General features: G+C 37.6%; 1 protein-coding gene across 1 annotated transcript; it reads left to right on the top strand.

The window, feature by feature from the left end:
- Positions 1-36263: 36263 nt before the first annotated feature.
- Positions 36264-127393, top strand: KCTD8 (potassium channel tetramerization domain containing 8; the record flags this gene model as incomplete). Its single annotated transcript, XM_080638983.1, has 2 exons — positions 36264-37107; positions 126933-127393. The coding sequence occupies 2 exons, from the start codon at positions 36264-36266 to the stop codon at positions 127391-127393; spliced, it is 1305 nt and encodes a 434-aa protein (XP_080495109.1).
- Between the last annotated feature and the right edge of the window lie 16786 nt (positions 127394-144179).

Genomic DNA, 144179 nt, shown 5'->3' with positions numbered 1-144179 from the left:
TACTGCGATGGCACTTTTAGAAGTACTGATTTTGTAGCTGTAGGCCATGACTTGTCTGCTTGTCCTCCTTGACATTCCTGATGGGGCATTCTTAGAAGAGGTCAGAGCATACACAAGGGTTGTGGTTTTTAGTTGTGCTTGCCAAGAAAGAATAACATCTGCAACAATGACAATACATTTGCTGTGATTACCAAGCACATTTATTAGACTTGTGGACTCATCATTAGCTTAAAAATGCCCAGTGACCTTGGTGCTGCATCACTGAACTAGGATGGTGAAGAACAATGCAATTCACACTGATCTGCATACAGTTGCATAATAAAGACCTTGGCCAACACATGCCCTCTGCTATGGTAGCATTTTAGTTACAATTGCAAAAAAAAGAATCATTACTCATTTTGCCACAATATTAAGTGCAGTGGTAATGAGTGAAAAGAGGTCACAGAAACACCAAGCACTTTCAATTGTAACATGACAGACTACATAGGAAGCCACTGCTTTGCAGAGAACAAGGGGTAGATTTTCAGAGGCACAAAGGCACAAAGGTCAGTCCTATCAAAAGTAACTGAGATCTAAGCTTGAGAGTGTACTTTGGTGATTCTCCTGACAGTCTCTTGACAAGCACTCCTGAGCAATCAAAGTGCAAGAAGCCACCAGGCAGTTTCCCAGGAGACTGATGACCCCTTATAATTTTGGTTAGAGATAGTCACAGCAATCAAGCATAAGAAGCTATCTCAGTGTGTGGTTGCAAAACGTGATCCCTGGCTACATTATTCCTTTGGTTTTTTCAGTTTATTTAAACCTCATTCCCGGACATTGAGTGGCTGCAGCTTATCTAGCTCAAGCACTTGATGCTTCTTAGTTCTAAGTGTCTGATACGGAGTTTGGCTGGGCTCTGGCTTTGCTTTTCAGATAAGTAGATTGCTCGTTGCTGTTGATTTGACCCTTAGCCCCTCTCCTGAGTATACTTTTTAGCCAAATGTTGTTCTTCTCCCTGAAACCAGAAACCAGGTTTCCGGTTCCAAGTTCATAATTTCAGTCATAATCTTGCCATTTAACAGTCTGCATCCTTGTTTTTATTTCTTTGATACTGCACCTAACTTCTAGAAAATAAGGCACACACGGAGGAAGAAAGAGTGCTAGTGAACAATGTGAAAATATTTCTGAAATAAAATCTTGTCATTACTTGGCTTTAATTAGGTCTTTTGGTCTACAGCTGACTGTGAAATTAACTGTGTAGTTAGGACTATGTCATCTAAACAGTAGTGTTGAAAGAGAAACTTCTAATATGTTTTAAGAGTAAAAATAATATTTTTAATGCAAATACCTTGTTGACACCCCAGATATGATTAGGAGTGATACAACTGCATGTCCCAATGAAAAGGCTCCAGAAAAGAATACTCTAACATTTAAAGAGGCATAAGGTAAGCACTAGATTTTATCTCTCCATTGTAGAACAATATGATACTTATGCATTATTGTTCAATCGTTCTTCAGAATTGCTAGCTGAATGGATGAAGTACACTGTTGATGCACTGCAGAATGTGAAATAGTTTAGGCAGTTATTCCTTGTGAAAAGTAGTAATGGCACTTGGCTCTTCAGAAGAAGTAGGTGTGATAATGTGATCCACTTTAAAGTGCAGTTGTGCATTTTGCCTGGTGAGTCAGATTGCTGGAGGAAGATGATACTAAATGACACTAATAACCACAAAAAGGATGAGTGCAGCATAAATTTGCTTATATTTCAGACATTGTGCACATGGTGCATAGAGATTTGCAGAGTGTTGCAGAGTAGCAGCACTGCGATATATCTCACCTGCATAATGAGTGCTGCTGAATAACTGTTGGCACTGCGTAGGAAATCCTTTGACTGAGATATGAGCATGCCTAATGCTTCCTGCCTTGTAAAATGGACCACTTCTCATAAGAGAAGTTCACCCTGGAGACATGAATTTCTGAGGGCAGACATCGAAGTGATACATTTAACGGTGCACTTTGCAGTTTTCTTCACCACTATCACTGCCTATATACTTATATTCTCTCTTTCCAGCACACCAGTCTGATTCTTGATTGGGTCCTGCTGCAAAGGAGGCTCAGTTGCTATGGTCAGTTGCCCTGAAGTGCAGCAAAGATTCCCACGTAATTGTCCACCAGAGCCACAACCTGTGTTCGGTGAATAATGTGGAGATGTTTTTGCTAAGATAGATCACACCTGTGTTGCTTGTGGCCAAGATGTGTATGCACGTACAGCAGTTCAGCTCCTGTGCTATAGGTATGGCTTACCAAAGAGCTATGGTCCCCATATGACCACAGCCCTTACAGGTCCTTGCTCTGGTTCCACCATTGAAATATTACATGTGTTACGTGATCAAACAGAATGAAAGACATTTTCCTATTTCAAACTAAAACTGAACTTTCTGTTATTGCAGCTGAATAATCATAGAGACATAAAAAGTCAGTTCAGGAAAGAATGCTGAGAGACTATTTAGAACATCCTCTGCCTCCAAGAAGGTTTGACATAATTCAGACACCATGATACGACAGGGTGACTTTCCTTTAAAACTTTAACCTTTCTGTCAGGTCTTTCAAATGATTATGCTAAAGATCTGTACCTTTCTTTAAAGGGTTGGTCACATATACTGGATGGCCTATGGTTGTTTTGTGTGTGTATTTATACGTGTGTACTAACAGGGATGTTAAAGGTACACTAATAATAGACTGTTGGTTATCTGGTTTTGAGTCATTAAGTTACAAAAGAGACTATGATGCAAACCAAACTGCTAAAGGACACATGCAGAGTCTAGTTTCAGATTTCACATACATACTGCTGATTGCTGGAAACTCAAAGGCCATACTCAGGAAAGCTTATTATGTAGTGCCTAATGGCTAATCAAAAATGATACCTATGCAAGGTGCAAGTACAGAATAGGGCTTCTTTCCCAGAACAGCTTATGCCAGTGAAATATGACTGCTGTAGCAGTACACAATTGATGACAACACTGCATTAAAACATTGCAAAGCTTTCCTTCTCTATAGCCTGACTGGTGCACCACAGAAGGCGTTCTGCTCTGTAATCACTGCAGTATGGTACTAATGAGCTTGTTAGGCTTTGTGTGCTTTACTGCACAGTTTGCATACTTCATGTATTTGGGATACGTCAATGTTTTCTAGCTGTGCCAGTGGTATTTACATTCTGATTGCTTAACAAAATAATGCTGCACATTTAAGGAAGGTCGTAATGCAAATACAATGCATGGCAACAGTAATAATATCCTGTGCGTCTACAAATCCCAATACACATGATGTCATGCATTCAGATGTGAATGAACTGGATAATGTGAAGCTATAGGCTTCACATATTGTTTATACATAAATTCTGTATACATGTGTTTACCAACATTTTTTAAGCATCTCAAGGAGTTAAGGGAAGAAGGTTTTGCCTGTGAGAAAAAAGGCACTGTGGTTAACACACTGGATTAAGACTTGGTCCACATAGGTTCGACTTAGGCACTTTGCTGGATTTCCTGTGAGAACCTGGGCAGTGATTTGAGCTTTGAATCCCAAAGGTGCTTAGTGATGAATCTCACCCTCAGCATTTGGCCCTGAAACATCTCAGCAAGGGTAATGATAGTTTCACGTTTCACAAGCATACCATGAGGAGGACTTAGCTCCTTAAAAATTACCAGGCACTCAGGTGATGAAGCCTAAAGTCTCACAAAATATTTAAGTGAAGTATCCTTTCCCAAACTAGCCAGTGGCCACACCTTCCTAGTGGGGGGAGAGGGGGAGGGAACCCCAGACCTCAGAGTCCCTCTTTACCTTTGATGATTCTCATTTAAACCTCCAGGGAGCAACCTGAAGAGTGGAAAATGCAAATGTTATCCCAAAGCCAAGACGGGTAATGAACAAATGTGGTAACTTACATTCCTTGCTTTGGAGTCTCGATTTTAAAATATGGGGGATGTAAACTACAGCAGGACTGGGAAAGTGTCACACAGTTTATTGACATGAGGGAGGCATCCTATATGAGGCAGCTGAGAGCACTAGAGGTGTTTGTGCCAGACGTAAACCCAGCACTCGCACCTGTGTATATTGGACAGTGTACTGGCATGCAGGAAGACTTTGCTCCTCTGTCCCACAACAACTGTTAGGAAATGGGCTCTACCGAAAATCAGTATTGCTGAAATCTAGACTTCAAGTCTGGCTTACTGCGTGACTCTTACCAGACATTCAGCATCCCCTATATTTGATGGGTCCTGGTTTCTTGTGGGAAATTCAGTATGTCCTGCAGATCTTCTGAGTTTTCAGTTCACAATCACTGTCCATAGCCACAGGTTCCAGCTATGCAGCATCAGCCTGGCTGGCAGAACTGGATCCAGAACACTGCTCCCTGTTAGATGGGAGCCTGGTAAATTGCTCAAGTGACCTCAACAAGTTCAGTAGCTGTGAGCTCTTTCAAGGAAAGCCTTTACTTCATTAATAGTTTGTAATGTTTAAAATAATCAGACATCTGTAAGTCTGTCAGTCAGTCTGTTTTGGCAGGTAATAATCAGTTCAATGAATTCCAGAAATATTCTTGCAGTAGAATCCACTAATACTTTTAATCTGCAGTCCAGTGTGACAACACAATGTGCATGGTCAGCAACAACTTTACAGCAGTTAATCCATCATATGCTGTTGATATTCTGTTTATTACTGGCTATTTATAGTAGCTTCTTTGTCCTTGATGGGACATACTCTATTTTAGCAAATAGATGCACAAGTGATTTTTTGATAGATCTGGTGGAAAGTTTTATCTGGGAGAATTTTTTTTCTGACAACTCTGCTTATTTGCTCAAAGCAGACATAACAAATCCCCATTCCATCTGAGCAAACAGCAATACAACCTGACTGATGGAAATCTGAGGGAGAATTAGGGTTTCAGCAGTCATAAAAGCTTCAGAAGAACTGGAAAATCTTTCCCTGTTTTACCTCAGAATGTCCTAGAATGTGCTTATCTGGACAGCATTTATGAAAAATAATAATAAAAAAATAAATCTCTGTTGGACAGAAATTTTGGTGCAGGCATAGGCAAAAGTAGATAAGATAACAAGAAAGAATCAAACAACAAGGCTGGGCTGTTTTCAATTTCAGGAATAAAAGCTGACTTAAGCTGCTATATCTCAGGTTTCAGTTAACTTGGATCACTGAAAAAGCATTGCATAGCTTTGTATTATTTAGAAGTATGAAGAAGAGGAAATTGTGCTATTTTCTGCACTTTTGAATACGAACTCAAAGAACTGGGTCAATGCCTTAATCACAGGAGTGCCTGTATTATTTCGCTTATCCCTTTCCTTGAGGGGAATTTTGTAAAGCTGCATTCCAGTCTGAAGGAATTTGAACTGTAATCAAATAGCAAGGAAAAGGAAAGAGAATATTTTTGGTCAGTCCAAAATGTTTCTTTTAGACCAATTAATTGTATCCTAGACAAATATCTTTATAACATCAGAGCAATTAGACTGAATAAACTATTTTAATTATTTAAATTTAAGTCAGCTTTACATCAATTTCAAATAAACAGCAAGCAGAGAAAATAATTTTCTACCTCATTTCAAGCCTGGTCCATCCCCCATCAAAGTCAATAGTAATCCTTTCACTAGATTCACTGGTGTTAGGGTAGAGCTTTTATTGTTTGCTGTGAAAACTGAGAACATATCCATTCCTGATAGTGATGGTGGATACCATTTCAGCTGTTCATAAACTGTACACCAAACACAGTATAATAATTCCCAACATTATTAAAACTTCTGAACAGGTTGTCAGTGAACTTTGGAAAACTGTACAGAGAAGAAAAGGAGGTTTGCCTCTCTTTTTGGCTCTCACTTGCTAATCAGTCTGGCTGGTGGATAGGCTGGGACCACTCCTTAGGATTTTTATACTGGTGATGACTCGTTATACTCTTGTAACCCTGCCATACCAGGTCATTTCATTCAGACACCATTAGGCATGCAAAAGAGATGCTGTGATCAAGATATATCTCAGTTCAACATATAAAACAATAATTCATTTTTTCGAGGATGTAAGAGATGTCTAGGGAATCCAGTGAGCTGCTAGGCTATGCCAAGAAGACATACAAAGTCTTTTCTCGCCAATCTCTCTCAGTCTGCAGAGAAAAACCAGGGAGACCTTACAGCAGCCTTCCAGTATCTAAAGGGGGCCTACAAGAAATACGGGAGGGATTTTTTACAAGGTCATGTAGTGATAGGGTAAAGGGGAATGGCTTCAAATTGAAAGAGGGGAGATTTAGATTAAACATTAGGAAGAAGTTCTTCCCTGTGAGGGTGCTGAGGCACTGGAACAGGTTGCTCAGAGAAGCTGTGGCTGCCCCATCCCTGGCAGTGTTCCAGGCCATGTTGGACAGGGCTTTGAGCAACCTGGTCCAGTGGAAGGTGTTCCTGCCTGTGGCAGGGGGTTGGAACTGGATGATCTTTAAGGTCTATTCCAACACAAACCATTCTATGATTCCATGACTCTATATGTAAATCAGTGTATTCTGGTAACTTTGGTGAAGCCATATCACCTACACTGTCAGTCCAGCTCATAATTTTAAAGTAATAGGGAGTGCTGATCATGTAGGTTCACCTCCAAGCTGGTACAGAATGTACAATTCCATCCACAGGTTCTTACAGTAAGAGGAATTACTTTTCCCCCCAAGTCCAAGAATGATCTTAAACACATTCTAGTGCTTAGAGAAGGGAGCTAGTGCAAAAAAGATTGGATTTTACTCTGAGTTACAGTGCAGTAAATTTGGAGTAAGGTCATTAGCAAATATCAGTGCCAGGATTGTAGGAATACGAAGACCTGAGGTCTGGCTAACATCACATTGCTGGGCAACAGCAGGGTTTACATTTAAGGATAGAAAAAAGACAGTTTTCAGCTTTCTGTGGAGTGTAAAATAGCTGTGACATGCCTGACAAAGAATAGTTGGTGTTAGCAAAATTGCTTTCACATTTTTAATGAAAAAACTTGAAAGCAGATTCCTTCTGATTCAGACAAACATTAATCAGCAGAAGCAGGTACTTGTAAATAAATTAACTGATGCTATACCTCCTCTACACCTTTTTCTCTTAACAAGCAGAGAAATCACAATATACCTCTGGGAAAATGGTCTTATTTGGTGTTAGAATCTAAAGAGGTCCTTGGGAAGAAATAAATACAACTCAGAAGTAAAATAAATTGTTTGTCTCTAACAAAAAGAGGGAGATTGTTTGATTGGTTTGTGATTCTTAGCATCTACAAAATTGAGGTCACTATTGTGAAGGGGATCAGTCAGTTTCTAATCTATTTCGTTAGCGCAGCACTACCAATTCATCAGAAATTTATAGGGAAAAGTCCAACAAAGCTTGAGGCTTGCGCAGAATTCATTATTCAGTACCCAACTTTCTCTTCATAAGATACATATTTAGTGCATCAGCTACATTTTTATTCACCAAAGAACTCCACTTGAATCTAAAAGCTTTTCCTTGCTAAAGTTCTGAAAGGTCCCTTGGAGGTGTCTACTCTATAACAAGTCCATACATATCCTTAAGAGATAAAGTATGCCCCTATTTACTTTTAACGCTATTTTTGTAAACTGTCAATGCAATGCAAAGACTGACAAGCATAGCAGGTAAACTCTGCTTACTGATCCCATAAATCATGCCTGTAAAATCACTTCCCCAAGCAATGTTTAATGTACAAACCACAAACATTCAGACCAAGAAAAATTAATTCTTTCACCTGATGATTTCTGCTGTCTTGGTGAATGCCAGCCTCAGTTTCTTCCTGTAGGTTTTATTTTCTTATTCACATGAATCTTAAAAATAATGCACTGTATGCACACCTTCTCTGTACATCACACAGGGCAGCAAACACACACTGCTCCCAGCAGTATGGGCTCAGAGACTGGCCATTATGTGCTGGGCTACCCCTGGCTGCATAGTCGCAGGTAGCTTCTTTACGCTAGCCATAAAATATTACATTATACGGTTAGAAAAAGTGGATGAGAGAAAGGAGGGAGACTGAGAACACATTTTCATTGCAGTATTCTGTCTGTCTCCTGCAGTAGTTTGTATTAGGTGTGAAAGTGAATGAAAGGATTTCACTGAATGCTCCTTTACTAGTGTTGTCTCCTTCCACTCTTTAATAGAGAGCATAAAGATGTCATTTATAGTTAAGAAAGGAATTATGATCCTTGGCTAATAGGTCAGTCATGCTTCCTGAATAATGGGAGGGTAGAGGCAGAAGAGGATTTTGGGTAAAGAATAAAACATCCCTCATAAATGTCCAAGACTCTTAAGATTTCAGTCTGTATTCCCTTTAGGACCTAGGGCTCCATGTAGGTAATTCACAGTCTTTGCCTTTTTGTTATCACCATGGTTTTCACATGCAAAATGGAAGAATGCATTGAAGCTTTACTGTACAATCAGAGTCCATGTTGCTTTTCATGTATATGCTTACTTTTTGTACAAAAAATGCAGTTCTGTTACACTACCTTAACAATGAGAACAGTAGTCCAGTTTTAGAAAAAAAATTGGTTTTCCACATGGATTTCCACTGACTTGGGAAGGCAGAATGACAGAATCACATCACAGAGTCAGAAATTGTGTTTGGAAGGGACATCAGAGGAGCGCATTGTCCAGTCTTTCCCTCAAAGCGTTACTACCCTTGATGCTGAGTTATGCCAGCCATGGGTTTGTCTATCCAAGTCTTGAAAACTTCCAAGTGTGTCCAACTTATCCATGGGCAACCTGTTCCAGTGCTGCACCATGTTCCTGGTGACGTTTCTTTTGATGTCCAACCTGAACCTCCCAACCTACAATTCGTGTCTATTACATTTTGTTGTGCCATCTGCCACAGCTAAGGAGAGTTTGGATTTACAGTTTTGTATCTGTTCTTCAGGTAGCTATAGGCTGCTATAAGGCTGCTCCTTAACCTTTTTGTCAGACTATGCTGCCTCCACCTCTCTTCATGCGACCTGTGCTGTAGGCCTGTAAATACATCTTCTGTCTTCTAATGTCAAGATAATTCTTAACATTTCATTGAGAACATTTTGTTATTGGCAAAACTGTCAATAATCAGACTAATGTAAACAACTATGATAACACATCAGGGCATTTCCAGTATACTGAAATATCAGAAGAGGTCTAATTTAATGAGTTTAGCCTTACCACATTTTAGTGAACACTTAAAATTTGATTGCCTGCTTTTCTCATGGGAAGCGGTCATACAGTACAAAAGATGGCTGTTCAAACAAAAACCAAGAAATAAGCTATGGAAGATATAGAAAATGTTCAGATAAAAGCAAGCCTCTGTCCCAGGAGGACATTACAAGAAGACTTCAGTTTTATCACTTGTAGAGAGCAACATGGAAGCCATTGGGAACATTATAGCTGCTCTACAACTGTTTAATTTAGCAGACAACAAATGAAGTGTTATTTGGTTCCCTTTACAAGTAGAAGGGGGAAAACTTAAAACGAAGCTTGCTACAAAGTATGCTGTTTCTGTAATTTCACAGCAGGACAACCAGAGACCACTTAAACCCACAAAGTTGTGGAAAACCTCAGTGCTACTAAAACACGTTTCACTCACTGGGGCCTTATTGTATGGAAGGTAACATAAAATTTTTAATCAGCATATGCTAAGCTTATGCATTGTACCACAAATTCTGTGTTGTGTATTGTCTTCTCTTTCAGAAAACAGCTGTAAGAAGTTCAGCTGTAACCAGCAAGGTATAAAATTCATGCAGATTCCAAAAAATTATGAACCCAACCCAAATTTTACCTGTACTCAAGACAAGGCATCAGCGGTCTTTAACATTACAACTGGAACTTTAAGACAAAAACCAGACAAATGCTTGATTTTCAACAATGAGAAGTTTGTACATGCAAAACTTATATACTCCGAATTTCCATGTAATTCTGGTGAGGTTGTCTAAGCAACTCTAGTCATAAACAGAAGACTGTTAAAACTTCAATTCTGATTCAGTAACTGTATAAGTATTTTTCACAAAATATACTGGGAGATATCAAGAGACTTCCATGTGATATAATTTCTTATACTATGGGAGATGTTGGTCTAATTCAGGTAAGGAAAAGAACTGCTCCTAAGTCTCCCCTCCCATACATCCATTACAAGATTGAGTAAGTATGTGGCATTACCACTTCCATGTTAATACTCTGAGCATGGGTAAGTGACAGGCAGTTTTGGCAGCTGATATCATACTGAGTGCTGAATTTGGCTTACCATAAGAGACTTATGCTTCTCAGCATTTTGCAATGGATTGTTTAGATTGCTACCCTTCATGAGCTAATTTATTGTGAGATTAGATGCCTGACTCTGAATATGGATTCTGCTAAGAACTAAGTACCACAGCTACTAGGATTAGTCCACACCCTTCATGTACTCCCTCTCTAGTTTTACGGAAAACATCTCAAGTACTCCCACTTACCAGAGAAAAATGTCAGACACACATATGATCAGAGCAATAATTTTCCTTCTCCAAGTGGGATCAACAAAAAGCGGCCCAACAATACCCCTAAACAGCTAGTTAAATGGTGCACTTCTGCTTATATTCCCCTTTCCTTCCTCTTTTGCTTCTCAAGTTCTCCCCTTTACCACCTTCATCCACTCCCAAATAAGCAGTCTGTCCTTTACCACCTTCATCTACTCCCAAATAAACAGTCTGTCCCTATTTATTCTTCCCTGTTGTCCCTAATTTTGGTAGTTTATACCTCTTCTGTATTTGTGATATGGTTGCACTGGTAATTTCTACCTCCATCAGCAATTCCTTTAAGTTAGTAACCCCCTTTTGTTATCAATCATATTTCTCATTTTTACTACTTCTTGTTAATGCAGCCATGTCAGAATTAGATGTCTACAAATGTGATCCCCTGTTTGCTCTCCTTAGTATTTTGTAATTTCTTGTGTTTTTGTTGATGTAGCTGTGTGTATGCCCTAACAAGAGCTAGGCTTGTCTGAGTAGTGAATCTAGCAGATTTTAGATACAGTCCTTACTGCAGTGGAATATTAATCCCTATTACATGAGCAGAATTCTCTCTCACTGTTGGTTAGCACACCAGGAATACTTCTTTCATACTGACTTTTAGACATGAGGGGCTGGCACACACACCATCAGGAGGTTTCTGATGGAGACAAGAAGGTTATAACATCCCAAGCTGCCATGATACATTGAAATTAAGTTAAAGTTACTTTAAGCTGACATTCCATATTGAGGCAGAGTACTAATTCATATATAGCAGAAGATCATATTCAAAGGCACGTTGACTTTGCCTCTAAATCTCTTCCAGATTTGCCTAAAAAAAGCTCTTAGGTTAGTTTGGGGAGTTAAAAAAAAAAATTAACTGAAAGCTGTACTTGGCTGTAAGTAATCAGTTTCTTGTTTCTTTTGTTTTAAATTTTAATAATAGTAGAAAAAGTTTAGCATCTGTCTCTGTCTTTATTGAACTTTCTCTGTTTGGAAAACTACTGCTGCTGTCTTTGGCTCATCATAGTTGACTGTATGCTTGCATTCATTCAAATCTTGGGGCTCTGTCACCCTAAAACATGTTCCCTGAATGCTGGAATGCCTTTCAGAAGTCAGTCCTGATGCCTAACTTTGTGATGAGGACTGCAACTAAATTACATGGATCACTGGTAGAATATATATATCTATAATACATATAAATATATTTTTCTGTATCAGATAACTAATGGAAATGTCTTGAATTACTCCATATGAATTCAGCTAATTCAGCACAGATGGTGAATTCTTAAGACTCCTGTCTTCAAGGACAAAGAGCTTCTGAATAGATTGTACATGACAATGGAAATCAGTTCATGTTCAAAGAATTTCTATTATTTGTAAAAAAAAATATATATATATAAAAATCATATCACATCAGCTTTTTACTGTCCTGCTACAAATGGGTTGACTGAAAGATCTACTCAGACATTTCAAGCAAGCTCTACAAGTGGCAAAGCCCTCCCAGAGATAGCTTGTACTACCTTGTGTTTTGAGCTGTCTCTATTCTCCTGTGGAAAAAAAATAGATAATTAGAGAAATTATGCCTTAGAAGTGTTTTTATAGAATATAAATTAAGGGGCTTAACATCTGATTAGCAGACTGAGAAGTGGTGTGTTCAACTGGCTGAACAACAGCAGGAAGGTGAGTATTGTCATTTAGTGGTCCACTCTCTTGTATAATTTTGTCATGGAGAAAGTGCATAAAATATGTGGTTATGGTATTTGAATACATTCCTTTTTGTAACAGAACAAATTCTGTGTTTCCATTCTTTGTATATCGAGAGTGCTAAGATACATGTTGCTATTCTAAGGTTGATGAATCTGCCGTGAAAATGTTTTGTGAAAAATTTATTAGGGTTTATTAGGCTCATAATTGAGATTCCAAACTGTTCACTCTGACCACTAATATATGTGACTTCAAAGCAACATCTCATACGGACAGACTTCTGCTGAAGTGAAATTTTTTGTGTCTACATTTTTCATGATGAGTATAAAAATTGTAAGAATAATACCATGAGTAAGTGAATGAGCAGATGAATGAATGGTACTGCTCCAAGAAATTGAAAACCTACAGTGCCTCTCATTATGTCTACATGCCAATTTCATGTGTTCTTGAATGACAGTTCTTTTATGGATAAAAATTTAAGCGCAGACTTAATCAAAGTGAATAAACCTTGGGGGGTGCGGGAGTGGAGGAAGGGGGAAAGTGAACGTTCTTTTTCTGTATTTGATTGCCTCCAATAGAAGTTGATTTTGTTACATCTGACATGATCCATCTCTTTACTTAAATGTACAATGAGCTTTCCTCTGAAGATGAACTTTTCTCTGAAGACGAATTTATGACCGAAGACCTTTGATTCTGGAATCAGAGCCTGAATACTCTGATTATCTAGGTCTGCTTGTTTTGAGGTGAGTCTAGCAGATTTATGTTTATTCCTCAGGATCTGCATCATCTTGAGATCTGCATCATCTCAGGATCTGCATCATCTTGGAGCCACTAAAACCAGCACACTTGCCTGAGACCTGTTGAGCTATCAATAGACAATAGTAAAAAACCACAGCCTCTTTTGATCTTGAAGGGAAGGATTCCACTGAGTGACTAGAAAGAGAATGGATGTAACATATACTGTTCTAAGAACTTACCTGAAATTATCACGCAGTGCATTTAAAAATTAATAGTATTAAGTACAGTTCGGTAAATGGTGTATGCATAAAAGTTTGACTGATTGTAAATTATGAAGTACCTGCATTTAAGAACAGTCCAATACTATATACTGCATCACTTATAGTAAATAGGAAAAAGAACCATCTGACCCTGAGACATCAAGCTACTTTAATTAGAGGTAAATAGAATCACAATTATATATTATATATGATTTCAGTCACTCAAAAGCTCCATCCAACTGTAGCACTACACCATCACTAAAATTAGATATCGAGAGGCATAATCACTTGCGCCCTCTCACTGTAGTACTCTAAATATCAGATTAATTTCCATAGGAATAGTTTTACTTCTTAACACTTTTTATTAAGGGATATATACTTTTATGGTATAACAAGATCCAGCTCTTGGTTAGCAAAGAGAAGTTAAGTTCAGATGAAGGAAGAATGAAGTGGGTATGACAGGCTATATCTAGCCTACGGGATATGGGAACCCTGACTGGCCCTTGTGCTGTGAGATATGAGGTCCCAGCTTTCTGACTCCATGTCAGGGTGAGATCTGAGCATATATTGGCTGCATGCGCACACCTGATTTTTTGCAGGGACTGAACAGGAGGAGCTGTCAAGTGCTCTGCTGTGTACCTTATCCAAACCATCACAGATCTCAGTGGCACATCAGGGTCATCTGACCTGAAGGCTGAATAGACGTTTCCCTCCCATTGCTGTGTTCCCTTCCAGCAAGGAAATTAAGTATATGAATGCCTCCTCCCTATTCTGAAAAGCCTATAAACGTCAAATATCTGTGAACTGATGAACTGGTTTTATGTATAAACATCCCCTATCCCTTTGTCAGCTGGGACAATGCAGCTTTCCCTCAAAGGGAAGGAAGATATTGACCCATACAGGTGGGAGGAACTAAGGAATGTTACTTAGCTCATTGTGGAAAAATTATAACATGATTTTGATTGGTTTAATTATAAATTGTAAAAAGATTTGATTAAAGTGTTTGGGATTCTTGGATTTTTTATTTAAACAATGTTTGCTTGTTTTTTAGGGGAAATACATGTTAAATAATCACCTATTTCTGTAGGCAAAAAACTTACCATCACTTCATTATTTTAAGGAAAAGCTGAGAAAAAATCAAGCATAGTATTTACTAAAAGTACGACATTTAAGAATAATCTTTTAGAGAAAAACAAAACCAAACAATACTGATCACCTCTGCTGAGATGTGAATCCTGGTAAGAAGATGAAGTTCTTTTTTTTTAAGCATAATATTGATAATATTTGCATAATATTGATAATATTTGAACACGGCTCATTTCATAAAAGCAAACATTGAATTCAATCATTAAAACTCAGCCTCTCTTACCAATACCCATGTCTGGAAAATTATGTTGTACTGTAGGATAATTTTGTAGACAGTATATAATGTAAGGAATGTCATTATTGTTACAGTAACTATACAAATATTTTAAAGACAGTTACTTCTGTTGGCAGTTAGTCTTGTCGCCTTTCACTACCTGGTAAAAAGTCAGGTTCAGAAATATAAAAAATGGCATATACATGTAATTTTTCATCTTGAAGTTGCAATAGAAGTTTATACTCTTTTGTAGTGGAAATTGATGTAAAGTACATTTAATGTGGATAATTAGATTGATTTGTCATTTTAAAGACTTTGTTTTTTTAATCTCTGCAATAATTATATGAAAGACATGACAAGCTGATACAAAAAATAATGCTTAAGGCAGGACCAAGTAAACAATTAAAAGTTAGTTCAAGGAGAGAAAATTTGTTTATAAAACATTATGTTTTTTTAATTCAGAATTATTTTGCTATCTATTCTTTCCTCCAGTATAATCTGGGTATTGAATTCCACTTGGCTTCTGTTGCTTTCACAGTTGTTTTTTAATGCAAATACCTATGAAGGCACACACTTATCTTGCAGGGGATTAACAAAAAATGCAACAAAAGGCAAAAAGCAGCAATTTGCGTAGTCATTTTATTTTGATCAATAGAGCAAAATGGAGTTACTCAAAAATCCCATATAATTTTTGTCATGTATCACAAGAGTAGTGTGTCACCGTAACTACATAATAGGCAATGCTCTGGTTTTGTGATGTTGTGACTATCAGCTTTTACACAATCCCTGGGTTGTTCAGTGTGTTGCTCCAAGTTGTGATGTCTTGGTGCTAAAAAAATTAACAAATTTTTTTTTTTTATATTAGCAAAGCAGAACACAACCCAAAATTGTTTTTCCTTTTCTCTTTTTTTTTTTTTTTTTCTACTGAGGAAATGGCATAGCAGGAACCAATCTAATACTCATGCAGAACAGCATCTATTTTTAGTAAAGCAGTTTTAACGAGATATAATTTGGGCATTCTGAGTAGAATATGTAAACCATGGCAATTTTAACTCCTCTGTTTTAGGACATAAAGCTCATACTCTATATGACTAAGGTGATTTTCTAATTTTAGGATATGACCTTGGTTTTGATCTGGTTTTACACATTCACAAATTATGAGAGATTCCTGTATAAGCAAACAAACATGATATTCAGGTATGTATGCTATATAGCAAGAACGGATATAGATAAACCAAGTAACCCAAGTTAAAGCAAATTAACCTGACTTGGTTTTGTTAGGATAGTCTGGCCCCAAATACCCATGCATGAAGGAGGCTTCCTAGGCAAAAAGATATTTTCATTTTGCATTGTGTGAGTGTTCTATATGTTTCACATTTGTTTCTTCCAACGTCAAGTATAGTGCAAAAGAAGTGATTTGTATTTGTCCATTGTGAGTTCAGCCTATTAACTTATCTATTTATTTGCCTGTATACATAGATTTTTTCATATGAAGCCTGTGAAAGTAGTATCTAAGCAACAGCCTGAACATTTCTGCTTTGTCCTGAGGATTCTATTCAACATTTTAGAATGGAGTATAAATGTAGGCAAGTTGTAATGGCAATGGGGAGTTTAACCACTGTTATCTTACCTTAATTTCTGCTAAGCAGCTGTAAGCAGTGTGTTATTTAACTGGTTACCATCTCCTGCTTGAAACAACACTCTCACTATGTTACGACTAATGAAACTACCTGAGAGGTGCTAACTTAGAGAAATGTTAGGAGAAAAATGATACTAGAAGCAAAATCACACAGGGAAAAAAAGAAAAATAAAAATCAATGCTATACCCTATTATAGTCTCCGCATCCGGTTGCAGGCATAGGTGGGATTTAGCAGGATTTACTTTTCAGATATTCAAAGCAGGCTGATAAGCTTGGAGAGCTTATGATGTTACTTGAATTATTTTATTTATTTTTTTTTTCAAAGACCCTCTGTACTTTTTCACTTCTAGGCCAGTGTGTCTCTTGAAGGGCTTCTGTAAGAATTCCTATTCACTCTTGCTCCTTTCCCACCAAAACCTGAGACAGTGTGGTCCTCAACACCATGGCAAACTTGGTTCTCTCAGCTAGAAGGGTTATGTATGAAGCATGTGCTCTTTTGGCTGGCCATATATTGTGAGAAAGTTACGTGGAAGACCCATCTTGAATTTTTACCAATTGTGATAAAAAAATACAGGGATAAGTTTTTGAAGGATAGCGTGAAGAAGAACTACTAATGCTGACGTGTGAAACTCAGATTTCTGTTCTTGGATTCAGTTGCCACTATTTTTGAAGGGAAGAAAAACTCCACAGCCTCAATTGGGCAAGCAGCAAAATAATTCCCTAGATGTAGATCTCATCTGTACTTGAAAAGCCATACTGACTATTGCAGCTTTGATAGTGCTTCCACAATTTTTGCTGCAAAATGTGGGGACATCAGATGTGAAATATTTTCAGTTTAGAAGACTGGAATATGATATTAAAAACCTGGCCTTAGGCTAAAGCAAAGATGAAGTTTGACAATATTAGAAGTGAGGCCATGAACTTTGGGGCTTAAAGCAAGAATTTCGTCTACAAACAGTGGGCTCTTCTGCTGGAAACAACAGAGCAGTAGAAATACTTGCTTTTCTATTACATAGCTCATTGCACGCCATCAGATAAGATGCCAATGTATTGCTGCAATGAAAAAGGAATGGTGGATTTATCTATGAGAGGAATCTAAAAGACTTGGTTTGATGTGTTTGCCTGTGATAATGAGCAACTACAATTGATGTCCTGGGAATTTTCACCTGATGAGTTCCCCATCACTATATGCCTTTGGGACATCAGAGATTCTTTGGATTTTCCATTTCAGCCCTTACAATACAAATCTACATATACTTTGAAGTATTTTGTAGTTTTGTGGTGACAGAGCAGCACAGATGTACACCTACACTTCAGAACTGAATGTCTGTAACAGTTTTTTGCAAAATTTTCTGAGAGAATGTCATGGTTTAAGCCAGTCGGCAAGTCAGCCATGCAGTTTCTACTCCCCCACCCCCCAGAGGGATGGGGAGGAGAATCGAAAGAATGTAACTCCCACAGGTTGAGATAAAAACAGTCCAGTAACTAAGGTATAACACAAATCACTACTGCTACCACCAATAATAATAATGATAAGAGAAATAACAAGGGAAGAGGATACGACACCACCCGCCGAAAATGAGCCCGACTGAGCAGAGAGCGTGCCTTTCCGGGGAACTCCCAGTTACATCCCTGGGCATGACGTGCTGTGGTATGGAATACCTCTTTGGCTAGTTTGGGTCAGGTGTTCTGTCCCTGTTTCCTCCTGGCTTCTCCTCCTCCCTGGCAGAGCATGAGACTCATAAAGTCCTTGGTCAGAGTAAACATTCTGACCAGCAACTGAAAACATCGGTTTTATCAGTATTATCCCCAGGCTGAAAGTCAAAATCACAGTGCTGCACCAGCTACTAAGAAGGAGAAAAACTGACTGCTGCTGCTAAACCCAGGACAGAGAAAAAGGAAGCTGTTTATGAATGACCAAAGTTTTCATGGCCACAATGTCACCCTTGTGTGTGACTACAAAAAATATATTTCAGCAAAGCAAAGAGAACTTAAAGATGGTTAAGAGAAACGAGGCTTGGAAAACTAATCTTGAATATTTTGGCAAAGGCCTGTATTTTTACTGTTCCTAATAATGTCTTTGTATATAGTGACAAACCTGAATTAGAGCTATACTCTCCTGAAATAATTAATACTTTTACAGAAGATGTTTGATTCAGAATTATTGCCCATCATTGACTGTTCTGTACTTATATTCACAGATTAATAATGAAAACTTTGTTATCATTTCACATACCCAAAGGTAAGCAAGTTTCTGGTAATTCTCATTTCATTTGAAATGCAGATTGTTATCAGTTTTATCCTTGTGCACTCTTCGAGCCCCTGTTATTATTTTTCATCATTTTGGACAGGAAAATTAATCACGTAAAAGAGATGGGCTAAAATTGATAATCATACTAGATAGCCAAAGACTGAAGGCTATTGCGTTATGAATAAATCACTCATGCATAATGAAAGTTGATGCACCATAGCAATTAAGTAGTAGTGAGGAGATGCCTCAATAATTTAGAAAAATACTGCTTTAGATACCTGGCTAAAAACAGAAAAAAAAAAATTACTTAGGAAAATACTAAGGAACGGAAGAGAAGAAAAAAAAAAAAAAAAAGACGAGCTTTTCTTACATTCTTGCCTTTCTGTCAGTTGTGTCCCAATACAGTCATAATGCTATCCAGGATTTAAAAGATAAACATTTCCCCATTTTTTTCACCAATAATTTCCATTTTAAGATTTTTTTATTTTTAGATTTTTGCTAATTTTGCTGCTAATTTTCTGTTCACTTCTTAATGTCTTATTTATTCTCCTGTACTGTTGCCATATTTCTTTCCTGTCTATTTCATTATTTCCCTCTTTGTTTCTCTTCCTAGTCTCTTTCCCTCACTCTAATTTTTTTTTTTTTTTTTTTTTTTTTTTTGGCTGGTCTCCATAGAAAATGCTGCAGGTTTTTGGTTTGTTTTTTTTTTTCCCCCACACTATTCTTGCCAGTAAAACACTATCCTTGACAAAGAAAAAATAAGCTGCTGCTCTGGAGGTGGCTAGAAAACTGGCATAATACCAGTGAACATAATCCAAACCTGGCACAGGATAGACTAGATGACCTAAAAACTTTTCCAATATTGAGCTTCAATGTTTTTGTAGAAGTAGTAAGGAAAAGGAATAGATTCCAAAAGACTTAAATCTGTCGTGATGTTTTAATTGTGAAGGACTTAAGGGAATCTGGAGATACTCTGTCCTAAAACACACATTTCACTCTCAGTGTTCATTTTGCATTTCATCTTGTTTTAAATTCATAGAATCATAGAATAGTTAGGGTTGGAAAGGAATTAAATAATAATTAGATGCCTACTTCAACTACTTCAGCTCAACCCTTTACTTTTGCTTAAACACATGAGAATAGTTCTGGGCCAGGGGCAGAGGCAGCCACTCAAGTACTCTTTCCTCTGGAAAAGAGCAGTGTAAAATCCGGATCGGCACTGTAGTGCTGTGCACATGGGTAAGCCTTCTGGAAGTACATGGAAGGTGAAGGAAGGGCAGAATCAAAGGTTAAGGCAGAGCTCAGAGAAATTAAAACCTTGGAGACTGTAGCACATCCATGTATTTCCTTTCCTTCCTTGCTTGCCTGTTGTCAAGTTTAGCTGCATATGCCAAGCACTGACTTCAAGACTGTAGACCTGTGTAGAGGAGTCTGAGGGGTTTCTTCTTGTCTTTGTTTTGTGGATCCATGATTTGTCTAGCCTTCAAGAAAAAAGTACCTATGTATGTTTGGGTACATGTATCAAATGATTTCAGTTCTTGTTTCCAATATTTTGAAACACACACTTCTGAAAGACTGCAGAGATACGGCATATTTAATAGAAAATTAAATACTTTCTCTCATCCAAGGTCATGCTGTGTCAGTCCCTTGGGAGACATCAAACTTATTTATTTAGTATAGGAGCCAGATAAATACATGATAGAAGCTACCACTGACACTGGCACATTAAACAGCTTTATGAATGTTCAACAAACCTTTACACAGTAATTTGACATCTTTACTTTTTCTTTCTCCTTGATCAGCTATCCATCTCTATGTAACTGAAGTATAAAACAACCATTTGATTAAGAACTCTTATTAATAGAAATTCAAGACTAGAAACTGTGCAAAAATAAAACTAACAGTACTTGGAAAAGTGGAGGATTTATTCCAGATTTGAAGCTAGCTTGCGTTACCATTTCTAACGCATAGGACTAAGCCTTTTATTTTCGTATCTTGCTGTAAGTCTTTGCCAGCCTGCTTATATTCCCCAAATAGCTTTCGCCTTACTACATTTTCATCTGCACAGAAAAAACATGGGCATAAACACTGATAAACAGTGAATGAAATCTTCTCTACCTCCCAGCTAAGGCAGAATACTGACAGGCCATATTTTTCTTTTCAGAAGTATTATGCTAGGGATTGAGTCTTTTATGGTGATTTAAGAGGGATTTTTACCATGAAGCTGGCAGCATCAAGCAATTTTGCTAGATGTTGAGCTGTTCTGTAATATATAGGTGTGTGTCTTTTGGCTGCTGTAACAACCTTCCTCAAAACTAACAAGTACTATTAACTATATCTTCACCATTCAATCTGTGCAGTAAATTAAAGTAGGTTTTCATCTTGCCTTTTTTTTAGTCTGAATTATCCGCTGCTGAAGAGCCAAGATGGAAGATCATCATATATGTGCCCACATAAAGGACGCAGTGTAAGAGCTGTACTCTGCACCAGGAAGATATCATCCAGCTGAGAATACAAAACAGATTTCATGAGGATGCTACTTCCCATGCTAAATAAGCAAGAAACACTTGGAAAGTTAAGGTTTGGTGGAATCCTGGCTTCTTTTTGCCTTTACCACTACTATACTGGTAACGACTAGTAGAAATTTACCTGAGCCCATTGAACAATTAACACAGTTACCCATCCATCTACAGCAGAAATCAGTCTCCTAAATTAGCAGAAATTTAGAACAACACAGGTATAAAGTGTGGTTAGGGAATTACAACTCCACGTAGTAACAATTTGATACAGAGATTTAAAAATCAGTAGAAATAGAAAAGTCACTGGAAAAAAATACTGCATCTGTACATCTGTTTTCTACGGAGGAAATTTTCAATATGAGATCATTCCAATGAGATACAGGTGTATCATATATTCAGAATCAAGCTGTTCAAAGTGATAAGAATAATAAAGAAATGAGGATTCTCCATATTGTGTGTTGAAATAAATAACATATTGCATTTAGCAAGCATTAGTGGAAACCATGCGCACATCTACTGATGAAAAAAGGGTACATGTATGTCCTAGAAAATTACAGTTAGATCACTTAGAACAGAAACATGTTTTTCTATAACTAAATTAATATCATTATAACTAAGCTTGCATAATTCTCATTAATATCAATAGGAAGCTGATGCCTAGAAAGAAGATAATAGAACCCCTTATGAGAAGCAGATTTGAAGCTGATTAACAAAAATGGTTAAACTTGCTTTTATCCTCTGATCCTACACAACACACTTGCAAATGCATATGCAGTCTGTGCCTTGCATTCTCGTAAGTCAGCATCTGCTCTTGAGTCCTGACCCTCTTGTAATGTTGTCTAATGATTGAAAACTAAGAAGAGCAAATAATGTTCTCCATTTAACTGTTTCCCTTTCACTTCCAGGCTGTTCATCAGACCTGCTTGAGTTTGCAGGTGCTCACTTACAGAGTGGTGTCCAGACTATTCCACAAAGAGCCCCCACAACAAGCAGACGAGGGAGCTGCATGAATGCACTCCCAAATGCTCTGGGGTTGTCTGCAACAATGGGAAGATCAGGTAAAACTGCAGTTAATGCCATGTATGAGAAAATTATTTTCTTGGTAACTCTAATGAAGGAACAACACACTGGGAAGTAGACTGCAAGAAGGAATTTTATCCTTTAGTCATAAATGCATGAATCTGAAAAATATCTAGACTTCAACTCTGATTCTGGATGAAAGGGAAATTGTAAGTGATTGGAGAGGCTAAGAGTGGAGGTTTTAAATTGTCTGAAAGACAGATGCCTAACCTGTTGCTATTGTTTTCCATGACCTTACGATAGAACATGAAGAAGACCATAAGCACTTTAGACATATTAAGACATATTATTTTAGTTCTGTCCATTTTTCAAAACCATAGTGACTATAAATCCCCGTACCAAAAATCAATGTGGATCAACCTATCTTTTGAACGTAATTTGTAGTTATTAGGGGTATTGAAATCTCATTTAAACAGAGCTCTAGCATCCAGATCTTGCCTTAGCTTGTCTGAATGTGATGTACTTCTGTAGCTGCACAAGAAAAAAGTGCATGTAAAGCACATTACAACATGTCATGCAGAGGTTTGGTGGTGTGGACAACGGCACTTTGTGAAGTCCTACAAGACTTCTGTCACATACACGCGAATCTTCAGACTGCTGATGCCAAAGAACTCAGGAGTGATCAAAATCCTTCAAGGGATAAAGAAAGTAGAAATCTCCCCACTCCCTCTGTAAAATTTTGCATGCTTCACTGTTTGGTGAAAAGCCAAATTAATCCAAAGTAAGAGCATTAAGAGGTTTCTGTGAAGGTTTTTGACTTCTCAGACTTCCTGCTCAGATATCATAAAGCAGTATTTCATGCTAAGAAAAGAGATTTTTTTTATTTTCTTCTCTGAGGCAACTGTCTGTCCTTTCTTGCTTTCTTCTGTGATGCAGGTCCAAAAGGAAGCAGAAAGGCAGATGAAGGATTTACTCTCCTTAAAGGTGTTTCCTCCAATTCCTGAAGCAAATAAGCAAGGAAAATAGCATTTTCACCTGTTGCTCCTATAGAAGGTCTCCTGACACTTCCATAGAAAAGTGGGTGGTACCTGATACTTGAAGAAGAGAGACGGATAGTAAGGGGAGAGTAACAGGTGCAGAATGATGCAGAATGGGAGAACAGGTAAGGCAGGAATCAGGGACAATGCGGAAAGGATCTTCTTGTGTATTATATCATGCATCTTTCAGTTGGTTACCATCTTTCACCATTCATTCATCACCTGCTAATTGAATATTCACTGATATACTAAGCATGCATGCAGAATCTGCTCATTGGACAAAATGCATTCAGTTATTATTATCTTTAAATGCCACATTTGGACTTCAATTAGTTTGTCTATTCTCTTTTGTACAGTGCAACATATGTACAATAATTAAACCTTTTAATTTTAAGTGTTTATGGCAATCCTACACTATGAAAATGCTAAAAAAAAAAAAAAAAAAAAAAAAGAAAAAAGATAGGAAGAAATGGACAGAAAGGGGAAAGATAAAATGGAGTGATCTAATCAGCAAACCTGGAAGACTAAGAACATCCAAAATACAGATTTAATTGTCAGATATTAAGCCCTATGGCAAAATTCTATGATAAAATGTACCTGATTGATATAATTTTCATGATTCTCTGGAAGAAAGGGGCTTGAGAGAGTCTGACCATTTCTGGTAGATAAATAAACATAGTTATTGATGCACACAAAACAAAGGAAACCTTTTGCATACTTCTGGAATAGGGGTCCTTCTGTTGGAACAACTGATCCATGTTTGTTGGCATCTCACTTGACACTAATTAAATTCACTTTATATTTTTTTATAAATTCTTTTTTTCCTGTACTTTTTTTAAATCTCTGAAAATGCAGGAAATTGCACTACAATTGCAAGAATATCTAAATATAGCTAAGACAATTTTTCTTCCTGGTTTATCATAACATTTGTTTTTATAAAAAGAATAAGGAAGATGGGCACATATATAGAACTTTACTATCTGATTTTCTAAATGTCCATTTAATGAGATCTGCTAGATAAGTTGGACTGAAAAGGGCTATTTTTCTGTTTAAGTGTTAAACTTTCAATTTTGAGGAAAGTCTGTAGATTGGCTTGGTTTTTTTTTTTTGCTTGTTTTGTTTGGGTTTTTTTTTCTTTGTTGTTTTTTGTTGTTGTGGGTTTTTTTGATGGTTTTGTTTGTTTGTTTGTTTGTTTTTGGTTTTTTTTGTTTTTTTTTTTGTTTTTTTTTTTCAAATGTCCCTGTAAAAGGAGATAAGCCAAACTGGGTCAGTTAGAATTTTGAAGCCAAATACCCCTGGAAGTGCATCACTTCAGTTTCATTTAGTAGCTCTTTGGATTTATATTATTGTATAAAATACCACCACTGCTTCGTGATGTTGGTTTAGATGCCTTTTGCCAATAGAATTCTGGTCCATGCCTAAATTAATCCTAACCCTGCATTTGTAGTTTTGAGTCAGTCTAGGTGGTTTTCGTAATTAGACCCTCCCAGGTAGAATGAATCTAGATTTTTGGCTCCTTAGTTAGCAGCTGTGTTCCCAGCTGGGTGTGTTTATTATAAATGAAAAAGACTCTTCAAATTTCCATTCTCGGCATGACCATGTTTGGCTTTGGTCTTCGTTTCTGGACATCACTGAAGATAAACATTAAAGGCTGTCCGAATGCTACCTCATAAAGACTTGGTTTACATAATGTATCATAATGATATATTTCTAATCAGGCTATTTAGCACTATCAAAGAATCTTTCAAAAAATGAATCATGACTTGTCATTTGAATATAAATGTAACCTAACTCAGATAAGTCTTTGTACAACAAGCCTATGCAGTATAACAACTGAATATGAAATATTTGCTTAAAGCATGCAGGTAATAAAAAAACAATGGAGCATTGTTGACCCATAGTGAGAGTATTTCACTGCTCTTTTGAATTAAAAATGACTTGTATTTCAATCTCATTATAAAAACTGGAAAGTGTGCTCTATGGCATTATTCACAGCAGTGCACAGAATTTTATATTCTCACACTCAATTTAGAAGGTTTAAGTGAGATTTAAGGAGTACACAGGCCCAGTACTGGTTCTTAAAATGGGAGGATTTCATCATTAATAGCTATAGATCAGATATAAACCTCTATAAAAACAAGACATGGAAAAATGGCATTTAAAATTAGTTTTCCCTAAAGTCTCTAGAGGATATTTTTGTAGAGCTGGAGGTTCTTGTTTCAGGTGATATTTTTACTTGTTCAAAAAATTATTCCTTACAACTCTCCCTTCTATTTAATTCTCTAACAGACAATCTTTTGCTCTGTACCTCCTAGCACTTTCACTGCTTTTTTGCATGATTCATTGAGCTTTTTGTTTCACATATTTCATCCAAGTGTAACAAATCCCCTCAAGCCAGCGTTGGTCTAGAAAAGGCTGAGGATGGGGAAGCAAGTTATTTCATATCAGGGTTAAAGTCTTTAAATTATTGTTCCACATTATAATAACTACGAATTTGTCTACTTAGTGGTTTGGTTTTCATTTTTTCTTTTTAAATCACAGTTCTAGTTGAGATACACTCTAGATTCCCCAGGCAAAATCATATCAGGTTAAATGAGAGTTTTACAGCTGATTTCAGGGAAGCTAGGTTTTCACTCAATTACTTTGCATTTTAAGTCCCTAAGAGATAAATTTCTCTTCTACTGTCCTATTCTACTGCATTCTCCTTTTCTGTCTCCACACGGTTATTCTTATAAGTCAGTGGAACACAGAGGTGCCTTCTTTGAAGGTGACTTCCATGCTATCAAAAGCATGAAGTAAAACAGATCTGATATTCAGCTAAGGTGGTGGTTTCAACCTTTTTTCATTAGCATCCCCTGCAAGGTTTACATAGTAAACTTCAACCTCACAGTATTAATTCTGCTTTCCTTAGTCACCTTTTGTCGACCAAGAGCTGTCACAACACAAGCTGCCAACCACAGATCTAAGATGTATTTGCAGCATATACAATGAATAAATACATGAAGTATAAAAAAAGTTAGTTTGAAGATTTGAATGTTTTGTAGGTTTTAGGAATATGATCCTTCAATTTCCAGGAGATGGAAAAATGAGAAACACCTGTTATGTTTCATGATTAATAATATGAAGTACACTCCATAAAGCTGAAACCAATGTTAAGACAAGGTCTATTAGTTAAATCCAAAATTCAATTGCCATGTTCTTAATTCTCTGTTAATAGTTTATTAGTACTTTATGTATAGGTGTTTATATAACATTTGTTACCTTCTTGAAGTACTAAATACCTTTAGTATGCTCAATAATTGTATTGAAATCTCTTTGTATTTCACAGTACCTCAACCCATTGGATTTCAATTATCAGTTCCTGAAACACTTTGGTTTGATGTTTAATAGCAGAAGCCTGTTTCACTTCTATTTTTTCCTTTTAATCTCAGGTTTATGCTTGATATCCTCCGTACTTCTCTTATTTGTGGGGTTTGTCACTCTCAGCAGTATTTGTGCTAGAAGTGTTTTGAAACTTACTATGTAGAAAATAGTGACTGTGTTTTATCTTCACATACATACTACCTGCTTCATTTCTTCCACTTGATTCTCTCAAATCTATGTTGAGGTTAAGAAAATCTCCCATTACTCCTACAGCTCTCTTGACCTTTCCATATGCCTTTTCATTTGCTCAGTCATTTCACACTTGAGATAATTTTGGAGAAGGCAAAATATAGCATATTCCTCTAACTAGTTTATTCTCCAAAACCAATTAAAATTCAACCCTGAGTGACATTGCAGCCTTAGGAATGACCAGGTTGCCGCTGTTCTTCACTCAAGGAGCAAGGAAATTGATGCCCATACAACCACCTGCAGTGGGAAAGCATGAAGAAAGAAACCCTTTGATTCCCATCTGCCTTTTCTCATAGCATGGAGTGGACCACCTGGAAGGAAAACCTGAACATCTCCTCTCCACGTTGAATTTGCTTGCTAATTTAAGCTAGTATTACACCTTGTCTCTTCACCAAGTACTTTGCCCCAAAGCAAAAGGGGATGAAGTAGCCTCACTCCTAAGGGCTGTATTTGTTAGGAAAGAGCAGGCTTCCCGTTTCACAGATTTCCTATTTCACGTTTCTGTTGGCTTCATCTAATCTATATCTTTTATTGTTAATAGCCCAGTTAATGTAATTTTTGAGCCAGATTTAAGTTATGCCCATAATATCCTACTTCAAAGGACTAGGTCTCTCATTCTCCTTCCTACTTTGCTAGACTTCTTTACATTTTTACATATGCATTTTAATACCCTTTTATTATGTAACTTACATTACTGTATATTAATATCTATAAATTCCGCATTCATCTTTTATATAGCACATTCCAATCACAAAACCAAAACCAAATATTTTCCTGTTAGCATTTACTCTATTTTTTTGTTTACATCTTCTCCATGTACATATGTTAGAGAGGCCACATTCAGAAAGATTTGGGCATGCTTGCATAGGTTCATCTGACTACAAGATCATAGAATCATAGAATAGTTAGGGTTGGAAAGGACCTTAAGATCATCTAGTTCCAACACCCCTGCCATGGGCAGGGACACCTCACACTAAACCATGCCACTCAAGGCCTCATCCAACCTGGCCTTGAGGATGGAGCATTCTCAACCTCCCTGGGCAACCCATTCCAGTGCCTCACCACCCAAACAGTAAAGAATTTCTTCCTTATATCCAATCTAAACTTCCCCTGTTTAAGTTTGAACCCGTTACCCCTTGTCCTGTCACTATAGTCCCTGATGAAGAGTCCATCCCCAGCATCCTTGTAGGCCCCCTTCAGATACTGGAAGGCTGCTATGAGGTCTCCACGCAGCCTTCTCTTCTCCGGGCTGAACAGCCCCAACTTTCTCAGCCTGTGTTCATACGGGAGGTGCTCCAGTCCCCTGATCATCCTCGTGGCCCTCCTCTGGACTTGGTGCAACAGTTCCATGTCCTTTTTATGTTGAGGCCACCAGAACTGCACACAATACTCCAAGTGAGGTCTCAGGAGAGCAGAGTAGTGGGGCAGGACCACCTCCTTCACCCTGCTGGTCACGTTCTTCTTGATGCAGCCTTAAGATGCTACCTTATTGATCATAATATGTTTTTCTAACAGAAAAATACCAAGAAAATCCTGCGTTACTGATGCACCCAGATAATTTCCAGAAGTCTTTCCTCCCTAATTCAATATAATAATTCAGAGAGGGTCAGCAGGAATCAAGGGAGTAATTCACAGTAGTCAGGACAGTTGGGTGTCTTAATATCTTAAGTGTGTATATATATATAATACAATTGCCTATGTTGATAGAAAAACCTTGTAACAGTGAAGTAGTTATGTACAAGTCATGCATTTTACATTTTACATCACGTACTGTAATGTAAAGAATATATATATAAATATATATGCCTGTTACTATGTTCCTTACAAAAAAGAAGTCTGTCAATCACAACACAGAACAGTTATAAGCTATCAATATGACAGTAAGAGAAAATAGCCTGGTAGATCGTTTCATCCAAAATATGCCTCTTATGGTGTTACGTATTCATTCATCTGTTATATTCTATTTTCCCTCACAGCTGTAAAAATCCTGAATTTTTTTGTTGTTGTTATCTTCTCAGACATGGGAGGCAGCTGTCTCTAAATCCTTTTGGGCAGCCACCACAAAAAATTTTACTTGATTCTTTTTCCTTTATGGCTTTTATTAACACTATTTTGATAGTGACAACAATTTGGTTGGCTGCAAAATCCAATGCACATTGTTATTAGTACTTACTACTGACTTTCATATTCACATGTGTTAATTTACTATGCTGTTCTTTCTAATCTTGTCACTTTCATAATTTTGCTTTTAAAGCTATCATTAATTCATCATTATAATACCTTTTGCAGCTTTCTTTTGTGAATGCAGCCTCCTGCATGACAAAGAAATTCTATCTTTATAGTCTGATTTGGTTCTTCAATGCAACATCAGGAAGAAAATGCCATGTACTCAAAGAAAGAAGAAAAATTATATGGAAGTTACAAACAAATATTCATATTTCCCTATGATATTTTTTCTCTTGCTGAATGAACCGAGTAGACTGAGCTCTAAAGCATTATGAATTATTACTTTATGCTCTATATAAATATTGTTTCATAGTAAGGAAGTATCAGTATAACTGACACAGAAGCAAAGACTTACTATAATCTCTGATCCTGCATTGCAAGTGAATATTTTTACATTGATCAGTACTCTTATCATAGACAATGGGGTTCTTCAAAAGCCACGAAAGTGTTTATACATCCAGTGCCAATATGGTATTGAAGCACTTACCTCCTGTTTAAGCATTTCACTCATATTAATTTCAGCGAATCAGGACAAGCTCTTGTAAATTCTGTTATAGATCTGACCATGTTTTGCAGAATTAGAGCCATGCTCAACATTTCCTTTTTCTTTTTCACATAGTCAACAGAAATGTTGACATACAATATAGCAAGTTAGGGCATTACCAGAAACATCACGTTTCTTGGTTTTGCACATTTAAAAATCAAGCATAATCTTGTACTGAGAAATTATTGTATATTATATTTTCTCTTATATTTTCTCCCTTAATGAAGAAGGAAAAGATCGTTACAATCATCCATTCCAATATTAGATAACCTACATCAAACATGAAAAATCTATACTGAGTTTAGTGGAGCCATAATTTGTACTATTGTAGGGAGTTCTTGAAATAAACACTGCTGTATTAATTTCTGTGTGCTAGACTGTAGATATATACCCATTCAGACATTAAGTGCCTACTTATCAGAACTCCTGAATACCACAAACACAACCTGAAGCCAAAGGGAGCTGTGATTATGTAGACTCTATCAGAATACAGGAAAAGCAAAATCTTTATTGACAGAACACTTACAGTCATACTTTAGCTGCTCTAGCAGAAGTATGCACTAATACACATATGTTCTATCGGTACCTGAGGTTTCTGGATTTTATTCAATTTAGGTTCATAAAGAAGTGGCAGTGAGAGAATGTGAGATTCCCTGCTCTGATGACAGCAAAAAGGTGCATAGTTACATAAAATCTGCTGCCATCACAAGTGTCCATACTATATGCTTTAATATTCAGGAGCCAGGTGTTAGACAAATATAACCTAACCACTATAATGAAACAATATGGTGCCAGATATATATGTTTGTCTTGTCGAGCTGTTCATTTTAGCAGAATCTGGAAAACTGCTGCTTGAGAATATAAAGAAATGAGCAGCTGAGCAGAACATCAATACGCAGTACTTCCATGCAGATCACTTCACATTGATCAACATTTAGCAGATTTTTTTCTTAAAAGGATAAATGAATGAAGAAGATAAAAAATAGTACATTCAAATGCTAAATACAGCCTACACAGAGAAAAAGTGAGAAAAATGTCATTGTCATACTGGAGACACACTTGCATAACTGTTCAGTCTATTAGGCCTAATTAACAGAATACTAACAGATTCTTACATGGGGGTGTTTATAGGCAGAACATGCTAAATGTAGAGTTTGATACACTGAAGTTGGAACTTACTTAGATTTAGGTTAGTGCAAATTCACATAGAAGACACTTCAGCCCTAAGAAGGACCTATGAGCCTAAGTACTTTGGAAATGCTAATTCTAAGCACTAATCTTAACGATGAAAAAGAAATTGTGCATTCTTAATGGAACAAATTCAATAACATAGAATATCAAATTATTCTCCTGTATGTTTGGATAAAACAATATAATTGGAATATTTAATGAAGCTAGACTGGCTTGTAATTCCTGGTGTAGTTCTTTGTTTTGTTTTCGCTCTTGTATTATAGCATAATGTAGGAAATACTCCAAACAGCTATAGTATGAAAGAACAGGCTTTTTTAACTTTCATAAATGACTCTGGACCCAAAGAACTCATCGGATAAAGCCAATGCAGCTGTTGCCATAAATAACTCAAACAAAACTTTCAGCTAGAGTATGATGGAGCTGACTTCACGTGGTAACCTCTGTAAATACTGTCAGAAAATGTATTTATTAGCTATTAGCAGCAGAAACTTCCAGTCTTTGGGAAACAAAACTTGCTAAATTCTTTTTTGATTAACCTGACAAAACTTCTTACCAACCCTTTTTTTCCTGAGAATACATAATCTTTGAAACCTTAATAACTACTTGCTATGTTTCAAATGCAACTTAGAGCTATGTATTTCTATGGACTGTAAAAAGAAAGTTCCTACATTCTCAGAATCAAGTGTGTAGACTAATTTCTTCTGCTCTTAGTCCCAGCAGTGCAACTAAATAATCTATAATATTAATCTAAATGTATGCAATGGTGTTAAGGTCCTGAATGTACAAATTCCCACAGTACTAACTTTACACATACAAGTGCTTCTGTTTAACTCTGAGAATTAACTACATAAATAAATACATTTCTAAATCCTTGTAGGACAGAGTTCCAATCATTTTGGAACAAAGCAATGTTACATAAAAATACCTTTAAAGTTTAAAAAATATGAATGTTGGGACTAGAAGGAGAGTGTGGTATGGAGAACAGCTAATAAGGAGCAAATGTAACATACATATTGAAGTGACAACTGTTAGGTGGATGGAAAATTGACAATCTCAGAGTCTTTAGAAAAGACATTTCTTTGGAAAGATGCTTTGTTGCCATCAGAGAATAAGATGTAAGGGAACAAGTATGATCTAAGAATTCTTAATAGGAAAATGTTAATAACTGGGAAAGTGACAGAAATGACAACCAAAAGGAGTGAATCAGGAAAGTGGCCAAGACTTCTAGGGTTTACTGAGCCAGAGTACAGCAGTGTTAGAAATATGATTCTGCTGGCAGTTTGTCACATTCTTGTCTAGAATTTTAATGTCATTTCTTGGGCTGATGACTTTTTGAAAGACAACATAATCATCTTAAATGCTTATTAGGTGATTTCTGTAATTATTGCAGACCCGCTCATAGTAATCAGTTGGAACTTTTTCTGCATGATGAACTACTCTTCCTGCCTGATCCTGCAATTCAGGACAAAAGAACAATTCCCTTTGACTTCACTGGGATTCTGCCAGAAAAATCTTCACCCTACTAGTTCACCTAATTTATTAACTTGCTGGGATTACAGAATTTTCATAGTTCTCTAAGAACTTCCAATTAAGTGTCTGATTTCAGTGTTTGCTCTTCTCCTACACATTATCCCCTACTTTTTTGCTAACTTTCAGTAGACAAATAAGATGTATTTTACACTTCAGTTTGAAAAGTGGTTTTGTATCCTTCCTTTTGTGCTATCCAATGATATGAAAAAATAAGACTGTAATTGCAGGAATCACCTTGGATTGTATTAGCGAACACTTTTTCTTTTCTTTATATTGCTGAAGTGTTTCTTTAAAACAAGTCTCTTGTGAAGAAAACTTTCACTTCCACCTCTCTCCTTGTCAGAAACTCCAAATGTTTTATTTAACAGTTTTTACCAAATACAATATTTTTTACCAAATACAAGACATTACTGAAACATTTTTAGAATATAAGAAAGTAACCTTTTGCTGGGTGCATCAGTTCAAAACCTGATGGAGCAATAAGCCAAGTAAATGTATTAATTCCTGATATCCTAATTTCCATTCCAGAACTGGACAGTCTCAGTAGCAGTAAATGTGTTTTATATACACAATTTTTTCATAAGGATGCCCTGGCTGATCTACATGACGTAGTCTGGATGATCTTCCTGACCCTCCTTTCTGTTGTTTGCCCCTCTCTCACCACGATCCTCTCCAGTAAGTCTAGAATAATAGAATCATTTAATAGTTTGGGTTTGAAGGGACCTTCAAAGGTCATCTAGTCTAACTCACTCCCCCTGCAGTGAGCAGGGACATTTCCATCTATATTAGGTTGCCCAGAACCATATCCAGCCTGGCCTTGAATGTCTCCAGGGATGGCACGTCTACACCTCCCTGGACAACCTGTTCCAGTATTGTACCACCCTCATCGTAAAGAAATTTTTCCTCACGTCCAGCCAGAATCTCCCCTCGTCCTATCACAACAAGCCCTGCTAAAATGTCTCTCCCATGTAGCCTGGTCAAACCAGCACACTGAATAACTTCAAAGCAGAAAGAACTACAGTGAAAAGATTTTTGCTGAGAAGCACATCCTGCCTTGTGCCCCTCCAGGCTGCTTTCAAGGGGGTGGTGTTGTTGCCTGCTTTTACCACTCTGCCTACCTAAGGGAATCTCCGAAAGAAATTCTCCCTTACATGAAGTCTTCAGCCCTATCTCAAAACACTCCCACAGATAAGGAGACAAATCATGGCAGACTTTCACCTGCATTTTTTACTCTACTTTAAGCATCAGAAACCCTCACATACCTAAACCTTAAGGACATTTACTTATGTACTTGCAGCTTTACTTATTTCCATTGTACTGGCCTTAGACTTCACTCAAATGGCGCTGCAGGATGCTGATGCACTATGCATAATGTAAGCATGTAGGAAGATGTTTCTTACCCCACAGAGCACAAATATGTTCTTTTTGCCCATTCTCATGAAAAATTATTTTTGGAATTTATATGAGCTTTTTTCATCAACTCAAAGACATTGCTGGGCCTGGCATATACTTATTTACAGAGGAAGCCATGAGCTGACCAAATAACAGGCAGCATACAGAAGCTTAATACAGAAGTGACTGCAAGTATTTGGTATAAGGATTTTTCCAGTGCTTCAGGCAATGGCTGTTGAGCCTAGAAAGAATGAAGCACTCATTCTCCGTTCTTTCCCTGATAATACTGAGAGGAAATTTCTTATTCCTCTGAGTAATATATTAACATTTATTTTATGCATGACTTCTATGCAACCTGTCAAACTTGGGCAATCCTGTGTGGTAAATGATCTCACTCTAACGTTTGTCAAGCTACATATCCTTACATTACATATCCTTACAAACACAAGTCTCTAGAGAGAAGGTTTAAGACATAGTTCTGTTGCGGCCACAGGCTTCTGCACATAAGAAAGAAATGGAATTGTCCCCTCTCTAGTGGCACTGCACTGGGTATGGCAATAGCCCACAATGATAATGTGGTGTTACGAGCCATGCAGTGCTCTGGCATGAGTTGTCTTATATATGGTTAAATTACTATTCCATATTGCACAGAAGAGGGTGGACATGAAATTAGCAAAAACATCTCAAATGAGCCCTCAGGAAAAACAATATCCCCTATAGGCAAGACCAAAACAATGAAAACTGTCTCTTTGTGTTTTAAGGATTTGAACCTAAAGAAATGCATGACAAAATGGTCAACAAAAGATGATGCCCTGTTTTCTTGTTGCCTAGCAGTCTGAGTGGTTTTTCTGACCTTAACAGCATTTCAGATGAAATAACCAAGAAAAGAATGTTACTTAGTTACTTACGGTCGTCCACTTTTTCAAAACTATTAATCAGTTTCAGTAATAGGCAAGAAGGGGCACTGCAGAAATCTTTTCTGCACATTTGTTCTCTGCTATAAGCCCTTTCACTCCTACATAATCCTTATGTTTGAACAAAACACATCTAGTTTCTAGGAGTCTTTGCTCAGTCTTCCCAGCACTCCCCGCCTGATGAGTGGGTGGTGGATGTGCTTCCCTTAGCACTAGCCATGTAAAACCTAGGAGTTCTCTCTCAACGTTTATGGCGAATGGAGGGACGAAGGTAGCACCAGAGGCTGATTCATCCCACCTTGAAAAAGGTATGTCAAATAGGTGGGATGAGGTGCTGTCAAGACGTCTGTGTTACTGCTTTAAAAGTGATAAGTTTACACACGTATTTTAAAGAATGTGACTAAGCTTTGGATGACTGGTTTTCTTGATCACGGAGCACCAGTGAGAAGGAAAAAGCTGCAGCTCTATCTGCCTGCAAACTGATGGCTTTTACCCCCAGGCCTGAAGTGACCCTTGTTTAAATGAAACAAAACTAAAGCATTCCCATGCATGAACCACCCAGCAAACAGAGTCACACAGACCTGGCACTGGTAGTCAGAGAAACACACTCAGGTTTAGGCCTCACTTTTTGTTGGCACGAGTAATTGTACACCTCTCATCTGACACATGCACACAAGTCTGTGCTCTGATACATTCCAGCAGCACAGCCTGAAAGTACAAGCATCAGAAATCTGGATGTAGGTTAGTTGTGGCTCTGCTTAAAAACAATACAAATTTAAAAAAAAATTACTGCTTAAACAGAGTATGAATTTAGTTGCTTTACAGCCAAGAATGTATATGCTAATGTATTCCAAATCAAAATCTATGTCTGGCATCTGGATCCTAAAGGCAGCTGACTTTTTCTGCTCTGAATCACCCCAATTCCATCGTCAAACTAGAGTGCACATTAAGCTTCTCTCAAAATCAGGATCCCAGTGTGCTGTGCACCAGTGAAGCAGCAGGACATCAAATACAACATTTGTGTCCCACCAGGGCAACAGGGTACATTTGTACCATCAGCACAGCAAACACGGTTTTCTTTTGTGTCCCAAATTAAGTGTGTCGTCCCCCTCCCGCCCCCCCCTTCCCTCATGGTAAAGGTACACTAATATAGGGAAGATGGTGAAAAATGCTATCATGTGCGTCTAGCAGAACACTACTTTTGGAAGGACGACCATCATTCTAGCACCCTGCAAGTGCCAACTGGAGTGACAGTGTAAGGGAGGCAGACGGATCTGGGGGAAGCTGGGAGGTTTTCAGGGGGAAAACAAATAAAAAACCCAAAGCGAACCAAAAAAGCCACCCAGCCGAGGCGGGGGGAGGAGCCGGGGTAGGGGCTTGGCTCTTCCCTGGGCCGGGCCTGGCAGCGCTTCTCCAAACAGCAGCTGGCTCTGGCGGCCGCTCGGCCGTGAGCCCTGCGCGGTTGCGGGTCCCCGCGGCCCCATCGCCGTGCGGAGCGCGGGTAGGGGCAGGGGCAGAGCTCGGGGCGGGGCAGGTCGCGCCGGGCCGGGCCAGCCCACAGCGCAGCTCAGCCCGTCCCGCCGCCGGGGCAGCGAGGGGGCGCAGGGGGGCAGGTGAGGGCTGGCGCCGCGCCGCGGGGCCATTCCGGAGGGCGGTGGAAGCAGTGCCTCCGTCCAGGCGCTTCCGGGCTCGGCGGTGGAAGGAAGAGAAGGAGGAGGGGAAGGAGGGGAGGGAGGAGAGGGGTGGGGTGGGTAGAGGGGAGGGAGGGAGGCCGGCTTTTTTAGGAGGGAGACCCTCCTTCGCGGCCGCCCGCTCGCAGCCATGGCTTTGAAGGAGGCGGGCGGCAGCATCCTGCCCATCAGCGACATGGTGTCGGGGCCGTCGGGCTCGCCGTTCCCCGAGGTGGTGGAGCTGAACGTGGGGGGCCAGGTGTACGTGACGAGGCACTCCACGCTGCTCAGCGTCCCGGACAGCACGCTTGCCACCATGTTCTCCCCGTGCCGGGGCGGCCCCGCGGCAGCCCGCCAGCTGCCCAGGGACAGCCGGGCGCGCTTCTTCATCGACCGCGACGGCTTCCTCTTCAGGTACGTGCTGGATTACCTGCGGGACAAGCAGCTGGCGCTGCCCGAGCACTTCCCCGAGAAGGAGCGGCTCCTGCGGGAGGCCGAGTACTTCCAGCTGGGCGACCTGGTGAAGCTGCTGTCTCCCAAGGTCACCAAGCAGAGCTCGCTCAACGACGAGGGCTGCCAGAGCGACTTGGAGGACAGCAACTCACAGGGCAGCAGCGACCGGCTGCAGCGGGCGGCGCTGGACAAGCGCTCAGGCTTCCTCACCGTGGGCTACCGCGGCTCCTACACCACGGTGCGGGACAACCAGGCGGACGCCAAGTTCCGCCGCGTCGCCCGCATCATGGTGTGCGGCAGGATCGCCCTAGCCAAGGAGGTCTTCGGGGAGACCCTTAACGAGAGCCGCGACCCTGACCGCCCACCCGAGAAGTACACCTCCCGCTTCTACCTCAAATTCACCTACCTAGAGCAAGCTTTCGACCGGCTCTCCGAGGCGGGCTTCCACATGGTGGCTTGCAACTCCACCGGCACCGCCGCATTCATCAACCAGTACAGGGACGACAAGATCTGGAGCAGCTACACCGAGTACATCTTCTTCAGTAAGTGCTGCCCGCGCTCCGGCCCCGGGGGGGTGCACTATGCTGCGCAGTTAAAAGTGCACCCGCACCCCTACACTCCGACCCTTGCTGTCCTAAAGCAACATGTAGTCCAAGACGAATTGGGGCTGTCCCCTCTCCACCCTCATTCGGTGCTGCCACCGCCACGGTTCACATTTTATTCCATGCGTTGGGGAGCGGGAGAGACAGGGCTGCCTAGTGCCCCGTCCGGAGCGCGGCGGGGGACCAGCTTCTCTCGCTCATTGAAGCAGCGGGAGCTGCTCCCACCTTTTGGTGCCGAGTGTGCCAAGGGAAGAACCGTCCCCCTGCACCACCTGGCCTGTGTCGGGGTCTCCGGGAGAGCGTCGCGCCGGCGCCGGGTCGGGGGGCTGCGGCGGGAGGGGTCCCATGCCTGGGGCCGAGCGCAGTGCTGGCCCCTCGGCGGAGGGTTGCGGCGCTCCCATCCAGCGAGGCGGTGCGGAGATTGGAACGGCGGGGAAGGGTTTTAATATTTTATGGCTGCTTTTCATTCCCGAGTGAGCGCACTGCGCCTGGGCACGGTCTCCGTGAGGAAAGGGGCAGCCAGGGCACAGTCAACTTCCCGAGGAGCAAGAAACAGCGTGGTTCCAACGTGGGGGGAAGGGGGGACAATGGAAAAAAAGAAAATAAACCACGCCGTGGCCGGTACACAGCTCCTAAACAACTTCGCTAGTTGGCTGTGGGTTAGGCTTTAAGGTTTCAGATCACTTGCAAATAGGAAAATCAAGCAATAACGAATGAGTTTAAATCTGGCAAAGTATGTAGTGCTAATGGTTTCGAGTAATGAAACCGCAGCTGGATGGCGAACACCAGGCCCTATCTGAGATTTGTCTTTGAAAGGCACAGGCAGCCTTAAACGTAACAGATGTTTTTGAGAGCTGACTGAGCCTATGAAAGAGTGAGGTGTTCTCCATTCGCTTCTTTCTTCTGCCTCTGTGTGGTCTCACGCTGCCTGAGCATAGGACGGATGCTCTGGTAGAGCCTGCCGCTGTGGTGAGATGGGAGATGCAGCCTCTAACTAATTTCATCAGCAGGGCAGCTAAACAGAAGCAACCTGTTTAGTGTCTAAAACTGAACCTAAGCATGGTATTTAATAAAGGATGGAAATGTGAAAGGGTTTCTAGTTGGGGGAGAAATTAATTAAAGAGTTTACACTGCTGTATATGGTATGGGTGGTGACCATCCTTTGCTGATCAGACTTAAGTACTTAAAAATCAATCTTCACACTATATTAAATGGGTTTTTTAAGATTAATTGCATCACTTATTGTCAGTCATATTTCATTAGGATATGTAGAAATTGAGTTGTAGAGGAGCTTTACAATCTACAGGGTGGACTTTAGCAAGTTTTTTACATGATTATTAAATCTCCTTTCTGCGAAAAATAGTCATAATGATTTTCTAAATAGCAGAAGTTCCTTATTGTTCTTATCAAGACTGTGAACACTTGGTTCTGTTTCCTCAGAAATAGATATGTAGGTGCATAATTATTTGTGTGCTTTTGTGATGCTCATAATGTTTTGGGTTATATTTTGTGTGTGGTTGCTTTATAGAACAGTGCTGTAATTCATATCAGTGCTCCAAATTAATCCCTGGTGTAATACCACTGATTTGTGTGGAATAATGCCAGGGATGAATTTGATGCTCTATGTCATGATTTTTGTTTTGATTTTCAGTCTTCCAAGTTACAATCTTATGATAAGTAAACCAGTTATTACTTAAAGTAATACACTTAACTTTTTTTTTTTTTGTTTAATCTTTTTTGGGTGTGTATTTTTTTTTTTTTTTTACTTCTGAGTACAAAAATGACTCAGATAAAAGTAGGCTGAAAAGATGGGGAACGTATTTTAATTTTGGCTGCTTGTTATGTGTCTAACAGTCTTTGTTTAACAATTTTATATATGTTCATATTTTTCTGAAATATAGCAATATGGAGACAAATCACAAAAATGGGAAGAGAAACAAGCAAAACACAATGCCTGAAGCAATGCTTTAGTTTTGTTTGCTTGTTTGTTTTTAAACTAAGTGTCCAATTGATGATGACTATTGATAAAACAGAACATTATTATTAAATGCCCTGGATGCATTGGGTGCTTGCTGTTGATTTGCCTGACTGCTGCACAAGAATTCCTCAGAGGGAGAGCAAACCTTGGAAGCCTGCACCAGGGGTGAGAAGAGTGGTCAGGGTTACTGGCTGCAGGCTCTCCAACAGCGTTAGCCTGAACCGTATTCTTTCCTCGCTCATAAACAGACCTTAATATACAGAGTAGAGCAGTCACTTTTCAATTTGTTCCTTGCCACATGTCCCCATGAACCCCAGTTTTGTTTGGGAGGTTGTTGATTTCAAGAGCTCTCATGGGGAATGTCCAACTCAGGACTGTGTCTTACAGAGAAAAGTATCAAGACAAAAAACTTAAGGGAGCTTATTCTGGTTTTGGCCAGCACCTGAGACTTAATTTGGTGCTAGCAGAGAAGAAACCTAGTGTTATGTTCTACTGGAAAAGCTCTAGCTGTGTTTGCATTTGTTATTCACAGCATGAGCATCTGCAACCAGCAACTGTATTAGTTGTTGATCTGTACCTCTATAGCAATTACACAAACTTCTCTTTCACCCTTTCTCCCCAGGACTTGTGTTCAACTCTGTAGCAAAGTGTTTGGAAAAATACATTAGGATATGTATGTTCTGCCCATTTCCTTAGGTCCTGAGTACCTGAGTATGTTTCTCAGAGCTACTAAGGCATATTTGGTGGCCAAAGGTTTAATCTATGGTTTGTGGAACAGATTTCAGGTTGAGGTCTGTTTCTAGTATCTCTCAAACTTCAGTAGGTATTTTGAGTTGAAATGATGATATATCACTTTAAAAAAAAAAAAAAAAAAAAAAAAGAAAGGAAATTATGTTATTAAACCTTCAGGCAGATTAAATTCATCTTGGATACTACATATATATTTAATTACTCTATGAGTTCCTTAATATCTAGGGATGGATTAGTTGTTGCAAACTAATTCTGATTGAAGAACCAGAGGTGGTTTGAAACTGCTTACCAGAAAATAATGCTTCAGCCTTTGGCAACATGTCCTGACAAGTACAGAGACACACTTTCCTCTTACTATGCATAATTCCTACAAAAAACATTAGGTTCTTTGCCCCCAGTGGTGTGCAGGCTATCATGTATACAGTGACAGCTTCATTTGTCTACACAATTACTACAGGGCCAGAATTCAACTTGCACCTAGTATTGGTAGATTAGTTCTGAAAAGTGCTCACAGATCTGTTCCATGTGTCCATTATAAATCCTGTCTTTTAATAGTTAATAAAAGCAGTAAATTCTTATGTGGTAGTGAAAAGGTACTGAGTATACCATAAGCTTTTCCTTATCCCTCCCCCCCTCCTTGATAGCTTGGTTCCGTGATATTGAAGCTGTTACCTTAGTATACATGAGGATGATTTGGGTCCATTAATATGACATGTAATGCATATGCAGTTTGGGAAAGAGGATTAAACTCTTCTGCTGCTTAGTTTCAAGCTGCCATAGAGGACCACTGATTAATTACCTGTTGGTGCACTATAGGTGATGGCCTTCACAAAAGTTGCTTCTAGCTGGAGACAGGAGACCAGGAGGCAGGAGACCTTGCTTTGCAAGGCTGCAGGCAGCGTAACATACCTTCTGTTAGCTGGTCCTCTTTGTGAGGAAAAAGCTTGTTTGTTTGTGTTTGTGGGTTTTTTTTTTGAGATTCACTGTATCTCTCAGTACTGTTGTGTAATGTAGCGTTGCCTGTGCATGCTATTACTATTTTTTTCTTCTGTAGAATCTAATTGGTCTTAATGGATTTTACATTTAACATCTGCTACGCAATCTGACTTATGGGTGTTGAGAGCATTGTGCTCAGCTGGAAGCTCTCTGTGCTGAACTGACATGTTTATTGTAAGAAAAATGCGATAATATTTAATGCAAAAAATTTTGACATGCGTTCTATTTTGACATTCCTGTATCATATGTGACAATATCTTTTTCCTTGTCTCTTGCTTCAGTTTTTAACAGGTGACATTTGCATGAATTTATGGTGCTTATTTTCCACTTGAAGTCACAGCAGTCTGAGATTATATGGGTTGCTGTGGAAATTGTCATAAGCAAGTGATAATAATTCTGTAATCAGTGGGGGATAAGCAGTTGGAAGGAATTAACTTTTAGGAAACAATACGAAATTTTGAAAAAAACCCCAAACCCGCAAAACAACAGCACCAAACCCCCTAAAAAACTCACCCACAACAAAACCTGGCTGACAGTTGAAACATGGGGAACAAATACGTTCACAAAATACTTCGAAGTGTTAGTTGCTCTGTGAATGCTAAATTCAGCTCATCATTCCTGAGGAAAGTGAGGGGTTGGTGGGTCAGCAGGTAAACTGCTCTTCTGAAGGCAGAGTGGTATGAAAGCCACCCTGCATGTGGTTTCTGTGACCATGACAGGTTGCTCTCCATCCATCATGTTGTAGTGCAAGCTGACATGAAGGGTTAAATCAGTATCACAAGCATGACATAGGAATGTTTCAGATTTCTGACAGTCTCAAGATCTAGGAATGTTATTTCTGATAGGAGTATTGAGCAAAGCCCTTTAAAGAGAGACTCTGTAGACAGTTTTGGTCCTGTGACTTTGGAAAACGGATGTAAAAGTTAAGGATTTTCTGCTTTGTGATTCCAGATGAACTTTAATAAGGTTTAAAAATAAATAAATAATACACTACTCTTTATCTTGTATTTTTTCCAAAATATATGTCCCTGAATGTAAAGGGATGAATCAAAGTGTACAGTTACAAATTACTAATATGAGAATATCTCTCTTACGCCACCGCTTGACATAATTTATGCTAATCTAGACTACTGAAACTGGTGTTCTCATTTTAGTCATAATTTCAACCAAGAAACTTTATTTGAGAATGATTTTAATACGTGAGATTAAAAAGAAGTTTTAACAAATTCATCCTTTTAATAAATAAATAAGGAAACCAACCTGCATTCCTCTACAGTGAAAAACTGCCAGGAACCGTTGGATTTTTCTTATGCTTCAGTAGAAATACACAAGACTCAATGCAAATATTTGTGATCAGATTTTAATCACTATATCCAATTCCTAGTCTTATTACAATAAATTTTTTTTTTCAGTACTTTAGAGCCTCTTTGATATTTGGAGCTGAGGGTTGGAACTGTTGTGCAGTATTTTAAAAGTAAAATTAGAGATTAACTGAGAAAATCAACTGTCATGGATGTTGCCAGGATCAATACTAGATAAGCAATAAGCATCTTGATACAAGCAGCTGATATTTATGATGTTGGGAAATGGAAACACACTGGTTTTTGATATTATCCTGGACTTGCACTTGTGGATTACGTGGGAACAGTGATGGTGTTGAAGAAGCTGACGTTGCTGGATCTGTAATATTTTGCAGGAAAACTGCTTCTTGGTGTCAGATCACTTCATACATTTTTGAGGATTTATGACAGTAGTTGCAAGGAAATGTTTACTTTTCCACAGTAGTGTGAACAAATCATATTTTATTTTGTTCTTTATTGTCAACATGAACTTCTATTTATCTGCTGTTCAAGTGCAGAATTTATATGTTCAAAAGTTTTCTGTATAATATTGTGCCAGGCACATGATTTAAAATTAAAACATTACTGCTAACAAAATACATTTTTCAATATATTTGATTTTTCAACATGAAATGACTGGTATTTCACTGCTTTTTTTTTTCCTTTGGAGCAAATACCCCATTCGTTACACTGTGATGAGAATTTGTGTGGCGAACAAAAATTCGCTAAGCATTACACCAAGAGGGAGTTCACAGATTCTCACATTATCCTCTTTCTGCCACAGTTCCACATTTAAACATAGGTTTCCAGAAAGGAAAAACTGCTCAGGCAGCTCTTGCAGATGTCAGAAGTAGTATGCTATAGGTATGAGAAGTGGCAGAAAGAAACACTCTCTTCTTGATCCAGATGAGCATCAGTATGGCCTGAACAAAGTGAACAGAAATAATTGGTCATGTTTGGGTGTGTTACCAGTTTAAGGGCAAAATCTTTGGTGAGCCAGATACCTAGATGGGCACAGAAGGTAAGTGTGTAAGGTGGTGTGCAGCCATCTCATGCTTCTGGGATTCTGGGCTACTTGAGACTTGTGTGGTACCCAGTGTAGCTCAGAAACAGCTTAGCATTGCCCTCCGTTGTCTCAGCAGCTAGGCAAATCCTGTGTGTCACTGCAGAAGAAAGCAATAGCACAGCACAGATTTACCCTCTGATTTTCCATCTCCAGTTTTAGATTACTTTATTGCCAGAGTCATGCAGGAAGTCTGTACAGAGTTAAGTTGACCAAGGTTATGGCTGCAGGGCTTTTCCGTGCCACGAACTGGTTGTTTGGTTGGTGCTTATTTCATAGTATTACAGAATGGTTTGGGTTGGAAGGGACCTTAAGCATCACCTAGTTCACACCGCCCTCCCCCTGACAAGGGCAGGGAGATCTTCCATTAGACCATATTGCTCAAAGCCCTGTTGACGTGGTGTGACTGTTGAAAAAAGCAAGACTCACTATACCAGCTAACATCCTAAACTGGGATGTTACTTTTATATCCAAGGATGATTTTATTTCATTTCTGCCTACAACATCCTTATTTCTTAAGGCAGATAGAATACTAACAACACTCACATCATGGCTCTTTTATAAACTGAGCCACTGGTAGTCCAGTGGAAAATCCTTAAAAAAATGACCAGGCAAATTTCATTTTGCTTTAGCAAATTAAATGCTTCATGATGGATTTTCCAGGGAGGCTGCTTACTCCAGCTTGATAAAAACTGTGTGTTCTTTTTGAGAAAAGGTAATTTATACTCAGTTAAAACTGTTAGGAGAAAAAAGTGCTATGTCTAAAATTAAATTAGGATTCTCAACAGAGTTTAAATATTATATGATTTTTATTTTATTCAGGATTATTCAGTTTATTTATTTATTTATTTATTTAGGACCTGAATGGAATTAATTGTATAAACAGTGACTAACAGTGTGTGAAGCTTGCACTCATGTCCCATTCACTGAGACTGAAGCAGCAAATGTCTTGGCATAGTCTTTCATGCAAAAGTGAAATTGAAACTACGTAAGTGATTATTTGCTTTCATGACTGTTTCTAGTACGAATAATCTTGGCAGTGGTAAGCGGTGATGTTTTTAAATTTTCATGGCACTTTTAGAAACTAATGACATTCCATTTTGGTTGCATTTTAGCAAATTGTGTTAACAAAACTTGTCATATTTCTTACATTTTGACAATTTAGCTTCAGAAGACATTTAAATTGAATCTTACTGCAAGGTGTCACTCTATTTATATCATCACATCTAAATATTTTGAGGACTTCACCACACATGTAAAAATCACAGTGGTGTTAATGAGTTTTATGTTTCTAGCAACAAGATGAATACAGTGCTTTAAAAATGTTTATGCAAATATTACTACTTCTCTATGGAATGGCTTCTATTTTGATACTGACTTCCCCAGTTGCTCAGAAAAGGATTTAAAGGTAGGGAACAGTGTGTTTACCCATTCTTAGCCCTGTGGGGTGTGCTTTGTACTGCTTGTGTCATGTACCCTTGCCTAACTTATTTTCTGTTCCAGTGACATGCACTTAGCAAATAAAGAAAACTAGAGCAGCTTATAGAATAATAATTAGAAAAATACTTCTTTTGAAGGGAATACTACAACATTAAAAAAAAAAATAAAATAGAGTGACTCAATCCAGATACAACAACTCAATTACAAGTGCAAGTACACATGGTGACGATGCTAATATATTGAAGTAGATACACTGCACATCTCTATGGGGAGAAGGAGTGGGCTGAGAAACTGGAGAGAGAAATCAACACCATCATTAACTTTTATTAATAAAATCAGATATTCCAGGTATTCACTTAGTATTCATTCAGTTGTATTACACTTAATACATGCATGGATGTTCTCTTTGCATTAGCAGCAAGATATGATTCAGAAATTAAATCTGTCAGTATATTTTATTTTTTATATGAACAAACAACAATAACCTTCAGATGCGTTTTTATATTTTCTGTTTTATCCTTACTGGGATTTACCGTTTAGTACTATTAACAAATATTCCCAAAGAGAGATGAGTTGGTGTTCAGGGACTTTTGTCACATTTTGTTGTAAACAGCCTCCTGCAACTTAAGTTAATAGTAAAATTGGTTTATATTTTATTGAATGTAGATGTTTAGAAGTTCTTGTAAGGATTAAAACAATTTCTGTGTATTCCATGGAAGTTATTGAAAGTGTGCTATGATTCCACATGCATTTTATCAGTGAATATTTTATATATGTCTCAGGTACCTATCTGTGAAGCTGTTTATATTTGTTTAATAATAGGAGGGAGAAAGGCCCAGGATTGCATTTATACATGATTATATATACTTTCATATGTTTCATAACAGTTTAATTACACCAGATTTTTTTTCTGTCTGTTACTCAAATCACCATTAAAACCACCATTCCTGCAAAGCTGTGAGAGTAATGATGAATGTCTATTTTGTGTGTTCAGAAGTATTCTCTAACACTTCTGGTTGTTGATCCAAGGTTCTTTAATTCTTATTGGAACTCACAAATACAAAGTAATATGAAAATCAACTACAAACGTGTTAGAACACAGATAAAATAAGTCAGTAAAAGAGAGTGCCAACAATTTAATCGGTGTAATGTGTAGATAATATAGTGGAGAAAGACTAAACAGTATTTTACTAGTTTTTCTTAATAAACACATTTTCTTTCAGTTTCTTCCCACAGTTACTCATTTATGGCCAGTTGCTTCTCAGTATTGTTCTTTTCAGACAGCTGTTACTGTTTCTGTTGTTAATGCCTATTGTGGCTTCTGAGCTGATCTGAAACAAGCAGAGGCGTGGCTACTCTTGCCACATAGTTTTGTCGCTTTCCAATGTTTGGGAATGTACATATCACTTGTATCATCCTTCTAAGTATACCAATATACAGCCTTATAAAAGTGTGATCAATGTTGCTGAAGCTATGTGAACTTCAGGAAAAGAAACCAAAAGCAAAATAATTCAGCTGTTTATGATACAAGATAGAATGGGACTAATGTTCAAGTCGGGTTGTGCCTGGCCTCTCTTACTTTCAAAATTTTGGCAGCAAAACCCACACCTGCTTTTCTGAGTGGCATACCCATTCAAAGTACCACTTCTTCAGAGCAGAAACTGTCAGCATCTGTATGGGTAGATGAGCTAAACCAGAGTTACATAAAGAATATAACTAAGACCACTGTAATTTTCAATCCTTCATGGAATTTTTACTTTCCCAGCATCCATAGACTTTAATTTTCTTTGTTAGCAGTCCCTCAGAAAGATGTGCATATCTACCTGTTTTTGTGTGTCATAGTTTACAAACATAAATTTCTGATCTTCATGCCATTGGTTTGTCTTTGGGGATACAAATGGATGTAATGTTAGTATAATATACCTGCTAGAAATAAGTATAGTGTTTCTAAATGTTGTAGAAAGAGATAAACAAAGTCTATGTGGTTTTGCTTCCCAAAAAAACATCTGGAGTAACAGATAGGATATCCTTTGGCTTCAAAATAATCCTGTAATTCTTTAGGACAGAAGGGACAAACTTTTCAGAAATATTTCAGTTAGTGTGTGATAATTTTGAGGACTACTTAAGTTTCTGAAGTTCTGCCTCATAACCTGCTAAATTTTTCCTACAACTTTTAGTTGCCTAGTGGTCCAGCCTCTAGTCATAACAAGACCCACATTTTTATTCCTGTCCTTTATTTACTTTTTCCACCTGCAGCTGAAGTAGTTTGGTGTCTAAATTGATGGAATTATGCCCCTAAATAATTGCATCTGTGATGACATTTAATTACAGGAAGAAGAATGTGCTCACAGTAGAGATTATGTTAAATGCTCTCTGTCTAATCAGATCCCCTGTGACTGACTTCTGGCAGTGTTTTCTTCCTAAATCCTGTTGCTGTCAATGCGATGAATAAAAGCTGTGCAGCTTATACAAGTCCATGTCTTCAGAAGATGGTTTTCCTTTTCTGATTTGTGGGTCTGATGTGGACTTAAGAGCAAGGCTGAACATCATTCACCCCTGCCAAAAACACGTGTGGACCTCATGGTGCTCTTTGTTGGCTTGTGGCTGGTCAGGACAGGGCTGTGGGGATCTGAAGACTTGTGGCCTTGGGGACTGCTTGTGGCCTTGGGGCCCTGCAAGGGGAGTAGGGGGCAGGATGGGGTCTAGTGGAAGGGTGTTGGAACTGGGTGAGCTTTGAGGTCCTTTCCAACCCAAACCATTCTGTGATTCTGTGAAATAAGTCAAGTGCTGCTTCATCCAAGGGCCTGTGACCAGGCGCCATCATCACAGGTCTGCTTCAGGGCCTCAGAATACTCGAGCAATGATTCAGGGTGGGGTTTACTACGATTTCACCAACTTTTTATATCATAAAATGCATAAGAAATAGCTCCTTTAATTATGTCTATGCAGGAAAAGAAAGCAGTTCTTGGTCAAAGACACCACTAAAGCAAGAGTAGTACCTTAACTATATTCAGTGGCGTGGCACACTGTGTTTCTGCAACCATACTGCTGAAGCAGCAGAAATTTAATAGTAAACTTCAATTCAATACGCTTAATCTAAATATTCTTTACATTTGTCTGCAAAATGTGGATGAAAAAAAGCACCTGTTGTAAGTAGCTGCTAAACTGAACAAAAACATATTGGAAAAAATTAATTGCTTTTTAGAGTATGCAGAAATATTTTATTTAGATTTAATATTAATGATTTGACTGTATGCAAGCCCTTCTATATTGTCACACTTAAGCATAAGATGTACAAAGGAGTTGGGGGGTTGCTGGACTGCACTTTCTGAAACAGTAAAAATGCTCTGAAGTTTAAGAAGATGCACTGGGTTTTTAAAAAATATTTTAATACATGTTTCTGGAATCAGACTTATCCTCTGCCAGTGAGGATACTGGAGTAGTGAGGCCACTAGAAAAAAAGTTACCCTTTTTAATGAACCATGCAACTAATCACATTTGAAAATAATACGAGCCTAAAATTGACCTCCAAATCAATGCTAGCAATCTTGAATATATTTGCAGGAAATCCAGCCAAGTTCATCAAAAATTTCCATCTGCACTTTTGAGTTCTGCGTGAGCAGCAGGGATAGACAAATTTAAATTTAGGCTGCTCGTTTGGAATATTTAGTTCTTACCACCTCTGTAACTGGCAAAAAACTGTATTTGTTTCTTCTCTTCCCAATCCTGTGGTTATGTTAGAGGTTTAACGATACAGAAATTGACATTGCACCAAAGTTCACCTTCATTTCTAGCAGTGGTTATCTCTCAGGCATTAATTTGCTCTGTTTGTAACAGTGAAAGCAGTAGTGGTAAAAGCTATTTACTGTATTATCAAGCAGTCATATAGCAAGAGTATTGCAAGTTGCTATATAATTACTGCTGCTTTGGAGCGGGTTGAAATACTTTCTGTTCAAGAAAGTATGTGTGTTAGACTGTGGATCATTAAATTAAGGCTATTAAACGTTACATGTGGTAGCTATATAAAACTCTCAGATTTCAAGCTTCTTAATAGATTTATAAGTTCCTTGATAAAAGGAAAAACATTTTCCCCATTAAGGCAGCCAGGCATTGGGACAGGCTGTGCAGTGATGCTGTGCGTGTGCATCCTTGGAGGTTTTCAGGGCTCATCTGAATCAAGCCCCAGTAGCCTGATCTGACCTCATGACTGACGACACTGTTGAGCAGGAGGTTGGACCAGAGACCTAAGTTGTCCCGTTATTCTCTTCTCTGATGTGTTTTAAGTTGACATTGGCTATTTGAAATCACATCTTAGAAAGGAAGAGTAAACTGCTTCCAGTAAATGAAGTAGGTGCTATAGAGCTGTAAATTGTGATTATTCTAAAAATCACAAGCTTTAAAGCCTTAACTTTATGTTACTTTGTTACTTCCTTCTGTGTGTCCTACTTGTAATCAGAATTGGAAGAAATGTTTCAAGAGGATGTTTCTTAGAGGACTTCCTGGCCCAAATTCAAAATCGTAGAATGTTAAATAGGCCACAGTTAAGAAAGTATCTGAAACAAATGTTCAGAATGAATGTTGGATAGCACTATGATTATTGATCATATGTTGCTTGAAGAAAGAAATCTCAAGAATTTAGCAAATCACCGTTGTTTTAATATCTAACCATTTTTATTGTCATTCTTTAGATGGATTCTCGTGTGATCTATCACAAAGGTGAGAGACCACCTTGGATTTTTTTTGGGTTTTCTCCATTTTGATATTGTTGAGTTCCTTTTATGTGACTTTTTTTTTTCTTGAGTTTTCAGCCTTCATGTTTTCCCTTGCCGTGGCTTGAATGAATTTACGTAGCAACTGCAAAAATGCCAAATAGGATTTTTTAGGTAGCCTGGAAATATAAAAAAAGAAATAAATCATAAAGCAAGCATGAACAATGCTGAATTACTTTTCAGTAATACATTGCTGAATGAATGTATAGCGTAATAGCAAAATAGTTAATTATTAGGATAGTTAAACAATTTGGTTGGTTTTTTTCCTTCTTGAAATTTTAATGTAAGAATGGAGCATGGGGCACTAATAGCTAGGATTATACAAAAAATGTTGAATGTTCCTCTTGCCTTTCCCACATGACTGAAAAGATTGCTGAAGTGATGTGTCTGGAAAATTTTTTGCTGTTAAAAATTGCTTATGACAACAAAGTAAACCAGAAGTATTGTTGGCATTGATTGACACCTAATAGATAAGTATACATATATAGTCATAGAGAAGAAGCATAATAAAAAGATCTTCAGACAGGTCTTACGTCAGTTGTAGGTTGTCAAAACACTTGATGTCAATGAAATTATGTCAGTATTCCTGGTAATGTGTTTCCTTCTCTAAAGTTACCCTCCTGGGCAGGGAATGTGTTGTTAAGGTACAGAATATTTTCACTGCATTCATGGTGATAGAGGGGATTGGGCAGATTGGTACTGATACCCTTTTTGTTAGCTCACCGACTTCCACTTAGAGAAGGTTTGGATATCTTCTTGGTGGTGTTACCTAGTTTGTGTCCACATTAAATATGATACAAAACTTATGTGACACTGTATTCAAAACCCTGTGGCTTGGCTGTGTTTTGCTTCTGAGAGAGTGGTGGAGATGGGTTCCTTAGAGAGGGGAGGAAGGGATTCTAAGGAACAGCAGCCACAGGGTTTCAGCACATCCCTTCCCTGCTTCCTAAGTGTGTGTGGTGACCTAGAAGCAGTGGTTCATGGAGCATAGCTCCCCGGGAATTTGCATGGGTGGCCTCAGGACTACTTTCAGGTTCTTCTCTAAACTTTAGCTGGTTTCTTAAACTGCTTATGTCTTATGTCATGAGCTTATGTCTTATGTCATGAGCTACAAGCTTTTCTTCTCAACTTTGAGGACCAGATAATTGTTTTATAAAGTTAAATCACATCTGATCATGTGTATCAGGAGCGTAGTATTTACTGTGCTATGTTTTCATTATCTTTTCAGTGCCCTCTGTACACCCTCATTTGTAGACTACCATTGGAACTACATTAGTAATTTAGCAACCCAGTATTCCCAGATATTTCTGAAATTTAATATATCATAATCTTAAATCTATGCATCATACATATATCTGTATGTATTTACGTTTATCTATATTTAGTAATCTGTTTAAAGAAAAGGCATTAGCTAGATTGTGACATCCTGGCTCAATGTTTTAACTGAGTCATATTATGGTGGCTAGGGAGGAACTTAAAAGCAGTTCTTCATCAAAAGTGTTTTTCCTTATAATGTTATTGTCAGGCTTTAAATACTTGGCAATATGCTTTATTTCCTTTCTTTTTTTATAACATCCATGAAATAAATGGTTGTACCAATACAATCCAGAATATTGACATATCATATATAATTGTCATTATTCTGTACATTTAAAAAAAAAGCTAAAGGAATACTTAGTGATCCATGGCATTATTAGAATGTTTAAAATGTTGAAATTGTTTGCAGTATGACTTGCAATACAAAACAATTCCTAACTTATTTTACACAAACTAAGAACTGTTTGTTTCATCTTGGTTCAAAGCTTCTTGAAATATTTGCATTCAGTTTAGTGATTTACTTTGTGTATGTAAAGACCCAGAGTATATACAGTTACCAAAATATAAATATTGATTTAGTAATCATTTTATGCTGTGCTAAATCCTACCTCAAATACATAAGAATTATGTTATCAAGTATAAAAGATTATACTAAAGTAACTCTGCTTTTTGTGTATTCTTTCTGAGTTCTGCTTTTTAAATAGGATTTTCCCTCCACATATTTCTTTTTGAAGATTGTGATGTTCCAGGCCTTAGTGGATAGGAAAGTAGTCTCACTGCCACATAAAGATATTTTCTGTTCACTGTCTTGCTCTCCAGATTAGCAGTGTTTCTCCTGCATTGTTAGCAAGACAAAAATAACCGTATTTTTATCAGTATGCAGAATCTTGCTATATGCACTTCGAGAGTCATTGATGCAGTTTGTGTATGATGATGAAGATGATATGGAATATCTGCACCAGCCAAATAGTATATAACATTGTCTTCCTATGGTTCTGGAATGATGTAGACTCTGTTGCTCCTTGAGAACTTAAAAGCCTTGGTTAGCACAGTAGTGATACAGAGATTACAAGAAATTGTAGAAATACTAAATAATATAAAGGTATTTATAATAACTGATTGTTGTGACAGCTGTGCAAATTTTGTAAAATTACCATGTCTATGCTCTGTTGGCTCATGTCATGTGTACTTAACTTCATCTGTACAAAGCTGGTCCAAGAAAAACAGGTCAGATCCTTTGCATGTTCATTGAACAGTTGTAAGTAATTGCACAGGACACAACCAGTGGAAACTTGGGGCTATATGGACAGGAATGTTCTTGGAAGACACGAGAAAATCTTCAGCTAGTATAGATGCAGAGGCAAAACTCAGAAGTTCCTATTTTTCTGGTCATGCAGACTGTTATGTTGCAATGCTTTCCAGATCATGTGTACTAGAGAGTAAAATCTTGAAATTGTAAATTTGCAACAAAGTATGTGGTAATTCAGAAAAATCTCTTTTCTACCAAATGATTCATGCCATTATATACTGTAGAATTGTATTTTTAGTTTCACAAAGTTACTCCGAATGAGGCTGCAGGGAATAAGTGCTCTGCTGATCCTGTCTGATGTGACACAGTACAATCAGTGTATTGCAGTCCATCAAGTAAGGGAGTTTCCTATAAAAGAGAGAGCTTATGTGTGCTTTCATAAAGTAGAATGACTAGTGTTATGAATATGATGTGTAGGCACGTAAAATGTTTGATGGAAGTCGATAGAATTTAATCTGCCATGTTGCAAATACTTTTCTCCTCTTTCTTTGTTATATTGATTTTCTACGCTAGATGGCAGTGCCTTAGCACTAGTGCATGATAAGGGAATTGATTTAATTTGTCCGGGGGTGGTGGGGGGAAGAAATCCTTCTGTTTCATGTTTTCTTTCACATACATGGCTCAAAGAATTGCAGATGAGAGACTGAATTATCATTAACCACGTATGGATGGGCAGAGGAAGATGCAAATTATTTCCCCTCTTCCTTTGTACAAATGAACCAGGCTTTAATTTGCCGTAGGTGAGATCAAATGGGGCTATCTCTCTGTGCTGTCCCCAAAGAGCTGTGTTCATAGAAACCTCACATGAAAAGCTGTATTGAGTTAGAGCTGAGAGTGCATCCAGACTCTGAGCAGATTGCCTCACAGTTTTGAGCCATATGTTGTCTATACTGAGAAGTCAGTGAGAGAAAACACAGCTTCCTTCCTTCTCTTTCCAAGAAAACCAGGTGCTGGAGAGGTGGGGATGGAGAGCTGAGAACTGATGGGGTGCATCTGGGTATTGCTGTGTTAAAGCTAGAAGACGGCCAGGGCATGTACGTGCTGGGATGCACTCCTGGATGGTATGTTATATGAAAGACTGGGAGTTTACTACGTTGAAGTATTTTAGCTAAGTGAAAAGTCTGTGGAACTCTGATGGTGACCACTGAGAGATCAGGATTAGAAACAAGTGGGCTCTGGAAGTGTAAATGTGGCAGTTAGAGGTGAAAGCTAAAAAGCTGGAAGCTTGGAGTTGAAATTCAACCTAATTTTGAAATTAAGATACAGTGTTCAAAATTTATGGATGAGTTCCTTAAAACCGCAGGTTATTAAAGCAAACAAAGAGAAAACCCCTTTGTCTTTTGTTTTTTGTGTATCTGGTGTTCATATTTTCAATCCTGTGTTCACAGGCTTGGAAGAAATCCTGCACCTGATCCTGTTACAGAAGGAATTAAAATTGAAAAGTTCCTTTGAAAACAGGAATTTAAACCCCAGAAAATACCAATGGGCTCTGTGGTTACAGTTGCATAACATGATCAGGAGAAATTAAATACCGTAAAAGACAAGTAACAGTAAAAAAAAAAAAAAAAAAAAAAAAAAAGCCAGCCTGACATAGGAATGACTGATTGTATGAGAAACAGCTGAAGGTATAAAAGAGCCTTAAGAAAAAAGATGTTAGGATGTGGAAAACCACAAAAGAAACAACTTTATGTAAAGTTCCTGACCAGTCTCTTCATCATGGATTTTGCTCAAAAAATATTGGAATTGTTTCAAGTTCCAGTCCAATGTATACTTAACAGGAGGTAAATTTGATGCAGTACCTTTATCTTGCTCACTGAAGTTAAACATTTTAAAATCAGGAAAGCTCTTGCCTGAGGCTGTGAAGAATACTTCCATGAATACATTTACTTAAAGAAAATTTAACTAAACTTGGTATCTCCTGGGACATGGCTGCATTCAGCTTCTGCCTTATTTATTCAGTTTTATTTTATTTTTTGCTACATCTCTACTGATTGAGCTGGATAAAAACAAATTGAAATACAGGAAAACAAATTTTCTCTCACTGTTTTTACTGAATCTGCAGCAGTAGCTGAAATTTCATTAATGATGCTGGAAGGCAGGCAGGCCAAAGGAATGTTTGCCTGTCTTCTACCACTACATTCACAGAAAGTGAATTTTTTTGCAAAATATGCCGCTATTATTTGCTGTCATTTTTTGCATGTCACAGAAAGTGATAGTCCTGCCTATAATTTGTTACATAATTCTGCCAGAGCAGAAGACGCAGATGGCTTGCTATAAAAATGCAATGCAAATTATATTTGATAATACCACTTAGACTATTCCTTATTAGTTAGGGGAAGCAACAAATGGTGCTGAATTTGTCAGGAATTTGGTGCTAGAGAGTGAGCCTCATGCTTGGGGCAGTTATGTGGGAAGTAGAAGCTTCCAGTTCTTTAAATCAGAGAGAACAAGTGATTGAATATAGACCTCCCACCTCTGAGATGAATTTTCTAATCTATGTTGTCAAGGGAAATACCTGTTCATTTTACAACAATGTTTTTTTTTCTTTCTGTATTTTAATATAAATATCTTGAATTTGAATATAAATATCTTGCCTTGAAGGCTTTCATAAAACAGAAATTTGTTTTCCAATTAGGCTTCTTCACATCAGTAGGAAGTGTGACACATAGTTGTTTGAGAAAAAAAATGAGCATTTATATGAACAATATTATGCAGAAATTTGAGCTTGGTGAGGTTTGTTGTTGAGTTTGGAGGGCTTGTGTTAATGTTCTGTCTTGGTTGGATTCTCTTTCATCTTGTGGTTAGATGATAAACTGGGATTTTACCTTTGTATAGATCTTTGGGAAGTCTGAGAAAAGGAAGTCACATGGAGAGTAAGTGAATTTCTACCAGAGTTTCAGTAACCTTATCTAGGTGTTCCTGCTCTGGCAGGGGGATTGGACTAGATGATCTTTTGAGGTCCCTTCCAATCTCTAACATACTGTGATACTGTGAGCACACAGTTTCACAGACTGCATGATGTACAGTATTTGGAGATACAGAAGCCCTTTGGGTACCCCAGTGCTAGAGTTTTCTTATCACTAGCAAAATATCACTTTCAGAGACTCCTCTAACCAATCTGTGTAGTATGCAGATCAAATTCCAGTTAAAAAAGAAGAAAGGTAAAATTTTAATGTAAGTACCAAAGAAACGTGACATTATATCTTAACAATAATTTGAATGTCTCATTAAAATCTGATTATCTCATCAGTAGTTCTGTAGCCATTTTCACTTTTTTTGACAGCCATGACCAGCACTTCACAAAGCAACGGTAACCCTCATCTTTTTGTTCATGCAAGCTGGGAGCAGCTTGCTTTAATAGAAGATTTTTATCTTGCTCGCGTGGCAGTTCTGATTAGATCTGAAGAACAAATGAATGACAGGATCCTTCAAACCACCCAATTGACTTGTCTTTACTCATATCCGTGATTTAATTGTAAGCATTAGGTTTGCCTTCAAGAATCGGGCTTTGTGAGCATAAGGACTGCCCTTGCTTGTTAAATGTTAACACCCATAATTAAAACTTTATTTCCTCAAAAAGGCAATGTGCTCTTCCAGACTATTTACTTGAGTTTACTGTGGCTGTGCTTTTGAAAAATAAAAGCAAACAAAATGCCAAGGCTGTCCAGTTTGATAATCTGTCATTCATGAGGAAAACATTCAAGGTGTTGCTCATGGGTTTGTATTACTGCTTCCCCCCCCCAGTATTTTGCTTGCCTCATTCTGATTCTGAAATGTCAACTCCACCATACTAACGCAAGTATTTCTACTCCTGCTAAATTAATGTTAGCATTCCTCATTGCAGCTTTACTACTGTCCAATCACTTATTAGTCAAGTTTTGCACATTGCACTTGAAGATATCCTTCTGACTCATTTGACCTGGGAAATCCATCCTAACATAGATTTCATAAATTCAGTTTTGAACGGCTTTTCTTGTCATAGTTACTCTTGCAAAATATTAATTAAGTGCTCCTGTTGTCCTCCTAATTTTTGCATTCCTTACTTGGACCTATACAACTTTATTTCTCCTTTTGCCATCACAGAATCATAGAATGGTTTGAGTAGGAAGGGACCTTAAAGATCATCCAGTTCCAATCCCCCTGCCACATGCAGGGACACCTTCCACTAGATCAGATTGCTCAAAGCCCCATCCAGCCTGGCCTTGAACACTGCCAGGTATGGGTCATCAGCTTCTCTGGGGAACCTGTTCCAGTGCCTCAGCACCCTCACAGTAAAAAATTTCTTCCTTATATCTAATCTAAATCTACCCTCTTTCAGTTTAAAGCAATTGTCTCTTGTCCTGTCCCCACATACCCTTGTGAAAAGTTCCTCTCTAGCTTTCTTGTAGGCCCCCTTTAGGTGCTGGAATGCTGCTGTAAGGTCTCCCTTGAGCCTTCTCTTCTCCAGGCTGAACAAGCCCAGCTCTCTCAGCCTGTCTTCATAGGATCATAGAATAGAATAGTTAGGGTTGGAAAGGACCTTAAGATCATCTAGTTCCAACCCCCCTGCCATGGGCAGGGACACCTCACACTAAACCATGCCACCCAAGGCCTCATCCAACCTGGCCTTGAACACCGCCAAGGATGGAGCACTCACAACCTCCCTGGGCAACCCATTCCGGTGCCTCACCACCCTAACAGTAAAGAATTTCTTCCTTATATCCAATCTAAACTTCCCCTGTTTAAGTTTTAACCCGTTACCCTTTGTCCTGTCACTACAGTCCCTGATGAATAGTCCATCCCCAGCATCCTTGTAGGCCCCCTTCAGATACTGGAAGGCTGCTATGAGGTCTCCACGCAGCCTTCTCTTCTCCAGACTGAACAGCCCCAACTTTCTCAGCCTGTGTTCATACGGAGGGTGCTCCAGTCCCCTGATCATCCTCGTGGCCCTCCTCTGCACTTGTTCAACAGTTCCATGTCCTTTTTATGTTGAGGACACCAGAACTGTACACAATACTCCAAGTGAGGTCTCACAAGGTGCAGAGTAGAGGGGCAGGATCACCTCCTTCGACCTGCTGGTCACGCTCCTCTTGATGCAGCCCAGGATACGGTTGGTTTTCTGGGCTGCGAGCGCACACTGCCAGCTCATGTTCATTTTCTCATCGACCAACATAGGTGGATAGGTGCTCCAGCCCTGTGATCATCTTTGTGGTCCTCCCCTGGACTTGGTTGAGCAGGTACACCTCCTGCTTATGTTGGGGGCCCCAGAGCTAAACATAGTGCTCCAGGTAGGGTCTGATAAGAGCAGAGTAGAGAGAGAGAATCACCTTGCCTGACCTGCTGGCCCCACTCCTTTTGGTATAGCCCAGCATATGGTTGGCTTCCTGGTCTGCAAACACACATTGACAGGTGATATTGATTGGTTTCTTCTTCAGAGGTTTATAAATGAGTTCATTAGCTTTTCCACTGTAATACGGCTTTCCTTTTGCCTTTCTTTTCTCTATTTTTGTGTGTGTTTTGATTTTTGCTGTTACCGTTAACGTCCACCAGTGTTGTGGTTTTTTTTTTTGTTTGTTTGTTTGTTTGTTTGTTTGTTTTTTTAATTTGAAAATTCCTGCTTCTTTGTACAGTTGCTTGGAAATTGAATACATTGTTCTACCAGCACTTGAAGACTATGTACTTACGGTTTTTATAACATGGAGTCTGTACTATCACACTTAATTTTATTTCTAGCAAAGTTAAAACCTTTCAAAGATAGCAGCTTTGGTTGTTTCTTAATTATCTTTTTGTTCTCATCTCCATCCTGCTAGACATATGGAAAACAGCTGGTTCCCTTGTTTCCATTCCTTAACTATTACTTCCTATGGTCACATGCTATTCCAAATCAATGTAAGTTCTTTGAGTGGCATAATAGAGATAAGTAATTTTTTTTTCCTTTATAAAATGCCATACTTTTTTTTTCTTTCAATTCATGTGTTTTAAAATAGGGGCTGAAATACATATTTTCATGTTAATGCTTTCGTAATTTGCTGCATTCACCAGTAACATTTTGCAACATACTCAAAATCCTTCACTTCCATTTACTGCTTTTGGTTGCTGCCATAGAGTCAAATCTTCAGTCCAGCTGAAAAGCCAAGCTGGCTGCTAGAGAAAAGGTTTAGATGCCAGTGAAGAAGTGAGAAACATCTGCTATAGTCTGCAGAACTGCTGTGAATATGTTCGGCCAGTGGATCTACAACAACAGCCAAATTAGCATTTTTCTTGCTATCATTTTAACTGCCCTGGATTAATCACAGAGCCAGTACGCTTAGTTGGCAACATGTGCAGATCCCTCTCTTTGTATGTGAGGACAATTTCACATGGGATGCAGACTCTTTTCTAAAAAAATTGAAGAAAGGAGCCGATGGGCAGCAGGACCCCCCAGGATGTTTTGAGTTCCCACCAACCCACCTCTCCGGTGAACATTTTCCAAATGTACTGATTGATGCTCACAGCAGGTCCAGCAAGGCCCTCTGATTTCTAATGCTTGCTGTGACTACTCCTGTTATCCATATTTAGGTGTAATTTTTTTATATAGCAAATGGCTATTTCCTTCAGATGGAAAGCAGTTATGTCTCCTTCCGATGTGAGGATCAGGACATACTCTTCAAAGGCTGGTACATGTGGTAAATTGTGGCTGCCCTTAACAGCAGACAAGTAGTAGAGATCTAAGCATTTTCATTTCTTAAGACAGATACAAAAATAAAAAGGCAAAAAGATTAAATAACAGCTAATAAGATTTTAGAGTCTTATGTTTTTGTCTATTTCATTGTTGCAGCTTTTAAACTTTCTGCCTCATTTCAGGTTCACCACAATACTTGTGAATGTCCTATCTAATAATAGGAGCAAAGGTAGTGAGGTAGATTTATGCCACTATTAGAGGCAATACCTTGTAAAACTGAAATGCAGTAATTTCTGTGCTAATATTGCTGCATAATTATGTAATGAATTTTCTTATTTTTAAAGAAGTTTCTAAGAAATTTTTGCCCAACTTGTAAATTATTTTATTAAAAAAAAATTCACAAAAAAGGCTATCATAAAAACTACTGTCTATCGGTTATTTTTGTTCCCCATCCTGTATTCTGTAGACTTGGTTTTCAGTTTTATGTAATTATAGCATTGCCTCACTGTCTTTTTGACTTTGTGAAATTTAACATTAAAGTGAGTGTTTATAGAAAATACTGTTCTCTACAAAGATGGCAAGAGAATCATGAAGCATTAAAAATTCAAGAGGAGTTGTTTGAGGGGGAAGGGAACATCATATTCAGTCATGCTATTTCTTAAGAAGTCAACAACAAAAGGCATGGGATGTTTCTTTGGAATGATTACAGCATTGTATACAGAGAGGAGGCAAAACCAGAACCGGCATTTTAATTTAAATATCCAAAATTGCTGTTTCCGAGGGACCCAGTTGCCACTATTATAGTTTTTCCTACTTTGGAAGCTTGTTACTGACAATCTTCAGTTTAGGATGCTGAGTGTGGTCATCACACACTGTCCATCACATGGATGCTGTCTGTTGCTCATGGCTTGTCACTGCTCATCCATTTCTGATGTTTGGATACAGTGAGTAGATTGCACCAGCACTTTCTCGTGGTTCTGGCATGGGCAAAGCCTTTTTAGACACAGAAAGTCAGAGCAGATATAGGAGGCTGAAACAAGAGCAAGGCAAGGTAAGAGAAAGCTTTTCCATTTTCTAAGTGTCTAAGGATGACTTAATTAATCAGCTGGTGGTACAAACCCTAGAACACAATGTATTCACATGTACATTCCTGCTGGACTTGATGGACATGCCTAATATCTTATAATTTTGGATCTTAATGTACTTAGTTTCCTGTTTGACATTTAAAGTATCAGTTGAATTAAATCTTGCAAAACAGAACATCCACCCTATAACATTCCATTCCATTATTTTCTATCCATAACTTCTAGTACTAATCGCTATCTATTTTATCAGAGAGGCCAATTGGAAATCACTCAAAACAGCTAGAGATTTTTGTTTGACACAATGAAGAGGCAGAATCCCAATTTCTGCATGTTCTTCCCAAATCACATCACGGTTTTCCCTCCATTTGCAAACCATATGCCATGTATTTTTCCTCCTTTCCATTTATATTTTTTGAATCATTTGGGTTGGGCATGGTGTCTTTATTTGAAGTATTTATTTATTTATTTGAAGTATTTGCCAAAAATCTTTAGGCAAAGTTTGCTGAATTTGTACTCTGAATTTTTAATTCTCCTTTACCCGGCTAGAGGGTGGAACTTGTTTCCAGCTGTGATGTTTTTCAGAAAGGGAAATCAGAAATGTTACTTCACTCCTTCCAGCTTACAAAAGATTTTGGATCTTCCTGAAGGACTTGGTTTAATGGTGGACTTGACAGTGTTAGGTTAATGGGTGGACTTGATGATCTTAAAGGTCTCATCTTTTCCAGCCTAAATGAGTCTGTGGTTCTATGACTTTAAAATATGATTTTGTAGCAGATGAAAATGGACTGTATGAAAAGAAAAAGAGAATTGCATCTTAGGTTTCCATAGTAACATGAGTAGAATATTTGCAGAAGTTTGATTTTATTACATGGTTCTGTTCTCTGTTACGAATAGATCAGTTTGGCATTGTGAGTTTTGCTTCACGTTTTACTGGGCTCTGTCTCCTCATGGCAATATAAACAGCAATCTGTGCAACGTGCAGATCAAGGCTATAGTGTTCAGTGATAGTCTGTGTACACAGTTTAACTTCTCAACGTCATTAAAGTTTTATTCACCTAGTATATTTATTGAATGGAGGATCTTAGTGAAGAAAGCTGCAACCTTTAGTGTCATTACAGACTGGTATGAAAAACATATCATAATATATAAGATTTGAAATCCTGTTTCTTTTTCTTAACTATTGGTATTGCATGTATTTATGTTTCAAAATTGCCAATATATGTTGCCTCTTTGTTGACATAAGTATACACCTTATTGATGTTGTGTTCTCTGGGAGTGAAATCTCTGAAAGCTAATACCAGTGGGGCTGGTGTAGTTGCCGGAAATACAGCAGTGTGCCCCAAACTTGCACAGTCATAATTGCTTAAGTAGTTATGCTTAGGACAAGTAAGAAGGAATGGATCTACCTGAAGTCTGACAAGGATTCAGTTGCAGTCTGATGCATTTTTTACATACTTCAAAGTATATGTTAATTAATGGGATACAATAATAATTTTATTTCTGTGAGCTAAAATGCAGTTGATCACACTCATTATGATGTGGTCTGCAAAGATTAGCAATTCTCAGCTCTTTCTAGTGCAGCTGCGTGGGAGTGGAATGACAGTGCATTTATTCTTCTTATCCCAAGATCAGTCTTCCTTCCCACAGGGTAGTAGTGAACCTTAATTTTTGTATATAATCCTGCATCTCCTTTTGCAGGAAAGGTAAGGTAACCCAGATATTATCCAAACGTTTAATTAAAGAACAAATTATAATTAGTAATCAAATATCACAAAGAATTGGATGAGGTGGATTATTTGCTCTCTCAGTTTTCATTTAGGAATACATTCTGTATTTTGAGACAAGGGTAAAGATAAAATAATAGGTTTTGTCTAGTGATGCACTGAGACATTTGTAGCTTTCTGTTCTATTGCTCTCCTTGTGCAACTTCCAGCTATACTGGTTGGCTTGTAGAAAGTAGGACATAAACATGAGAGTGACATTTCAGATACTAATGATCTATGCATTTGCCTTAATAAGTAAATGTATGTCATCCTGTTACTACATCTGTATCAATTTAGAAACTATCACTTTGTTCACTGACACTACTTTTGTTGGTTAGAAACCACTTTAAAATGTCCAGCTTTAGCTATAGTCAGAGTCAGTTTATTCCTTTTGTTATGTACTGGTGCTGATACTGCTTCAGCTTAAGTAGGTCTTCTTGTTCCATTATAAAGAATGGTCATATTTTTTCTGTGTATTGGTTTGCAAGGATGAACAAGATATGATTTTGTCATGTACTATTATTTGACAGTGTTGCCATGCTTCTTATCTTTCTAGTAGCTTTATTTTTTGCGTCTGATCCTGTTTAACTGTACATCATCTGAAGAAAGATAGAATTGTATAGGGTACATTCGTTGAGATTTTATCATTGCTGAGGCATTTACACATTTTAAGATAACATTCATAATTTTTACAAAGCCATATCATGCAGACATTAGTTTACCCAATTAAGATAGTAATATCTTTCTCTTTGTCTTCTCCAACTGAGAAATTTCTTGTCATTAGCCTAGCAGTGATTTCACTTGGTAGCATTACATTTCACCCCATTAGGTTTCACGCTACTTCTTCTATGATATTCTGATCTTAGCTTATTGACTTGCCTGAACCCTCTGTTGTCTGGAAGATTTCTCTGGGAAAGAACTTGATCTCTTCTGTTTCTGTTAGGTTTTTTGTGTTGGGTTTTTTTTTTTTTTCTTCTTTTTTTTTGTATATAAGCTGTTGTGTCTTTTTGCAGCCATGATACAACCATGCTGCATTTCTTACAGCCTAGAGATCCAGGACAGTATGGCCAGAGTGAATGCAAAGCTGCTTTTTAAAGAAAAACAATTTTCTCCCTGTAAAGTAGTTCTTCGAGACATGGTTCCACTAGTTACTTGATTGGGGTAGTCCAGATACTTTTTCATATTGCTTTAGATCCAGACTTGTTTGTCATACTGTGCAGATGCTTCAACAGTCAGTCTCCGTTGGTTTTATGTCATTATTTTTATAAGAATATAAACCATATAAACCTACGTTTTTGGTTTTTTGGTTTTTGGGGTTTTTTTTTAATATAGGAAATTTACCAGGGAATAGAGGCCTTTAACAATAACTTTTGTGCATCTTTTATATATATGTATCTATCTGAACTCAACACCTGCTAAAATTACAAAAGGAATTTTTGGAGGAAGATTTCTATAAAAGGCAACAGAAAATCACTGACAGTAGGGTTTTTTGGTTGTGCAGCAAAACATCAATATGCTACAATACACAGGCTCTTCTACTTTCTGTGGTGTGTTTATTCCAGCAGCAAATAATACTGACAGGCAGGACAGCTGACATTCTGATTAATCTCACTTTATTTTATGTAGAACTAAAAGCAACTGTAGATAAGAGCAGCTGACTGTGGGATTTCTGAAGTTTCTTTTGACTGTTCTGGTGCATAAATTGCTGTGCACTCTGTAGCTATAAAATCTCCTTGCTCTTTGAAATTGCTGAAGCTGCTTTAGAAAAAATGTGAAGGGCACTTTTAAAAAGAATCTAAATACTGTATGCTAAAATTCCTTACAATGTCACTATCATAAACACAAGAGAAAAAAAAATAGCATTTTTCAAATTTTGAGTGCAATTTTGTTTTTCCTCAGGAAATGTCATTTTCCGTTTTTGAGTTTTTCAGTACACTAAATCCCCGATCTTGTATCTCAGGTGTTACAGAAGGGGAAGAGGAGCCATGGCGAATGCCAAAGTGAGTTGTGGGTAAAATTTGTCTGAGAATAAAAGAACAGCAGAACACTTAGCAGCATTTATCACAACTTTTAATTGAAAATTATATTAGGTATGGAAATCTCATGATAAATACAGTTTAGTGTTTTTCCAAGAGAATTCGTTGCTTATACAATTAGGAATAACCTGGAAGTTGAGCAGAGTTGTTGAGCAGGCCTATGATGAGTCTGTGTTACAATTAATTTTCAGTTACCAAATAATGTGCTTTGTCACAAAAAAAACACTCATCTAGTTGTGTACTAAAAGGTGCAGAAGGTTATGTTAGGATCAGTAATGTTCAAAAGTGGAAGAAATAACTGTGTCAGACTTTCACCCTTTCCTGTTCAAACCAGTGTTTCTTGTATTTTAAAAATCTAGAAAGTGCTTAAGGTTGTCACCAATATTTTTTTTAAGAGGACTTTTTTATAAAAAAAAGAGAAAAAGAAGTGGGTTATCTATGAGGCCATAATAGATCATGCAGTTTGACTTAGAATCTCAGCATAAACTGAACTCGTATACAAGTGTTTCCCAAAGCGTTGATGGGTTTTTTCTAATTTTTATATGCTTTCTTGGGAGCTGGTAATTAAGAATCTTGTGCCATACCATTACCTGTGGCTTGAATAACTTGTAACATTTATGCTTTTCATGATTTAATATTTGCTGCTCTGTGGATTGTTTTGTCCTTTAGCTTAATATAAAATTACTTTAATTATATCTTGAACTCCACTTGTTCCTCTTACTTGAAGCTAAAGACACCCATTAGAAAGGAATGCTACATTTCAAATAAAAATTGAACAACAAATTTGATACCTACTGTGAGTGTTCAGAGAACTGCTCCCAACTGTGACATTAATATTGCATTGTTTATCAGGAAGGTAACTTGCTGAGTTATTTCAAGTTAAAGGCCAGGGTTATTTCCCACTGTGATAATAACAGTATATATCTTTGCACAAAAGTATTGGTCTAATTACGTTTTTAACTGGGCTATTAACTATAGTAGCCATACACCTACATACCTTAGGATTAAAATACCTTTACATTTTATATATAGCCCTAAATTTTCCTGTTTTAAAATTACAGTTTTAGATTTTTACACAGTAGCTTGTTGCCTTGTTTTTGAATTTTATTGTTACTGAACTTTAATGTACTGATTTGAGAAAGTCAGCTGCATAGAATTCTTAAACATTTGAATGATTTAAAAGCAAAGAATGTTTCTATTGTGTGTGAAAGAATGCTACCAATTATATGATTTATTAAATATTAGTAACTTTAAGGGAAATATTTAGCATGTGTTAGCGTGAAAAACACATTCTGTGTTGTAGTTTGTCAGAACACTACACTTTGCAGGAGTAAATAAAAGGTAACATTAAAACAATATTTAGTCGACCTGGCAAATATATTCAGCAGCACTTTTCATTCATATTTTATGTTCGATAGCTGTTCCCAAAGTTTGTAGTAAAAATGTTTCTAAATTCTTTAACTGTAGCTAAACAGATAGGTTGACAGCACAGATTGTTCTCCACCAGAGACAGTGGCAGTATAATATGAGAAGGTATAACAGGAATTAATCTTCTTTCTCTTGGTGAGTATTAGTAATAATATTTTAAACTTCTGAGGCCTCTCATACTTGAAGATTTTAGTGCACTTTAAATATATGTTTTAGTGCTCACATCATCTCCAGGATATGTGAGAATTACCATTTCCTTTAAATACAGCATAATGCAGTCAGAGAAGAAAATACAAATCTGCAAGGCATTTATAAGGGCTACACTGAGCATGGGAGTAACTGGAAATCATAGTGCTTTGCAGAATTAAAACTAAGGTGAGGAATTACATTAATAAGTGTTTGAAATAGGAAGGAGATTATATTTCTTGATGAAATATAACAAGGGAAAGTGTAGAGTCCTGCATCTGGGCAGGAACAACCCCAGGTTCCAGTATAGGTTGGGGAACGACCTGTTAGAGAGTAGTGTAGGGGAGAGGGACCTGGGGGTCCTAGTGGACAGCAGGATGACCATGAGCCAACACTGTGCCCTTGTGGCCAGGAAGGCCAATGGCATCCTGGGGTGTATTAGAAGGGGGGTGGTCAGTAGGTCGAGAGAGGTCCTCCTTCCCCTCTACTCGGCCCTGGTGAGACCGCATCTGGAATATTGTGTCCAGTTCTGGGCCCCTCAGTTCAAGAAGGACAGGGACCTGCTGGAGAGAGTCCAGCGCAGGGCGACTAAGATGATTAAGGGAGTGGAGCATCTCCCTTATGAGGAAAGGCTGAGGGAGCTGGGTCTCTATAGTTTGGAGAAGAGGAGACTGCGGGGGGACCTTATTAGTGTATATAAATATATAAAGGGGGAGTGTCATGAGGATGGAGCCAGGCTCTTCTCAATGGCAAACTATGATAAGACAAGGGGTAATGGGTATAAACTGGAACACAAGAGGTTCCACTTAAACTTGAGAAGAAACTTCTTCTCAGTGCGGGTGACAGAACACTGGAACAGGCTGCCCAGGGAGGTTGTGGAGTCTCCTTCTTTGGAGACATTCAAAACCCGCCTGGACACATTCCTGTGTAACCTTATCTAGGTGTTCCTGCTCTGGCAGGGGGATTGGACTAGATGATCTCTTGAGGTCCCTTCCAATCTCTAACATACTGTGATACTGTGATACTGTGATACTGTGAGAGTAGAAAGAAAATACTTTCAGTCAATTCAGTGCAAACTAGGTCTCCATGCTGCGCTTATGTAAAAAATTGATAACTAACAGTAGCAAAATGGCAGGCTGAAGCAACATTCATAATATTGGGTGAAGGTTCATTATAAGAAATGTTATCTTAGTCTTTAAATTGAATAAGCAGCTAATGTACTGAAGATCTGAATATTTAAACCCCACTCAGTAAAGAGCATATGGCAAGGGAAAACTTCCCTTTGCCTATAGCCACAGTTACAGATGACATGTTTAATAAATGGACTCAGCTCATCCAGATACAGTCAGCCCCTGATTATTTGAGGATGAATTGTTCAGTCTCAGGGTTCAGTGTGCACTGATGCAGAGCCACCAGAGCTGGCTCTGCATGAACTGGTTTCGTTTCAGGAGGAGTTCAGGCATGCTGAGGCTGAGCACACAATATGTTCTTGACTGCTTTCCAGGTGCCAGCTGGGGAATCTCCCTGCTCTTCACTCAGCAGCAGCCCTGCCCTTTTTCCACTGAACCCTTGCTGTGTGTTCTTAATGGCCAAATGTTATGTGTATCTTGTATTATATGTGGTTTTGGGTTACCCAGGTTATACAACCCCTTCAGAGTCTGAGAGCATATAATCTAGAGTTGATTGTTGCCTGCTGTTTTCTCTTTACATTTTTTATGTACCAATTTGCTAGGAAACTGTATTAAAAGTAGGAATAAAATTAAAAATGCTAATTTTAAAGTTATAACTTATATGTGGCTTCAAAATTAGGCTTACTGCTGTGTTTTAGTAATAGGGTTCATTATCTGTTCTAGTGGCAGAAAGACATTCCTACTACTAACTTAAACATTTTGCTTGCCCTGGGCTTTTGATGCACAGTGAATTTAAACCATTCCTGCAATGTAATTCTTCTGCAAAAACTGATAAGACCATCCACTTCAGAACTTTGTGTGGAGTAGATGAACTCTGCAATAAATAGGAAGTTGCGTAAGATTTAAATTTCATTAAATTTAATTCAATTTCAGATCCTTTTCACAATAAATATCAGTTAAATCCCATGTTATGATATTTGTACCTCTACATTGAGAATTTTAAAATTCTCATTGATTGTTTTTAATGCTTTGCCATAACATACCATGTGTTTTGGAGTGGCAATTATACACATATTATTTTATATATATAACTATATTTTATTCTAACAGAAGGCATCATTGGCACTGCCAGACCCATTGATTGTCAACCACAAAGTCCTATCTGTGTCTTGTGAGTTGGCTTTCTATTTATAGGCTACCTTAGACACAATCATTTGGGAACAGCATATAATAGAAATCCACTTTTGAGATGTACTCATTGTAAATTGTACTACTAATACGTAGTTTCTTAACTACTTTTTTTTAATGCATCATTTCAAATGCTTAACATAACCATTTGTATTTGAGTTATATTCCAGGATGTAAGACCTAATCAAGCTTTCACATCATGTAAAAAGCTTTATGGTTTTTGGTTACTTCCATGATAAGAAATAACAGTGTATCAAAACGCTCTACCCAGGATGACTTCACCTACCAGGTTAATCTTTTGGATTCTCTCCGTGAAAAGTCTATAATTGAATTCTTGGTCACTCAAAGGCATTACCTCTGTAATCATAAGATGTCATTTGTTACATCAACATCAACTGCCTCACAGAGAAATATGACAGTGTAATGTTACACTCTGTAAAATTACGTGAAGTAAATACCTGAAAGGTTAAAATCCACATTTTCACCATTTCTGCCAGGGACTTTCTGAGTAAGGATAAAAAAAAAAAAAAAAAAAAGGGGCATTTTAAATAGTAATCTTTTCCTCTGGCCTTTAGTTCCACATAATATGCTAAAATGATAGTTGCTTTTAAAATACCCAGCAAATTTTTCTTTGAATGATTTCCAGCTTTTTCATCTAATATATAGTAGGCTCCTGTTGAAATGGAAATAAGCTGGTATCAGTATTTTTGCCCATTAGTCCACCTGTAATTCAGCCCACCTGCATATGTCTCTTTGGACTTGGCTATAATGTGCAAGCTGGTCTTTTTGTTACAAGGCCAGGACATTTTCTTATTAATACAGTAACTGTGCTTGTGATATATTCCCAAAGGCTTTGAAGAGCCTTCCTCTGTGTCTTTGAGTCAAATGGTAAATGTAAGACCTCCACAAAAATTTCAAAGGCTTTGCTGTTGCTAATAAGACCATAGGTAGCATTTGTTTTTGGAACATGTGGCAGTAAAGATAAGAAAGTGTTTCACATTTAAATCTTTAGTTTTCAGGATTGCTCATTACCAGCCCACAATCACCAGTAAAGTCAGAAAAGTTTCTGCCCTTAAAATTAACTATTTGCCTTCAGTTTCCTATAACTTTCATCATAAGCCTTAGTAAATTATGATACATAAAAGAAGAATGGAAGGAGGATATATATATACTTATTTCTGTTATGAGAGCACTTCACAAGTAATTCACACTCTTACATCTGTTAAGATTTTAGATTTCTGACTCTTCCTCACAGCAGAACGTGCTCTGCTTATTTATTCATGCTACTTCGGGCTGTTGCAGTTGTGACCTATTTTCACACTTGTTTCAAGCAGCTTTTGTGCAATTTATAAGTTCATTTGAGCTATGTGTTCACAAAGATTGTCTCTTGCTGAGTGGCTCTCAATCATTTAGTCATTGTCCTTCCCAACCATAACTAGCTACGTTTCATCTATGCCTGTTTGTTTAATCTGCCTTTTCTCTTTCATCCCTACTTGTAGCCTGTCAGCATTAGTGACTACTCTTCCACCTCAGCCTTCCCATTTCCTTGCACTGTTGGTAAAAATAATTATTTTACTACCTTTTGCATCATCCTATGCCCTTCCCTCCCATTAAGGTCAATCTACTGTCACTGTCCTCAGCAGTACTCATCCAGTATGTATCTCCAACTTCTTTTTTACTGTGTATTGTAGGACTTCCTCTATGTTGATTTTAAGTTGCTTCAGTCCGAAGACAGGAAGGTGGGAAATTAGCTGTCCGTGCAAACCAAGTGCCTACATTTGGTCATTATGCAACTGCTTCAGACCAGGCGGCTAATTTACTGTATGCAGTATGTACTTGAGAGAGTTAGGCGTCCATCTCGGGTAGTAGAGATCACATCTTTTAGGCTCACCAAAATGTGTTACAGCTACTAGCCTGTAAAGTGTACACAGAACACACAGGAAAAGAGATGCCGCTTTCTCTTTCAGCACTTATATGGTGAGGGTTGGACTCTGTTCTTACTGATCAGTTTCATCTTGTGGATGTTGCCCCAGTGGATTAGTGAGCTCCACATCATGAAGGTATCACCAGAAGCGTACAAAGGCATGGCCAAGCTGACAAGAATAGGAGTAGCAGAGTGGAGAAAGAGGAGGGAGAAAGCAGGGGTGGAGTAAGAGCCCTGAAGGCCCCTGGCCCATGATCCTTACTTTTCTCAGGCTTTAGAAGCAGCCCAAATAAAATTGTTAGATATGAACTTATCAAAAGTTTTCATCTGTAACAAGTCTTCCAAACAATAATTTCCATTCCTTCTTTCTTTCACTCACTTTCAATACTTGTATTTTTACCTTTAGCTTCAACTTTTCAAGCCTGTACAGGGTTCTGGAAAGGTATCTTGATTTCTGTTAAGTCTTGTTTCTGTATACTTATTCCTGCAATGATCCGCGCCTGCCAGCAGCTAGTAAAGAGGCAGATACTTAACTCCACTCATCCCTCCTGGCTCTGAAACTATGTGGGTCTGAAAGGTATGTGTCGCTTATCAGTGCATGTTTGGCAGAGGCCCCTTACTGAGAGAAAAAGTGGGTGGGGATTGGAAGAAATGGCATTCTCTCTTCACTTGACTCAGGTATTCCCATGCTTAACACCATAAGCACAGAAGAATACAAATCATCTGGACAGTCTTTGTTTCCTCTACACCAGGTCATTTGAAAGAACTACATGTTTTGGAAACCTGTAGTGTGCATGCTGACAGATTTCCTGCAAACCTCCCCAAGACTAGTCTTTCCTATCTTAGCCAGGACCTTGGCTAGTGATAACAGGAGTGGCTCCACAGCAGATCCACAGAGCTGCTTTATCAGAGCAACATGGTAATTAACCCACATGCAATAAAGCTCAAATATCTACACAGGTTAATTCCATGCGTAGCTAACTCTACACCACCATTGAGACAGTCAGCAGTTGTACAATTGCTCACAGCATGCAAAACTAAACATACTTCCTATTTCCTGCCTCTGCTGCTGGGTCTATCTAGGAGGTTCCTGGGACAATCTATAAATGCAGTTCTACCTCTTCCATCTGTATTTTTAATATCTCCCTACATGTTATGTAAAATTTCATCTTATCCACCAAAATTTTAGTCTCCCTTCTACATAAATATTCCTTCTCCTTATATGAAATGCCCATCTCCAACATGAACACGTAGCACATTTCTGCAGTGTCTACCTCCCTTAGATGGGCAAGATTCTTGGGAGACTGCAACTCCCTGTGTACCCCGAGCACAGCAGCAATGTGTCTTTCTTGAGGAACAAGAATAAGGAGAGTCAGGTTGTGAATCAGTGGAATAAACCCCTGTACATTCAACAGAGACAGGTGGAGTCCATGTCTCTCCTCCGACTGCCCTTGCAGCAGACTGCAATGCTGCTCAGACTGTCCTTGCCCAGCTGTGGACATGACCTGTTATGAGTGAGGGATCTGATGAGCTTGGTTGGCCAGTATGCCTTTGCAAGGCACTTTAACTCTGCATCATTTATTCAGCCTGATCATTTGATGGTGATAGCTTAAATCAGCAAGGTTTTTGGCAAAGTCCTCAAATTCATTAGAAATGCAAGTCTGTGTTGCTGGATATGACAGAACCTGGTAGCTCATTAGTCACAGCTGACAAAGAGCACTACTGCTACAGTAGGTGTTTGTGATCTTGACTCATTTCAAGTAAAAGTCTTCCACAGTCTGGGAATTCTTTTTTGAAAAACACAGGGACATCGACACAGATTTAAAACAACAGCGTCGTGAATGGCATCTTGCATATCACACGGAATAATCTGTCTAGTGATACACTCATATATTACTTTTTTCAGGATATGCTTGAAACTCAGAATTTTTTGCAACATGCTGCAATGTGGCTAAGATTGCTCAACAATCTTCTGCAAGAATAGAGATATGATTTTCCCTTCTGAATATTTTTTCAAGCAGTTTTTCCTCTTAATGTTAAGGGAGAGCATGTTCTGGTAGTGGATATATGGCAGTCATTTTAGGAACTTGGTTGGCGAAGGAAGGAAGGGAATATCCAGACTTGCTACAGGTAGATCTGGCAGCCTGTTGCAGTAGTACATCACAAGGATGTTGATGAAGTATTGCACAGATGAATCACAGACCTTACAAAATGTAGTTGAAGGCATGGGCAATGTAGCATCCAGTAATTCATCAGAGCTTGATGGTGGGGCAGCAGTACTGATGGCAGTTTACTGAATTTGGGGAACTGAAATATCCAGTCAATGACAGATAACATAGGCAGAAATGTAACTGATATGATACCATCTTATGCCTTGTTCTTCAGCACAGCTGGCACAATAAATGCCTATAGTGGCAAACACGGGCAGTTGAAGAACAGCATGTTTTGGTTTGGGAATAATCTCTTTTGTTTCAAAGTTATTATTGAATTCTGAGAATTCTGAAACAAAATCCCATGATGCAGAGCACTGATATTGAGTTGCTTAAAACATCCCAGATATGCTGATCTAATTTCCAGGCAAGCACACTGTTTCAGAGACTGTGGCAGCCCTTTACATTGTGAGTGCTTGCTGCTTGTCATCAGAATCACTGCTTCTGGGGAGCAATGCACACTCCTGCTGGTTCTGCTCATTCTTCTTCAGTATTACACCCTTTCTGGCAAAGCCCCAAATTTGTGTATGTAGAATGGGACATATCTTGCAGAAGAAGCCAGCAGCAAACACGTGTGACTTTTTGTGGTTAGCAGTATGAACAAAACCACACCAGCTGCACGTTCACATGCAGGACCTATGTGACGTTATTTCCTCATAGGCCAAACAATATTCTGCGTGCACCACAGTGATATCTCATCTGGATATTCATACCTGAAGTAATTTAAGTGGCCTTTTATGCATATATATAATTTTCTGCCTCCTGCTTTTATTTCCCTGTCTGTGTAGGAGTCTGCTTTTTCAGACAGAAAAACAGCAAGTCCAACATTACCACTATTGCTATTGCCTCTTTCTTTGCATTTATCAATAACAAGATTTCTCTTCACCTCTCTTTCTTTAGTCCTTGCATCTCTTCAGAAACCCATCAACAGCCTGACATAGCAAACACATACTTTAATTGTTAAAATGTTGTCTCTTTATTGTTCACTTACCTGGTTGCCAGCTAGCAGCCTGTCTGGTTTTGTCCCTGTGTCATTTCTTGACAGGCACTGAAAAAGCATAATGTTGGCAATAGATATATTTGCTGCTTACTAATTGCCTTTTGTAATTCTTTAAAATTTGACTTTTTTCTTTTATAAGTTAATGAAAAAAATATAGTAGTTCTGTGAATATTACTGAAACAGGTTTTTTAAAATGCTTAGCCAACACCACCAGTAAATCATTACTATAGCTGGGCACATGCTCTGCATTAAAAGTAACACTATCAAATGAAAGAATATGCAAAATATCACCATAGGTATATCACCAACAGTGATCTGTATTGAAGTATGTAGATGTCAAATCTTGCCACTGGTGTTTGAAAACTACTCGCCGTTCCTAAATAACAATACTTTCAGAAGATATTACACATGCCTTGTTGAATTGTTGCTACAGGAAGCAGATTATTCCACCTGGGTATCATGTAGGCATGGTTGTTTGGAAATGCTCTGAACTAAGCCCAGTGGATTTTTCCTTTTAGAAGACTAAAAATTCAGATACATGGGTGATTTTACTTGTTTATGTACAAAATGACAGTCCTAGTTGGGAATAGCTAATGGTTTCTGTTTCCAAGAGGTATATAGTGAATAAAAGGAAAGGTTCTTGTATGAAAATTATGAGATTCTTGGGGAAATTTGCAAAACATCAAGGCTTAGTAATTTAAGTCCACTCGAGAATAAATTTAATTCTTGAGAATTAAAAAAAGAAATTAGAAAAGCTGGAATGCCAAGGACATTCAGTTTAGTAGCTTCAGAGATGAGATGTAAGCTTTAGTGACACAATGTCGCTAAAGAGCAGTTTACTAGATCATTTCAACAACAGTTTCTGTTTCTTTCATGAACTACGTATATAAAGATTTAGTTTTCATTCTGTTTACTTGAATACTGTATTATTTTTAGCAGTGCTAGAGCTGTCTTTTTTACTTGTGACCTTTTTGTTATATCTTTCAATATATAAGTGTGAATGAGCAGAATAGGGAGAGAAATGGAAAGTACAAAGGAAATAGAAAGTTCAAAGCTTTCACAGAATGCCTTTAGGTTCTTGAAATCTTTCAAGTAGAAAAGTATCATGAAAATTAATTATTTGCTGATGCTAAAACATTATTAAGAAATAATAATGGATAGCACAATATACAAAATTTAAACAACAGTGATAATATATTAGTAATATCTAAAATATTTAGAAGCAATTTTTCAAACACATCCCAATATTTTGTTCTTTATGTACACAGATATAATTTTAATGTTCTGAAATACAGACTTGCAAGTGAGAATTGATGGCTTTGGTGCTATGATATTGAAGTTGGTGCTATGAACATGTGATTTTTGTTGTGTATGAGATTGTCCATTCCTCACTTTTTGCTACATACTAGCAACTGTATATCTAGTAGTGTTCAAAGACATGCTTATGGTTTGAATGTGTTCATGGTGAATCTTCACACTCAAACTTTAGGATACCTTCAAGTATGTAACCTGGGTAAGGTTCCAAGCATCTGTGTTTAATTCTATATAGTCGATGGAGAGAGATACCTCTAGACGAACTTGGAAGAATAGAAGTTGCATACCTATTTTAAGATCATGACATTACCTCCTTTAGTGTTAACTTGATTTCAAGTGGAAGTACCTTCATCTGAGAAATAATTTTGCAAACTGTATATTTTTCCTAGAATTTACTACCTCTTGTCCAGAATAAAATGTCTCACCAAGAAAAGGTAGACGATTTTGTTAGCAAATTATAAACTGTTTATTTTAAAGCCAACATTAAAATTTACCTACCTAAAATACTTTTGAAGTAACTGTTATTCACAAATCCTTTGTAGTATCTTTTTGACTTGTTCATTAAAATGTAAAATATGATAATGTTTTATGTTTAAAGAAGAGAAAACTTTGAGACACCAAAGCACATCAGTGGTGTCCTGAAAAGAGCTGAGAAAATAATTCATAATTTATTTGCTGGATTTTATTTTTTTCCCCTCTTCTTCCTGAATACCTCACATAGAACACTTTCCTAGTATCAAATTTTCAGGTGTTGAGAAGTGGGTTAGTTTTAAGTTCAAAGTTTTTAGGTTTGTGGTGTTGTTTTTTTTTTTCTTCCAATAGTTACTGAATTTACAAACGCTTGACGTGTTTGGATTGATAAGATGTTCTTGTCCCTTGTTGTAACTCTGTACACCACTCTTCTAGTAGAAATGGGAATAAAAAATATTTATTCTTAGACATTAGCATCTCTGGCTTCAGATGTCTCCATGATTTCCTGTCTGGAGTTCTGAGGGCCATGACCAATGGTATTGAAATTCTTTCACTGGAGAATGTTCAATAAAAATAGAATATAATATCTTTTCCCCTAAAAACGAGTAAATGCTGCAATGTTTGCAACAGTGAAAAAGAGTGTGAAGTGTAGGTGTTTTTTAAACCTAGAACAAGTTTGTTATTGGATCAATGACAACATGAAAAGTAGAAGAAAACAAAAAACTATAATCAAAGGCTAGAGACCAGTAATGGGGATCTGCAAATGCTTTTATAGAGTTCAGGAGAGATAGAATTTTTCATCCTCATGTTTTCATCACAGTATGAAAGAGAACCCTTGGTCTGAGATGTTTATTCTCACAGAGCAGTGGTGCTTAATCAGCCTAGTTGGTTGTAGATAAACATCTGACCTTGAGAATGATAAGTAGTCTCCTGGTTGTAAATAGTATTGCAATTTGCTTAAAAGTTTTAAATGGCAGTAAGATGGTGAAAGATATTAGCACAGTGCATAAGAAAAAAATCACACCCCTTTCTCATTTGATTGTAAAAATATGTAAATATGTAAAAATATTTGTACGCTCCCTAGCTCTAAATATATAGTTATTTAAATTGTATGTATCTTTTATCAGACACCTACTTTTATTTAGAAAACTGGGCACATAGTGTTTGTTCCTGTGCAGTGTTTCCGCTAGCAGTGTTTCCACTTTACCACCAATCAGAGATTTATTTCATTTATTTGTTTTGTTCCAAGTGCTCAGGGGCAAAGTGGGAAATAATTGTTCCTTTCTTCAGCTACTCGAAAAGCTCTAACTTCAGGGGCAGCCCATCTGTACTGGAAGGCTTGTCCAGACCAGTAGTTAGCACTTGATACCTTAATGATGATTAGAACACCACCAAGGATAGTTTCTAGCATAAACTAACCCTGGTGTTCTTGAATATGTATAATCTTACAATACAAAATACCCCGGATGACTGGTGATCAGAAAAATCAGTAACATGCACAGTACTTGTTCCTTTGTCAACTGTTGGGAACTTCTCTGTCCTCTTTATTCTGTACTGAGCCCACTTAGTTTCACAGTTGGTTTAAATAAATAAAGAAATAAAACCTCATGTGATTAAAGGTTACAGGTTTGGAAATGTGTCTGTACTTACTATAACAGAGTATTACCCAAGTTTCTGTGGCTGTGTAGTTGCCTAACTATTGAAAACTTGATGTCTTTTGAGTATTTATATTGAGGTCATATGTAAAAGCCCTATTTATGACTCGCATTCTGTTCTGCTTTGCACCACTGCAGCTGTACACTTTGTTTGTTTGTTTGTATATGCTACTTTAATATTGTCAAAACAATGCAGTTTTTTACCCAAACTTTTTCTTTGATGTAGGTGACAGAGATTATTCCATCATTAAAGAAACATTCAGGGTGGAAAAAACCCCAATGCTTTATATACCTTGTTTCTGTTTTCAGCTGCTTGTTTTTGTTGCGGCTTTGCCTGCTATAACTAAAAGCATAGTGTTGTCAGCCTAATTATTCCATACACCTCTTTCCATTTTCTGTAATTTTCAAATTAAAGCACATGAAAACTTTCCTTCTGTTGGATTTCATGACACCTCATTTCTTGCCCCTAAAACCAAATTCACCATTGTGGATAAGCTTATCTGCCAACAGGGAATTATCTGCCAGTCTTTCTAGCTCAGCTATGTTTCCTAGCTTAATTGCTGTGAGTCAGCAGTAGGAAATTAGAAATACACTCTATAATGAACGCAAGCTGTTTGTGAATACTGTCTCTTTGAAGTACAGTTAAGACTTCACAAGTAAAAGCTGGTTTTTATGCTTTATTTTTTAGGGCCATGCTTCCATTCATATGTTTTTTTTCACTGTCAGAACTTAGTGGCTTGTCACATGTAACAGGTCATAGCTAGGCAAATGTTGTAACCTGTAAATAATCAGCCAGATGATCTTACGTTTCAAAATCACTGGGATTTGTAAACATGAGCTGTAATTCTGAAAATTCTGATTATTCTCCTGTCCAGCTTTTGCTATGTGAAGTATTCTCGTGCAGTTTTGGAAATGTTGCCTTGTCAGCTCATGTGGTCAGAGTGAGCTTTGAAGACAAAGTTCCTATTCCAAACATAACGGCAGTGATATATTACATAGTGACACATTGTTTTATATCACAATGATTAAATGTATGACTCAGACATGATCCCAAAGACTTATGTACAGTATAAACATTAAGCATTTGAGTAAATTTACGTTTGCACGTAAATCTTCCCAGGATTAAATAATAAATTTTAGGTGCTGATTGCTGAATATTTACTAAATACCAACAAAGTGTTCTAGTTGATAAACCTAATTTAATGATATGCCACCCCTTGATTTTTCCCTTGCTTAGGGCAAAGACAAAGAAATGTTACTGAAAGGAAGATATTGTTGTTTGTATTGCCAAATTATCAACAACTGTGCTATGGCTGGTTCTTCCAATGAGTTGAAGTTTTACTCTGTCACTATGACAAATAAATAATGAATCTAAGCATTACCTTGAAATTATCTTTTTGCTTTTCCCTTCTCTTTTTATACTTTGCCCTTACTTAATTTCTTTGGTGTCAAAGATGCAGAGTCAAAGCACTTAGAATCTGATGTGTTTTCAATTTAAGGCATGAAAGCATCACATATTCACAAAGACAATATGAACAAGTATTTATATTCAATTAGGTCTGAAGCTTGCAGAAAATGGTTCTTATCAGGTAGTTATGCTAAGCATTGAAACAAGATTTTCAGACAAAATATATGAACAAATTGCAAGGTGCTGCACATAATATTAGTCTGCATTTTGTTTAACTTGGACAGTTTATGGGTAAAATCTGCAAGTGTAGAGATTCCTCTTTTGGGATACTATTGGATAAGGAATACTTCTGTGAGTTTTTTGAGATATAAGGTCAATATGAGGGTGTTGCTGGATGCACCCTTTGTCATATGGTTTCAGTCCTTTGTGTCCCAGTTTTGTCATCTGTAAAGTAGTTGTACTGATTCTGATTACTTTCATGAAGTGTTTCGATACCTGTTCATAAGATGATGACTTTTAAGTGCCACATGCAGTTAGTATTCTATTCTAACATTCATTAATATGTACCTTTTTATTAAAAAAAATAATCATGTAGCATTTTATCCACCCCAAATTCTTTGTGAAGTCCCAGGATATACCAAGAACCTTCAACCTTCCCTCCCCAGCCCATCTTGGTCTTCTTCCTCCAAAAATCAAAATCAAGCTCCTGGATTAATCTGATAACTCAGAATTTAAGCTTTTCTATTAGATTTTAAAATGATTACTATCTTTAGTTAGGAAGAAAAGATTGACAAGTTCACCCTTCTTACTGTCATGACTTTAAAGCCAATGTTATTATTGCAGATTTCTCTTTTGAATTTGGATCCTTGAACTGATATTATTTATTTAAAATTCTTTGTCTACCCACAGTAGTCATTAAGTACCTGACTCCCAAGCACGGTTCACCTTTGTGGACTTATGTTCCCTTATGTTTCATAGACAAGAGAGACCCCTAAAGTTCACCTACTGAGTATGTTTGTCTGTTAAGATATACTAGAATAGCTCCTTCATGAATGGATACTGTATGGAGAATTGAAATATTCCATGTTTTCATAATCCAAAATGGTCAAACCACTATGGAAAAACAGTAGTTATTAGGGAGTAGATACACCTTTAGGGAGGAAGACATTTTCAGATTACAAGAACTACTGAGGTATGTGGATAGCCATGTGTCTCATTCTGTAGAATTGAAAACTCTGGGTCAAATTTCCCTATTGGAAACTTCAAGCAGACTGCCCCAAACTGAAACTGAAAACCCTGCTGTGAAATTCTGAAATTCTTACTGAACTGAAGCTTACCTGAAAAGCAACCATATTCATGCAACTTCTGAAACTCAGGGGTTTCAGGAAAACCTGCATGCAGATGGAAACAGAGCTGGATACATAGAGAGAGAAGAATGATATAAAGAGGAGTTCTTGCAAATGAGATCTAAACCTGAAGAAAATGGCATTCCATAAACCCTACTCAAAATCAAGGCTGTTACACACCATCCTATAAAAAAGCACAGAGGAAATCAAGTCATCACAACCTCCTGTGATGAGTGAAATAGTAAAAACTGCAGGTTCTGAAATCAAAGGAGGGCTTTTCCAAATACAATAAAAATATTTGAATATTCCATTAATGTCATAATACTGTCTCATTTCATTCTGGAGACACATGTGAAAATAAACCGAAATCTTGAACTGGCACAATACTGAGCCTCACATTTTTATTGAAGTGAAAGGAACCCAGTCTCCTTTTCTTGGCAATTGTTTAATGCCAGACTCAGTGCTTTATAATGAGGTTTCATTATATGTGCCCTCTTACTCAGGCTGGGGTTCAGATCAAAGTATTTGTTCTTTCACAGTCTGTTCTTCTGGTGTCAAAGTGTGTCTGTTTGGCTCTACTCATCTTAATTGGCTCTCCTGAGCTTCAGTTGCCTGCAAGTGCCACAAAGATTACTTTTTACGGTCAATATGTGGAAGTTTGAGGTATTAAAAAAAAGGCTGGTTTTATTTGCTGGCAATTAAGATAAGGTTATTCATGCATGTAATAGACTGCTTTTTTTTCTTCTTCTAACTAATTATCAAAGGTCAGTTTTAGCATCAAAGTCCTGAGTATCTCCATAGTCACTGACTTTCCACAAAGTCAATGAAGTTCACATCCTCACAGGCAGTGATCAGCAGTGCTCAGTGAATGGTCCCAGTGCTTTCGTTTAACCTCTTGGAAGGATAAATCTTCCCTGAAAAGGGAATATGCATTCAGGTCCATTTCTGTGTAGGTTTTTTCTAACTTGAGAATTACTCAGAGTACATCAGAAATAAGTGATGAATAAATGAGCAAGACATATATTACTTTGGGAAGTTTTCCAGCCACTATAAAAAATAAAGGCAGCCCTGCTCATGCGTTCATCAATTCCATCTGCTATCCACTGATAGGCCTCTGGGATTTGTTTCAGAATAAAATATTAGTGTAATGGACAATACAGACACAGTGCATGTATCTAATGAATTATAAAGAAGCATCATTTGCTTTATAGAAAAATTATAGCAAAAGGAAATTGCTTTATTATCATAAATCAGTGTTAATAAGAGGAAGTGTAATAAGATTAAATGAGATATTAGAGTTGCTATTCTTAAGTATCAACAAAATGTTTTGCTTGTGTTGAGGAATGCTGCAGTAGGGTTCCTGTCACTGGGACACAATTTGATAGGCATTACTGGCTGGTACTATTACATACATTTTTTTCAAATTTCTTCTTAATGTGTAAGTTTTCTGTGTTGGAAAAATCCTGCTAGTTGTTGCTAAACTTTGTTCTCCATCTTACAAACTCAACAAAAATATGTTTTGGAATGATCCATGTATGGTAAAATGTATGTTTTTTCTTACAGTCTTTTTCTAGTTTATACTTGTAATTTCATAATCTATAGAAATACTGCAAAGAACTTGTAACAACCCTAATTGGAAAAGGTGACGTTTGTGGCCATTTCAGATAGTCAGGGTATTCTAGGTGGCAAACTAAGGGTTCTCCTTAAAAGAGATTCCCCATCTGACAAAAAGCTGACCGAGGTACAGCTAAGAATTTAATCTCAAGTATTATAAAAAAGAATAAGCTATAAAGTAATGTGTACTTTATTTTTTAGAATGCATTGCAAATATTCATATTTATTTACAAGAAGCAAACCCAAGCATGTGTGGGTGTACTTTCATGTAAATGTGTTTCTGCAGGTGTTTCTGCATGCACATGGAGACAACGAGGATGAACCAAGGAAGAGAGCTGATTTTGCAGTTTCTTGTTAATATGGCCCACAATAATTTTATGTTTCTTCACATAGTTAGTTCATTTATCTTTTTCTGGTTCCAGTGAATTGAGAATACTTTTCCTTTACTGTAAGATTTCAGCATTTTAGGGGATCAGAGGTGTTGTAGAAAATCACCATGCTTGAGAAGGGAAGAAGGGGGAAGGCTGGGAAAAGTCCTATGGGCATGCTCAAATGCTGGGAAACAGCAGATGACTGAGACACTGTTAAGTGAAGACAGCACACAGGAGATAATTATCATAATGTCTTCATAGTCTTATGTTAGAATGCAAAATTTGTACATGAATAGGAATAACTGAGTCTGCAGCCTGCAGCTATGGTTGATCACTGTCTCCAGTAGATCATGCGATAGATAAAGAGTTTGTTGCCTGAGGAGTCATGTCTAGAAATGACCACTGTTTTTTTCTTTCATGGATCTCCAAATGTCTTATTAGCATCCTGGAATCCAAAAGATTGAACTGATTGATTTAAAAGTGGATATGTCAGTCAAAATATATGAACGATTATGCTCTGTTTAAATCAATTTTGGAAGGAGACTAGTTCTATTAGAGATTCAAGGGAACAATGATAGTTGCTTTTTATAAAACACAGTGTGAAAGAAGTATTTCATACGTACTCTGGAACCTTGTGTGAAAAACTACTGAGTAATGAATTACAGGGAAGTTAAAAGAGATTGGTACCAGTATAATTGAGGTCAGAAACTGGTCATAAGATGTTTTAAAATATTGCATTTAATAATCTGTTAGTTTATTCATGTGTTATTTGTACCAGGAACTATATCTGCTTCTCTCTTTACAGAATACCCAGAAGAGTGTGGCCTGAACTGTGGGGTTCAGAGCCATTACTATTCAGTGGCGTAGAAGCCTATTATCAATTTAAGGCTATTTTAGTAGCCGTACAGGTATCATGCCTTCATCACAGGTGACAGAATATCAGTCTAACACTGTGTCTGTGCTTCTAACCTCAGAAGTGCTGAGGGCTTTCCTATACCTCGTTAGCTGTGAATAATTTAATGTTGCTGACAGCTATCATCATTTTTAGAGGGATGAACCCAGTTTACACCAAAGCAAACACTGGGAGAGTTCAAGGAAGCCTTTGCAGATTCTCTGTGAAAGCTTAACCGGATTTAATGCACAGAATGAGAGCCAAAATTTTATATTTGATATTAACTTCATGTCTTTCTGTTGCAACTATGCAAAAGCTTTTTTGTATCAAAACATAAACAAACTTTTAATTATATATATTATGCTATTCAACAAAATGAATAATGCTAGGACTGCAAGATGTTTCATCCGTAAAGGAAAAAAAGCTCTGGAGAGGCTTTGTTGGGTGGGAGAAGAGCATTGTCCATAGTTACAAGTTGCTTGCATGAATAATTTTTAAGTCAGACTCCTTTTTATTGTGTCCTGCATCTTAGCGAATACTGTATAATCAAAAATACAAGCTTTTTGATTATATCTTTTTCCTGTGGTAGATGCAGCTAAGAAGCATTTTGTACTGAACAGCATTGGCCTATTGGACAAACACAGGGACCATGTTCCTGGTCATAGCTTCTCCTGAGACACACCATTTGCTACTCTCTGCTTCCTAGCATGTGCGGGCTCAGTATGGTTGATGAGGAAAGGAAGTAATAAGAAGGAATATAAGTACATATGAGAATATCCTCATCTTTTACTCCCTTGCCTTCGTAACTTCAGCCACAGCAGGTGATAATCTGCTTGGATTTACTCTGTAGACCAGATAAATGTTGAGCTGCTACAAGAAAGGAGAGATACGCCAAGGGACATGTAAACACCTAAGCAGAGAGGAAAGTATTAACTGGAAACTGTCTGCTACAATGACTGCTTTCAATTGGAATGTAAAACTAGTATTGGTTTGTCCTGGAAAATAAAAAATAAACCTGACTTTTAGGAATAAAGCCCACAGAAAATACTTAATTTAAATGTCATTAGATAAAGTATGTTAATAGCAGAATTGCACAACGGCATAATTGTTAAGGAAACATTTTTCCCCATGCTTTGATCTCCAGTGTAGAATTGTATTAAAGGATAAAGAGTAGAAATGCAAAAATAAAGCAGTGATTCTTAGCAGGCAGAAAGGAGAAGATGAGCAAGTTGGGCAGTCCCAATTCACTGCATCACTGCTGGCTTAGTCTGCAGAAGTATGAATTTTCCTGGTTATAGCAGCAGCCATATAGCAGTTACTCAGATTTAGAGCTGCTTTACTGCAACTCTTTCTTAAAATGCATTGGTACTTTTTAGTTTATCATCTTCTTCAGTCAGCAATGCTGCTATATATTTTTGTTGGTATAGCATTAACATGCGATATAACTGATGGTGGAAATCTGTCTGGCACTGTCCTATGAATACACACATACCAAAACAACATGGTAGGGACTCAGCTGAAGGAGCTTGCTCTCTGGCTGTTCTCACAAAAGATGTACACAGAATATGAAAGGGCAGCATTAACTTTTCCTGTAGTTTTTAGTTAGTGACAAATGATTAAAAGGTGCTATATACGTAGTTCTGGGATGCACAGAGAATAGTAATATGGTTAGAGATATAAGCAGAGTTTGAAACAACTACATGAATAAAAGTTAAAGCTATACTGTTGTGATTTCTATGTCAAAAGATTATCCATGATTATGATTACACAGAAACTTTCTAGTTGCATGTGAAAATTCTTGGTATTTAAGAATTTTCTTTTATTAGTTGCTTCAAATTAATATAAAAATCACATTAGATGTATCTGCATATTATTCACTATACAAGATCTGTACAGGAAAAAATGCACATCTTAAACTGTAATTTCAGGATGTGTGTATTTTGGCAAGTACTTCTTGAAAAACAGTTACATAGTCTCATTCTCTATTTTCTTCTCCTTGGTTTCATTATTGACAAACAATTCCAACAATAATACCAAAAAAAAGGAACAAAAGCAGTCCAGGTAGGCTATTCATGATGTTTTCCAGCAAAAATAAATTCAGCTAAACTGTCTGAATTATGAAAACATTGAACATATTTGGAAAATGTACACTTACGAATGCTTCATTGTCTCAGAAGGGGCTTACCTGCATTTGTAATGTGTATATTCTCTAATGAATATTTATCTCTGTGGTTTCAGCCACCCAAAAGTGTCAATCTGCACTGCCCATGAGACTAAAAGCACAAGGTCACTCTTTTCTCTTGGCCTCAGTCAGATGTGGCTATGTTCATAAATGAGCACATTTAGTTTGTTCCTCCTATGATACAACCTACTATTCTTCTGAGGGTCTACAGGAGATAATTTTGTACTCTGCTCATTATAAACTATGTTTTTCCTGTAGTGCAATCTTTCATTCATTCTTCCTTAATGTTTTGTCATAGCTGACAGATACTCTTTAATTATAAGCTTATTCAGTAACAAAATTGCCCTCAAATAGCATCCAGCAGTGACTTGCTCTCACTTTGCTTGCTCTATTGCATATTTTGCTGTGTTTTCTCATTATCTTTAAAGTCTTTCTTTTCATTGTAAAAGTTCATACCATAAAATTTTTCCTGACAGAAGAAGGTACAGGTACAAGGGGCTGTACAGAAAAACTGAACATACATTGTTGCTTTTCTTAGAAAAGTTTGAGCATCTGTGGGTTTCCATTCAAGTTCTACTTGAGGAACGAAGCTGCCGTACTGCCAACTCCAGTAAATATTTGATGTATCTTTTGGGTAGGCAGTTCCAGAGCCTCAGTCCTAAAAATGCAGAACCTGTATTTACTGATTGCCTTGGAAGGTTTTCATTGCCAGTCTGAGCTGTCTCATTTGCCTTGAGGATAAAGACTATGCTAATGTTTGAATCTTATTTAGAAGGATGACTTGTCCTTTCTTTCACTTAGTCATGGAACCAAAAATTGCCTTTTTCCTTATCGTCTTCCCAGTTTCCTTCCTCTTTTTTTAGTATAGCTGGAGATATACTTTTCTCCCAGATTTCTTTACACAGGAACATCTGAAAGGGTCAGATATGTTTACACTAGACTGTTACAAAAAAACAGTATTTTAACAAACCCAGCATGCAGTTTACTTCCCTTTTGAATTCTTCGGAAAAATCTATGTCCTTTCAATGACCTCCCAAAGGCATGGCATGCAGCTAATGTGCACCTCAAGCAACATCTGTTAAGAGATAGCAGAAAATTCACTTCCTTCTCCCTTCCCAAGGACCATCCAAGCAGTCCAGAAACTTAGAGCAAAAATGCAGACAGAACAGCTGTGTTACTCAGTATCAGAGCTGCTGTTCTTCCCAGATGGGTGTACAAAAGAAGATACTGAGATTTATCCCTTTCTGCAGCCCTATGCAGCTTCACAGAAGCCAGGCACCATCTGACCCACAATTGCTGTTTGAAATACATAATGTAAATTCCTAAGAAGCTGCCACATATTTATTTGAAATGTTTATGTGTGCCTCCTGAAACATCTAAAAGCAATGGGTGATACAAGTCTGCATTGAAAGAAAGAAAAACCTATAAGCATTAAGATGGTTTCATTATCAATTCATGTTTTCCCACAAATATTTAAATACTTTTAATGACGAGCAAGTAAGGCAGGCAGCTTTGTCATCAGATTGATCACGGTTCTTAAAAAAAAAGGAGGAATCTTTCTTATCTATTTATGAAATTATTCATGTGATTAATGTTTAATTAAATTTCTTCATGGAACTTCCTATTTTATCTCATTGTAGGTAATAATCATCTTTTCTACTTCAGAGGTAGGGAAGAGATGGTAAAAATGAACAGAGAAGACCTTGCCAGATTCAAAATGCAGAAGACACCCAATAGATGCCTAACTTTAAAAAAATAATTGAGTTTCAGATATTTATTATTGAAATAAGTACTGTTAATAGGGTAGCATGGAAAAGCTGTTTCTTGGGTAGACATCAGTGTGGTAGCATCACTACAGCTGCACATATATCCATTCAAGAACAACAGGCAAACTTTTACTGTGTTCCATTAAAGCATTTCAGAAGGACTGATAAAACAAAAAATTCCTAGAAGTATAAAGATTGCTCTGAACTGAGCTAGGAATATGATCTTTCCTGGGTGTTTGTGACAAGTCTTGGCAGGGACTAAACATAAGCATGAATAAATATATAATGCTTCGGTTCCAAAATAGCTTTATATGAAGAATTAGTGTAGCTTAAAGTGATTTGTTCATTTTCTCTGCTTTATATACTTCTAATAGGAATAGAGAATAATATTTTGCATAAACAGATTAATCATAGTTACTTTTTCTAATATATCAACATTGAAAGTCCATGGACATCCAATGAAGGCTCAGTAATTATTACATTGCAATCTAACTTTCTGAAATTTCGGATGTTTACATAATTACGTAGCGGTTTCTAGATGGGATGAGACATTTGTTCGCAGTTTTATTTAGAGAATAATTTCAGAGATTCTTTTGAAAATTTTTGTCTCTTAAAGAATTTTCTAAGTAGGTCAAAGAAAAGGAAATTCATAAATGGAAATCAGCTGAATTGCAAGCAAAACTCCCAAAAGTCCACCAATCACTCCCAAAAGTCCACCATCCTGCCTGGTAGTGTTTGTGAGGGTTTCCTTCCAGGCTAATGGAGCTCTATCTGGTTTTGATCCTTCTCTTGAACAAAGATCTCTTGAAGAACTATAGAAGAGGTAATCCTTTGTTACTTAAATTGAACTAGTTGCTGATGCTTATGTCCTGAAGACTTTATTCAGATTCAGGACTGGTATTGTCATAGTTTAAAAACCAAACTGATGGATCAAAATATTGCAACTAATGTTCAGCTCTAAGAACACAAAAATATTAGTACTGTATACAAATACCTTTAAATGTCTGTCATAGTTATTTCAAAACAGAGTTCAGACTTAAAATTTAAGTAAGTTGTATCCTTTTGGGTATATATTCATTTTTTAACTTAACTTTCTATGACTTTTCATATTATTTCAATGTTAGTTTCTAAGCATTATTTTAATGAAAAACTCTTTAAATCTATACATTACTGTTTAAAACTTATACTTGTCACATACTATTGTATATATTTGAGATGAAATTGTGTTCTTTTTAATTCTCATTTATGTTGCTAGATCTAGAATATAGTTCAGGCATGACATTTTAATCATCTGATAGAACAGAAGATTTATTTTTCATTAAAGTGTTACCCATCAGCAAATTGACTAAATCCTTTATTGACCTTTCTTTCTAATTTTTTTTGAGATTTCAGAGGCTTTAATGTGTTGCAGTTCATCATCCCTATCTTCCAAGATCACATTCATCTGACTTCAATCTGATCATTTAACATTAATTCTTTGATTCAAAGAATCACATATTGTGAAATACTGATTTACCTTTTTTTCTGTCAGTCAAAGGTAATATCTGCAAATTATATTGATAGGAAAGTACAGGTCTTTAATTTGTTCATGTTCATAGTGTTACTATGTTAAGATGCTCCACTGCGATGGCTCTCTATTCTGCTTCTGCAGAGTGAAATGGGGCTTGGAATAGCTGTGTCCTGAAATAACCTGAGCCTGAGATCCAAGAGTTGCTCAGTCTTATCTTACATTGGTAAGACAGTCTGACGTTAGATTGCTGTTGTTAATATTTCAAATTACTACCCACAGGTAGATTTCTTGATGGTTTTACAGAGGGTAATGAATTCTGTCAGACAGTATTTTGATGGATCTTCAGCTGTAAACTACAGTCTACTGGTATAACAGTGAGGTCCATTCAAAGGTGTGCCATTCACTCTGTAGCTTTTGACAGAAAAAGCAAGTCAGTCTAAATTTTGTATAAGTATTTCCTCTTCCTCCTTCCCCTGTTATCAGTAAAAAAGTTGATAATACAGAACGAACAAAAGGAATTGGGGTGACAAATTACTTTTGCGTTTGTTGTTCTTCATCCTGGTTGTCAGGCATTAACTTCACTGCAGTCACCACTTTTACTGTTGTCTGCTGCAAAAACTTTAAGTGAATCCACACATAGAAGTAGCTCTGATGAGCCTTTATTTTAGCCAGCAACCTCTTTGTAGTTAGCATTCGTTTCGTTCTCATTCTGCATTGCAGCACAAAATTCTGGTTTCAGGTCAGGGAAAAAAACATCTTTTCAAACTCCTCCCCTCTGACTGGGTATCTATAGCCACTCTTTCAAAGTGTTCTTGCAGTAGAATCATGTTGTTGTTACTATTATTATTATTACTATTATTATGATGATTTTGATGAAATGCAAAGCCAGTACTCAGTCCTCTATGGCCATTGGCTCTTTCTCAGGTATTTTCAAGCTGTCACAGCCATGTGTTACTTAGTGTGGGAAGGGGAAAGCTGGTCTGATGCTGTGTTAAGCCTGAAATACAGCAAATGAAGTCTTTTAGGGTGCTGAAATAAAAGACTGTCCACTTCAGGCTAAACAGGAACTTAGATCAGCCTGGTTCAATTTTGTACATGATGAGAAGCAGTGGATCTGAACTCAGAACAGTGAATTTAGGTATCTTCAGTCACCAATGAGAATTTTGGGGGTGAAGCTTTAAATGGAAATACCTCCACTGTGTTCAAGTCCCATTTTCATGGGATAGGAAAATTCCTGAAGCCAGTCCAGCTCTATCATTAGGCATGTATAAGCACACATTAAAATGTTCTACTTGCAAGTCAGAAACAAGCATGGCCAGTCAACAGCTCACTAGAACCAAGAAAATGGCAAACAGAGGAACATGGTTATTAGAGATTTCCAAGAACAATTGTTGTGATTGTCCTCCAAGCTCTCCACATCTGAAGCGTCTCTCTGGAATATAGAGAAACAGTGTCCCTAGCTTTGTCCCCAAACATCCTTAAGGTGTACCTTGCATTGCTATTTCTGCAGGTGAGATTAGATCACCCCAGCTTCCATTCTCTTGCAGAAGCTAACTTTCTGTGGTAAAGAAAGTTTATCTATGTAGTGGCCAGGTGTGATGGTATCCCAAATGAATCTGATTATGGGCTGCCTTCTCTTCCTTTCTTTACCATACATATCTGCATCTAGATGTTGTTGACACTACTATCCATTTAGCTAAACGTTACATTGAAAGTGGGAAAAGATTAACTGTAGAAAATCTTTTCAGTTCAGTTGTAAACATAATGCAACAGCAGTGCTTTTAGAGCATAATGCTTGCAGACAGGGTTTTAAAAATTACTCAAGGGGAAGCCTGGAAATTGCTTAAAAAAATAACTACAGATCATCTGCTTTGTTTTAAAAGCAGAGTTTCTGATTTTTTTTAATTCTCTGAAATTCAACCTGATGGTTCCAGAATTACTTCCAAATTAATTCCACTGTGGTTTAGTATCATCAGTGGGAAGAGGAGTGTGAAGCTGAGCAAATCTCTTGCCATCTGGAATGTAACCCAAGCACCTGATAGTTGCATTCTGAGTCCCCTCAGGAAGCTTACAATTATATAAAATGTTTAATCAAAGCTGTTATGCCAAGTATGACTGCAAAGCTGACATCAACATAGGAAAAGTTAAATGGCTCCACATGAGCTGTTCTTTTCACTAGAATTTTTAAAAGATGGGAAGAAAATATAATCTCAACTTTGTTTCCTTTATCTGTGAGTTGTTAAAATCACTCTTTTAGTAAATAGAGTCCTTTGGCTACTCTGCATCGTTATTGTCACTTATGTTAATTACAGAATTAATGCCCATAGATATATGGCTCTGTTTCATTAAGACTGTTTATTCAGTTCCTTACAAGCGTGCTAATTTCTGTATTCTAGCAGTTAATCATGCCAAGTTGACTTAAACCCAACTGGCTTAAAGTGCATGTTTTTATTGTTTCATTTCAGTTCTTAAACCAAAAAAGACTGAACCATTAGAAGCAGTGATTTAAAAATGAAAACATCTATTGAACAATCTTAATGTAATATGTATTTTTAATAGAAAATTAATACGTGGGTATTACAAACATTTTATCAGACTGGGGGGGAGAGAAAAAAATCATACTTCTTGAAAAATTTCTATGTAAAACCTACTTTAAAAGTATTTCTTAAAATGTTTTGTTGGAATCTATGGCCACTTAGGGTGAATTTGCATTTATAAAACTGTTGGAATGTAAGCTTGTCATATTTGGGGATAGCATTTGTTTTCATAACAGCCTAAAAAAGTATGCAGAAGGAACTGCTTTTTTAATAGATTTAGTTGAAAAGATGCTTGCATAAAAATATCACTAAAAATCAGTTTAAAATTGTTTACTGTAATCAAATTCAAACTATTTTTTTTAAAGCATCACTTATTTAAAAAGAATACACTTTCAGATGCCCAAAGCAAACTATGAATTAGTGGATAAAAATATTAGCGTAAGAGATGTGATCTTCTAGATTATTGTTCTTTTTAGAACTGAATTCTATGAAGCTTGTAACTTCACAACACATTAGACACACTTCAGGATATTTAAAAATTACTAGTACTTAACTGGAAATGCTTCAAGAAAAGTCTGAATCTTTTAAATACTTGTTAAAATACTTATAAAATACAATATATATGTCTTCTGCATTTTCCTTATTCTTCTATTTGCAATGCGTGCCACAAAATCTTGTGGTGTTAATGCCTGAACCACCAGAACAAGAGACTGAAAATGCTGAAAATAATATATGTTCAGTAGTATAGATAAATTTCAGTTAGGCTATTCAATAAACCTGGTTTTTATATATCTGTATAAATGTTTTTATGCAAATTTAAAATAGTGATAAATCTTCATTGTTCCATAGGACAGAGGTGTTATATCATGAGGTGAGGCTTTCACTGCCATATTATATATAGCAATTGTTAAAATTGAGAATATGAGAATTTCCAGTTCAGGAAGAAAACTTGTCTATTACCTTTTGGCATTGTAACACACTTCAGTATTGACAATGGTTTTAAAAACATGAGAAAAGAATGCAGATCTCATGTTCTCAACTCACTAAGGGGGCTACAGATTTCTTAAAGCTAAAGCTTTAATATGCCAACAAACAAACTTAATAGTTCATTTTAACTGTTTGTTACTAGGTTACATCATCTTACTACCATATCTGTCTCTGTGAGCATGAGTTTTGTTCCATCACATGTATAGCTAACCATCAAATTACTGTGGGGTCAATCAGTCTGTTATATACAGGTGTTGGAGGAGATGGCAGGTATTGCTAAAATCCTTTCTCTCCTCACATTTACAGTGAAGGCATAGCACCATTACTTACTTTTGTAATTCCTTAGAGGAAGGCAAAGGAGGAGTACGTACAGAATAAGGAGAAGATGCAGCAGTGGCCCTGGTTTTGTAGGATGTCCTTTTTTCTATCAAGAGAAATTCAGTTGTCCCAGGCAGCAACGAAATGTTCACCATCATCCAGAGGCAGTTTGACTCAGAGGGGAGGGAACATGGTTAGATCCCACCATGTGGTGTACGGAGTGTACCGTCTGTGCTTATTTTAAACAGGAGATTGACTTGAAATTTTCTAAGCCCTTACAGCTCCCTGGGAAATTACATTGGCCTAATTAGAGCTACACTAGAACTTCACCTACCACCATTTCTTTCTACCTACCTCCATTTCTTTTTTAATAAGCAGGCTGAAATTTCTGGTAAGCTAGTCTAATGGCATTCTTATCCTGCTGCTTTAAGGATTGCTGGGATTTCAGTCAGCATGATCTCTGAAAACAAAGTAACAACTTTCAGATCATCTGGAGAAGGTACATTAAGTACATCTGTACTAAAAAAGGAACTGGGCTGCTTTAACAGGTTTTCAAAGAAACCTATACATACTGAAAGTATTTAGATTATCTGTTGTGAAGCTATATTTGAGAGTTACCACATTAATAGAATTTTTATATAGTTCTCCTGTTGTTGCCACCCAGAATTTGAAACATTAAACTCGTTAATTACAAGAAACAGAACAACAATAACAAAAAAACCCTTAATAGTGGCTTGTGAAAGTTTAGGCAAGAAAAGTGAAAAACCTCAAAGAACAGGAGTGGTTCTTTGTGTTATTTTTCAAAATGTAAGCACCTGATCCCCATGCCAATAAATATCCATTAAATGGTGCAGAAGGTAAATGCTACCATAGCTCTCTTTCATGTCTCTGTGCCCTTTCAGAAACTCTCCAAAGGCTTGTGAGGTGGCCCATTCATCTTAATGAGATGCCAGACAAATGAGAACATCTCAGGGACATGGGTACAGACAAAAACCATCCCTTGGATGTCTCATGGCTTTATACATTCCAGTGGCTCTTCTCATTTTCCCTACTCAGCTTCATCTCTTGTCAGCTTGCTGGTAATTAGAGCATAAAGCTTTATATTTAGATAAACTATATTGCAGCATTTTGATATTTCTTCAGGTGTTCCAATGTTTTATAAGACTGCTGTGTGCATGCGCATGAATCGGAGAGAGGAAAAAGAACTCATTTTTTTTGCCATTAAAACCTCAAATAGAACACCTGAGAAAATGTTCTATATTGCACAAAACTCCTGAAGAAATTAGTGGAAAAAACCAGGGTTTAAGCTACTCCATTTTCAATTCCATGATGTCTTCATACAGCATCTTTGTGCTGACACTTCTAAAAGACCATGTGAACTATGTAAGACTCCCTACCTTTTTCATCATTAAGAGAACTTCAACCACTAGAAGAAATAAAAGAACCTTAAATTGTAACTGAAAAATTGTTTGCAGGCTGCTGCATCTTCTTTTCCAAGTCTTTTGATCTTTGATTTCTTTCAATTCTGTTTTATATTATGCTATTAATAACTATTTTCTGCTAATTGACAATTATTTTTTATTTGTAAAATACTAGAAATGTGTTAGGCAATCACAAAAGTGATTTTACATCTATCTCTAACTACTTTCATTTCCATTGCCCTTTCCGTTACCTAGGATTTTAATCTTTCTCACTTAGCTCTACCAACTGCATTAGATTCCTTAAATTCCATTCAATTTAATTCATAGCCTTGTCATATCTTGACAGTCTTTTGTATAAAACATGCTGTCATTTAAATTATGAATACTTCTGTTGCTCCTTTGTAGCACTTACTCTTTTGAGTTTTGCAGGGTACGCCTTCAGGTAAAATAAATTAAATCTTGTTTAGTGTGATCAAAGAGCAAGCAAGGTTTTAATTGGAATTAGGCTCAGCTTCATCTCTAATGCTGACAACAGCAAGGTTAGACCATCTGGATTTTTCCCTAAAAAATAAGGTCAAAGAAGTCAGCTTCTGAGCCCAATAATGAAACCTCCTAATTGCTAAAGAGCTGAGGTGATCGCAGCAGTTAGAATGAATTGTTTATATTGTATATATGTATTTAGGGAAATAACATCAAACAAACTAAGCTTCTCTGCCAGGCATTCATTTCCATGTAATCCTATCAATCGATGGTGGTAGGAGTTCACTTTTTTGGGTCTTTAAACTTTATCAAGGAGTTCCTAGCTGAGGAAGCAGTTGATGATTACCACTATTTGGCAGTATAACAGGACTAGAAAATTGGAGTTATTTATGAGGATTTTGCAATCATTAACTTCAGACCCTGTTAGAACTTCAGTTCATCTGAAACTTTCTTGGAGGTTTATGGAAATCCAGACCCAAAAGGAAGGGACTGAAAAGCTTGAAAATCTTTAGGCCATGATTTTCAAGCAGCTTATACCTTTTAAAAAAATCATTACACAGTTGTATTCCATTGTGTTAAGGACCAGTTACCTCTCTCAAGCTTACAGCTGGACAAAGAAAGCTTCTGGCCTATTTTATCTTTTGCCTCCATCAGTTAATATGTAGATTTCCCAGGGAAAATTGAATTTTCAAGGATGCATCTTGACTTTTCTTCGTGAATTATTTTGTAAGTTTAATATGACATCACCAAATGGAAGATATGGAAAAGAAATTATATGGGAAATCTTATCTAAAAGGAAATGCAGTTTTAACAAAGGCTATCAGAGGTGGGTTTTGTCTTTTTTTTTTTTTTTAATACAATGAAGTATTGTTAATCCTCATCTTGTGGAAATATTTTAAGCAAATATTCTTTTAATTTAACATGCAGCTGCTAAAAAATGCGTTACAACCTACACTGAACACTGTAAAGAAAAACATCAGAAGTAGTTGCAAGTCTTTAGGCCAAATACTTTTAGAAACTGTCTGATTTTTTTCCATCTTAAGGATATAGAGATTTTGCACTGCATGAAAGACTTCTTTTTTCAGGCCATCTGCCCCTATTGCTTTTTTAGTTTTGATTGAGTGTCTAGACTTGTATCTCTCCTCTTGTAATTAGGATTCTAAATTTGATTTGTCTTCTGGTTCCAGTAGATAAAGATAGGATTTATCTGAAAACGATATTGTTTCTTCAAGGGTGCTCATAAATATTCTTATAAAATAAAATGAAACATATTAAGACCTTAGTGAAATAAAACATATGAAGACATCAGGGTTAGCCTCTTGGGCTGCTTCTGTAGCTTTTGCTGGACTTTTTCTTAAGCTTCTGTGAAGAAATACCTACATAACTGCTCTGACAGAAGACCCTTTACCAGTATGTATTTTGGTACTGAAAATTGCACAGATAGTATTGCTAATATTCAGAAATCATTTAAAGGCAGGTGATGATGACTCTGGGGTACTTTGAGATGAGTAAGCTTGAGGTCTCTGGGAGATGCATTAAAGAGCCCCATCTCTTTAATGAGGAGTCTTTAATCCATCATGAGGAGTCTCTGCATCACTACTGCGGGTGGTGTCTGTATCAGGGTAATTTTTACTCTTAGGCCAAATATGGTAGCTTTCTGGCTGATGCAGATGAAACCTGCTCAAGTTCTGAGCAAGCTCCCATCCAAACATTGCTCAGCGTTTGGCACAGCAACGTGCTGAGTCCAGTTTAACAGAAATGCACAGTCTTGCAAAAGCTCATTATCGTGGACACATGTTCCTCTTACACTGCAGTTTCCCACCTGGTTTTGGCTCAAAACACAGGTGACGAGTGTAGTGCATGTCTGTATGTCCGTGGGTATCAGTAGGCAATCTGCCAGTCTGCCGTTAGTGGTTCTTGATCTTTTACCGGAAGGCTTGACATGAGAAAATTGGCAAAGTCATACAGTGCATTGGAAATCAATCTCTAACACTGTATTTCTCTATCTAGCAATTTACAGTGTTTTGATCTTAATGGAGGCCTGCTTACTATACGTTGTTTGATTTTAGACAACACTTGACTAGTAAGATACCAATACCAATAGATTTTTGCCTCCTTTACAGGCAATAAACTCCAGAATCATCCATGTATTATAATTTAAGAGTATAATTATGTCCAAGTTCCACCTTGATGCCTGTTTTATGTTGTTGGTTTGGGATTTTTTTCTCTTGAGTTTTTTGCTCCTTTTCTCCAGCAAAATCTTGTCTTGTGCATATATATTGTTCCTTTAAAATGTTTGTGCATCTACTGCTACAGCAGCGGATGTGAAACATTTCTTATTCCACTTAAAGTACAGATTATTTTCAGGCAGGCTCTCTAGACTTTCCAATTTAAACAAAATCATACTTTGTTAGTCTTCCTCCATATGATGAGGTAGCCAAAAACAAAGTATTTGCTGACAGATCCAAAAGGGTTATTATTAAGCTTTATTATAACAGTCCCTGTAACCATGGGGGTTTTTAACTGTATAAATAAAAAAATTGAAACCCTTTCCTGAAGTTTGTCACTGAATTCCTGGTTTTATACTTTCCTTAAACACAGTAATAATAAAATGGTTTACAGAAAGATACAAGTGAAGATACATTATTTGTGTAGTAAAATGACATAATTGATTATGTCAATATTGGCTTGGAATGCAGAAATTTTTTTTTATAATTTGAGTATGTATTCATTGTTTTCTTATAGTGGAACTGACAGCAGTAAACATTCACAAAGCTTCTGGTTTAAGAAAGAAGTGTGTCAGTGACCTGTTGCTGAAAGACTGTGTTTGAGGCTGAGGTACAGTGGGGAACAGGAAAAAGGAGATGAAAGAGAAACCATAGAAACACTGTTTCAAGCTGTCTACCAAGTACTTTATCATTTGAGGTTATGAGTTATACTTTGTCATTCCTTTATTTAGCATATTATATAAAAAAAAAAAAAAAAAATCAGTCATCTGCTCTTCAAGACCTGCCAGTCTAAACTAAAACTAATCAAATTTGTTTCTTTCGTAAGATAGTTGATTACACCACCTGATCTGGGAGGATGTTTGTTGCTTGAATAGCAAGATCCAATTTCAGTATCCTGAGATGGAGTAGACAAATAACTGTTCTCCCTGAATCAATTCTCAAGAGAAGGGCAGCCTGAAACATTAACGAAAGTGAATTACTATGCTTTTGTGGGTTTTATTTTCTTAAGATAATTTAAGTGTTCTTGATCTATCAGTTTTCATTCCTAAAATGTAAATCTGTTTTGAATTACTGTGTTTTGATAAGAACATAAAACTTAACATATCTTCCTACCAAACACTTCTCCTAGAGAGTTAAATCTCTCTGACAGCTGTTTTGCTTCTGAATGTAACACGAGTTGGAATTTACTTCTGAAAGTACCATTTCATAGACCTCAATCGAACTACTCATTCATTTATCAGCACTATTAAGTCAATTGTTGTCTCTTAAGCATCAGAAAGGAGACTAGGAGGAATCTCAGGGTGAATTAATATATTTTTCCTGTCTCTCAAACTGAAGATGTTGAGGTGATGCTGTAAGAGTTATATGCCTCTTCATTGCTGTAGTAAACTTAACACCTTTAGTGCTTTCTTGTAGTAATAGGATTTATTTCTTTTACAGTGTTTGCTGCTCTTTGCCCTGACTACAATACAGGGATGTGACCATCACAGCATTGCTCAAGGAACAGAACAAATTCTTTCGTGTGGGTCTTGGATGAGCTTTGTGCTAATATAATTAAATGTCTAACAGAATATGATCTCAGTAGTTTAAAGTTAACTGAACCTAAACCGTGTGCTTCTACACTACAATGCAGTCACCACTGACTTTTGTATTGGTCACTAACAGTGGCTTTTCCATACCCTTGCAATGTTTAGTATCTGTTTTGTATTACACGGAGTTGCTTGGGTTAGCCTGATAACTCAGTCTGGGTCACACATTTGCTATTAGAATACATCAAGTGGAAAGCGCTTTTTTTTTTTTTTTTTTATCTGATAGATGTATAGCTACAAATACAGTGTGTTCTTGTCTCTTGGCATCTTAGCTTACCTGCTGCAGGTGAGTGAACTATGGCAGCTGGTGGGATAGTGGGGGTAAGTGGGGTATCTAGGATTAAGCATTTGATGACTGTGAAAAGCATAAGCTTGTTGTGCTTCAGTTGCTGCTCTGGTCTAGCAGGTGACTGGTATTCCCTGACTCTTCATTAATGAAGCCTTTTGTGTCCGTGTGCTTTCAAGGACAAATGATGCTTCTTTTCCTTGAAATGGTGGAAAGCTTCATCTCTGTTTGGATGACATGGTTGTTAGGTAGAAAAAGATTGTATTTCAAACAGTCTTATCATACAGGATGGACATACTTCTCATCTGAACGGAAACAGAAAAATACGATTGCCACTGCTGATTACTGGCACAATATAGTGGCAGGCATGAGGTTGATAACTGCATTTAAGTGAAATCACTTGAACAGGATTTTTAATTGCTCTGTTTTATATAAAAGAGAAGTAATTCTTTCCAAAATATGTCATTAGGATATGCTGGTGCTTCTCATGCTACTGTGTTCAGGTGTTATAATAAAGGATTAACATTCTTGCCTTTCAGTCCAATTATATTATTTTGCTCTTTTGAGCATCCAGAATCTAACCACAGTAACTGTAAAATTTCTGGTTATTATTACTAGGCACTGTTTTTTTTCAGAGTTAGCATTCACTGTAAAATTCAGTAATTTAGGTTAGTTAGAATTCTCTCTATAAGTTTCTCTTATCAGACAGTTTATCAGCCCCTTAGAGGCAAATTAATTATTGGCATTTTTAAGTATTGTTTGAAATAATTAAAAAAAAAAGTTAACACATCTTTTTGGAGCATCAGTTTATCTTGGTCTCCATTGTGGGGATGGAGGTTTCTCATTTCTTCAGAAGTTTTTTAAGCAGACTGCGGCAGAGATCTGAGGACTGCCTGTGCAGTGTGGCCCTGCCCATCACAATTGGGAAGGGTGACATCTGGCACAGTGAACAATTATAATTAATTTTCTGTTAATATCTGTAAGCATTCTTTGTGTATTACGTTTTCACTTTCAAAGGTTGGGATGTTTAGAACATAACCTTTATCATTTGTTGATATCTCAAAGTATGTAGCTGTTTGAATAGTCAAATGAGTTTATCCACAGCAGAGAAATTCCAGCTCACATTTTTCCACATAATTAAATTAATAATGAGCCAGTAAGCCTGTCTGTGGATAAGTAGGAAGAAGGAAATAACTATTTCACCAGAACAGTGCTCATATCATGGGGTTTATTCTGCACTAGTTGTTGATAAAATTTGAATTGGGGTCCTAAAAGTCAATGTTGATATCCTAGTCCTGTGACTCCTTCAGTCTATAGTCACAGGCTAAGTTCTGCAAGCTGGAAGGTGTTCAGTAAATCACCTTCTTCCTTCAAAAAGGGGCTTTCTAAATATTTATAAATATTTAGAAATTTAAACATTTTGAATGTCCAAAGAAGTGTAATGAAGCTGGTGAAGGGTCTAGAGCACAAGTCTTACAAAAAGCGATTGATGGAACTGGGATTGCTTAGTTGGAGACAAGGAGGCTCAGGGGAGACCTTATTGATTTCTACGACTACCTGAAAGGAGGTTGTAGTGAGGTGAGTATCGGTCTCTCCTTCCAAGTTGCAAATGGCAGGACGAAAGGAAAAGGCCTCAAGTTGTGCCAGGGGAGGTTTAGACTGAACATTAGGAAAAATGTCTTCACCAAAAGTGTTGTCAAGCATTGGAACAGGCTGCCGAGGGATGTGGTTGAGTCACCATCCCTGGAGATGTTTATAAGATGTGTAGGTGTGGAGCTTAGGGAAAAAGATTTAGTGGTAGACTTGGCAGTGCTGATTTAATGGCTGGACTGGATGGTACTAAAGGTCTTTTCCAGCCTAAATAATTCTATGAATCTATAAGACTATTTTCTCATTAACTTTGTTGCCTCTTTTACTTATAACTTTCTCTGTACAATTCAGTCTATTACATCTAGGAAAATACACCTATCTCTATATATTGAGTTTGTGCACTTGATACATGATTATTCTTAATGCTTTTTTATTTTAAAAACATGAGAAATCAAGACTTCTATAAAGTTTGTATTTGATGGACAGATTAAATGAAAATATCCCTGAATGATAATGAATTATCATCAAAGAGTATAGCTATCAATGTTTTTCACTCATATATGATTGTATGACTCAAAATGTTTCAAAAATTGAAAGTTTAAAAAGCAAACTTGAAAGATTTCAAAATATCACTCTGACCTTGTACATACAACTTTGAAGTTATGGTCTGCAACCTGCTTTATGTCATCCAGCCTAAAAAACTCCTTCAGGCTTCCTGTACCCTGCCATTTTTTAATAAACATCTCTTCAAGCTTCAAAACCTTAAGAACTTCAGAAAGCACTAACCTTTAGAATTCTTCAGCTTCTTATAGAAGGATCACTACTGGGAAACTGATGCTTCATATCTACAAAAAACGGTATTCAGTCACAAATTCCAAACTTTACACCACACATGGATAATATCAATTTCTCACCATGGAATTGGTCTGGATGCTGATGCTAGTTGGATAGAACAAATGAATGAATATGTGCCCCAAAGGAAAAGCATTTTTCTTTGTAATATTTTTAAGTGTTAAAATTAGTTTTATTAGAACGTACTCATTGATAGTATTTGAATGAAAAGTTGATTAATAAAATAAATTAGCTGTTATGTGTAACATTCAAAATACTTTGAAAAGGCACTGAATTTAGAGTCACTTATTTTCCATTTTCAAAGTAGATATTTATTGCCTGTGTTCCTCTGTGAACACAGTTATAGTTAGTAAATAAATAGCAAATAAATAGTAAATAAAACACTTCCCTTTACAGTACAGTAGTGATACAATATAAGCAGAGATACGGTGGCACATGAGTACCATAGCAGCGAAAGATACCTAAACCAGGGATACTTTGAACTCTTTTCTGAAGCTCACATTTACAATGAACACATGGAGAGTTAGAGAAAAACATAGTCTTTTAGGAGAACTAATGCTGGGGAGGGAGGCTCTCCACATGCACACAGTGTTCCTCATCTTTGTATTTATGAAGGTGTGGCTGATAAAAATGGTTAAATATTTTGTCAAAACTGACAGAAGTTTTCCTTCCTTACAGCTATTAGTTTTGAGAAATATCAAAGCTTTTTACTTCTTTATCTGAAAGAATAGTTATGCGTATGTGATGGGGAGTACACTAATAGGAGAATAGAAAGCTTTGAAGCAAACACAGTAACTGTGACAATATCCTGAGTTGTAAAGTTTCTTGAGATAAAAAATGTAACAACCTGTTAAGACACTTCTGTATCTCCTGCCCTTTCCTATGTTGTGTACTAGAAATGGGTACTAGATGTAGCCACATCCACATGGCCTGTAAGCCTTGCGTGGGTGCAAGGGCTTGCTTATCTTCTGCTCAGGCGACCTCTGAACAGAAGGTGAGCAGGCTGTGGAGAACAGGATGTTTACTCTACAGGATGGTCTGTAAGTGTAATAAACATTCAACCTAGTGCTATTGTTGATGTAGCTTACACAAAAGCGGCAGAGAAAAGTTGAGGTAATAATCTTCACTGCCAAATTCAAAATATCAGGCTATGCAAAGGGGGAGTGTGCAACCTCCTCTCACTGCAAAGCAGCTCTTTGGATTCTTAAGAATTTCAGTAAGTCACATTCTGGATGGCTTTGGCAGCTCTTGGTCCCTTCTGGTTTTGCACATGGTTCTCTCTATAAGGATCCTGTGCAAAACTCTTGATAGAGAAAATGCAATTAGAGGTTATTTATCAATTATAAGAAGTTGTTTGCATGATACTTTTAGGTGATTCTGATTCCAGTTCTGAGTGTGAAAAGTATTGCCTCACTGAGCCTTTGCTGCTTCGTTCAGAGAATCTAAAGTTTCCTGCCAGTACGATACAGAAATCTGGTAACACAAGTAAAAGCAGTATTGCATGCTTTTCAACCCCTTAGTTTGAAATTAATTAAATCAAACCGCATAGATCTAATGAAAGAGCAGGAATTAATAAAAAATCTATTAATATCTTCATACTTGCATGTTAGACACTTTCAATCTCCCGTGAATGTCTATTGTCACCTCTGATATCAGGAGGTTCAAGAATATCCCCAAGTAGCAAACTTCTTTCATGTATAAATGTCTAGGATACATACTGGACACTGCTCAGCTGCTTAGACCTTGTGAGATACATCTGGAGTGATGTCTCCTGTGGTGGACTCCCCAGTACAAGAAAGACATGGACATATTGGAGAAAGTACAGCCACAAAGATGATTAAAAGCTTAGAGCATCTGTCACGTAGGAACAGGCAAAGAGAGCTGGGACTGTTTAACCTAGAAAAGTAAAGGCTCAAGGGGATCTTACCAATGAGTATGCGAGAGAGTAAAGATGGAACAAGATCCCTTTGGGCGGTACCCAGTGACAGGATAAGGGCAATGAGCACAACCGGGAATACAGGGAATTCTGTTTAAAGATAACCCCTGCGCACCTTTTTACTCTGGGAATGGTTGAGCAATGGTACAATGCTGGTTGCTGAGAGAGGTTGTGGAGTCTCTATCCTGGGAGACAGTAAAAACTTGACTGAACATGGCGCTGGGCAATCTGCTTGACTTTGATTTGAGTGGGAATTTGGTCGAGATGATCCCCACAAGGTCCCTTCCAACCTCAGCAATCCTGTAAATTTATTTAACTCTTACTGAGGATTATGAAGATAACCTCTAAGGGTTAGTTAAACAGCTCTGGATCATACAGGTACACTTTACTTTCAGCCTCTAGTTTTCATGGCCTTCCTAGCTTTCCTTCCACTATCAGCAAATACTTCAGAGGTACTACTGAAGGTGATTAGGGGGGGTATATGCTCTTCATTGTCTGAATACAGCCTCAGTTTCAGAAAACACCTAATAAGCTTTCTTTTGGGATAGTTTCTTTGATTATTAAAAGACTCTATACATGCATCAGCAGAAATGTCTGAGTGATTTGCAGTAACCATGACCAAAGTGCTTCCTCAGATGGGTTAGTCTATCACGTATTGATCAGGTGCAATGGTGCTGTTTGATTCCTTATTTTTCTTCTATGTAAACAGTTTGAAACAGAATTTAGATGCCAAATTCTTCCTTATATAGTCAGTCCCCACTAGACAAATAATTTGTAATGATTACTTTATCAAATTAGTGTATAGGATGGTTTGCAAGCTTCAATTATATTTAATCCTTGTTCTGTAACTTTGTCAAGAAAAGTTCAGTGCAATGTTTTTGTGAGAAACAGTCTGATTCAGGTGAGCGTTTAATGTCCTTTTATCCCTCAAAAGTTCTAAACAAAATTATTTATTTCACAAAATGTGACAGCATTAGTAGAATTTAATAAAACACTTATGGAAACACATCACGAAACCTAAGCTACTGTCCATAATCTTAAACTGAGCAAATATAAAGCACTCTATCACAGCAAGGTCAAATCAGTAAATTATTCTCTGCTGAACTGGAATTAGATAATCAAACTAATTAAATCCTTAAGTTAATACCAAAAATATCCTGTCTTTGAGTCTAAGGAAGTGGCTGCATGTGTGGGTTGCACATCCTAACTAAAGAATTTTCCCAGAGTTGTTTCACTGAATAATTTGAATAGGTGAGTGCTTTAATACTGCCGGAAGGCTATGCTCTAATGTCTAAATTACATTCTTAAAGGTAATAATATTAAAATTAAAAAAAAAAAACACATGGAGATTTAAACCTTTCCCATATATTTATCCAGTAGGGAAAGAAAATCAAGTTTATCAGGAAACCTGTTGAGAAAAAGTTTATCAGACCTTATTTATCAGAAAGTGCCAGGTGACAAGCGCCAGTCTTCCCAAAACTGCATAGTATGAAAGTAATCATTGAGCAAATTTTCCCCTTCTGTGTGGACTCGCTAGTTGCTGACATAATAGTAATGCATGTAAAACATAGTAACCATGAAGTGTTTGCATGGACACACTTCCGTTTCTGTAAACTGAAAATATAAAAGACATCTCAAAATTATTAAAAACAAAATGGAGAAAAATGAGCTGCTCAAGGCGTAGTGGAGCTTGAACAGACTTTCACTTCCATAGGACAGGTCTCTACAGTGCAGTGGAGCGCATCTCCATGCAAGTGCTGATGAAGCTTGTCCAATGCCAGAAGCGATAGACTTGATGAATGTTAGTACTGCCCTGGTGCTCAGGTGTAGCACTGAAAATATGCCATAGATAATTCTCACTGTAATGTGTTAGCTGTCAGTATCTTGGGTAGTCTCAAATTGAAGCATTGCCCAGAGCTAGTGGTTGTTATAATACTGACAGAGTTTTGTACATAAGCTAAGAAAATAAATCTATGCTACTGGCTGAAGCACAACTTTTGTTTTTAAAGTAGTGTGGACTACTGTGTTCTGAAAGTAGTGTGTTCTTAAAGTAGTGTGACTTAGTGGATCCAGGTGTTTTGGACTTCTGGATTTGAGGTATGGCATTCTCTATGTGGAGGAATGAAACACATCTGGAAAACCAGAGCATATGCTTTGTAAACCATGGGGTTAACAGTCCAGACCTATGCTCAATGAACATGATACTCAATCCATATCATACTGAACTACTTTTCCTCAGTAAATACGGCTTCTCTTGAGGGGTTAGAGTTTTGCAGAAGAAATCACTCTGGTGTCCAACAAAGAGAGACATATGTTTGCAGGAAACATGAAGATCAGCTAATTATTTTTTTAAAAGAGTGCAAAATTTCTCTTCCTTAATGGGTCTTATACACACATCAAGCGCAACTATTCCAAAGGCAAATATTCAACTTATTTTTACAGCAGCTAAAGAAAGTTAATAGAGACTGCTTATTAACCTTCAATTTAAAATATTTTTGATACATTAAGGCAATCTCATACAGAGAGACACAAATTGGAAGTTTACAATTTTACAAATTAAAAGCTTATTTGCTGCTGCTATTCTCCATTTTTCCCATCTAATCGCTGTTCCATTTAGCATTTTTACCACTGAGCTAATTTCATAGAATATTAATATGCAGTTAAAAAAAGGCAAACTCAGGTAACAGTTAAATCTAAAACCACATGTAGAAATTTGCCTCTCAATTCCTCTCCTGGTAATTTCACAGAGGGCAGATTAGTGCCAGAAGTTGAAAAGAATATAGAAATTTTCCATAAAGCCAAAAAACGCAGAAACTTCTCTTCAACCTCCCCCTCTCACCAGTCCCATTCTATTTGTAATGTGCAGACTCAATGCCCATCTCGGTGCTTAATGCAAACTGTCATAGCATCACTTTTGAAGAAATGAAGACTATTGTGCTTTGCACATGACAAGAGTGGGTCTAGCTTGTGGGTAGTGTCACTCTGTCATTTTCTCCTATCCCAGTTTCATCAGATGCTATGTAAATAGAGTAGAAATCGCAACTATTGTGATTAGTTTGAAAAAAAAAAATTGAATCAGAAAGTGTGTTTTCTTGAATCCTCTTATTCCTATCATGCCTTATCTTCCACCAAACAATAACATAAACCCTCCCCTTCTTTTGCTTCCATGTGCTCCGTGTTTCATTTGCCTTTAGTTTGCTAATGTCATGTATACTTTTTCAGACATCTCTTTAATGAAAAGAGCTGTGGAAATACAAGATCTCATCATTGATCTCAACCTAAAAAAGTGTAATTTTAATTCAAACAGATGAACTATGTTCTATTGACTTTTCATTCCTCAGAGTTGCTGTAATACAGTAAATACTGCTTTTATTTTTTTCACAGTTCTATCCCCTCTGCCTACTTGATTTTAATGGGTTCATAGAATCATAGAATGGTTGGGTTTGGAAAGGACATTAAGATCATCAAGTTCCAACCCCTCTGCCATGAGCAGGGGTGCTTCACAGTAACCATGTCGCCTAAGCCTTCTTCCAGCCTGGCCTTGAACACTGCAAGGGGTGGAACATTTACCACTTCTCTGGGCAACCTGTTCCAGTGCCTCACCACCCTCACAGTAAAGAATTTCTTCCTTAGATCCAATCTAAACTTCCCCTGTTTAAGTTTGAACCCATTACCCCTTGTCCTGTCACTACAGTCCCTGATGAAGAGTCCATCCCCATCATCCTTATAGGCCCCCTTCAGATTACTGGAAGGCTGCTCTGAGGTCTCCGCACAGCTTCTCTTCTCCAGGCTGAACAGCCCCAACTCTCTCAGCCTGTCTTCATACGGGAGGTGCTCCAGTTCCCTGATCATTCTTGTGGCCCTCCTCTGGACTTGTTCCAACAGTTCCATGTCCTTCTTATGTTGAGGACACCAGAACTGCATACAGTGCTCCAAATGAGGTCTCACGAGGTGCAGGATCACCTCCTTTGGCCTGCTGATTATGCTTCTTTTGATGCAGCCCAAGTGAGTTGCACTTGCTGCTCTTCTGCCCTCATCCTGCAAATGTGGCTGCCGATTTATTTGCATTTAATTTTCCATTCAGGCCCTGTGAAATGTAGGTTTTAATCTGGTTGATAGTGTGCACAGAGGCAGCTACATGGAGGCCTGCTGAACACAGGATGAGCGTCCACGTGCTGCACACTAATCATTATCAGTTTCCAGAATGGAGCTGTGTGTAAGCAGCCCAGTTTTCCAGTCTAGTGCTTCCCTTCATTCAAATATTTCTTAATGCTTTTTATGGTATCAATAATGAGATCATAATTAAAACCTGAGCAAATCAACAGTGCCTTTAGATTTTCATGTGTAATCTCTTAATCTCTTAGTTAAGGCTAAAATTAGACATTGGTCTTTTTTTCAAATCCTCTGTTTAACATGTCTATGCTGTTTCTTAATTTACCCAAAGATTAGCTTTGGTAAACCAATCCATGAGTGTTTCACAGCAGTCAGACGATTTCCTTTTCAATTTCTCTTTTACATTATTTATTGCTTGCTGAGAGAGCCTAATTAAATCTAATTGACTGCTGGTATACATCTATTGGAATATTGACATTTTATCAGCAATTACACTGTGTTCCTTATCATATTATGGTGTTGGCTGGCTTTATATCACTTTACCTTACAGGAGTAGGAAATGCTTCATCTGTTTTTCAATATATTTGTTTTCAATTAAGATGTTGAGGTGTTTTGTTTGGAAAACAGAAGTTTTACATGTTAGAAGGTAGGTATACAGGGCATAACTGGAAGGCATAATCATCTTAAATATCCTTTTCTTCTCCTCCACGTGTATTCTCTCTCTTTCCAAAATACATCCCTCAGTCTGATAAATTAAGCTCCTATATGCAAATTTGCTTTCAAGCTAGAATGTATTTCTTTTTTTCCGAACCATTTTGCAACAAGAAACTTCTACTGTTTTCAGCTGTAATATCTTGCTAAATTGTAATTCCCCCTTGTTTCATTTGGATATAGAGCTGCAGAAAAGACTATCCCCTCACTTCTTATCCTGAGTGTCTTGTACCAGTAGGTATCCTTAGACCAGAAGAGTGACTATGTGGGAAGCTGCATCATTAAAGGCATGGGGGCTGTTGTGGGAAGCTTAGTCCAAAGCAAGGGTTGTGATACAATCAAGCAAGAAAGATATATAATTATGCAACACAGAACTTGTTTTTTATTAATAGATTTGACTATTGGGCTGTGATTTGAGGCAGTGGAGGTGCCAGCATATTTTTTTCTTTACTGTTTCTGGGGGCAATAACCTCTTCTAGAGGTGCACATAGAAGAAGAGAGAGTTTAAGCTTTCGATCTTCTGTCCACCTTCAGCAAGCTCTACCAGAGGATGTCTGTCTTTGCTACTTCTATACATCACTTGAATTCTGCCCCTGTTGATGACCCTTGTGTTGATGTATGCTGGTATCTGCCATACAAATATACTATAAACAAGAGACAAATTGCTTTGGCTTCCAGAGAGACTGGTAAGTCTAAGTTTCCCCCCTGGAATCATAGCAGTTGTGGATAAATTTAGGGGTTTCAGGATGAGTATGGAAAAAACCTTTAGGGTTCTTCTCCCATATACAGATACTTAGGGTCCAGTGACAGTGAATGCTGTATTCTACTCAGTTGCTGCTGAGACCATAAAAGGAGCAAAGTATGTTACATTTTGCCCCAGAAGTGGACACAGGATAATTTTTTTTCCAAATAAAGTAACTGATACCTAATGCAGATAAACTGGGGAAATGTAGTTTGTTAACATAACCTCAAAAGAGTTACGTTACTGAATTACAAGAAACGTTTTCATATGTTTTTATGATTTTACTTCATAACCTGCAGCACTAATGACACTGAATTACGATTATTTGGTTTTGTTCTAGACTTAGAGGTGGCTCTATGCAGACTGCAGCGATGACAGCAATTAAACTGTACATTAAAAATACCATAAGAACTTCATAGTTCTTATATAATAAAATAGCCTGCTTCATAATGTATTATTATTCTCATGATGATTTAACAACTTGTATCACAGATACACTAGATGAAGTAGTAGCAGCAGCAGCAGAGATAGCAGCATAAACATCATGCTCCACTGCCTGCCCTGTGCTAAAGAAATTAGAGTGTGGGAGGAAGAAACATAACATTGCAAATGCCGAGACTGACAGCCATGGAAGTGATGAAGTCTCATGAAATCAACAGTATGTAGGGTACATACTCACCAATTATGATGACAGGGTTTCACTAAAAGGTGGACCTGCTATCATTACATGCAAACAGAGCTGTTTGTTAAGAAAATTTCCGAAAGATCAAAAGCAGGATATATAGTTTTAAATAGATAATAAATGTTGATTGAATCCAGCAGATCTTCTAATAGTCTTATACTGTCTCCTACCACTATGAAGTTTGAACTATGAACTATTTTTTCCATTCTGGTTTGGATTATTATACACATCTGGCTTCAAAATATTTTGTAGCCCCTTCTTGTCGGGGATGGCACACTGTCTTGGTCCCATATGCTGTACAGGAATGTGGCTGATACCGCCATGTTTGTAGCAACACACATGTAATGTATGTGCTACTACCAACTGCAGAGCAAATTGTCAGGATGACCTGCTGGATAGGGGTTTGTTTATTTTTATAAGCAGAGTACAGGATCTATAAAAATTATTTTGTGTATGAATTATGAGCTTCATTATGAGGTGTGACAGAATGCATGTTGCATTTGCTTGTCCTTAACCTGGAACACTGTGCTTTTTCAGATAGGTTGGACGAAGAGTGGAAAGATTGCTTCTTCCTGGTGCCCTCACCAGGTGTACAGAGGGTGGAAAGATCTGCAAAGCTGCTAGGTGTGCAATTCCCAGAAAAAAAAAAAATAAAAGGTAGCATAAGCAATTCAAGGAAAACTGGGTTTGGTTTTGTTCTTTTCTCCTCTCACTTGTTAAAAGGCTTTAAGTCTTTAAGAAATATGTATAAGGAAATTATCTAGGCAGATCCCCCCCAAAGCTGTAGTTTATTTGGGGGGCTCTTCATAGATATGGCTGGAAGATAATTCCCAGTTTACTGAATTTGTATTATCAAAAGCAACCACACATAATCCTGTTTAGAAACTTACTTCTGAATTCATAATTGGTAAAATCAAGCTATTTTTGTACCAACATTGTAATTTCTGTTTGCATTACTTTTTCTTCTTCTGAACTTTCAAATTAAAAAAAAGAAAAAAAAAAACTAATTAAGAAATCTAGAAGTGTTTTCTTTAGTTTGAAATTGTCTTTCATAAGCATGGGAAGCCGTAATTAACACAGTATTCAAGTCAGGTCAGGTCTTACCTTTGCCTTGTAGAGCAGTACAGTATTTCCTTCTGGGTATGCCTTACTTGTCATGTTCTGCAACTTTTTCTGTAGTGATTGTATTACTTTGCTCAGAGGAACTGTGGTCAATTAACACAGCAATTTTTTCCTCTCCTTTTGCTTCCACTCAGATGCTAAGAAGAAATTCTTGTTAATATTATGTCCAAGATGCATTCTTTACCATTACATTTCATGCTGCTTCTACCACTTAGGACTTCAGCATCACTTAATTTCTCCAGTATATCCTGATCTTCCCTCTTCTAACATATTATTCATTAAAGATACACTCACAAAATGAGATGAGATACACTTATTAAATGAGACTCATCTCAAGAATGATCCCTAACAATAAACACTTGTCACTTTTCTCTAGCTCAACAATTCAGTTTTCAGTGTGTCTTCACCTCCCATTTACTCAAGTCTGTAGCCACCTTTGTATTCTTGTGTCAGTCCTTGTCTGGCTTTTTGTTGATCATTGCTGCACAAGTTTCACAATACTCCTCAAATAAGTGAGAAGTTGTACTGATGTCTTAGCAAAATATTTATTGCTCAGAATTCATCTTTTCATGCAGCTGCGGATTCTATTCTTATCACAGTATTTATGGCACACCCATCACCAAAGTCCAAGAAACCCATGGCAAGCAGAAAAAAAATACTTATTTACACAAGGCCCATTCAGAGGACTGCTGTATTTAAGCACTGAACATTTTTCTTTCGCATATATAATTTTGCAAAGGACTTAAGGATTCTTCATACTTAAATGCCCAAGGAAAGTAAGGGATTGTTTATATTAATTGTGTAAAACAGTACGAAAATTGAATTAAATCCTGGAATATCTCAAGTAGCTTTGTTTAATGCATGTTTGTACCAAGCCACACACATGAGGTCATACCCATTTTGTGATCACAGTTAAAAGAAGTTAATTCAAAGAACAATTTAATAATAATGTGAACAGAAAATTAAGAGAATTTAAATTTTTAGGTCTATCTTGTATTTTTAAGCTCCATGACAAAAACTGGTTAGGACCATTTTACAGCACAGAGGATAATGCTGCTACTGTTTTATGTACAGTCCCAACTGAGAAGCAGCTTTTTCCTCCTTTACTTGGTGACATTTCTTTTTGGTTATTAAAAATAGAAAGGACAGCTGCATACTTAGATGTGCATTATCTTCATAAATTGTTAATCCTGAAAAGACATGCTGCTCTCAGAGGAGGGTAGTTTAATGCTGCACACTGTCATTCAGTGACTATCACTGTTTCTTGCGTCTGAAATCATGGACATCAGGTAATATTTGCTTCTCTATAAATTGAGCCCATTCTTAGGGTGTCCCTTGATGCAAGCAAGAGTTTCATTTATTTCTGAAAAAAGCTCAAATGAAAGCAATAGACTTAACTGAAGTGGTTGTCTAGCTTGTGTCCCTGAGCGGAGAAGTGTGGAAAGCAGGTTTGCAGCACGTCTTGAAGGTGAGCACCAATGCTCCTCCTTAGAGAGTGTTAGCTTCCACCTGTTCCCTGAGAGGGTTCTCACCTTGGGTGACCCTGTCTTGACACTTAGTCTGGGCAAGTGTTGGGGCATCCAGCCATGTATCCAGCACACCAGGCAGGATGCCTGGCTGCGCTGCCCTCACAGTCAGCAGTGGACCTCTTTGCAAGAAGCAGGCACCTATTTGCCTACATGGCTGCTTCAAAGCAGGGATGGACAGGCAACACCAAGTTTTTCACCCAGGTAAAGCAGGACTTGATGGATTTCATTCCATGTTACTTTTATTAGCTTTTTCTCTGATCAGCTACTGCATATACTACCATTTCCAAATCTTTTTCACTCGTTCACTTCCTAACCATAAGCTTTGGCTTTTATTTTTTAAAATTAAATGCTGAAAGTGATTAAAATTAAATGCTGAAAGTGATCAGTGAAGTCAAAGAAATATGATAGAGAGAAAACCTTGAAATTTTTCATTTCTTACATGACAGGAGAGTAGCAAATATCTCTCGATCAGTGTTTTAGCTAGGGGAAAACTGAAAGCCACATCAAAAAAAGAGGATTTAAGCATATATGGCAGAACTTAGACCCCTAAGTCCAAAATGTCATCCTAAGAAGGCTTCACTATGGGAACACTTGCAATCTCCAGCAAAGTTTCCCACTTTCCAGGCTTTTAGCTTTCCATGTGCATATGCCTGGACTGCCTACTGAGGTTCCATAAGGCAGAAGACAATTAATCATCTAAAAGTGATGAATCCTTTCTTATCAGCTATTTTAAAAAACGTATCTAACTAGAGAAATGATTAAAAAATGAACTGCAAGGGCAACACAGTGGTTCCAATACAGAATATATTCCTAACAGTGCTGTTTGATGGTAAGTGTGAGCACGTTTCCTAGTTTTTGGAAACTGAGAACTTTTAGAAGGTGCTAAAAAAGAAAAGGAGCTGAGAACATGCAGGTCCAGCTGTAAGGCTGCTGGATATAGGAGCATGTCTCTTTTGCACTTCTTCAGGTTAATGTATAAGAATAAGAGAGATGAGCTCACTGAACTTAATTATATTTTGTGAGCATGGTGAAAGACCAGAGCAACTCCATCAGCATTGCTGATGTGAAGCAGCGTAACTCTGTTCAGAATCTGAGCCACAGTATCAGAAATCTATCCATATGAATGTGCCAGAATTGAAATTCTTATTACTGAGCACAACAATAGCAGTAGGAAGTAAAGGAGATGATGATTGTGAAATAATTGCCTGCCTCCATCTGCTGAGGGAAAAAGTGGCATTTTTTTATGTTATACAGATATATTATATAATGTCTTGCCATTAGTAGAAATGTATTTCTATATCTGTATTTTTAGTATTGTATCTGCATTATCCATAGATACTGTGCAATCCAGAGATGCTCTTATTCTGATTTCCTTACCATACATGTTAAAATTATTCTTGTTCTTTGTCCCTTTCTCCCTTTCATGCTTCTATATAAAGATATTAAATAGCTTCTGAAAAGTATCATAAAAGTGATCTGTGGAACTATAGATTCAGTTGTGTCACAGACACAGGGCGATGAAAAATGTGGAGGACATACAACACTGGCTATGTTCAGAAAAATATGCTGAAATACTTCTTCATTGAAAAACTGTGGGTTTTATCAAAAACTAAAATATTTTAAGCACATGGGTTTAAATTAATTTTTTTTCCTAGAAAAAGTAATTTTAAGAAGAAAAACAGGTGATTTCCAAAATCATTGGAAGCTAATTGAATAGATTTATTTTTTTTGTTTTTTAGTTATAACAGTAAGTAAAAACTTTCTTTACATTATTTTCCCAATTTTCTTTACATTATTTTATAAAAATACAACAAGCATCCTACTTGCTGAAATGGAAAATCTTGTGTCTTAAAACAAGAGACAAAAGTCAAAACCCACCCTGAGGAGAGGAAAAAGCAATTCTGTTCTGTTGTAGACCCTTGCATATTATAAAAACCACAATACCTCCACTATAATAAGATATAACAAATACCTGTGATTTCTGTTTTCTTATATGAACGTCTGCTGAGGACGATAAATTATAAACAAACAATAGCAGTGACAAAAGGTTGAAAAGTAAAATCAAATATGTTATTAAGTTTACTGTGAAGAATGGTCTTTTGGTTTTTTTATACAAGGAAGTGTTTATGTTATTTGTGCCAGGAAGCATTTCATGACTGGTTTGAAGAATCTGGTCTAAAGCCTTTCTGTAAACAAATAGAACATATAGCCAAGATTGTGCCTCTTGCTTCATGTTAGCATAATTATGAAGAAACACTCAACTAGAATAATGAAATAGCAGCCTATTGCAGTCACCATTCCCAGTTTGTGAAGCTCCTAAGCTTAGCTGTGGGGAAATGGAAGGATATATCAGGAGAGCTCTCTCTACACATTTTCTTTTTTGTTTTGCTTTGTTTAAATGCAGACAGTCGCTTTCAAAGGAAATCTCAAAGGTTTTGTTCTGTCAGTAAAAGTCCCTGCCAGTGTTCATCTCCTGTCTGTGACCTTGACTGTAATACAGGCAGCTCTAAAGCTCTGCCATTCATTCATACCAAGGATAACAGGAAAGCTAAATTGTAAGTGTGCAAGTTACAGTATCTTGTGGGAAGAATGTAGCACAATTCCCTTCCTCTTTTCCACATTTGTTTACACTCTTTAAAGCTAATAAAAATCAAGTAGGAATAGATAATTTCATAAACTTTTGACCACAGAGTGAAAATCAGACAGTCAACCAGAAGCAGCCAGAAGAACCAACACTGCGATTACTAGATTTTCATTCATCTTTTCCAGTAAAGACTTTGGCTTTCTTTGCTTTCCTAAGTCTGTCAAGCCACATTAATACTGTGGCATACCATTCATTGGTGGAGAAATAGCAGTAAGAATGTACAAGTGAGACCTCTTCTACAGTCTTACTTAGATAAACCTGTTACATAGTTTATGATCTTGACTTTACTTTCTCTTTTCCCATCTGTACTTTATTTTGTAACCCCAAAATAAATTTGGAATTTGTTTTGTAAGAAATTATCAGGATTTATTCTAGTATATTATTAGCATCCAGTTGTCATATATTGTTTTCAGCAGTAGGTCTTCAAGCTTTTTACAGAAGGGACAACTCACATTTTACAGATGGAGAAGTTCAATCACTGAGACAGAAGTACCCTGACTTTCATATTGACATTGGAAAGCAGAAGAAAATTACATTTTTAGACACAAAACCAATTTGTTCTGGGTAACTGCTTTGTTGTATTTGAAAGCTCAATGTACAGCTGAAAAGGAAAGATACATTATCATTGGTAAAGCTTGCGGAAATTAAGCTAGCATATAACGGAATCAGAGTAGTAATAGCAGGAGAAACAAGGATGTAGGAAGGAAAATATTTCATTACAAGAAACCTTGGACCAATGAATGTAACAATAGCAGTATTTTGATCCTGTTTTCTTTTTTGGGGAATACAAAAAGTGAGAAGAAAGGGCACATATAGCCCTTTCCCTGGTTAATAATAACTGCACAGTTCGCACTTGGAAATCTGAGTCATTAAAGTTATCATTGGCCCTTGACAGCCCTTATGCATATAGACTGGTCTTTTTTGTCAGCTCTGCATGTTGACAAAGAAGAAGCACCATCTCAGCTGTCAGCAGAAGCAGGTTTCAGTTTGGGTTGCTGTTGGAAACTTAAAATGCAGAACTGCAACTCTTACTGCAAACTCATGCTCACATCCACAATGCAACAAATGAGTGATGTTTTCTGAAAGAGTAAATATCCCCAAGCCTTATGGCTATTAGAAAAAATATCTGTTTTCATATCTACTGCCATTTAGCTTTTTCTTAATTTTTATTTTCTGTGTATTTTAGGTTTTTGTATAGCCAACATATGATAGCTCTTACATGAATGCAATGAAAATGCAAATTAATAAAAATTAAGATTATATTCATTATAAATGATCACATAATAAAATGCACTGAATGCTGCTTTAATAACACAGTGACTTTTTTTTTTTTCTGTGATAACCTTCCAAATTAATTATTCCATCTGCTGGTCATTCCTCTGTTGAGCCAGTCAAAGATGGGAAAAGAAAATAAGAGAAAGTAGACTACTTTAGCTCTAATTAAACTAGTAAACCAGCTTTTGACTGTGCCTTTGATCAAACTGAGGCAGAACTATTAGTGATAATCAGAATTAGGTTATGTAATGTTTTTGCTGTAAGGTAGGTTACTATGATGTGGCATATCAAAGACGGACTCCAATTCTGGTGAAATCTGAAGACCTTTATTTCACATCTTACATCCCTTTTATAGTCTACTAAGTGCTAAGCAGTAACTTTCCACTCTCTTGCTTCCTTATCATCCCGATTTAGCAAAACTACTAAGGGTTACAAACATTCACACTGTTTGGTCTGTCTTTGAGATGCACATCCTGCTTTATCTTGTAAACCCCCTGCTTTGTTTTGCTAACCAATCTTTACCCTTCATTGTTCTCTTTACAATTCCCAAGGCTTAGGCCCAACCAGGGCATTAACACCTGGCGTTTTCTTCACCGTTCCCAAGGCTTAAGCCTGACCAGGGCAACAGCACCTGGTATTTTCTTTACCGTTCCCAGGGCTTAAGCCAGACCAGGGCGATAACGCCTGGATCCATTTTGTTAACTATTTCTGTCCGTCACCCACACTATGATAAAATGAAAATTGCTCAGGTTGATTTGGCAAATGAAATTTGATGTAAAAATTTTCAATAATACTGTTTGTTCACTCTCTCAAGATGCTTTTTAGTGTATTTTTCCTTCCTGCTCTCACTCTTTTTGTTGCTATGCAAAGCTACAAAAGCCACGCAGCTCCTAATTGAAACATTCTTCAGATAATTTACTGGAATGTAGAATTGTGGTGAGATGTATAAATAAATGTGTATTTCTCCTCTGAAACTCTCATACTTTTTCTTCTAGAGATTTGTTTGTTTGCTTGCTTTCTTTTCCTCCATTAGGGCTAACTTAGATATCAACTAATAATATTTATATTTCAGTGCTGCTAAGGCATATTTTGTGAATTCCTCAAGATTGTGTATATTTTGTTTAAAAAATTGCTAAGAATAATGTAAGAAAATAAATTTTCACTAAAGAATGCTGTCACCCTCTTTAGATAGACTTCTGTACTTATTCGGCATTCAGTTTGCAGCACAGCAGAAAACCAGTCCATGTTTTAATATTTAACATTTTTATTATTTAAAACTTTTCAAATGTGGTTAATATTTCAAGAAAGAATGAGTTTAAACAAACACATTTCAGTCTGAGCTGGGCATAATTTATTCATTGCAAACTGTAGTAAGTGGTTAAATATCTCAGTTACATATGTTGATTGTTTCCTGGTAAATATCTGAAACATTTGGAATAAGAGGAGGATTAAATCTTCCTATTCTTTCTGATGCTGGTTTCACTTGGGCTGGTAATCAGACTCTTTGTTACTTAGTCAGGGATGGAAATGTCACATGTAAATGCAACTAAATTGGATGCAACTAGTTTTCCACCTCTTCCATCCAGACTTTATCTAGCTGTGGGAAATACTACTTTACCTGCTTCCAGAATACCTGCTTTGTGTTGGTAGAAAAAAATATTTTTGTAGTTTATTGCTTTCACCTCTGCCTCTCAGTCCCTACGTTAAATCTCACATTTTTATGTCAGACATGGGTTGCTTATCCCCACACTTAAGGACTTTGGTTGCCTGTCCTCACCTAGCCTCTATCATTTGCTGTTGCAATGGTGACTCTTAGCCCCAACCAGACCATTGTGACTTTATTGCTCACATTCGTGTCACCTCTGATGCTACTTTGTACTTGAGGGAGAATGTACCACTAACATCTGCAATGCTGTTGTATTATTATCCTTCAAAATCCTCCTTAAAACTCTCTGGTTTTGTGCTGCTCATATAAATTTTGAGAAAAGATTAGACAGCTGGAGGTCTGAGACAACCAGCCTATTGTGCTGACCGGTACTGTATTTTTTGGTACTTTCCCATCTGTCTGTCTCTTCCCATCTGTTGTTTCTTGTCTTGTTCTTAGATTTTAACTTGTTCAGGTCAAAGGTAATCTATTAATTATTATGCAGCACAACTACATTATGCACAATGTAGCCTGTTACTAGAACATACAGTCTGCAAGGGAAATAAAATGAATATTAATAACAACCACCTCAGTAATAGCAGTAGATCCTTTTTTAGACTTTCCTTTTATTACTTTTAGAGGATTAAGTAATGACGAAACATTTAGGTTAGTTCAAGATACATAATATCAGGTTAGTTCAAGATACATAATATCACTTTTATCTTCAAATATTATCTAAGAAGTGTCTGAAGAAATTTTGCAATATTTCTAATATTGCTGATAAGAATCCCTATGCGTTTTGAATTTCTAAATGTGACCACTGTAATCCTGTCCCTTAAATGCTGTTGGTTCTGTCTTGTAAAAAATGTAGTTTATTCTGCAAATACTCAGGATTTCTTTTAAGAACTTCACATTTTATTTACTATACTGTACTTGTAATCTGTGTGGTTTCATTGTTTCTCAAGGAGAATTAATTTAATGAATTCAGCATTCATTTTTGCTATCTGTTTGTGGGTTTATGTCATATAGCCATAATATTTTGTTTGTGTGGATATGTTTTTTACATGCAAATTACTTGCAAACTATTTTTTGTGGAGAACAAGATGTGTGCAGAGTGAATTCATTATCCTTCACATATTTAATAATTTTTATTTTACTTAAATATATACCATATAAGTAAGATTGTTTTTCTGCATATGTTTTAATATTTTCTGTAGCTATTTACTTGGGGTGAATGCTTTGAATGTTCCATAAGGCAGCTCTAGGAATTTGGATCTAAGATAGTGTGTTATTATTGGCATGTGTTTACATAGTTTAGGATTCAATGCCCCATTAATTTCATATTGTTTTACTTTAGTTTTCATGTACCAAACCTTAACGACAAAATAGATGAATGGCACTGCTATAGTTGAAATGTTAGTCTGAAATATACTTCATGCTGTGTACACAGAAGTGAGAAAGACCTCAATGATGACCATCAGTGTTACTTAGGAAAAGCTTTCAGTGAACATTTCTAGTCTGTTCACAGAATTCTTGCAGATTGAGACTCTTCTATTATCCCAGGGATCCAGAGAGGAAAGGCATGAAACTATACAAATATAATCTGAGCGTATTCTGAATTGCTTCCCTCTTAGTGCTTGACCCTGCCAAGATTGGTGCTGTCTGAAGTATTTCTTTAATTTGAGACTTTTTCTAATGCCAAAGCCAGTGCACAGTATTTTGACAACTTTCTGCTAGCATATTTTGTACACATTCTGTAAATTCACATTAACATTAATTTATTTTGCATGCCAGTAGGAAAGAAACCTGTAAAATTGAAAGAGATGGAAGGAAGAAATGCAGATGACACATTTTATCTAAAGCGGTTGACAAAGTAATTGACAAGCCAAAGTAATGTGAGAGCATACTAGAAAAACAGAAATAAAAGTTTAACAAGGAAAACTATTGGTTAGATATCTGAAACTGAATGGGGAAGAAAGCCACAAATGTGGTGGTTGATTCTGTACCTTTTTTGTTGTGGGTTTTTTTGGTTGGTTTGGAGGGTTTTTTGCCTGTTACTCCTACTGTAAGAACAAAGTAAGCAAGTCTGAGGCCACTGACAGTCCCTTAAGACAAGAGTTCTTACAAATAAGTTATGAATTTACTTTTCTTAAAATAAAAATCAGAACAAAGAATCCTGAGATTGCTGTGTTAATCACATTCTCTCTGCTTTAACTCGTGTTAGAGCTTCTAAGAGAGAAGCAGTGATTTTGGAAGTGATTGAATCCCTGAAGTGCCCCTGAAATACGTTTCTGACTGGTAGATCTTATTTGAGATGTCATTTTTTACATTCCATATATACATTTATTGAAAGTAAACTATATTTGATGGGGACATTATTAAGGCAATATATTTAACATATGTGTATGTCACAAGAAGGCAAGTAATTGCTTCAAGTATGTTTCAAATTGCCATAAGCTGTCACTGAGGAGTGCAGTTCCTTCCCTTGAATATTTCCCACTTTTGTTCACGCAAAAGCATTTATGTGGCCACATAGAGAGCCACATCTGACAGCTGAGAAGTTAAAAATAATTCAGGAAAAAATTAAAGGTGAGTGGTTCAAAGAAATGCATTGCTTATCTGTGTGGAAAAAGATTCAGCTTCACGTTGCCTAAAACTCTGGTTAGGGCTTTGCCAAACACAGACTTTCTGTCTAAAAGACTGTTTCACACTTCAGGGGATGCCCAACCAATATTAATATTTACAAAGCAGGAGGAAGCATCCAGCAATGTGGTTGACAACAGACTGAAATTCCTAGTTGACTTACAAATAAGTATGTTATTAGAATAGAGGGGAAGGGAGTGAGAAAGAAGAATGACAATAACTGGCAACTCCAGAGGGACCTCAAGGATCTGAGGCTATAAGAGGAATAAACAGGGTTATAGAAGTCAGTATTTTCCCACAGCCTAACAGCTATTTTCTCTAAATGTGGTGTGCGAACACCAAAGAGGAAATACAACTGAGCCTCTAAACCCATGGGTTAAGCAGTCATTTATAGTTTGTCCTATTAATCATGGGAGGGAGACTCATCTGGGATGTGTTTCTGCAATGCCAAGATGGAGTGACTGTCTTTCTTTTTTTTCACTTCTGCCCGTAACATAGGTTTTGTAAGTGTGTTGTTGGCTTTTAATTTGTTTGGGGCTTTTTTTATTCTTGTAACTTAAGCCTGTGTTAGATGTGATTTCAAGAAAATGGTTAAGAAAAAACAACTTAAGGACATTTATATGATTCTATGATTCTATAGCCTTGACACTCAAATTCTCTAGTAGAGCTATTACTCTGCTGTTAACGAGATTAATATAGCATATGAAAACTGTGATGACTTATCCAGATCTTGCTTCAGGAAGAATATTCTGTACTGCTTCAGTAAGTCCTATTTCTCCAAATACCATACATACAAAACGTGAAGCATCTGTTTGATTCTGGACATTTCTGTTGCCTGCTATGGACGTGTCAGATAACTTTACAGTATGCATTTAGCTGGAATAGATTTTTTTAAGTTTTTCTTTAGTAGAAGATCTCGCAATCTGCTGAACAGTGGTCTCTTTGAGGGTCATTAGCAGGATTGACAAATTTAGTTGCAGAGTATTGATCCAGCAATATAGTCTTGAAATTGATAACATCTGTCATGCATCATACACCGTGAGTGCATATTGACAGTATTGGTGATTTCCTGACTTTCAGTCTTAAGACTTCAGTGTACAATTCCCACTTTGAAATTTTGTATTGGAATCAAAGCATGTGAAATGCCTCTTGGGCTTGTCAGTTGGGGACAGGAACTATTATGGGAAGATTTGCATTTCCTGTCAAATTCTGAATGTGGCAAAACATTTCTGAATAATCAAGAAGTATATTTTGCCATCTCTCATAATCACCATGATTTTTTTTTTACATTTCTCATAATTTCTTTAGTTTGTCTACAATGACTCATTGAACACCCTATTATTATAGGTTCTGTATTCTAGCAAAGATGATAATAAAGTCTACAGTGAGGTTTTCATATGTTCTTGTGAAAATATTTGGGGGCTAAAGTATTATCTGAAAGTAATTTTGCTTGGCTTCACCTAAAGATGAATTTTCCAGGGATTCCAATAAAATTATGCTTTCTGAGTAAAGTAGTGAGAAGTCATAGAAATCATTCTAACTTCCTTCTTTATTTTTTTTGCAAGAAGAGAGTTTTTTTTTATCCATTTTGCTTTCACTATTAAATTGCTTTCATTCTAAGATATTTCTTTTTTCATTCACACTAGAATGAACAGGCTTTACTTTTTAATTATTGTTTTGTAACTTAAGGTCACAGAGCGTATTGGCTTCAACTTGAATGGGGTCGACATTTAAGTATAACCTTTTTTTTAAATTATGCAGTTTTGGACCCACACTCACAGCTCACCATCAGCTTGTTAGTGAAGCCAAGCCAATTTACATGCCCTGTAGATATGAATTTGAAGTTTTGCCAGAGCATAGGGCATATTTACAAAACTGCTTTAATAAAATGTGAGGAGCCTAAGTGCTATATTTCATGTCGGAAAGCCCTGCTGAGACTCACAAAACCTCTCTGTGGCAGACTCATCTGCAAGGCGACTTGCTTGGCTTTCTTAAATCACGTACAATTCAAGTTCTGCTCAAAGTACTGAAGCTGATATGTCAATGGTGCTGGCCTTCTACCCAAGAGTTCAGGGCTTAGCACGTTAATAAATCAAAGCCTCCCAGATGCTAATTCTCTCTTGTGCCTGAGGAAAGTTAACTCACTTCTTCCAAATGAATATGTTACCCTGAAGTAATCAAAGGTGAAAGGAACTTTCTAAAGCTAAGCGTCAGTTGGGTCAAACAATAGGAAAGTGTAAGTATTTGGCTATCCATAGTAATTCATCACTGACTTAAAAGGAGGAAGAATATAGGAAATGCTGAGTTTTAATCCTCCTTTCTGAAAAATACTTCACTATTATATACTAAACATTATTCAGATCAGGCCTTTAGTTCAAAAAAAGTGGTTTTTTGCTTGAAGCGATTTGAAACCACACAGCATAAAGACTCCCACACAAAATTTCATTCCACTGAAATCTCTACAATGAACTCTTCAATTTTTCCCATAAGTGCAAGCTGTCAAGAGCAGAGCTTGTCAAAAGCACTTAGATATTTCTCACATTATATGCTTAGTCATTAGTATTGTTTGCTTGGTATGTTCATAATGGATAAAATTGATCCGTAGGCAGAGGGACAGCTAAGGACTGCATGCCACTTAATTCCTGTGTAAGCCAGCATATTAGCCTGAAAATAGAAATTAAGTAAGTGGGGCATGGCCTTCACTCTCCCCGGCTCCCAATAAGCCTAAGTTAGACGTAAATTACAATAACTAAAATAAGTAGAAAAGTTTCCTTGACAAACTGTATAGAGTTAAAAATACCCACATAAACTCTCACTGATAAATCCAAGCAGTGGATTTAGCTTGGTTTTATTGTGCCTTAAAGATGACAGAGTGCAGTGGTCAGGAAGTTGCTTGTAAATTTGCCTGCCATAAAGCTAGTTTTAACCTACAACTCCAGTGCCAAGAGGCAAGCTGAATCCCTTTCTGTTTTCAGGGAGTGAATTCATGTATTGAGCTGGGCTCTAAGAACAGTATTTTCTTCGGAACCTGGAAATATTAATATACCACAGAAAATGTCAGGGGCTTAGAGCTATCCTTTTATATCTCTTAAAAATAATCTTTAAAAAAAAAAAAAAAAAAAAAGTAAAATTAGACATGGAAGAAAATCATTTGCCATTGAAATGTGATATTAAGTACTTAAAAGTCCAGTAGTGAAAAGATTCCCACAGTAGCCATAACCTGTCATCAGATTTCACAGATGGCTTCTCTAAGCATTCAGTTTAGTGTAATACTTTGAATGTTGATGAAAAGTAATAAAAAACCCTAGATATTGAAGATGGATAAGTCCATTATAATGTGATATTTTATGAGGGGTTTTGTGTGATTGCATATTAATTATAGTTGATTTTACTTAGATTCTTAAGATTAAATCATAAAACACAATAGGATTCATCTTATATTCACTCTGAATATAATATAATTATAAGTAGAGGAAAAGTTCATTCAGGGGTTAAACATAGCTAATATCAGGTTAAAGATGTTTGTAAAGCCTGTAAAATAAGGATTCCTCAATGGGAAAAAATTTACATTTCATGCAAAGTCATGTGCAAATCACATACTATCAATATTCTTAAGCATGCAGAAATTATTAATTAAACTGAAAATACTATTGTTGGATTAGATATAAAATCTTCTACAAGTACAAATAAAAATAGCCTTTGTTCTGTTGGGTTTTTTTTTAGAAGCATAATTGACAAAACAGAAAATGATGAAGATAAAATACCCCAAAGAGTTTTGTTTCACTAAAACTATATCATAGAAAACCTCAAGATTTTGGGTTTGTTCATTTGTTTTGGTTTTGTTTTTTCTTTTTTTGTTTTGCTTTGTTGTTGCTGTTGGGGCTTTTTAATTGGTTTAGTTTTTTATTTAAATCAACAAACAGGCTTCATTTTATAGTACTGGCAAGGAGATTGACAAAGCTCAAATAATTTCACTTTTTTGTGTATATGTATTTTCTGGAACAGTAAAAGCATCTCTAACAGATTCCATTCTTGATTGAGGTACTGCCTATTGAACAGATTTAACGTGTTGTTCATGTTTTGTTTCCAGATGACTGTATTTATATCATTATTCAACTTTTATCTACATCTTTTAGTTACAGCTGTAACTGTTGTACTTTAGAGCTAAGATTTTCTGTTCTTCTTGTCAATACAGTGGCAATTAAAATAGCTAACTGCAGAAATCTGTGCATATGTGCACAACTTCTTTTACATTCTGCAGTAAAAATAAACTGATTCATAAACAAACAAATTATCTTTGAGACACTCTAGGAATAAAGGAGCTGTGTGAGAAAGAAGTTAATTCTTGAATCTGCCACTGTGCACGCAACAAACTGGGAGTTTAACCTACAGAGAGAGAGAGAGGAGAATTGTAGAATCAGTCACAGAATAATAAAATGGCTTGCGTTCGAAAGAATCTTTGAAGGTCAGTTTCCAACCCCTTTTGCAATGGGCAGGGACATCTTCAAGTAGATCAGGTTGCTCAGAGCCCCTTCCAGCCCCTTCCCTGACCTTGAATGTTTCCAGGGATGGGGCATCCACAACCTCTCTGGGCAACATGTGCCAGTGTATCACCACCCTTATTGTAAAAAATTTCTTCCTTACATTCAGTATAAACTTACTTTCTCAATCCCTTTGGCTCCCAGCCTGTATTGATTCCAGTGGTTGCCCCAACCCAGATGCAGGACACTGCTCTGGACTTGTTGAACCTCATGAGGTTCACATGGACTCATTTCTTGACCTTCTAAAGGTCTCTCTGTATGGCATCCAATCCCTCTGGTGTTTCAACAGCACCACTCAACTGAGTGTCATCTGTAAACTTGCTGAAGGTGAACTTGACCCCACTGTCTGTCATTGCTGAAGATATCACACAGTGCTGGTCCTGAGGGACACCACTTGTCACCAGTCTCCATCTGGAACATTGAGCTGTTGATCACTACCGTCTGGATCCGACCATCCAAACAATTCCTCATCCACTGAACTGTCCCCCCATCAAATCCATATCTCTCCAATTTAGAGAGAAGGATGTTGTGGAAGACCATGTCAAAGGCCTTACATCTATCTTACAGATAGATGACATTTGTGGCTCTTCCCTTGTCCACTGATGTCACTCCATCACAGAAGCCCACTGTAGCAGGGGTTGCCCTTGGTGAAGCAAGATAATGGAGCACTCAGGTTTATTGAATTTTATTATTATTTCCTTAACTTTAAGACTGTTAAGAATGAGTTGGAGAGGTCTGAGATGCAGTGACTCAGTTCCAGCATCTAAGTTAGGGAACCAGCAGCAGGTGGGAGATCCTGGAAAAGGGAGGAGCAGGAGGGACAGGTTGTAAGTCACTGAAGTTTTTTAGTGTTATGTGTGGACTTTGCAGTGCCAGGTTAACAGTTAGACTTGATAATCTTGAAGGCCTTTTCCAGCCTAAATGATTCTATCATTGTATGATTCTATGTGCACAATGGAGCAAATACACTTTCTCTTGAGTTTTTAAGAACTGTTCTGCACTCCTGGAAAATAAGTAGTTTCAAGCAGACTTAGGTATTTGAAAGTCTTTGGTGTTAATTCTAGAAGGGCTGAGAAGGTACAGTGGAGACAGCATCCCATCACCCAATCCCAGCCACATATCAGCATGCCAGCTTGGAGGGCAATAAAGAGATGCTTTCCAAATTAGAAATGGAGCTAAATTTATCTGATAATCCCTGATGTTGAAAATTAAACAAATATCTTCTGAGGATTTTTTCTTATGTATTTATAAATTCTTTTGAATTTCAGCCAGCAGAAAATATTGTGAGAAAAACCTTCCCTGTAGCAGAACTGGTGCTTCTGTTAATAACACACTACTGAGAAAGAAGTGCAGGAGCATGTAAAGAATTCTTTGTGAGGGAGGATTTGTTAATTTTTAAAAGGAGAGGTGTGGGAGAAATGTGTGTCTGGATTAAAGTCATTGTGAATTTAGGTGATTCAATGAAGCTTACAGAGCTCAGTGCTGTAAGGTACTGAACCTCAGGGCTGTGATCCAAAAAACCATTTAAATACCTGCCTATTGTCAGGCTCCTGAACAATCTTGTAGCAGGAAGTGGAATTTTTTATATTCTTGAAGGTGTATTTCAGGGCCTTTTTGAAGTAGAGACTTAGTACATGCAGATTTGAGCCCTTGAGAAGCAAGGAGTACCAAAAGAATTAAGTATAAGTAGAAATAATATCTTGATTTATGATATTATGGCAAAAAAAGGGCAGGAAAGACAGTTGAAGACTACAGGGTGTTGCTAACAGAAAATTTTAATTTCTTAGTCACAGAGTGTGCTGATACATTTGTAGAAGCTAAGATTGTAAACTAGATTAGATATTGATGTTAATCATGTTACTGAAAATCAGAGTAACAATACTGAAATCATTAACTGATTAGCTACTCGGTTTTATAATCACATGCTGCAAAGCCAGAGTAATTCCATGACAGCTGACTCTCAATTTAGCATATTCATATAATGGTTTCAGGTATGAAATTAAATGCTTGATACAACAATAGCAGGAAAGTATATATATCTCTATAAGAAGGTGAACATACTTCTGGAAGAGAAAGAGGAGGGAAATCACTGCAACCATGTGCTAAATATTTGGGTTGAATATAATGAAGTAGAAAATTACTTGTCTTTTTCACTCTGAATAATGTAAGTACAAGCCCTGATGGATTGTTGTGTCTCTTCTTTGGATCTTAGTTACACATGGGTTTCTCTAGATGGACTACAGAAATGTGACATGGCATCCTGGGATGCTGACTAAAACAAAAGCAAAACAGGTTGTTGAATGCTTCTGTTGTTAGATTATTATTGATTTGCCTTTTTCTTTTTTTCCTGCTTTCTTTTGTTTTCTTCTGTGTCTCATAAATAAAATATGAAATACTGCAATCTTCTTAGATTCCTTTGAATCACAGGACTGCACTGTCAAAAAGACATGAGAGTGTTCATATTGCTTCTGTATTCTTTGTAATTGTAATTATATTGCTAATTTGTAATTCTGAAAAACGGTGACTCAAAAAAATCTCTTTGCTACTCTGCCTCAGTAGCTGAAGGCTGAGCTCTCATTCTGGGTTTTGGTTCTTGCAAGGGCAGTTAACTGATGTTGGTGATTTCTGGAGAAACTGTAAGAATAATCTAGATTTATGTTTAGATGCCTAAACTGTTTGGATATTTCAAGATTTGTAGCAGGCACAGTTTACATTTTCATTTAGATGTTTAAACATATTTGAAATTTTTCTTTTCAGTATGATCCAGTGCCTCTTGAGCTCTGTAGACGTTTCTTGTAAGCCTTAGTGTCCTAAGTTAAGTTTGTGACGTTTATGTGATGTCAAGCATAGTGTCATCTCACTTCACAGCTGGCGTTTTGAAATAAGGCTTCAGAAATGAAAACACTTGTACAGATTTAGCGGCTACCACTTAATTTTCACATTCGTATTCTGCTTAAGACTTCAAAGCAAAAGTGGTATCTGGAGAGAATAACAGCCTAGATCCGATTTTCTGACATGTGAAGTGCTGAGCAATGCCTGCTGATAGGCCATCAGAACACTTTCGCTGCCATTGCAGAGTGCCTCTTCATCAATAACTTCATAACCTACTTTTCCTTGCCAGCTTGTGCAGAAGAGGAGTACAGCTGAATTCTGAGCTTGCACTGAGGCAAGCTAGGGATAATAACTGACAGTAAGAAGTGGGGTGAAATCACTATAGGATACCAAAAAAAAAAAAAAAAGTCTAAAGACTCTGTCAGTAGTGAGCAATCTCTCTGTTATTCTAGGATTAATGCTTCTTTTTCTGTGCAGGGCTTCTGCAGAGTTGACTTCTGCAGAGCATATTATCAGTAGACTGTTTTGGGAAGGTGAGTTAAGAACTTCCAAAAAGGAAACTGAAGCCTTGGAATTATCTTATTTAAGCAAAGAGTTTGCAAATTGTATGGTAGTACTTTCCTGATACTATAAAATCTAATTTCTCATAACTTCTTGGAATGTAATAGCAAACTAGCTCATTTAAACTTGCCTGCAGGGTTTTCTGGTGCAGATAATCTATGAGCATTATGCATGTTTCATTACCTGTAGTCTTAGGCAGGCAGTGAAGTTATTCTTGCTGTAAACATTTTAGGAGTGAGAATTTGGAGGACTAGACCTTCATCTTGTCTACCAGTCTGGTATAGTTCTTTTAACTATAAGGAAATGCCACCGATTTATGCCAGCCAAGACTCTGAGTCATGTTTTTTTAAATGGTATCTAACCAGTTTTTGGTGTAAACCAGTGCTCGCTTAATACTTTTTCTCTCCTGCCTTGTATTAGGGCCCCCCCAGAGAACTGTTTCCCCCAAACAAGACCACGAAGAAAGGAAGCATGACAAAGTCTTGGACAAGGGCAGTGAAAGTGGGACTTCCTGTAACGAGTTGTCCACCTCGAGCTGCGACAGCCACTCAGAAGCGAGCACCCCTCAAGAAAATGCCACCAGCACTCAGCCATCCACAGCCCACCAGCCAAATACTCTGACTTTGGATCGTCCATCTAAGAAGGCACCAGTGCAGTGGATGCCACCACCAGACAAACGCAGGAACAGTGAACTCTTTCAAACTCTCATTAGCAAGTCCAGAGAAACAAATCTTTCCAAAAAGAAGGTATGTGAGAAGCTGAGTGTTGAGGAAGAAATGAGAAAATGTATCCAAGATTTTAAAAAAATCCACATTCCAGATTACTTTCCAGAGCGCAAACGTCCCTGGCAGTCTGAACTCTTACAGAAATATGGGTTATAGTAACCAGCTCTTTCATGACATATCTTTGGGGCATTTGATGTTTTATTAAGTTGCTACTAACTTACTGATGTCCTCTTTCTGGCCAACTCTGCCATCAGAGCTGTTCCTGCTGCTTATTTCTTTCTGTGAACAGTGGATGTTGGATAGTACATGGTTTCTCTAATAATATATAGAAAAAGATAGAAACTTAAAAAATACAAAAGGCATCTCATCTAAACCACCTCATAATAGAAAAGAAAAAAGTGCATGGTTAAGAAAGATGGGTTTTGAACTGTAGTCAGTTGATTTTCATTATCATTTTGGAATTTACCAAATAAAAATCTCAATCATCAGTTAACGCCTCATTTTATGTCACCAATAACAATGACTCAGACTTGCTATGGATGAAGAGAAACAGGGTGTAAAATTTGATTGAACTGGTTTCAGAACTAACTCCCAACCTTCTTTCAATGTTAATGCAATAAAGCAAATACCTATTTTGCATGAGCACAATGTTACAAATAAATCACACAGGACCAAGAGGTTGTCTGTTGCTTGGAGAGTTATTTGTTTGAAACCAAGCCTATAAAAGTAAAACGTCTAAGGGATTGAATCTGAATTTTCTTTGTTCTGGATCTGTGACTTTTTTGTGTGTACAGTGTTCTGTATGTAAGGATGGTGTAAATATGCCTTATACTGTTTTATTATTGCACCAACAACGTTCATCTATTAGTGCTTGTCAGGATTATTTCTGTGAAATGCAAACTTATGGCAGATTGTGAAAACTGATTTGATGGTCTGAAAGTTTCTGTTATGTTAGTCGCTAAAACTGGATTAAAATAAAAGAGACTTTAATGTATTTATTAAAAGAACCATCTGGCAGATTTTCTTGGCTGTCGTTATCTCCTCTCTTTTAAAAATAGAATCAAGGAAATTGTTACTTTTTGTTTAATTTTTTCATAAGTACTCTGCTAAAAAAACCCCAACAAACCAAAAACCCCAAAAAAACCCTAAACCAAACAAAAAAACCCAATAAACAAAATAAGAGAAAACAAAACCAAATGTTTTAAAGAGTGGCTGAAAAGTTATCTGGGTAGGGACTTTTAATTGGAACCACCATACAGATTGTCCAAGAAGAAGAGAGTTATGCTAAGAAGCAGCAGGGAATGAACTGGAAAACTGAGTACTTTTACTTACAGAGCTGAAAGAAGCTCCAATTCTATAAGTTCACAAAAATCAGCCTAGAAATGGAAGAGTTAAAATATCACAGCAGCGCGATACATTTACAAATGAAGAGTTTTCTATGAATAGTCAACTGTATATGACAAACCTGCTTTCTCAGCCCAGATACAAGAATATTAATACCTTTCTTATTACAACATCACCAAGAAGACAACTTGTGGTTCACACAGTCATAGCTGGAATGGATAAGGAGCCTGGAGTTAGCAAGAGAGCTGCTGAGTTCTTACAGACTTGAAAATATTACTGTGTGCACACATGAACATACACATACACATTTAAAGGAGTCCATTCCTGTATATGTTTTATAGCAGGAACTATACAATTCTGTCAGAATAGATATTTTACATCTGATGGTAATTTTAACTGATTTAGCTAAAGTAAAGAGGAATTCTTGTGTTGTAATTTCCAGGGTTATTCCTAATGTCTGTATTACTTTTCAGTCCTGACAGGCCACTTTAAGAGAAGACTGCATACTTTTGACAGTAGCTCAGCAACTTTATTCACTTTTTTTGTTTGTTTGTTTTTAACCTATCTAGAGCTGCTTACTCTATTCAGTTAATCAGTTGGCTCCAACATTTCATCTTTTGATGACATTTTTATAACTTGAAAGAGTATAAGGTATACTTCTGTTGTAGAGTATAACTGCGTCAGCATAAGTCTAGTGTGAAACCAGTTACCTTCTCAGCTCTGCCGTTATGTTCCTTGCTTGCTTGTTTCTTTGACGTCCAAGAGACCTATTCCTTCTTTTGAAAGTTTCTTGCTTAGACATGTTTAGAATTTACTTTCTCTCTTTTTTAATCTTTGGCTTCATAGTCTTTACCTGATGGAATTTCCAACTACTTAACTATGACTCACTAACCTCCAGTAGGTACAATTCTGGTTTTATTTAGTCTAAAGTTCAACTGTTACTGAGAGCTTTGGAAAAATCTCACACTGAGAATTAAGATCTCTTTTAGCCTTTTGAATCTGTCCTCATTGCACTTATCATTCCTCATGCTGTTTTCCATCACCTTTCTTTAGTCTATGTTTCCATCTGGAGTGATAGCTTTTAGGTTCAGACAGCATCTTGAACCTCCCATTAAAGTTGCCTTTGAGTTTGGAGGTTTGTTTTGCCTTCCTAGTTACTCTCAATACTCCAGGCAGAATCTGAATTTTTTCCCTGTCCATTTTAATTTGTTCGTATATAGATGTTTTCATGAGGTTTTATTTTTTCCTTTTATTATACTGCCTAAAATTTCTTAGAACATTTTTAATTCATTCTTACAGAGAACAGAATATTATCTTAATGCATATCTTAATACGCAGGCAGCCTGTGATTTATGATAACCGCTTTCCACGAGGCATGTGAGTGATGTAGGAAATAAACTACATTGCTGTTACTTAGCAACCACACCGGCGTCTGAAGGTGAAGTGTTCTGGTTTTGGAATTGCACAGTCTACACTGTCTTCCTTCTTTCAGTGTGAAAAATTGGGATATGTTATAGTCAGAGTGGGAGAAAACAACAGCTCCTGTTAGTCCTTTGGTCATATTCTCTAATTCTCATCACACTTCTCATCTGGTTCACCCAGTTACAGCTCCAACCCTATCTATATGGTTATTAATCTACAGTTTCCAGACAACAGCCTGTAATTAAGGAGGAATCAAGCTGAGACCACTGGTGGTATAGAAGAGCTTGTGAGCATTTAGATGGCTACGGTTGTTAGGAAATTCCTAGGTGGTACAAGAGAATTGTGTATTAGAAGCACATGGTTGGGGGATGATTTCACCCTTTGTCTTCTGTTTTTCTTACTTTTGTATGATGACTGCTTTTTCTTTTTGCATTTCAGTCTTTTTCTCTTCTTTTCAGCTATTCATTTTGTTACACACGGGAATAGTCTGCCATGGAATCCATGCCTTTTATCGGACTTCAGTGGAAGTGGTCAGTACATTAAAATTCCACTTTATGTGAGGTTTACGATTTTAACACACATCATTTTTCTAGAAAGGAAAGATGAGCTGACATTTGAAAATCTTAACTTAAAAAAGGAATGTAAATAATAAAGTTTGTATATTTTTCTTTCAATATATCTGTGATAATTTTTATATTAATTTCACATTCTATAGGGTTATGTTTTACAGTTATGCATATGGAGTATTTATTATAGAATCAGAGGATAGTTTGGGTTGGAAAGGACCTTTAAAGATCATGTAGTCCAAATGCCTTTCTGAAATGAGCAGGGACATCTTCAATTAAACCAGGTTGCTCAAAGTCCCATGCAACCTGGCCTACAATCACTGCCAGGAATGGAGCATATACAGCTTCTCTGTGCAACCTGTGCCAGTGCCTCACCACCCTCACAGTGAAGAATTTTTTCCTAATATCTAATCTAAATGTATCCTCTCTCAGTTTAAAGCCATTCCTGATTGTCCTATCACTACATGCCCTTGTAGAAAGTACCCCTCCAGATTTCTTGTAGCCCCCTTTTGCTACTAAAAGGCTGCAATGAGGTCTCCCCAGAGCCTTCTGTTCTCCAGACTGAAAAACCACAACTCTCTCAGTGTGTCTTCATAGGAGAGGTGCTCCAGACTCTGATCATTTTTGTGGCCTCCTCTATACCCATTCTGACAGGTCCATATCTTTCCTGCACTGAGAACCCCACAGCTGGATACAGTATTCCAGGTGGGGTCTCACTAGAGCAGAGCAGAGGGGCAGAATCACCTCCCACAGCCTGCTGGCCTTTTTGGTGCAGCCCAGGTTATGTTTGGCTTTCTGGGCTGTGAGTGCTCTTCCCTTGTTCGCAGATGTAGTCACTCCATGAAAGATGGACGCAGACAAGACTTGCCCTTGGTGAATCTTTGCTGGCTGTCTTAATCACCTTCCTGTCTTCCATGTGCCTTAGCATATTGCCTAGGAGGATCTGTTTCATGATCTTGCCAGACACAAAGGTGAGGCTGGCAGGGGCCTCCTTTCTACACTTTTATAAATTTAATGTCATTAAAGACCAACTAGTTTTCAGTCAGCCGTTGCTATTATAAATCATAATTAATAATTGCTTTGATTAAATATATTTTAAAAATTTTAAAATCCAGATAAAATACAAAAAGTAATATAACATGTAAACATAGTGTATTTCTGGAAAGAAATTAATTTTTATAAAAAGGTATTTATTTTTCAGAATTTTTTTTTCTGAATCAACACAATCCGTTGAATTATGGTCATACTGGAGATCCAACATGAAATTCATATCCCTGTATGTTTTTCAGTTCTTAATTTTAACATGTTCAGCAATACAGAATAATATATTCTAGATTATGTTTAAAGATTTGGATCTAATAAAAATAAAACAAATCTTCCTTCACCAAGTAGTCTTCCAGTTAAGCTAATATTTCACAAGATTGATATATCAGCATCTGCTGCAGAAATACTGCTATCATTGGCCATGTTTATTCACTATAAAAATTAATTTTAAGGCTTCATAATAGGTGCTATGTGCGCCAATTTTTTGTATACTTTCCTGTTCTAACTGGATAGATGGGGAGTCGAGATACAGTTTTGTCATACAGTGATACACCTCTAAAATGTATGAACAGAGATCAGAATCACATGGTGGACTAATTTGCCTGTTGCTGAAGGAATATTTCTGGGCTCTTCTTCCAGTAAGAAAAATTTACAAGTCTTAGAATAATTGAAATTAACTCTGAAATGGAATTTCAGAATTCACTTTGATTCACTTTGAGTGAATTAAAAACATGCTAAACTGTATAAAACCCATCATTTTGTGGCCTTTTTTTTAAAAAAGTGCTTATGCAAAATCATTTGCTTTGTTAATGCTATCTTTGTTCAGTATTGATATTCAAAAATATACTTACTACTGGGAGGTGGAAACCCCAATTTAGTATACTTGGTAACAAGAGGGCAATGCTGGTTTCCCTTTATGAGTGATTCGTGTCCTGAACCAAACTCTTTGAGATTATCAGAAATTCTCAGGAAACCTTTAGCTTTTTGCAGGATCACACCACTGATGTGGCTCCTCATAAAAATAGCATTCACACATTACTTCAGCTTGTATATTGTGGGCCATCAAGTTGTTTCTTTTACTGGATCTGTTATCTAGAAGTAAATTCTCAACCTGTTTTATATTTTTCTCTCTACCCCTCTTTTTTCAATTGCTACTATTCATATGATCACTTGTATTTAAGAGCTTATCTGTTCCTTGCTGGAAGATCCATATCCAAATTCAGAAGGGACTGGTATAGTCTTCACACTGGAAAATGATGGGGGAAGCTGGGCAATTGAGAATTTTGCTGGTTTGAATAAACTTCAGCACTGCTGACAAGAAAAAAACAAAGCATAAGCTGGAAGGCAAAGTCATATAACCCCCATGCTCTTTTTCAGACTGTCAGGCATCAAATCCCTTTAGTGCTGTCCAGTCATAAATGAAGGTATCCACAAAGACATTATTCACCAATAAATAGGCTGCTGATGCTGTCATCATCCAGTTTGCCATCCACACCTGCTGTGTGTTGGTACTGCAGCTAAATTGGTCATCCCAGTTCAGATATGTGATGCTGGGCTGCCCGAGGCTAGTGCAGTTAGGAGCTGTAAGAGCTACTACTCATGCAGTACATCTATTCATGGGGGCATAGTACTTACTGCAGGCTGCTATACATATACTTGCCTTCATATGGGTACACCCTGCACCACTGTATCTGAACTGGGATTGTTTTATTCAGCTGAATCATCACTGTTTGCACAGAAAACAGCTGTCCTATAAGACCAAATCATAGTATCCCTATGTGTAGATACACAGCAGAAGATGGGAGATCTCTGCTGCTTTACCTTCTGCACTGTTCCTTCTATGAAAATGGGCTCGTGACTGTGAAAATGGGTGCTGAGAAAAAAAGAGTACAAATGGTGCCCAGAAGATAAACTCAGCACACACTGTGCTCCCATCTGTTTGGAGCTTGGCACCTTGGCAGTCCTCAGTTGCAGGCATTAGGTTGTGTAAGACACACTGGGGGACAAGCACAAATGGAGTCAGTGCAGTTAGTGATGAACATAAGAGAATAAATATTTGAGAATTTTCTCCTCCCCTAAGGAGCCCTCGTGTTCTTCCTGGGCCGTCTCTTCTCTTCAGATAAGAAACAAAAACGGATTGTGATAAAACAATAATAGATTAGATGGAGGTAGTGGGGATTTCTGTGTCTCTGTGTTGCATTGTCTTTTAAAATTCCTATATTTCTTCACAATGTTACTTTATGTTCCTTTATATACAGAAAAAGAGAATGTAAAAATAGCTTGATGAGACTAGTTCTGAGATACTAGATTGTTTATCATACATACGTTAGATGAATTTCTAGTATTGAGCACGTTAAGTGCTTCAATTACAATATAGTGTAATTTTTAGCAAGAAATCACTCCAGAACAGATGTGTGACAGTAACAAGAAGTAAATTAAATCAACATAAAGGGGATATCACAAATAAGCAATAAATAATCTTTCCAGATTCTAAAGCAACATTTAATGCTGAAAAGCTATCACTTTATGTACTATCTGCTTAACATATATGCAATTCATTAATTTAATATTGATCAACTCATAATGTGCCCAAAGTTCAGATTATACATGATAAATTTCTGAAAGGTTGTTTCCTTCATGAATGCATGCTGCACATAGTAAATGTAAATATTGACAGCAGGCAACACCTGATGGAATATTTCTCATCCCTACTAGATTGCTAGTTTGGCCTATGATAAAGTGTGGAAATAGTCTATCAATGACCTAAAAATCTTTATTTTCTCTTTTTCTCTTCCTGTTTAGGTAAATTGTGTGTTTTCTGTGGTGCCATTTGTCTGTCAAAGGTAACATTAGATTCAATGCAGCACAAAACACTCACAGACACTTTGACCCTGAATTGTTCTGATTTATACCTACACTTGATTAAAATTACGTTAGTAAGCTTCTGACATCAGCAATTGAGGTGACTACTGAGTGTCACCTCAATAGTCACCTCAGTCACCACTGCTGAGCAGCAGCCATACAGTCAAGAAATGAGGTTATAGAACATAGGGCTAAAAATAGTCCTCCATGCCACTATGGATTCGAAGGCTTAGAAGCCCCAATGCCTCCAGGACATGATATGCAGTGCTTCCATCTCTGGAAAGGGAGGGATGGGGAGCCTTTGCATACTCTTCCTGAAGGGAAAGCTTTTTTCATCATCTTGCAGAACTAAACCTACTCTTTGGGAAAAAAGTTGCTCTTTGGTTTTGGTTCTATGATGCTAGTCCTGAATGTCCTCATGGAGAAATTAAGTAGCATCTTCCTGGTCCCTGGAGAGAAAGTAGGTTTGGCTTCTATTTTGGAATCATAGAATAGTTAGGGTTGGAAAAGACCTTAAGATCATCTAGTTCCAACCCCCCTGCCATGGGCAGGGACACCTCACACTAAACCATGCCACCCAAGGCCTCATCCAACCTGGCCTTGAACACCGCCAAGGATGGAACATTCACAACCTCCCTTAGCAACTCATTCCAGAGCCTCACCACCCTCTCAGTAAAGAATTTCTTCCTTATATCCAATCTAAACTTCCCCTGTTTAAGTTTTAACCCATTACCCTTTGTCCTGTCACTACAGTCCCTGATGAAGAGTCCATCCCTAGCATCCTTGTAGCCCCCCTTCATATACTGGAAGGCTGCTATGAGGTCTTCACGCAGCCTTCTCTTCTCCAGGCTGAACAGCCCCAACTTTCTCAGCCTGTCTTCATACGGGAGGTGCTCCAGTCCCCTGATAACCCTCGTGGCCCTCCTCTGGACTTGTTCCAACAGTTCCATGTCCTTTTTATGTTGAGGACACCAGAACTGCACACAATACTCCAAGTGGGGTCTCACAAGAGCAGAGTAGAGGGGCAGGATCACCTCCTTTGACCTGCTGGTCACACTCCTCTTGATGCAGCCCAGGATACGGTTGGCTTTCTGGGCTGTGAGCGCACACTGAAGCCGGCTCATGTTCATTTTCTCATCGACCAACACCCCCAAGTCCTTCTCTGCAGGGCTGCTCTGAATCTCTTCCCTGCCCAACCTGTAGCTGTGCCTGGGATTGCTCCAACCCAGGTGTAGGACCTTGCACTTGTCATGGTTAAAGTTCACAAGGTTGGCATCAGTCCCCCTTACAAGCGTGTCGAGGTCCCTCTGGATGGCATCCCTTCCCTCCAGCGTATCAACCGAACCACACAGTTTGGTGTCATCGGCAAACTTGCTGAAGGCGCACTCAATCCCACTGTCCATGTCACCGACAAAGATGTTGAACAAGACCGGTCCCAACACCGATCCCTGAGGAACACCACTCGTTACTGGTCTCCAGCTGGACATCGAGCCATTGACCACAACTCTTTGCGTGCAGCAATCCAGCCAGTTCTTTACCCACCGAGTGGTCCACCCATCAAATTGATGTCTCTCCAATTTTGAGGCAAGGATGTCATGTGGGACAGTGTCAAATGCTTTGCACAAGCCCAGGTAGATGACATCAGCTGCTCTGCCCCTGTCCATCAGTTCCATAGCCCCATCATAGAAGGCCACCAAATTGGTCAGGCAGGATTTCCCCTTAGTGAAGCCATGCTGGCTGTCACCAAGCACCTTGTTGTTTTTCATGTGCCTTAGCATGCCTTCCAGGAGAATCTGCTCCAAGATTTTGCCAGGCACAGAGGTGAGACTGACTGGTCTGTAATTCCCCAGGTCATCCATTTTCCCCCTCTTGAAAATGGGGGTTATATGTCCCTTTTTGCTGTCATCAGGAACTTCACCTGACTGCCATGATTTTTCAAATATGATGGCCAGTGGCTTAGCAATTTCATTTGCCAGCTCCTTCAGGACCCGCGGATGGATTTCATCAGGTCCCATGGACTTGTGTATGTTTAGGTTTCTAAGATGGTCTCGAACCAGATCCTCTCCTACAGTAGGCCCAAGGTCTTCATTCTCACAGTCCCTGCGTCCGCCTTCCAAGACTTGGGTGGTGCGGTCAGAGCCTTTGCCAGTGAAGACTGAGGCAAAGAAGTCATTAAGAACCTCAGCCTTCTCCAAATCCAGGGTAGCCAGTTCTCCAGATATCTTCCAGAAGGGGACTACTAGTCTCTCTTTTATTCGCTACGTACCAATAGAATCCCTTCCTGTTATCCTTCACATCCCTAGCCAAGTTCAATTCTAACTGGGCCTTAGCTTTCCTCACCTGGTCCCTAGCTTCCCAGACAACATCCCTGTATTCTTCCCAGGCTGCCTGTCCTTACTTCCACCTTCTATAAGCCTCTTTTTTCCTTTGAATTTTCCTGAGCAGCTCCTTATCCTTCCAAGGAGGTCTCCTGGCCCTCCTGCTGCACTTCCTTCTAGTTGGGATGCAACACTCCTGAGCTTGGAGCAGGTGATCCTTGAATAACAACCAGCAGCCTTGGGCCCCCCTGCCCTCTAAAGCTACATCACATGGACCCTTACTAAGCAGGTTCCTGAAGAGGCCAAAGTCTGCTCTCTTGAAGTCCAGGACAGTGAGCTTGCTGCGCTCTCTTCTCACTGTCCCAAGGATCTTGAATTCGACCATCTCATGGTCACTGCATCCAAGGCTGCCCTGGAGCATCACATTTCCAGCGAGCCCTTCCCTGTTGGTGAGCATGAGGGCAAGCATGGCACCACTCCTTGTCAGCTCCTCTATTACTTGCAGAAGGAAGTTGTCTTCCACACAATCGAGGAACCTCCTGGATTGCTTGTGCCGCGCCGTACCGTTACTCCAACAGATGTCAGGGTGGTTGAAGACCCCCATGAGAACAAGGGCTCTGCGAGCATGAGGCTGTTCCTATCTGTCTGTAGAGCACTTCATCCACAGATTCCTCTTGATCAGGCAGTCTGTAACAGGTCCCCGTAGTAATGTCCCCCATCGCTGCTCTCCCTTTAACCTTGACCCACAAACTCTCTGTCGACTGCTCACCCGTCCCCAGACAGAGTTCCATACTCACCAGCCTATCCCTAACATAAATAGCAATTCCCCCTCCCCACCTGCCAGGCCTGTCTTTTCTATAGAGCCTGTAACCTTCCATTCCAACACTCCAGTCGTAGGAGCCATCCCACCATGTTTCTGTGATGCCTACTATATCATACTCCCGTAGTCGTGCACACATCTCTAATTCCTCTTGTTTGTTCCCCATGCTATGGGTGTTTGTATAGAGGCATCTGAGCCAAGCTCCAAATGAAGCCGGCTCATTGGCTGGAGTGGCTGGAATATCTCTACATTGCTCCGAGCATTTATTATAGGTGCTGGCAACTGACTGGGTGTGTTGTAACTATTTTTGTGACTAGTTACTAAATTTATGTGAATAATCACCTGAAACTTCCCTGACAAGTGTAGGTCTTTCTTTTAAAACATGTCTTGTGACTCTCCTTGAACTTCTTCCAACTGTTCAATACTCTTTTGAGAAAGAGATACCCACAAATGCACATATTATAGTTTTGGTCAGTAATGAAAAGGCAGAGGTTGAAAACAAAGGTTATTCCCTTCCTGCACTTTGATGGTTTGTTTCCATATATAGAATTAATTATTGCATGCTCTTTTTTACTGCCTCCTTATATTGCAAACTTATGTCACTTTATTTGTCTTTTTCCTGATTACTTCATCCCCCTGGAAATACACAGCACAGATTTTCAATTATTTCTAACTGGGCCACTTCAAAAATTCAGTCATATTTCACCTTTCTCTGTGTTTCTAATTATTCATGAGTCTTCCTTTTCTTTTTTTAAGCTGAATTTCATGAACATCCCACTTGTTTCATCTTAGATAATTAAAGAAGTGGCAAATAAAACATAAATGAGAGATTTTCAAAAGCACACAGGTGAGAGATTCAGATCTCTAATTCCATTTAGCATTTACTGAAACTTGGGCGTGTAACTTTTTCTTTTCTGTCTCTGAAGAACTCATGTTGTCTCTGCTGTGATCCCTATGCCCTTTCCCACATCTGAATAGACCCTGTCAATAATCTTTAACCACAGCTTTCCACTTCCACTCCAGTCAATTTGACTTAATTTTACAAGTAGGGTTTCTTGAAATTGAAATCAGGAACTATTATACTGTCCCATTCCCTTCATCCACTAATTCTTTAGTGCTTACTGAAAGGAATAATCAAGTTTGTCTGACAAGAGCTATGTTTTAATACCCCTTGTGAGTCTGTCTTACTCTCACACTGTGGTAAACAGTCAGTCTGTGATAGGCATCTCAGCAGGAGGTAAGCAATGGTGCTGCTCTGTGGGGTACAGAAATGAAAAGAACTCTTACGCATACAAGCTTCCAATCAATTAGCTGTACATCAGTGTCTCTGAATACCTACAGAAGTTTTCCAAAGCCTTCTGTGTCCCTCTGTAAGTCTCCATACAGTGAAGCTGTCATGGGGCGAAGAGAAGGAAACCAAATCAAGAACAGGACAAAAAAATTCTCCATGGTTTTGAAAGTGATTTGAGTGGTTTTCTCCCATCTCTGAGTACCTGGAGAGCAGTGATATCTTTAGGTACTTTAATCTTCCCTGCATGATTACCTTGATTGTCTGCTGATGGACAACCTGTGGACTGGAGCTCTCAGATTATTGAATAGTTCCTAGCTGATGCTTAGGAGCTGAGATCCTGCTTGACTTCATAGCAGCCAGCCATCAAGGGCCTCATCTCCTGAACACCATCAATAACCCCATCTTAGAAAACACAGGTGGAATTTCATAGATCATGCCTTAACAATGGTGCAAGTGGAATATACTACTCCTAGGAATTACGGTTTTGGATGTGTGTCACATCCCATCCTGAGCTTGACTTCAGAAGATCTCAGTAAAACTGCCATATTGTGCAGGATCCATGTCCAGAATTATCATATCTACTTTTTACTGTAAAAATTAAAGGATTATTTTCAGCCAGTAAGATACCAGGGTTTTAAGCTTGTACATGTGCTTATCTGACTATCTGATTGCTGCTTCCTCTCAGTTCTGAAGTTGTGTTATTTCTTTCTCTTCCTCCCTGCTGGTGCCTCAGTCACTCAAGGATATTAAGTAAGAATTATTATTGATGCAGTAGGCATGTGCTGATTTACTTAATATTCCAGAATGCCTATTATAATTCATTTTTTTAATTTATTTTGCATGAGATGCATGGTTAGAGCTTTACATTGAAGTATATAGGCTTGTCTCCTGCCCCAAGATTAAAATGGCAAAACAAGAACTGTGGCTGTTGAAATAAATATAAGTGCAAAAACTAGTTGTTCTCTGTAATTTCTACTAGTATTCCTTAGAATTATTGTGTTTAAACTTTATTACAGTGTGGAGTAAGATCACAATCTCTTTATACTCTTTTGGTTTAAGTCAATGAAACTCCTTGTGAGTTAAATCAAGTTGTGTCTAGTCCATATTTTTCTGCACCAAATTTTCCTAATTACCCATCTTCCTCTTTGATGCTTTCGCATTTTTAAGATTTATCAAGTTATTTTGATCTATTGTTTGCTCATCAACTGTGTGATCAACTAACTTAAAAATCATATCATGCAAATGCTAAATAGGGAGAAAAAAGTGCTTACATACAACCTATTCCTGTATTGAACATTCTGGTTGGTATCTAAGTTTTCTTCTGATAGCTGAGAAGTTTTGTTCTGTGTCCCTAAGCAGGAAAGCTCCTGTGTGGATAAGGATGTTGTTTTTCATAGGCATCAGTGCTACAAACTAATGTTTAAGCAAGATGCTATAGTTGGGCAAAGTCTGTTGGTATGCAGGGGTTTCTTGCCCACAGGTGTTCAGTTGCAGGGTTAATGCCTTCAAATTGAGCCCTTAAGCTTCCCCTCTGTTCAAGTCCTAGCAGTGCAGAGCAATATTGTGATGCATCTGGTAGCCATGAGATCTTACCTCATGGAAGAATGATAGCTGGAAAAGCATCATCTTTCTCAGAAGGAGTGGTTAAACAAACAAATGAACATTTAGCAGTTTGCAAGCTCACTTACTTCTAAGAATGGAACCACGGACCTTTCCAGAGGCTCAAGGAAAGGTCTATCCAGCTTAATGCTGCACAGCTGAATTCTGTAAGCAACTCCATCTACTTTTACTACAGCAAAAGTACTGGGGTAGGTGGCTGGAAGGCGCTTTTCTTCTTGCTGACTGCATAGGACATTAAGATCAAAGCCCCTTAAAACAACCCTGAAAAGGGGCTACTCACTCTATGGAAGGCACCTGTCAGAAGTGATTTGCTGGCCCATGACTGCCTTTAATTGTTGCAATGTTTAACATATGCAAGCCTGTTTATATTACCAAGCACAATGCTGAATTGTAGAAAAGGTGTATTCACCTCATTGCAGAATCACCCTTTCTGTACCTTCTATTCTCTGCTGTTTTGTATATAATACAGGTGGGAAAACAAGCTGCTATTTTTAACTTTTTTTTTTCTTTTTTTTTTTTTTTTTTTTTTGAAAGAGAGAGCTACTTTTTATGGCAGCGGGGATATTTTCTGGCAGTGGCATAGTGTATTCTCTATAAACCATCAGCAAATTCCTATTTTCTTCCTCCTTTTCAGGGTCTAACTCCTGCACTGCACAGCAAAGCCTTGTAACTAAAAGCATTGCCTCCACCTGGAATTCTCAGTTTATTGGACACCACTGGAGGAGAATCACTACTGCTACTCTCCCCACCATAAAAGAGTCATAGCCTTAACCTGCTTCTCGGCTTTTAAATGATGCCAACTGCATAGTCTGCAAATTCAGCATGGAATTTGGGTTATTTTTTTTATTGGTTTGTGGGTTTTTTTCCTTCTGTAAGCTTTCTTCCAGAGACACCAGCTGCAAATCTGGGCTTGTAGCCAACTTTGTCTCTCCTTGAATAAAAATAAGACAGAGCTAGTGGGAAGTGCAGAACGGGCAATGGAAAGTCAACAGCAGCTTGTATCAACCACGCAACACTCACCCAAGATGCAGCAAGTTGCTGAGATGCTGCCCCAGAGGAGTCTTAAACCATGTTTGTATAGACAGATAGGAGTCTGCAGATGTGTGGCTCCTCACCAAGCAGAGCACAGGTGGTGGTGATGGCAATAAGCTGATACCAGCTTCTCCTGAATTGGCAGGGTATAGAGCTACAGGAGGAAAAGGCTTATGGCCGCCCTGCACCAGCAGGGTCTGAACTCTCCCTGCACTGCTGTGACACTTGGTGGGAAAAGTGGCCACAGAGGGTCCTGAAGGGAGAAAAGGAAGGTTCAGTGTGCTCAGAGAACATGCTTTTCCTGGGATGAGGTTGGAATCATCAGCAGATTTACTGGGAGGAAGCTAGCAGCACTTCTGTGCCTTTAGGTATGAGAGGGAGCTTGAGGCTGAAATCATGGGCTTGAAAATAAGCAGCAACTGCTCAGTAGGTGGGTGATGGGGGTAGAATAGGTAACTTGGTCGTTTCTTCCCTTGCAAGTGGCAGAGGGTAGAAACATGCCTCCAGAAGGAAATTAGATTGAATAATAGGGAAACTGGGAGAAGCATTCTGAGTTCTGCCAACCTTGTGTGGCCCAGAACTGATAATTGCCTCCCAGCACAGGCCTTCCTTTCCCCCTTCTTTCCCATTTGCTCATGGTGCTTTCTTCACCAGCTGCCTTCTGATTGATTGCATTGCAGCAGTTCTGTGCATCAGATATGAAGCTGTGATGGGGAACGACTGCTCAGCTCCAGCATCACTAACTGAGCCACCCCAACAGCACAACAGGTGTGTCCTTCACCTCATTAAAAGAAAGGCTTTAGGGAAAAACTGGAGCAGCAAAGGAGTTCCAGGATGTGGCAGATGTGACTGTCCAGATGTTCTGCTGGATGAGCTGGAGACTGTTCCTGGGTGCAAGCCCTGGGGTGTAACCATTTGGTGTGTGCTCAGGTTGGAGGCATTTGGGCAGTTAGGTGATGATGGATGGGCAATTACCTGGGTATTTAGGTGGCAGATGAGTTACAGTTTAACAAATGTCTGGCACGTCAAAATTGTAACCAACGCTGTCAGTCTGCCTCTTTATGAACCCCTGGCTGCCAGGTCCTGCCCTGCTGCTCCCCAGGGCCCTCACAGTTCCTGACAAGATACGCGTATGGGAGCTGTTCAACTAGATGTAATCTTAGGAAGACAAATAAGACCGGCATGCTAAAGAAAAAAAAAAAAAAAAAGAAATAGTCACAAAAATGTAGGAACAGCAACAAAGCCTCTGTCATTTTACAATTGCGGTTGATTAAAAGTAATGCCTTTCCTGTAATTTTTCTATATTTTTCAGGTCAAGGAATAGAAGCTGTGCAAATACCTACCCTGAACAGTTCTGCCTACCACTCATTTCTCCTTCCCTGCATTCAAAACAGCTTACGATAATTTTGTTCAGGACAAAAGGGTTATATGCTTAAACTAATACAGGACAGGAATGAAGCTGTAACTGTCTATTGAAAGCAATCGCCCACAAAATATAGCTCTTCTTCCAGAACAGACGAGTCCAGAGGACAATGAAATGTCAACATGCTTCTGGAAATGCCTGCTTGTCAGAGAAACAAACAAACAAACATACAAATAACCCCATTCTCTGTGATATGTCATTCCCCCACCCCCTTTCTATTTATATAGCTGCTAAGACTGGCTTTTAAAAAACAATGGACCTGGTAGAATTAAAATAAAGAACCTTAAAAAGTCTTTATCAACAGGGAGAGTTAGGCATGTCTCTAGGGGTACCGAGGAAAGATCTCTTCCTCTTGTAATATATGAACAGTGTAGCAAACAAAAAATGGTATATATACACATAACCGGTTTTAAATCCTAGAACTAGCATTCATAACATTTGTCATTCGTTGCCTATTCGCCTCTCTGCACACAAAATCTTAGATCTTTGCAAATTTAGATTATGTCAAAATAACTGTCCATTATATCAGTAAAGAGGGGTCTTTAAAACTGGAGACAAACATCTTACACCCCTATTAGGCCTCTTTTACAGTCATCTCCTGTGAAGAGCCTTAGTGCAAATGAGAATCTGGCACATTCCTCTTCATAAACGCTGCCATTTATTAGCAGGTTAAGACGGAGAAGAGTCCTTTTGATGAGTAGCATAGAAGATAATTAATTAGAGTTGTAATTCAGCAGAAAAGTGTTAAATTTAAACTTCAGAATGACAAAACTTAATGAATTGACCTGGAATGTGCTGAAATTTCTAGCAACTTAATTGCCTTAAATTAAATGACCTAAAATCATGACTGGACATTAAAAAATTGACTTGGTTAATCTGATGTGATAAATAGCAAACTGAGGAGGGATTGATAATAAATATATATTCTGAAAGGAAGGTAATGCCTCTCTAGGAAAATACCAATAATTTATGTAATAATTCATGTAATAATTCCTACCCCATGAAGATTACCATTTTAAATCAGTTTCCATTCATTTCTAGGAAGACTCAAACGCTTCAGCAGGGGGGCATCAAATAATATTTTGAATGAATGAGTTCCTAATATAAGCATTTCAAACAGGAGATGCCAAATGGACAGTTTTCTTTCTGCTGCTCCTTTGTGCAGTCTGTCAGCTGTCACAGATGTTTGAAGACATGGAC

The sequence above is a fragment of the Psittacula echo genome (assembly GCF_963264785.1).
Source record: "Psittacula echo genome assembly, chromosome: 1".
NCBI lineage: Eukaryota > Metazoa > Chordata > Aves > Psittaciformes > Psittacidae > Psittacula > Psittacula echo.
The sequence above is the reverse complement of the archived record's forward strand: the minus strand, read 5'-3'. Positions and strand labels throughout refer to the sequence as shown.